The 111,816-nt window shown below is 50.1% G+C and overlaps 5 protein-coding genes across 13 annotated transcripts; 3 read left to right on the top strand and 2 right to left on the bottom strand.

Annotated features, from left to right (window-relative positions):
- Positions 1–9,172: 9,172 nt before the first annotated feature.
- MAU2 (MAU2 sister chromatid cohesion factor) lies at positions 9,173–37,968 on the bottom strand. Of its 7 annotated transcripts, XR_004904704.1 has the most exons (20): positions 37,626–37,968; positions 29,162–29,179; positions 28,707–28,772; positions 27,912–28,007; positions 26,331–26,425; positions 23,965–23,992; positions 23,487–23,642; positions 22,256–22,402; positions 22,083–22,173; positions 20,892–20,995; positions 20,260–20,337; positions 19,898–19,963; positions 17,917–18,003; positions 16,537–16,586; positions 16,260–16,337; positions 15,994–16,105; positions 13,353–13,443; positions 12,441–12,568; positions 9,588–12,008; positions 9,173–9,524 (listed from the first exon to the last, which is right to left on the bottom strand). XR_004904704.1 is itself a non-coding variant. In XM_028520485.2 (19 exons), the coding sequence occupies exons 1-19, from the start codon at positions 37,899–37,901 to the stop codon at positions 11,934–11,936; spliced, it is 1,842 nt and encodes a 613-aa protein (XP_028376286.1). In that variant the 5' UTR covers positions 37,902–37,968; the 3' UTR covers positions 9,173–11,933. The 7 variants fall into 7 exon arrangements, 5 of the variants coding, with proteins under 5 accessions (XP_028376286.1, XP_028376287.1, XP_035888535.1 ...); XR_004904705.1 differs by having other exon boundaries at positions 9,173–12,008; positions 17,894–18,003; XM_028520485.2 differs by having other exon boundaries at positions 9,173–12,008.
- Positions 37,914–63,713, top strand: SUGP1 (SURP and G-patch domain containing 1). Of its 2 annotated transcripts, XM_028520482.2 has the most exons (14): positions 37,914–38,289; positions 39,892–40,063; positions 44,171–44,271; positions 45,256–45,456; positions 47,592–47,715; positions 48,032–48,132; positions 49,076–49,199; positions 57,043–57,398; positions 60,543–60,649; positions 61,428–61,605; positions 61,863–61,969; positions 62,586–62,731; positions 63,080–63,209; positions 63,512–63,713. In XM_028520482.2, exons 1-14 carry the CDS (start codon positions 38,256–38,258, stop codon positions 63,536–63,538), a joined length of 1,908 nt encoding a protein of 635 aa, XP_028376283.1. In that variant the 5' UTR covers positions 37,914–38,255; the 3' UTR covers positions 63,539–63,713. The 2 variants fall into 2 exon arrangements, 1 of the variants encoding a protein (XP_028376283.1); XR_004904703.1 differs by lacking the exon at positions 62,586–62,731 and having other exon boundaries at positions 38,086–38,289.
- A 2,828-nt stretch (positions 63,714–66,541) lies between these two features.
- Positions 66,542–73,036, top strand: TM6SF2 (transmembrane 6 superfamily member 2). Its single transcript, XM_028521373.2, has 10 exons — positions 66,542–66,671; positions 68,272–68,375; positions 68,801–68,898; positions 68,969–69,072; positions 69,476–69,558; positions 70,019–70,143; positions 70,330–70,431; positions 70,778–70,870; positions 71,509–71,628; positions 72,534–73,036. The coding sequence occupies exons 1-10, from the start codon at positions 66,577–66,579 to the stop codon at positions 72,738–72,740; spliced, it is 1,131 nt and encodes a 376-aa protein (XP_028377174.1). The 5' UTR covers positions 66,542–66,576; the 3' UTR covers positions 72,741–73,036.
- A 1,217-nt stretch (positions 73,037–74,253) lies between these two features.
- HAPLN4 (hyaluronan and proteoglycan link protein 4) lies at positions 74,254–82,435 on the top strand. The gene is made up of 5 exons (XM_028520666.2): positions 74,254–74,368; positions 75,464–75,581; positions 75,828–76,190; positions 77,788–78,120; positions 78,457–82,435. The coding sequence occupies exons 1-5, from the start codon at positions 74,366–74,368 to the stop codon at positions 78,846–78,848; spliced, it is 1,209 nt and encodes a 402-aa protein (XP_028376467.1). The 5' UTR covers positions 74,254–74,365; the 3' UTR covers positions 78,849–82,435.
- Positions 82,436–84,431: 1,996 nt separating this feature from the next.
- NCAN (neurocan) lies at positions 84,432–110,722 on the bottom strand. Of its 2 annotated transcripts, XM_036032639.1 has the most exons (16): positions 110,615–110,722; positions 109,411–109,483; positions 106,388–106,467; positions 105,076–105,489; positions 103,275–103,449; positions 103,054–103,181; positions 102,311–102,604; positions 100,820–101,419; positions 99,189–100,637; positions 95,186–95,302; positions 93,749–93,862; positions 92,071–92,229; positions 90,624–90,706; positions 88,206–88,350; positions 87,050–87,232; positions 84,432–86,803 (listed from the first exon to the last, which is right to left on the bottom strand). In XM_036032639.1, exons 2-16 carry the CDS (start codon positions 109,464–109,466, stop codon positions 86,658–86,660), a joined length of 4,143 nt encoding a protein of 1,380 aa, XP_035888532.1. In that variant the 5' UTR covers positions 109,467–109,483; positions 110,615–110,722; the 3' UTR covers positions 84,432–86,657. The 2 variants fall into 2 exon arrangements, with proteins under 2 accessions (XP_035888532.1, XP_035888533.1); XM_036032640.1 differs by lacking the exon at positions 109,411–109,483.
- Positions 110,723–111,816: the final 1,094 nt, after the last annotated feature.

The following is a 111,816-nucleotide window of genomic DNA, read 5'->3' as shown; positions in this document are numbered from 1 at the left end:
CAGCTCATTGTCCAACCCCTTCATTCTATACATGAGAAATTGAGAGGCCTAGAGGGCAATGTGACTTGTTCATATCCCACTGCTACTTTATGGCTGTATCCTAAACTTGCATTGCCTTAATCTCACTTTGGGCCTATGTGCAGGAAAGGGGAGAAGGAAGACCTGTGCCCTTTATTCCTTGTGCAAAGCAGAGCCTTGTTGAGAAACTAAAACTCCCTGCATCTTGTCTTTCTCTTAGGCAAGCTGTGGGAAGATTCTGGATACAGGTCTAATAGAGTCTCCAAAGTCAAGAGCAAAGTGCAAGCAGGGGTCCTAATCCAGAGCAAGACTACCTAAATTGACTTCGTCAAAGGGAGCTTGCAAATAAATCAAAGTTATTTCAGAGCTATTCTGTGTAATTTTCAGACTGATCCCTGGAAATGTCAGGACCTATAATGATATCTTACCTTTTTATTTTAGGAATGCACAGAATTTCTCTGATTCTCTAGAAAAAGGCATTGCCTAGAGGCAGAGATGTTGGATTAAGGTATGTCCATGAAGTCTGAAATCTTAAGCTTAAGCAAGAGTCCCACTTGCTAGGAAATTGTATGCTCAAAGAATCCAAGGCAAATGGGCATTTGTCAGAGGGAGTGAAATGCCCCACCAAAATGGATAACATGAGCAAAGCTTCTGACATAAAAAAACATGACCCATACCAAGGATGAGCTTTCCTTTCCACAGTGGTAGCAGCGATTGCATCTTTCTGCATCAAGGTGTGTCCCTTCATGGGCCTGAGAAATCATGTGGGCAAACTGGCTAAGTGACATTCACAACCAAATAGGGAAATGGGAGCGAACCAGGTGACTACACAGGCAGCAAAGAAGGCAGGGCCTCAATGGTAGAAAAATGAGAGCCTGATGGGTGCCAACCTCCAAAGATACCCTGTTAATGTTGTAGTCTTGGACAAGGAAGAGTGCCCACTGACAATAAAAAATGACAGCTGGTTAATACCAGTGGAAAGGATACTAAGCACAAAAGTTAAAGCCCTCCAGTTTAACTCAATTAAGTGGCAGTTCAAGTGCACATAGCAAAGTGCCCCCTCCATCATTGCTTCCTAAGATTCTTGGACTACATAATTCATTAGGGTTTGCCAGACACTTTGAGGTTCACATATATGAATTGCTGATCCACTGAAACCTGTATCCTTTGGCAGGAAATGGCCTTCATTCTCCCAGGAAAAGGATGATTAAAAAGTCAGTGTTTTGCCATGGCTGGTGTAGTTCAGTGGATTGAGTGCGGGCCTGCAAACCAAAAGGTCACTGGTTTGATTCCCAGTCAGGGCACATGCCTGGATTGCGGGCCAGGTCCCCAATGGGGTATGTGCAAGAGGCAACCACACATTAACATTTCTCTCCCTCTCTTTCTTCTTCCCTCCCCCCTCTCTAAAAATAAATAAATAAAATCTTTTTTAAAAATTAAAAAAATAAATAAAAAGTCAGTGTTTCTACGTTGAGGCCTCCAGGGTCCCTGCATTTGCCTGCACCCATACCAGGCCAGGCTTGTCCTTCCTCCTGCTGCTTGGGCTTTGACCCATCTGCTCACCAAAGCTCTGGTCCTCTTTATGAGAATTTTCTCCTGGATTGCTGCTGAAGTATAGGTAAGACAGTTGGGATAGAGATACTTTCTCCCAGACATATAGAAACTATAGAATTCTGTTTGGTTAACACAGGTTTTCCCCTCTTCCTCCTCCATGAGCAGGCATGAGGCTGGCAGTGGGTGGGTGGTGGGGTGAGAACTGAGAGGGTGACCTGGAATGAAAGAAAATACCTAGTGCCTCCATTTTATTTGTTATTTTGGGGTTTACTCACTCATTGCTATAGTTGGTATCTGAAGATTCCATAACCTCAGATTCAACCAATTGCAGATCAAAAATATTTTCTTTTAAAGTTACATTGTTGCCCTGGCTGGTGTGCCTAAGTGGATTGAGCTTCACCCTGAGAACCGAAAGGTCACTGGTTTGAGTCCCAGTCAGGGCTCATGCCTGGGTTGTGGGCCAGGTCCCCAGTTGGGGACATGTGAGAGGCAATGGATCAATGTATCTCTAGCACACTGATGTTTCTCTCCCTTTCTTTCTCCTTCCCTTCCCTTCTCTCTAACAAGTAAATAAATAAATAATAAATACATTGTTGCTGACATATACTATGTCTGTACTAAACTTGTTCAGTTTTTTTTGTCATTATTCCCTAAACAATACATTACAACAACTATTTACATAGCATTTATATTGTATTAGGTATTATAAGTAATCTAGAGATGATCCAAAGTATACTGGAGGATGTGCATGATTTAAAGTATATGGAAGGATATACATAGATTGCATATAAATACTACTCCACTTCATTTAAGGAACTTGAGCATTCTTGGATTTGGTATCCATGGGGGTCCTGTGATACTGAGGGATGACTACATATTAATGTCTCACAAATATTCAGTGGACCTCTAACAAGGACCAAGCCCTGTAGGGTTGAGCAGTAGGCAAAGGTATTGGGGAGGAGGCATCTCTCTCAGGCTCTTTGTCCCCTAGCCCAGCTGCTATCACCAGTCTTTCTCTTGCATGTCCCTCCAGAGAGGTTCCATTCCACACACAGAGGTCCACTTTGGTTTTGTGCACAGCCAGAGGCACAGTGTGCATGTTCTGGTCTTAAATGGAAAGCAAGTGTTCTGATGGGGGAATCCTTCTAACCATGGAAGCAGGCACCCTCAGTCAGTGACTCAGTACTGTCCTTTGGAATTTGGTTTCCAGTCTCTAGAATGTTCCTGAGAACTGAGCACCTTCAGCCCCATATTGTGGTCTGCCTTGCCTTGGGGCCTTCCAAAAAGGACAAAGGTCCTAGGATCCTTGGGTCAGTATATTTCTACAAGTCAAGGGTTATGAAAGGCCATTCACCTTTTGCATGCATCTAGAGACTAACTGACCTTCTTACTAGTAATGCAGGAGTCGTCAGGATCCCCTGGTCTGGAAACTTTTGCTCTTCTTCAGGTGATACTGAGAGCTAGGAGATTGCAGCTTGCAGGTAGATGGGACCTGTGGCAGGAGGTTCTATGCAAGGGCTCAGGTTCCCCATTGGAGCTGTCACTCCCAGCTACTCAGAGGCCTATGGTCACACCCTGGATGCTGTAGTAAGCAAGTCAAGAGGTGAGGGACAGGCTAACAAAGTGGACAAGATGATTTCAACTACTAATGGTGATGAAGAGTAACCTCACAGTGTGACACTGTGACCAGGGAGACCTCCAGCCGGGACAGGAGTTGGAGGCTTGTGAACAGGCAGATTTGAGGAGAGACCTGAACATTAACAAAGGATTCAGCCTGGGGACAAGCCTTCTGGGCAGAAGAGACAGTAAGTACCACAGTCCTGAGATGGCAGTGAGCATGGGGCCAGCTGACATAGGGGCCTGGGAAGAGGTGGGATTTTATTCTGAGGGGAAGAGGAAGTAAGTGTGCTGCAAAGTACTGTGACCTCTGTTTCCCCTGTAAAATTCCTTGTCTGGACACGGTAATCTTCCAGATCTCCCTTTACTCAAAGATGTTCTTGAGCCCCTAGGGTGGCCAGGGTGGCCAGACTTAGCAAATGAAAACACAGGGTACCTCTTTAGATTTGAAATACTCCTTTAGCATATCTCAGAGTAATAGAGCATCTTCCATGGACTAGGCCCCAGCTGGGTTTGAATACTCCACTTCACAGGACCTCATGGCCTGGTGCCTTTGGAGAAACTGGTCGAACATGGTTAGAGTCTAGTGTGGCTTGGGAGAGAGAGAAAAACCAGCTTCAAAAAACCACTTTGGCTGCATATTGTGACTGTGAAATGGCGATTCCTTTGAGTGCCCCCAACTCTTGTTAGATGTTCCCACTGCACTGATCAAAATGCCTTTGGCATCCCTGCATATCCTAGATGGGTGTCATGTTGTATGGACGTGGAGCCAGACTTAGGTTCTGGCCCTTTTCATGGGACTTAAGAAAAGGATAGGAGTATGTATGTTCAGCATTTATCCCTTCTTCTACTGTCCTCACTGGCTATGAGCTCCAGATAAGATGTCAAGGTTGGAAGATTCTGGTCCTGTCACAGGAGCTAAGCCAACATGGTCATGGGCTCTGTCTTTGTGCAAAGCCTACTCTGGCCTTGCACTCCACAGACAAGGCACATGGTAGTACCCACTGCCAGGCCAAACCTTGCTGTGGCCTGGGCCATTCCAGGAAACAGCCAGGGAGGGGCAAATTATCCCTGGAAAAATAATCTCCTTAAGTCAAGGTTTTGGGCCTGAGGAGAACTGGATGCTGAGACAGAAACAGATCCTGTAAAAGAGGGATTCGGGTGTGGCCCAGCTGGGACTTCCCTCTGTCATGGCCAGAGGACAGTGGAACTTTCCGGAGGCAGGAAAAAACTTCCTCTGGAGATGTAGTCCCCTTTCCGGAGGAGGGGGTGGCTCAGGAAACAGTGTGATGGCCACTGTGCAGGGGGTTAGGGGCACTCAGATTGGGGATCTATCTGGCTCTGAGGCACCTGCCAGAGTTTGGTTTGTGGTTGGGGCCAAGTTGAGCCACTGCCCTATCCAATGTCAGAAGTGCCCTGGCCATTGGACACCTGCAATTGAATACCATATTATAGGTGGGGTCAGTGACCCCATCTTTGTTTTTGCCACCATCTGACCCATGTGCCTGCTGCCATTCAGTCCTACCTACACATTGCTGGCAGCCCCAGCCCCAGCTGCTTGGCCTTGAAGTTGTGAGCACAGCATTCATCAGACCCCCCATCTTAGTGGCCAAATAGCAGATGTTTGAAAAGTTGTCCAGCTCTGGCTGACCTGGCCAAGGGAGGTTTACACTCCGTCCTGTCATAGCATTCCCCATGTGCCTCTTGGATGTCCCTCCTACAGTGCACCACTCCGCTCTCACAGGTGAGACCATGCTCACTCCTATTTGAGGCCCATTGCTGGTAGAAGTTCCACTCCCTGAGGCCAGGGAATTTGTCTGATATGGTTTCTGCTGTGTCCCTAGCACTCCATAGGTGCCCAATAAATATTTGGCGAGTAAATGAGGAAATGGTGTAGCCCCGACCTGGAGAACCCTGAAAATCAGCATCTCCCACCCCCAAAGTTACAGGTGGGGAACAGAGAGGCCCTGAAGTTCAGGTCATATTGTACATCCCTGCAGATGAGGACCGCCTGGCCACACTGATATCAGATGTCCTGCTCTCCCCCCTTTGTGGGGACATTGCCCAAGCCACCTGCACCCCCTGGTGGCCAAGCACAGAATAGACAGTTTGCCGACAGCAACTGGTGAAACAAGGTGAAGACAGGGTGGGAAATATACTTCCGGTTCACGATGACAGTTCTGAGGAGGTTTGTACTTTAACCCCCTAGGGAGTGTTTGTGCTCCGAAATCTGTAGTTGTGGGACTCCTTTAGGGCCACACAAACAATTGCTCTGGACAGAGTGCACCTAATGCAGATGGAGTTTAAACACATTGCACAGACACTAAGTGCAAGAACAGGTGTTAGAAATGACACTTAGAACAAAGCTAACATTCCCTGGCTGGTGTGACTCAGTGGATTGAGCGCCGGCCTGCAAATGAAAGGATGTCTGGTTCAATTTCCAGTCAGGACACATGCTTGGGTTGCAGGCCAGGTCCCAAGAAGGGGGTCCATGAGAGGCAACCACAATGGATGTTCCTCTCCTTCTCTTTCTCCCTCCCTTCCCCTCTCTCTAAAAATAAAATCAAATCTTAAAAGAAGAGAGAACAAAACTAACACACACTGACAAAGTGGCCCATCTCCAGAGAGAGTTATCTTTCAGAGAGCTTTTCAGCATACAGAACAGGGATGGAACAAACAGGCACTGATCTATTTGTTGGTTTTTAACAAAATTGATTAGGGGGGATAAAGAAACACTAATTTGTTGTTCAACCTATTTATGCATTCATTGATTCCTTTTTGTATGTGCCCTGACCCAGGATCAAACCCGCAACCTTGATGTATCAGGATAATGCTGTAACCAGCTGAACTACCAGGCCAGGGCTTTGAGAGTGTCATGTGTTTTAAAATTACATTTGTTGTAGCAGCTGTAATATGTCGAGAGTATCACATTCCTCATGAAGTATCACTGTAATAACCCCTTTAACTATTTTCTGGTCCTTGAAAAAAGTATCACAAGTATTAAAGTACTAAGAAAATAAAATTCACATAGAAATGAATCTTTTCCTTTCCCAACTAATTGTATTGTAATCTCATTGTGTGAACATGAATTTGGGGTGAAATAAACATTTCAACTTGTCAGCAATCCTCCTCCTTGGTCCCCTAAGCTTCCTCCTGGTGGTGGGGATGGATAGTGAGGCCTCCATAGCCCTCCTGGTCCAGCTCCCTTGTTCCAGGTGGGGTGGGCACACCACCCTCTGACCCCAGCAGCACCTCTTCTCCCATGCCCAGTCCACAGCTCTGAGCCAACTGGGTTGTGTTGGAAGAGGCTGGGTGAGGTTCAAATCAAGGAAGTGATGTCAGGTGCTAAACAGACTGGACCACAGAGCAGGACTTCCTGCCTCTTTCTAAATAGCTTTCTTTGCAAGGTATTATAAACCCAAAGCTCAAGAGGCCAAGGGATGAAATCAATACATTATCAGGGACTTTTTCAATTCCCAAACCCCCTGGAGCTTGTCAGCCTAGGGGTATGAGTGAAGTCCAGGCTCCCCTGCAGGACAGCAGGGTCCTGTTGGTATTTCTGAGGGGAACCCAGCTGCAGCGAAAGGATATGCTAACACCTGTGGGTAGCTGGGACAGATATTCACATGGCATCTGCTGCATCTGCCTGGACTTGGGCCATGTGCTCTTCCTCTGAGCTATCCCACAGACCCACTCACCATGTGCCAGTCCTAGGCCAGGATGTTCTGGTGATGCTTAGCAGCTACAGGGAGAGTACCCCTGGCAGGGAAACAGATGAGGAGCACAGTACGTTCCCAAACTATTCAAGGAGGAGGCTGGACAACATCAAGGTGGAAGGCATGATTGGGGTTAGGAGACAGGTGGCAGAGATGGCCAGGGCCATTTGATGTTCAGGCCAGTTGCTCTGGCCACTCACCAACCTCTATGAGGCCCACTTCTGTCCTCCCAGCCCTACCTGTGGTCCACTTCTCAAACGTGTCCTGCAAACGAGGACTTCTTCAATCAGTGTTCCTTTGTGTTGACCAGTTTTGCCAGAAGGAGCCTGTTTGGAATTACTAGAGGTTCTCAAAACTCTTATGACCAGAGCAGCTATTCCTCATTTCACCAACATCTGGTGTTTTAAGGAAACTTCTTTGGCAATAGCTGGTTAATTGAAAGAGGTTCTGTCTGCTCAGCCAGGCATTCCAGGACACTGTCCTGCTGCCCCCACCTGCTCTGTCTGCCTTAGCCACGACATGCAGATTTTTTGACATGTGGGTCCAACCTGTCTGGCTCCTCATCCTATTACATCTCCTGCCTCAGGACTTTCCCTGCATCTCGGCTTGATGGCTCCTGCGTGTGTCCCTCACATACATACCCCCCCCCATCTCTCTTCCACATTGTGAGCAAAGAGGAACCAGGCTGTGTCTTGTTACACTTCTCTCAGCAGACCTGGCTGGCAACAGGCTCTGCAATGTTGCCTGTGAGGCCTGCTTGGGGATGTGAGGTGGTTGCTAGGAGAGTTTCCAGAGGAACATCCCCTCAGGTGCTGGGTTCCTGAAGCTGCATGGAGAACAGGAGTGAGATGGCTGTGGGGGATCTCTGTGGTACAAGTCACTCACTTCCGTGTGTGGGTGGTTTCCAGATCCCTGGGAGGCTGCCAGGAGCCCCACCTTTGGTGGCCAGGGCTGAAGTGCCTTCTTATGTTGAGAACCATTTCCCATAACAATGGCCATCTCAGGACCAGGCTGCTAGTTCCACTGTGGGCTTGCGGCATTGCTCTGGTTGAACAAACTCAGGACATACTTCCTACAAAGCCGTTGTGAGGCTTACAGTGGAGGAAATGATATCCAGCTGACAGGCAAAAGTGCACCCCAAGTGAAAAAGCTGACTGAGACAAAGTTGGCAGGGTTGGGGTGGAGGAAGCCAGACCTCAAGGGTGGAGGTGGCAGTGTTGCCATGCTGGGGTGGATCACCTACACATTCAGTGGTCAGCATTTTGGTTCCAGGACCATGGCACAAAGGAGTACTCAGATGTGCCCCCAGGAGCAAGCAATTGAGGCCACCTGGGCGTCACCTTGGGGTGCAGGAATGAGAACTACTTGAAGGATTTGATGCAGCACAGGCGGTAGCCCAGCACCATTCCTGCATGTTAAAACCACAGCACAACCCAAGAGAATTAAAAACACATGTTCAAACAAAAATGTGCAGCACACCCACATAGCGGCACTGTTCACACTCACCACAAGGGGGAAGCAGCCAAACACCTATAGATGGATAAACAAAATGTCCATCCACACAATAGAGTAATACTTAGCCATAAAAAGGAATGAAGTACTGGTACACTGCAACGCCAATAAACCTGGAAAAGATGCTAAGTTAGGGAAGCCAGACACAAAAGGACATATACTATATGATCCTACCTACATGAAATGTCCAGTGGCAAATATATGCAGAAAGCCGATTGATTAGTGGTTGCCAGGGGCAGGAGAGAAGGAATGGGGAGTGAATACTAATGGGATGGAGGGTCTCTTTGGGATGATGGAAAAGTTCTAGAACTATAAAGAGGTACTGTTGTACAACATGGTGAATGTTATTTAATACCATTGAACTGTATACATTAGACCGTTGCTTTTGTGTCTTTCACCTCAAAAGGAAAAAATCTGGGAACCGCCCCCGCCAAAAGCCCACAAAAACCCGGGTACATGGAGGGTGGCCAAGGTGTGTGAGGAAGTCTTGTTAAGAGCCAGGGAGGAACAGACAGTGCTTCAGGCCTTACATGGGATGTCTTAGGGGTTCCTTGTCTTCCAAGCAGGGCTGGACCAGAGGATCATCATCAACAGAGAGGAAGACTCAAGTTTCCACCAGGTCTTTCGAGCTCTGCATCCTCATGCCTAGTTGGTTAGCTCATATCCCTGCAGCCCCACTGGCTGGGTGGGGCAGGAAAGAGCTCGTCAGGGTTGCAACAGGAGAGGGAGCGAAGGCAGAACAAGACTACAGCGAGTGATAGCTACTGCAAGTGTTTTTACTTTAAATACAAAGGAAAAATATCCACAAACAAGGAGCTATCTTCTATGGTTATGTCTTTTAAACAATGTTTTGCATTTGTAAGTTTTTCCTGATTAAAAGCACCAGCTGAAATCACAGGCTGCTAAAATCATATTACAAACCCGTTAAAAGACATTGTGCCAAACATACTTATTAAAAACCTTTTAACAAAACAAAGAGACAATGCAACCACAAGCATATCCATCGTGCCAGGATGCCTTTACCTAATTTCCTTGCCTGTGCTCCCAGTTAGTGGGATAGGGAATGCTTACCCCCAAGGAGAGGACCCTCCCCATGCCTGTGGGCACCTGCAAGAGGAAGCTGTGCTTTTGAGGGAACCCAGAGGCACCTCCAGGACCAGCACCCCAGACCTGCAGGCCCAGGATCTCCTGCTAACAGGGAGAGGTGGGAAGAACACACGAGGGTTTGACCAGCTTGCAGCAATTGACCTGCCAACAGGAATCTTGCTACTACTGCATGCCCTGCAATTTGAAGAGTATGGAGTTAGCTGCTTTTTCTAAACACTTAACAATATGACATTTGTGCAACATCTCCCTGTTGGCTTGCTTGCTACCTGTCTTAAATTCTTATCAGAAATTGTGAAGTACTGAATGTGGACTCACAGGAAGGTATGTATGGCAGCTTGATGTAATTGGTAGATGCTGTGGTAAAGGGGAGGTTCAAAACCGTACACGTGGTTTGGCTTTCATAAAGCTAAAGTGGAATATTAAATATTGAGCACTAAATTTTTAAATGTAAACTTAAGAACTTATCCTAACCATACATGTACATAGATAACAGAATGGTCACTAAAATCACTTTAACATCAGGACAGACATTAAGCTTTGAGGTTCTTATTTCAACTGCTCTACATACAAAATGCCCTAGAAGCAAAGAAAAGCTTAAATAAATACAGAGACAAACATAATGTGCAGTGTGATTGAAGTAATGTGGGTCTGGAGAGGTCAGACAGTGAGATTCAGGCTGGTAGATGTAGTTTATAGCAAGATGGGAGCTCTATCCCTTGGTAGAGACGGTAAGGCCTGGGGGCACCCTTGATGGAAGAGGAAGACTCAATGGTGACAGCTTGTGGCTGGGCTTATACCCTCTTCCACAGGCCTTATGGGACCAGGGTGTCAGGAGAGGCGGCAGCCCTGGACATGGCCAGGTTCTCCTGGGTAACACAGGGATGGTGGGTCCTGTCCCTCTGGCTTGTGACTCACTTGTGTGCCTGTCACTGGCCCCTAAGCGGGCAGCAGGGCCTGGTGAGGGCAGTGGCCCAGCACAGGGTGATCTGCTGACAATCCTGCTTTGACTAAGGCACTCCCAAGGTCAGGGCACAAGGAGCTACCTGAGTGATCCCAGATCCCAGCGATCCCTCCATCATAGACAGACAATGAGGACTCGAGAAGCAGCCTTCACAGTGCAAGGTTAACAAGACTCAAACCAATAAGCCATGCTAACCAGCAAAACCACTCATCACTCCTTGGCGGGGAGCCACCCCCTGCCACCAGAAGCTGGAGGGGGCACGTGCCTCAACTGCCCCCAACCCTACCATCACCACTGGGGCATCTCTGGACTATCCAAGAGCAGCACAGAACTGAGCACGCTGCCTGGGCTAGGCAGAACCTCCTGGGGTCCAGCTCAGGAAGAGGTTTCAATGCTGTCTTGAGACCCAAGGCAAGCAGGTAGGTCTCCTTCCCCACAAGGGCAGGGTTGGCTGAGATCCAGACATCTGTAAACATCCTCTGCAAAGGTGGCCAAGGAGCTGTCCTAGCCCCTCTGTTTGGCACCCTGAGTTGGGCTGAGGAGGGTCCTCTCCCCTGCTTCCCACCCCACAATACAGACGCTGACCAGAGAAGGCAGCTGGTGTAAATACAGGAGTCTCAGCTCTGGCTCTGATAATCACCACACATGCATGCACACAATGCACACCTGTGCCTATAGTGCACGCATGCGTGCGTGCGCGCACACACACACACACTGTGTCCACATGTGCACACACACACACCTGTCTATAGCACATGCATGCACACACATGCATACCCATGTCTACAGCATATACACCCCCACAGCCAGTCAGTCATCTAGTCAAGGTGCAGATGTTTGGAAGGCAAGTTCCTGGGCCCTACCTGTCAGGATGGACACTGCAGATAAAGGCAAGCCGAGAAAAGCGTAGCAGGACATGCATTTTTGTCCCTGATGTGCGCTATCACTTCTTTACAATTTTGGGCCAAAACTGTCGTCTTGCCTCTGAGCTCTAGAAGCTGCCATGAGATCAGAGGAAACACTCCAGCCTGGCACAGAAGCCCAGGCAATGGAAGTCACGTGGCAATGCCTCAGCAGTGCCACCCACCCTAGCACTCCCCATCCAGACAAGGTCCCAGGAAGGTGACTTGGATGTGTAGCAGGACTGGCAGTTCAAGTCCACTTTAAAAGATGGCTCTGGAAAGTCGGCTCCAACATTCCATCTACAAGCGTCAGCACCGGGGTCCTGGTTCACAGTGGTAATGCTGCCCAGCCCTTCCTGGGAGGGTAGGAATTGGCCCTGCATACTCCCCTGGGACTTGGAAGCTCTAGAGACACTTAGGAAAGAAGCCTGGGGACACCATGCCAGCACACCTCAGGGGAAAGCACAAGTGCCATCTGGGTGGAAGTCAGGGACACACTGGGCCCCCTGGAGGCCTTGAGAAGCTGGGTGGCCCCCTCCAGGGGCCTCACAGGAGGCTGGCCAGGCTGGTATTGGGTCCATTCTGAGCTTGAAACTGCACAGGTGGTGGGCCATCTGTCCACTGTGGGAGGAGAAACACACAGATGAGGTCCTTCCTAGGGAGGAGCAGGGTGCGCTGGGCCAAGTTTCTGCACATGCAATGCTGCCCTCCTCAGACACATCACCCAGCCAGGGCCCTCTGTGCTCCATACCAGAGTCAGGTGGACATGTCACCCAGCCAGGGCCCTCTGTGCTCCACACCAGAGTCAGGTGGACACTGGGAAGGACCCTAAATCACCTGCTCAGGTGATTGGTGCCATTTCCCACATCTAAGGGACTCCTGAGACTAGGCTAAGTTAGGAATTGCTGGAGAGATGTAGAAAGATAATAGCCAAGTATGCACTTCCTCCTCAGGGAGTATGTTCCACACCCTGGAGGGGCACAGGCCAGATAAGCCAGCCCTGAGGAGTCAACCAACACCCATGTTCTGTCTCCCCTATTCTTGTGCCCATACCGTGATAAGGTTATGCTCAGGGAGGCTGCAGGCCTCAATGTGGTCCTGGAGCAGCTGCTGTGAGAAGTTCTGGTGCATCTGGGCAGCTTCATGGGCATCTATGGCATTCCCACAGGCTTTGTTCAAGTCTGAGGGTAGAACACAGATGGGATGAGCCTGACTTGCCCTGCCACCACCCCCATACTCTTCCCTAGGATATAGGGTAGAGCCCTAAGGTCAAACCTAGGCTCCACTAGTGGGCTCCTGTGAACCTCGAAAGTCACCTACCTTGAGCTCTATCTCAGGGTCAGCCAAGCCTACCTGCTAGCAGCCTTCACCTGTGCCTCCTGAGCTCCTGAGCTGTGTCCTTGGATATGGGTGAGCAGCAGGGCTCACTGGGGCAGACAGAGGCTGGTTGGGCAGTAAAGGCCCCTGGGCACACAGGAGCTCGCTAGAGCAGGGTACCCAACACCCACTTCTGAGGCAAGAGAACTGAATAAGCCCACAAAACCTACTGCAGACAGGAGCAGCCTGCCCCACCTGCCTCCTCCTCAGGGCCCAGGGCAAGTCTCTGCAAATGAGGGAGCAGTACACCCTGTGTCTAGAGCATCTACAGCATCCTGATGAGCACCCACCCTGTGTCTAGAGCATCCTGGCCAGTCCTGCCTGATAGAACAAGGCTGAGCACCAGGGCTCACAGCCCAAGTTTTCACCCAGATGCCAAGAATCATCCTCATAAGTCCCAGAGAGACTAAACCAGACCCTGCATTGAGCTGACACCATGACTGAGCCTGGTGTCCTCAAATGGCCTCCCAAAAGCATAAGAATGTGCTAGGACTGGGGTAGTAGCCTGTAGAGGCCAGTCTGAGCAAAGGCCAAGCAGGGCTTACTCAGCATATCTGATCTCTGGGAAGGTCCTGTTGCTGTACTCACCTCTCAGCAGGGCTGATGACCACAGCTGCACCGACATATCTGGGATCTTGCTGGCCAGCTGCATGGCGGGCACCACCATGTTGTTACTCTCCTGTGGACCAAGAGTAGTGAGGGGGTTGGAGAGGCAGCAGGGACAGCTCAGTCTCCACCTGCCATACCTGGCTCAGACTATGCCCTCCTCCTGCTGCCTGGCAAACTCCTACACCAACTTCAGCAGCCATCTCACATGCCCTTCTATGAAAGTACTCCTTGACTATGTTGGGGATAACTGCCTTCACTCTGCTGTGTGTAGGGTATGGCTGCCATGGCAACTTTGCTTTGTCATTTTAACCAGACAAGAAGGTACTAGCAGTAGTCGGCTGTGGACCCAGATCAGGAGCCAATAAGAAAGGCAGATTCTGGGGTCCCAGGGCCAGGAAGAAGGCAGCAGCCTGCCCAGTGGGAGTGATGAGGGTTGAATGGACACAGGAGGAAGGAGGAGCTCACTTCCATGGGAGGCCTCCTCAGACATAAGGAATGCTGGGTTCAGGGTGACACTAAGAGAACTCCCTATGCAGCGGCCTGGGGGACACTTGTCATGTATCCAACAGACTTACAAACCCTCAAAACCAACTCCCAAGGTCTGGCTTCACCAACCATGGTGTACAGGCATGCCTCTCTAGAGACACAAAAGACCGCCAACTTCACGTTCTCCGACTGGCACCTCAAAGATGAGCTCCAGGTAGGCCTCAAAGCTTTTCAAGACGAACCAAGCCCTTCTAAAACCTCAGAACGCACAGAACAGGAAAAAACACTTCTCCAGGCCTAGGGCTGGGCCTCTGTCTGGAAGCCACCTGAGAGGGCGTCCTTCTTGGCTCTCCCATGTCAGCTTGGGGCTGTCCCACAGTCTGGTTTTGAAGACTTGTATGATCCTAAGGCGTCCTGTGTGAGGCTGCCTACAAACTCGCCATGCCCTTGGACATTCTAGCTTAGCAAGCTAGAGTAAAGCTGGCTGTGTCTGAAAATGTCTCCCCCAGACATGGAATTGCTTAAGGACAGGCCTGGGTCTGAGAGCACTTGGGGGCCGATGTCATCCCACACCAGCCCTGACCCACACAGGGAGCAGCACAGGTTCCCAAGCTTAGTCAGATGTCCCAGGCTCACTCCAAACATAAACCAGAACTGCAGCTGGAGAGCTGCCTTGCCTCCTCTGTCCTGCTTAAGGTGGCTTCTGGAGACTGCTAGACAAATGAGAGCCAGGGAGATCTGGTTCTAAGCCTGAGACTGCAGTTTGGGGCTATGACCTTGATCTCTCCATATGGAAATGGGATAATCACAGCTATCACAATGAGACACAGGCATGCAACTGGTACTCAGTGGGGCTTCATGCTGTCCAGACACACACTGAGGCCATTGTCCTCACTATACTCAGAGCTGCACTCAGAAGGAAGAACCTACAGCTCATCATTTTTCTTTGGGGGTGGTGACATTCTTAGCCATGGCCACCAGGACCTGAGCAGCAGGGCCCGTTGGTCTTGGAAAATGCTTGTCATACAAGCATTTATGGGGAGGGGAACCAGCCAGGCTCATTGAAAAAGCTCATTCTTAGAAAGCCCTGTTTGGTTAGATGAAACTTATAGGCCAAGACACCTAACCTGTACCGTCTGTCCTGTGAAAACAGCTCAAGTGAGGTTGTCTAAACTACAGAGTAGACACCACTTCAAAATTCTTGCTGCCATTAAAAAAAAACTCTAATATAGCCCTGGCTGGCATGGCTCAGTGGACTGAGTGCTGGCCTGCAAACCAAAAGGCCACTGGTTCGATTCCTAGTAAGGGTACATATGTGGGTTGCAGGCCAGGTCCCCATTTGGGGGTATGTGAGAGGCAACTAATTGATGTATCTCTTGCACATTGATGGCTCTCTCCCTCTCTTTCTCCCTCTTTCTCATTAAAAAATAAAACCCCAAACCCTCTAATATAGTGGTGTAGGGTAAGACAAGGTATAACTATAAAACATCCTGAAAACAAAACCTATGTGGGGGTAGGGGTGGACAGTGGAAAGAGCCAGAACACAGAGGACATGCAATGATTTTCAACTTTGCTTCTCAGAACTTCTATGATGAACAGTTACATTTCATAATAGGACCAATGTTTTCTTTAAAAAATTAAAGGCAGGTAAGGTCAATGGGTGAGAGCAGGCGATGATGCACACCTGATGGAGAGACTTGGAGCTGGCCAATCCCAGTAGGACAAGCTCCAGGAGCCACTTTAGGAGAGGGTGGAAACAAGGGTGACATGAGGACACCATGTGTGCTGGGCACAAACAGAACCCAAGGGATTCTGACTGAGAGGACACTTCTCCACCCCAGGTATTAACACATAGAAAGGATAACATGCCTCAGCCCTGCCAGCTTCAGGCAGCCTCACCAAGCACTGGGTCCATCTGCCCCACAGACCCACCCTCCAGGGATCCCCAGTTCCCTAATTCTGTCCCCCAAGCTATGAGCGCCTGCCCTTGCCAAACCTCATGGAACTGAGAGGGCTAAGGGGAATCCACCGAGACAAGATCATCGAGGGACACAGGATATAAAGTGCTGCTTGGTGGTGCCCCTCCAAGGACCACACTGGCTCCCTGTCCCTCGACCTGGCCCAGGGCACTCACCCTGTGGTTCCCTAACACATAGAAAATGTGGCCCAGAAGCACCAGAGAGCAGGCCGTGAGCCGGTTCAAGTCTTCTGCATTGGACATCTTCAGAGTTTCTCGCAGAAATCGCCTACATGAGAAGAATAGATGAGGCCCTGCTGGAACGCCTCACAGCCCTGACCAGAACCCATCTGGTGAGGAGACAGAGGGCCTGAGCACATACTGTCAGGAGAGAAAACCACCCAGAAGGCCAGCCCAAGCTGCCCGCCCTCTCTAGCACTCACTTGGCCTCATTATAGCGTCCCTGGAAAAAGGAGAAGAGTCCTCGCACGTAGAACGCCGCTGCTCGAAGGCAGTGAGAGCTGGGTGAAGAGCAAGGTGTCACAACTTGGTGGGGTTTTTGTAAACATAGCAGGCTTACAAAATGGGAGTGGGTAGTGGTGGTACAAGGTGTTGGGGTAACAAGGTAGTCAGGGGCCCCACAGGTGCTGGCACCACCCTAGAGAGCAGAGAATACATAAGACAGGCAGTAAAGTGGGACCTCAGTGTGGGCAGACCTACCTGACAGGGAAGCTGTGGTCTGGGTTGATCCTCTCCAATAAGCTGTATAGCTGCAAAGGAAACATCAGTTGGGATCACTCTGCCATTTCTAAACATGAGAGTTCAGCCCCAAATATGCTAGTAAATTGACCAGGGCTGCCTGAACTTTCCCATCTGATGGCGTTGAGCCCTCACCCTGAATCCCATGCTTGGGCAACCTTCTGGTAGAGGGGGCAGGATATTCCAGAGGAGGTGAGGGAGGTACTAGACACTGCATAGGCTGTTTACTTCCTCACACACCCCTCTCCATGGGAATCACAGCCTCCAGTGTGAAGGATCTGGCGCAGGGTCCTCGCAACCTCAACCTATCCTGCCCTATGCCAGGTGAGGGGGTCAGGGTGCATGGGCAACTGCCCAGTCCCAGCCTTTCTATGGTCCGAGAAGTCAGGCCTAAAGGAGCAAGATGAGTCTGCATGGGTCTGGGGCTAGAGGTGGAGTAAGGTTTATCTGGAGGTGCAGGAAGGGACTCAAGAGACTCTGACAGGGAATGACATGACTAATATTTTATGTCGTCTCAGGCTGTTTTTTGGAGATTGTGTTGGGGACAAGGTGGTTCCTGGTTCCCTTAAGGCCCCTCCAGGAGGCGGAACAGGAGTTAAGAGTAGATAGGGAAGACAGAGGGGAGCCGAGCTCCCCCATGACCCACGGAGCCCATGTGTGGCCTCCAGATGATTCTGCCCTGCTGCTTCCTAACTGCCAAGAGGCCAAGGATGGGCTCTCTATTGCCTGTAGCACAAAGCATCCGAACCAATCCAGAATCTGGGAGGTCAGCTAAACTATCTGTAGACAAGAGACAATGGTAGCCTGAACTAAAATGAAGACTATGGGGTGGAAAGGAGTGGCTGAATCTGGTACACTCTGGAATAAAAATGCCAGGGCTTGGGAGAATCTCAGGGCTGACAGGGGATCCCAGGAGTGAAGGGATCTCAGGGCTGGGGGCGGATCTCAGGGATGAGGGTACTTGTCCCTGTGCCCTTCATTCGCACGACCCATGTCTGGGGCATCAGGACAACCTGAGGCCCAGTACAGATGACTGCCCAAGCTGTTGTTCCTAAGAAGTGAGACACAGGCCTCACTGTCATTCTACAACAGATAGCTCAGGGCAAAAGAAACTGAATTGGCTCTGAGAGATTTGACAAAGCTTGGCTTGTTTTCAACAGAAATAAGTGTTACTTGGCCAAGGAACATTTATGTCCCAGATATGGCCTCCCCTAGCCATGCTGTACTCTGAGGACAGATATACTGAGACTGCTGAGGTGGCTGGTGCCCAGGACACCCCCCACCCTAGCCCCTGAATAAAAGTTGAAAGAAAGGATACCAAACACGAAGCATGTCACCTACTACCTCTTGGTGTCTATTTCCTTCCCGTATATACACACTCGCCAGGTTGGTCACGATGAAGGCCCACAGCTCCTGGTGGTTGGTGAGCTAAAATTAGACAAGGGATATTAGGGGCCACTCATGGCATGGGGGCCACCCAAACACTCTCTGGTGGCTATTTGGGGTCTCCTATTTTCTTCGTTTCATACACACTCCACATACCTGCCTCCTAAACCCAAAAACAGCACAGCTGTTAGTTCTTTTCACTAAAAAACCATCATCTGTGTTATGAGGAACTTAGGAAAACAGCCACCTTGATCCTGTACTCAGAACATACTACACTTTGGTCTATCTTCTGCTTGTTTCTCAGGACTAAGGCCTGGACAGCCACTCCCTCCACAGCACAGTGACCCTAAGGCCCTGTGAGTGCTGACAGGGCAGAGACACATGCTGGTCTAGGGGAGGCCCCAGCCAGGAAGGAGGCCAGAGATGCTACTGATGGCCAGTGGTGGATAGACCATTATCCCCAGTTCTTGGGAACTGAAAACAGTCAAGAGAGGGAGTGATCTGAGCCACCCAAGTCATCACCCAGACCCTGGTTCCCAGCAGGGTTGAGCAAGCACAGCTGTGCAAAAGGCTGAGGGTGCTAGGGAAGTGCAGACTCCACCCAAAGGAAGTCCAAAAGGTCTTTTGATGCAGCAAAACAATACTCTAGTTAGTCTTTTGTAGGACCACAGGAAAAGATCTCGTTTGGGGCGAAGGGGATTGGGTCTGAGTTCTGGCTATACCACTTTCCTCTCATTCCCTCTCAGCTAGTGAGGGATTTACTGAGACACACAATCAGAACAACAGTGGCTGCTTATGGGAAGTAAGACAAGGAGGAAGGGGCCAAGAGACCCTCACAGGCCCTAGGATAACTGCAGGCAGCGTAGGGCAGGTATGGGAAGGGGTCGTGGCAGCCTGAGCCAACTAGGGCACAGAGTGGCCATGGAAGGTCATGGAAGTGGGTGCTGTGTTTGCTCTTCACGCTCTGGTGTGCTGCCTGTACCCACGACAGCCACACAGAGCACCTTGGAGAAACAGGAACACCACCTGAGCCCAACCTTGGGAGGGAAGAGGTCTGGAGACTGATACAAAGGGCAGAGCAGAGCACCCTGTATGATAGTCAGGGTGCACATAATACCCTCAGTGACCTCACCTGAGTCACAGAACCACTCCTACACCCCAACATCTCTGCTTGGGGCCTCCCCAGGACCACCAGGAGGAAGGTGCTGCTAGCTTCCTTTTCCTGGAAACATGTCAGGGCTGAAGTGAGGATGTGCTAATTTGGTCCTGGAGAGAGGTGGGCAAAGCCGAGTTCTGCCACTGGGCTGCTGACACCTGAGCCTGTTGATTCCACAATGATGCAGTACCAGCCACATCTGAGGCCAGGACATGCCCTGGCGGTGCTTCCTAATCCAGTAGCACCAGGTGGCCCCGAAACCAGAGCAACCAGGTCATGGAGCTGGTATAGGATCAGGGCACAACCAGCTTCGTGTCCCAGCTATGCCATAGGATAGCTCTGGGGAGCTCCTAAACTCTCCTGAGTGACTGTGTCTTCAGCTATTACACAAACCAATCACCAGACTGGTCAGTTCTTGGGAGGACTGGGAATCAGGAGTGAAAGTGACTGAACAGGCTGTGGTACCAGTGGGTGCCGGTTCTGCCCTCCGGTTCAGCAGGGGGAGACCCACCCTAGGCTGACCAGGAGCCCCCTTGTTCACAGCTATCCTGTCAGGCTGCACTGACAGCACAGGCCTTGTCCCCATCTGAGAAGCACAGGACCTGCCATAGAAAGCCCTGGATAAACAGTGTATCACTGTCACAGCTGGCATCAGGCTGAATGCTGTGGAGTCGACCACTAGCCATGGATTTGTGTGGCTGTCATCCTCACTGCAGCCCATGCCTAACTACTTACTAAGAAGCACTGCCTGCCCCTTGCACCTAAGGGCTGGCACCTTACCCGCAGGGCTGTGGTGAACTGGGCTTCTGCGTTGTCCATGCAGTTGACGGAGACACAGTACAGGCCCTAAAAGAAGGAGATGCTGAAGGCTCGTGGACTTGCCACTTGCCCAGGGCTACACGGCTACACCTGGATGAGCCTGACCAGTAACTATGCGCCAGTTACACCTGAGCTTTTGCCCCGGCAAGAAGGCAGAAAGATGGCATGCTGAGTTATTCCCTCCTCCCAGGACCTAAGTCAACTTGGACTCGAGGTGCCTATCAGAATGAAGTCCACTAGGAATATTCCAGATTCTGCCTTGGGTAACAGTCACAGGGTCACTCACTGGAATGGGGCTGGAGTGGGCAGCCCTGTATACTCACCAGCAGTGTGTGCAGCTGTGCTGCATGGTTGGAGAAGAGCCGGGGTGACTGCTGGCACAGCTGGCAGACCTGGGAAATCTGCCGGGAGAACATTCCCAGTGTCACAGGACCTGTAACCTGGGACCTGTTGCCCACATCTTGCCTGCCCTAACTTGAGTACAAAGTTCTGGTGGATATACCTGTTGTGGGGCCAAAGGGCAGCCTTGACCTCCTTGAGGACAGTGATCCTTGTCTATGACCTGCTTTCTCCCTTTCCAGAGTGTTTTGGCCATCACCACCCTTACCCTGCTTAAGGCCACGTGCCTTCTCAGGAAGATGGGCAGCAGGGGTTACATGGGGCAGGAAGGGGATTGCTATCAGGGGACCTCAAACCCCAGGTTCCATATTCTTTGGACATATGAGCTTTTAGGGCAAGGTCCATTAATTTCTATATCAGATTGCCCGATCAACTGTGCCCAAGCACAGTCACCAACTGCCAAAGTTATAGTGGAATGACATGAGTGAATGTCCTGCTGATGGGCACCGGGCAAATTTATATTCTCCTATGTAGTGACTTCTGAAACCTGGAAAACCCCAACCACCTGTTCTCTGGTTCTCCCACCCCATGTGTGCATGGCCCCCAGAGGCCTCACCTCCTGTAGTGCAGTGGCCTTGTGTCCTGTGACAAGCCTGCACATAATGATGTGTTCAAGCAGGATCACTTGGAAGGAGGACAGGATGGGGCTGCAGTCAAGCACTGGAGGTGAGAAGGGAATAAGTACTCAGGGTGCAGCTGGAAAAGTGGAAGAAATGCTGACTCCTGGTCTAGCCTCTCACCACATGGACCCGTTGGCTACCAGGTCTGAGCCTACTTCCTCTGCTAGGCACCAGGCCAGGAAACAGCATGTCACTTTACTCATGCTCACTGCACCCTCAAGTGAAAGGTTCATCTCCCTGTCCAGGTGGGGAGATGGGCTCATAGCAAGTTCTGGTGACCAGAGTGTTGCAAGAGTAAGAAATTCCTGGAGGGATTTGTTTTCCACCCTCAACCACCACAACCCAGTCACATGCTCAAAAACATTCCAGACACAGTGGGTTCTAGAAATGTTGATGTTCTCCAGGAAAATGAAACCGTATGAGGGCCTCAAGCAGTAGTGGGAAGACCAGGTTCCTGGCTGACCCAAGTGGCTGTCCTCCTGTTGGAACTATACAATGCAGGCCTTTCTCAACATGGCAAGAGGGCATGAACTGTGATCCTCAAGGGCTTTGGTTCTCTGGCTGATGGCTTGTGCCCTAGCAGAGTTAACAAAAGGTACATGGACTGGGTAAGCAGCTTAACGGGGACACTGAACCAGAGCTCTGGGTTCCTGGTAGTCAAAGGTCCCTGGTCCCAAATGATAGATAAGTCAAGCATCCAGGAAGAACCCACAACCCACGGGACATCTGCTGTCAGTTAGCGAGAGCCGAATTCAGATCCCAGCCTTACACTGAGCACAATCCATGTCAAAACACTGATAATAGCAGTCACCCCATTTTAATTGAGCACTGTTGTCTCGGCAGGCCCAGGTGGGATATGGCTAACTACTGCAGCTAACTCTGTAGTGGGGTAAACAGGACAGAAATGACATAAGACCCCTAGCCAGGGATCAAAGGTCAAGCTCAGGCCTGGTCTCCTCTGCCCTGACCCCAGGTCACCCTCATTTGCCAACTAGGGTAACAAGACCCACGGGCAGGGACTCATGGGGACTGTTTGGCACTATAGTCCTTCAGGCCCAGCTCGAGGCAATCACTGGGCCACCCACCAAGGGGTTTAGTGACCATGCGACCCACCCAGCCCAACTTACTCTTGAGCTTCTCCAGCTGCATGAGTGCCTTGTCTGTGTACTTCTGCGCCTTCTCTAGGTAGCCAGCCTGCATGGAGTGCATCACAGTCACCTGGCAATAAGACCAGAAGGTGGTGGTCACTAGGGCCCTTTCCTCACCCACCTGGTTCCCGGCTTCAGCCCTGGGGACTCACCAGGTAGACAAGCACACACATGTGTTCCTTGGGCAGCCAGTGGAAGAGGTCAGCAGGGTTGCTGGGCAAGATCTCATCATCATGCAATGTGGAGATGGTCTGAATACACTGCTGTAGCTGCTTCAGGCATGGTTTCACGCTCTTCACCTGCAGTGGGAAGGTGGCACCACAAACCTGAGCACCTGTCTGCTCTCAAAAGGCTCTAGCTCACCAGCCCCTTCTTCCCAGTAGCTCCCACCATGCCCACCACCTGCAGAAAGCCTACCCCTAAATGGGTCGGGGGCAGGGTCATGAGGATCATCTGTGGGACTGAGGCTCAGCTACCACCCAGTGCTGGGCCCAACACCAAGGACAAGGAAAGGCCTTTCCAAGAACCTGCATGACCTACGTTTCCACCTTCCAGCAGTGACCCTGAGACGGCAAGACAGGGCTGGGGAAGCCAGCAGTCATCCTTAGGGGGCAGGAAGTGGCCTCCTGGGCCCAGGAGCCCTACAGGTGCCATGCCTTGTACAAATTGGCCTCTACACACTACAAAACCCTGTTCTAAGGTCCCATAGGACATGTCCAGAGCACCCCAAGAGTCTACTGTGTTCCTATGCACTGAGCACAGCAATTGGCCCAAAAAGCAAATGTGGGCACAGGTTGGGGGAACTGAAGTAGTCCCTTACCAACAGGCTTGCCCAGTACTTTCTGGGGCTCCACCTGTGACCTCCTGTCAGCTGAGGCTAGGCCTATGGGCAGTCACTGGGACAGGGTGGGGTGAAGTGGATGGATAGCACCTCCCAAAGGCTGAGACATTCTCCCACAGAGAGTACAGCGTCTCCTCAACTATATGGGGATTATGGAGTTGAGTCTTGGTCAGAGCTGATGTCGTCAGTCCCTACTTGAACCCCACAATGCTCTTATCAGATGAGGGTGGTGGAGAGACACTGCTTGAGTACCTGCTGTGTGTCAGACACCTTGTCAGAATCCTCATGGTTTATTATCCTGGAAATGTGTGAGGCCATGACTACGCCCACCATGAGGACAGGCCACTCTCAGGGCACCTTCTACCCTCAGGGGCACAGCACTCATGCCAGAGCATGACAGGGTAATTGGAAAAGCTAAGCCCTGAGTGAGATGCACTGCATGGTGAGGGACTGGAGGCAAAAACAGAATGGGTATCTCAGTCCCAGGCCCTCCCACTGCCTGCCTGGCTCCCCCCAGCCCTACTGTGGGAGGCACTGCATACCTGACCTGCATCCAGGTAATGTGTCACCTGGAGCACCAGGAAGAAGACACGTAAAGACTCCTTCTGGATGGGGTTCCCCTGCCAGTTCTCGACAATCTGTCCACAGAGGGTCAGCAGTGGGTGGACTTCCTGCAACTTGCGCTCCATCAGCAGCAGCTGGGGACGGGGAGGCACAGGCATTGAGAGCCCATACCAGTGCTCAGGGCCACCATCTGTTTGCCCACCCACTGGGGACTGGTGGAACCATGCAGGGAGGGTGAAAAGCCAGGCTGGAACCCAAGTCCAAGCTGTTCCTTCCTCAGCACAAATCACACAATCTGGATGAGTTTCACCTCTGAATCCAGCTGGAACACAGGGGCCTCACTCTTGTGGCTGCCTGCAGTGCTTAGGATTCTGGGTGCCCAAAGGGCTGCACCACAGTGAAGAGGAACCCTGCCTCATGTCCACACCAGTACCATTCTGCTCAGCCTCCACTTACCATCCCTTTGCTGAGCAGGAACAGCGCCCTGGAAAACAGAGAGGGGGAGTCAGTCTGCGAGGCTCAGGTGCCTCCTGGGATGATTGCCACCTCAACATTCACAGGGACCAATAAGCAACCCCGGGAGGTGGTTAAGCAGATGACAGTGGCCCCCAGCTGCCCCCAATGAGGCTGGTTTTATTTACAAGACTGCTCTACTTTGTTCTATTTGATCTTTATGTTTTTGGCCTAACTGAGACATTCACGTGGCTCAAAAGCCCAAAAGGCATGGACAGATGCTCAGAAAGTAGGGAAGGGCACAGTACAGAACAGCATGCTTGCCATAATCTCACTCTTGCTGATACAACATTGGTGGACAGCAGGGGGTGTGGAGAGTGGGATGGTCTGGGTGTCTGAACCCAAATCCATACTTCTCTGTGACCCCTATGTACCTCTTCTTCCTCACCTGTGACTGGCCAAGCACCCTCGGGTTCTCCTGAGTGTTAAAGGGATGAACTCGGGGAGCCCTGGACACATTAGCAGCCTCACTACCCACTGTCTCCATCTGCAACAGTCAGCAAGGTTAAATTTCTATTGTCTCTCTTAAACCTTTCGGTACTTTCCAAATGTGTGTGCACTGCTGTTATCACCAACAAAAATAATAAAATAGGCATGTTAAAAAATTTAGCAAACAGCCAAAACAATGGGGGAGGAAGCCAGGGAAGTGGTCACTGCCTTTGGGAATAGCTGTGGTCAGGCAGAGTTTACTCAACATCTTAGTCCCTGTCCCACCAGCCTTGGCAGATTCCCTGTGTCCTGCAGCCAACATCCCATCAAGTGGGCGCTGTTCTCTTTATTTTATAGGTGAGGAGAGTAAGGTGGGGAGGTCACAGTTAGTCACACAGCCTTTGAGATATCTCTGATCCAGGCCTCCAAAGTCTTGCCTATTGTTACCTCAGGGTGTGAACACTCTAGGTCTACTTGCTTATTATTCAACCGTTGAAACCTAAGGCTTGGAACTTCCCTTGCTCAGAGGTCCTACATCAATGGTTGGAAGTTCTGGGCTCTGAGCCCTGGTGGAGCCCATCTAAGCTGTCCACCCACAGTGGCAATGGAAACCTGTCTGGGGACACTCATGCATGAACATGCAGTGTGTGGCTGTCCCTGTGCCCGGCAAAGTGTGTCAACACAAAATCAGTGATGGCTGCAACATAAGAGGGCCCGGGAGGGCCAGGAATGTGAGGCCAGATTGTGTCACAGCTGCCACCATCTCAAGGCAGGGTTGCTGAGGGGTAAGGACAACCTATGGAAAACTGTGTTTCCACATGGGCACTTACAAGTCTACAGCTCAGAGAACAGAGTTGGGTACTATTTTGTCTCAACAACTCCATATGACAAGTTCAGCTCCATGAAATATAACTTTCCAGAACCCCAATGCACACAACAGAACATGAGCACTGCTACCCGAAGTCTGTCTAGTGCAGAGGATTCTTCTCTTCAGGGGAAAAAGAGAGACTAGAGGACTTTACAGAGGGTGCACAGTGAAGCTCCTGTAGCCTCTGACCCCTGACCCCCAACCTCAGGGTAGAAGTCTCCAGATGGCCTAAGCAGTTTCATGTATAACATGAACCTATGTCCCGTTTTATACAAACATCTGCTTATTCCACTTACTGTGTCTGTTGTGTATCTAAAAGCTCCTGCGTATCCTGAGAGGGACACTGGAGTTAACCTTAAGTGCTGCCAAGCACACAGGGCACACCCTCTGAGGGCACTGCTCTCACATCTATACCACAAAGGGGATTAGCCCAGCAAATTTACGAGCCCTTTTTATTTCAAGATACATAGGTATGGCCCTGGCTGAGTGGCTAAGTTGGTTAGAATGTCATCCTGTCCACCAAAAGGTTGCAGATTTGATTCTCGGTCTGGGCCCATAGCTAGGTGTGGATTCAAGTCCTGGTTGGGGTGCATAAGGGAGGCAACGGATCAATGTCTCTCTCTCTCACATTTCTCTCTCTCTCTCTCTCTCCCCTTCTCTCTCTCCCCATCCCCCTTTTCCCCCCTCTCTAAAAATCAATGGAACATATCCTTGGGTGAGGATTAAGAAAAAGAAAGAAAGAAAAAGAAAAAAGATACTAGGTATGTGTAAATGCCATCTGTGCTGAGAATGCCAGCTGTCCCTCATTCTCAGTCAACTCTCCAACTTCACAAGTTGATAGGATGAATTGATGAGGTAAAAGGCATACTGGTGGTGCCTTTAATCTGCACATCTCTTATTATGTGTGTAGGGGACCATTGTTTCATGCTGAAATGTCAACTGGATTTGTTGCCCAGGATCAAACAGCTGAGCCCTTTCCAAGAAGGGAGGAACGTGGGGAAAGGGTGCCTACCGTGTGTACTCAGATCCCACCACCCGTGCATACTCGGCTCCCACGCCTAGGAGGTCACAGGCTGACACCAGGTCCTTCTCAAGCGTGTGCAGTTGCTAAAAAGGACAAAGAACAATAATCCTTGCTTCCAAATCTCTTGCTTTACAGTACTTAGAACCTAACCTTCATGCTTTGTTGGAGAGTTCAAGTGATCCTGCCCACCTGTCAACAAAATTGTCTCAGTGTCGGTTTTGACCTATATCGACCAAATCATGTCATCAGTGTTGGCTGCTCTGGGTACAGAACTCTGTTCTGCCCGCGGTGCACGTTATCTAAATTTAATGGTGCATAAAGCCAGCAGTTAATGCTCACAGGCATAGACTCCCAGGACTAAACGAGTATGTCTCTGTGCTTTGCAGGTCACTTTCAAGGGCTGATCACTAGAAAGGAGCCAGAGGCAGCCCAAGTGAGGAGAAACTCCTTCAGGGACAAGTGTCTGCAGGAGTTTCCAACCCAGAAGCCTTAGCAGACTAAAAGTAAGGGACACTGTGGGACCTCAGTTGAGCTTGGGCTCCCAGGTATATGCAGCACCCTCCAACTCTGTGACCTGAGACAGATGCCTCATTGCCTGGCCCACTCTCTATCTGCCAATGGGCAAAGCACACATGGGAGGATTAAAGGAGACAATGCTATGTGGGACAGTAGTAGGCCAGGGGGAAGAGCTTGGGAACACTGGCTGGGTGAGCTCTTCCCAGCAGGGACCTTGAGTCATATCCTTTTGGGATGAGGGGTTCCCGTGGCGGGTGGGGTGGGGGGGTAATTCCAATCAAGGGCCCACACCTTGCACACATAGGCAGGTGATAGGACCATGTCATGGAAGGTAGGCAAGAGGCAGTATAGAGGGCAGGCTGCTGGGTCAGAAAGAGGAGAGGGTGGAGGCTGGCAGTGAGAGGAGAAATGTGGGCAGTGCCCAGGACAGAAGAAACACCTCTCAGAGTGGAGCCAACTCACCCCAGAGCCTTCAGGCCCAGTCACTACGGCCAGGAAGGCCAGTCCAGAGGTCCCCATCTACCTGAGCATCCCAGAGCACTGTGACCAGGGCACCACTATGTGTCAAGAGCTGAAAGGTTATTGAGGGGGACCACATAGAGCCCAGATGAGGCTGTGTCCCAGAAGCTCTGCAAGGGCTTCACTCAGGCAGGCACTCACTGCCCACGGGGCAGCCTCTTAGAATCTCAGCACAGCTCTTAAGAAACATTGGTGGCAAGACATGTTTCTCAAATTTCAATGAACACAGGCCATAGGGAGAACCAAGAGGGAGGGGAATGCAATAATAAGGCCAAGTCAGTCATTGGGGAGAAGGGCACTCCCACCAATCACCCCTGCACAAAAGACCTGTGCTGGAGCTACTGCTGAGGATGGAAGCTGGAGGGGACTTGTGAGCAAGCTAAGTAATCATCCCTGTGTCCCCATTCTCTCGGTGCAGCAGCCTGAGGAGGGCCTGTGTGTCTGCTGTCTGCCTTTATTGCAGTTAGGTGGGTGTGCCCCAAGGTCACAACCCCATTCAGCAGCCATGTGCCTTGGCCAGGTCCAAGTACTCACAGCAAGCTGGAAGAGGAGGCGGCAGTGCCAGTAAGGCGTCTGCTGTGAGATCTGGATCGCTTTCCGCAACAGTGGCTTTGCTGCATCGACAGAATTCTGAAAGGCAACAGTCACAGTTAGGGAGGAAAAGAAACAAGCTGGCAAGCTGGATTCCTTATGCAGCAGCTGGGGTGCCAGAAGGCCACTCCTGTTCATGCTTACCAAAAGATTTATGGGTTACTGATTTACTTTATTAAAAGAAGAAAAGATATTTTATTGTACTCACTGGCTGGGAGATTTTTGCATTGCTCTTAAAATAACTCATGCATCTAAACTGAAAGTAGCTTTAGTACAAAATCCTAAACAGTTAAATTAGATGACAATTGCCATCTTTCTCATTCTACAAGAGAGACGGGCCAGGGTTATGAAACACGCAGTCCCTGTAGCCCAGGGAGCCTCACAGGCTGCTGCTCAGAGGGGAAAGGTGATTCTCAGCTACACCTGAGATCAGGAACCAGATTAAGAAGATAAACTATATGGATAAACTACATTAGTCTAGGAACTAATCATCTTTAGCCTAAGAACAAGGCTGTTTTTCAAGTCTCTAGAAAGTCTTAGAAAAATATTCTATTGGTTCTCATGAGAAGTGATCACTCAGAGCCACCCAAAGCCAGGGTATGAAAGGTAGGAAAGTAATGGGAAGCATTAAAACCCATTCTTCAGGAGGAAGTCAGTCCACTACTGAGAACACCAATTTGCCCTTGTGCTTTCACTACAGGGGGAGGGACTCTGCTTTCAGAAACCATAGGTTCTTACCTCTTGACAGTATAATTCAGACAAAAGACTTGCTGCTTCAAATTTAACATCTTCAAACTGTGGGATCTAGTGACATCTGGTTAAGGAAGTACAGATGTTGCTAAAAAGGTCAGTTTAAAAGGACGCAAGCACGGAGTTCTTACACTGTAGCAGTCTGCCAGTCAGGTGTATCCCCCTGCTCTGAAATCCTAAGTTCACGTATTCCTCCAGCAATCCCTGAACTTGCTGCTGGCCAGATGTGGAGCTGGATGCCAGAACTTGAAGAGGAGCATGGTACCCATGGAGAGGCCACTGGTCTGAAGGGGCAGTTACAGCTGAGCAGGGATTCTTCAGGTGATCTGTGGGGCAAGACCTAAACCTGCAGGGTGCATCATAGCAGGAATTCAAGTTTATAACACATTCTTTTTATTTAAACAGAGCATTTCTTAAAGGGAACAGCACCAAGAAAAGGATACTTGCTGTGATATCAACCACTGAAAAAGAAAGAAAACAGTATTAATTCTCAGCTAAATGCTCCCTAGCTCTGCTTTGGGGTTTATAGATTGTCCTATCACAAAGACCACAGGTGTTCAGGTAAGTGGGAAGGTGACCTATTGGTTCATTTCCCTGCTAATCTAACAACCACAGCATGCCTGGGAGAGATAGAAGAAGCATATGCTCCCTTACTAACAGGATCTACCTATCCCACCAGGCTCCTGTGTTCAGCTCAGAGCCTCCCTTCCCCACCCCCACTAGGGCCACAATACTTTAGAAGGGGAAAAAGTTCAGAGGGACCCTCATACGCTACTCACTATAGTACCCTGACAGCAAATAATGACATATGAGTAATCAATTACAACTGGACAATGGATCTGGGGGTGTCAGTCCTTCCTTGAGAAGTGGTGTTTCAAAGATGCTTGGAAATGACCAAAGTTAGCCTCAGAGGGGAGGGAGGAAAGCTCCAGGAAGGACTTGTGTGGGCAGCACCAGGCCAAGAGAACGCAGAGATAATTCTGCAATCTGAGCTTGTGGTGCCTCTGCAGGCACACATACAGGACGTGGTTCAGACAATGTAATGCTCCCATTTCGGGACTGCTGTGCCCTTGAGTTCCACATTCCTACAGGAGATGATGAGGTGCCAGGAGAGTCCACCACATTGACCATAGTCTGTCAGACCATCCAGGACTCAAGCATTCACCCAACATTTGTTCCACAAATGTTCTCAGAGTTCTTGTGGGTATTGGAAGGCAGATTTGGAGCCGAACAGAAGACCCTGATTTGCCATGCTCTGTGGGAGAACAGCACAAGGTGTGTGTGTGGGGGTGCACATCTGGGGCTGGGTGTGTGTTCCCAGCCAAAGAGGGAGTGGGAGGTGCTCTTCACAGAGAAGAGCCTATAAAAAGGCAGAAATCCAGGAAAATAAGGCTGGAAGGTATATGTGCCATTCACTGGCAGCAGGGATTATGGGTCAGAATGCCCTGATGACACTCATAGAGCCTGGCCCAACAAAGGCATAAAACAAAAGTACTGACTTGGCTGGTGTGGCTCAGTGGACTGAGTGCCAGCCTGCAAACCAAAGGGTCACTAGTTTGATTCCCAATGAGGGTGCATGCCAGGGTTGTGGACCAGGCCCCAAGTTGGGGACGCATAAGAGGCAACCACACAATGTTTCTCTCTATTTCTCTTTCCCTTCCCCTCTCTCTAAAAGTAAATAAATAAAATCTTTGTAAAAATCAAAAAGCACCTAATGAGATCTGAGTTTTAAAAGTACCCTAGCTTTCAAGTATTTAAGATGTTGAAGCAAGGATGTGGTGGGTCCTCTGGTGAGAAATTCTGGATTCCCTGGGTCTTCCAGTAGCAGCCATGATCAACTGTGCTAACAACATAGGAGCCAAAAATTTGTATATCATCTCTGTGAAGGGGATAAAAGAACAACTGAATAGACTTCCTGCTGCTGGTGTGGGTGACATGGCGATAGCCACAGTCAAAAACGTTAAACTAGAGCTCAGAAAGAAGGTATATCCAGCGGTGGTAACTGAACAACAAAGGTCATACCAGGGAGAAGATGGTGTGTTTCTTTATTTCGAAGATAATGCAGGGGTGATAGCAAACAACAATAAGTGATATGAAAGCTTTTGCCATGTAGCAAAGGAGTGTGCAGATTTTTTGGCCCAGGATTACATTCAATGCTGGCAGCAGTATTTGTAAAAACAAAACAAAACAAAATTAAAAGCTATTCCCACACTCTCAACAAAGAATATCCTAGATGCACCAAAGAGAATGCAGAGGGAGGAAGAAGCAGAGCCAGAGGCTGAAGGCCTAAGGGGCTGCTGGCTGGGAAGGTGAACAGAAGGAGGGTCCAGTGAAGCTTAGTTGCAGCTTCAAAACTGGAAATGCCTTTGGGGCAAGAGTGAGTGGTAGAGGAGAAAGTCCAAAAAGGGACTGGGAGACTTGGAACTGCATCCCAAACCAGCTGCCGGAAAGACACAGGTGGGCCAGGAGGGGGAGCTGTGGGAGAAGAACAGAGAGAGCGCACACCCAGTGCTACTGAGTTCCTGCCTCTTTCCCTCACATGCACATAAGCACAAGTGTGGGTGCCCACACACAGTGCACACATGTGCAGATGTGTGTCTGCAAAGTCTAAGCAAAAGGCACTCTGCAGCTAACATGAGTATCCCCTCCCAAAACTCCACTGCAGCAGGATCAGAAGGGGCTCAAGTTCCCCAAAAGGCAGGGCCAGTGCCTGCTACCAGGAGTGCAGCCTCAGAAGCGAGGTTCCTCACCTGGAGGCTGTCTACAGTGGGAACAGGCCCAGCTCCAGCCACATGTATATGATATCATAAAAGTGGTAAACACAGAAGTTTGGCCTTGCTTTCTACAGAAGTGATTCCTCCCCACGGGGAAGAGCAGTCCAGCAAGAAAAGCTCCTGAAGGCCACCAAACGGGAGAAGGAATGGGGATACTGTGGAGGAGACCATGTAACTGAAGAGCTGGGCTAGCGACATACTGAGATCTGGCCCAACCCCAAGATTCAGTGGTCCCACAACTCAATCTCAACATGTAAGAACTACCTTAGGCAAGGCCTACATGCGGAAGGGGAGGCCTCCAGCAAGAGTACAGGGTGTTTAAAGAGAATGCAAAGGACATACATGAAGACAGGACTGGAGGTGTGGATCCACACAGAGGAGCTGGATCCTAGTAGTGCTTAGTATCTGTTCCCAGAGTCACAACCTTCCATTCTCTTATACATATGCTGTGCCCCTGCTAAAAATACCCCCACATGTGGGATGTTAGATCAAGCCTGATGATGTCCATCCTCATGGTGCTGCATTCCCACTTCATGGAATGGTCCAACGCACAGGATGTGCTTAGGAAACATTTGGCACATGAACAACAACTTCATTTAATATCACCAGGAAATGAGAGCTTTCTTATGTGCAAATGGTACAGAACTGAAGCTTATGACTTTCAAACACAAATACCTAACTCCTAAATGACATCGGGCAGCTCCCTACAAGCATCACTATTTTGTGTCCAGGAATCAGCATCAGTGACACCTTGAGCCACTCCCAACAATGACCCAGTTCCAAAGCTAGGGCTACAGAATTGGCTCAGTGTCAGGGCAAGCCAGTCACTTCCTCAGACTGTCAGATACCAATCAAATGACTTCCCTTTTATATCTTTTTAACACTTGTAACATAAAGGCACAAACTGGAAATATACAAACATCAGAAATATATGCATCTTACAAATAAAGTACCAAGGCTGCTACCTTACCTAAAGCTGCTGCTAACTCATCTGTGTGTTTTACTTTGTAACGTTAAAAAAATTTTAAAAAGTTGTTATGTCCCCTTCCTCCTGATGGAAAAGCAGCTAAAGTGAGAGGCCCTGAGCTTGGGGAGGCCTGCAAGCATAGATAGGGCAGAATGTAAACAACCCTACCAGAAGTCTTTGGGGTTACCTTGGGGTTCTCAGGGAAAACAAGGGTCAGTGTACTGTAAGGCCAGCAAGTACCCTGAGGGGTGGAATGGCCCAGATCAGCACATCTCTCGAGCTTGGAGGATTCAATCCAGGACTGAGACCATTTCAAGGCTTCTTTGTACCTCAAAACCAAGGTACCTTTTTTTTTTTTTAAAGATCAGGTTTTAAATAACCAAAATGTGTAGAAATAGTTATTGACTACAACTGCTTTGGGATGAAGCACAGCACTTAGGAGCCTGTCTTGCCTAGTTCTGTTGTGTGACAATGTTTATAAGCATCCCCCTATCAGTGGCAAGTTGGAAGTGGTCTCCACCTTGTGGGTTTGTTGAGGATCCAATGAGACTGTGTGCAAGAAGCATGAATGTATGGCCCGGCATGTAGAAAGGACCAACAATACTACAGTAATTCCCAGGCAGAAACCAGAAGAATCTGGTGTTGGAAGGGAGGCAGAGGGTGGGCGTGTTGCTGAAACTGTGAAATTATGGTTCCTAAACAAATTTCAAATCCTGAGATCAGAAGAGATTCAGAGAGCGACGAGTAAAGAAAATGGAAATGAAAACAGGAGGAAGCACAGAACACTCTTCCATGAAAATGCATTAACACCAAGCTCTGTAAATGGAGCTTCCGCACACAAGGTTCTGCTCCTGGTCAATGGGGCACAAAATTTAGCAGGACACAGCCATGATCCTGAAGTATGACAGATCTGTTCCAGCTGTGCCTAATGATGAAAAACTCATCACTGAGCCCTCTCAGGTCTTTAAAAGAGAAAGGCCTGCATTTAATTACTTGCTGGGAGGGTAAACCAGAGACTGAGAGGCTAAACCTGGAAACAGAATTAACAACTGTCTAGACAGCACAGTTTGGACCTGCTTTCTAAGTTAAATGAGCAAAACCACCACTAAAAAGAAGCTCTGTTCCAAAAGCAAAGAGAAAGTAAATGCAATCTTAACATGGATACTGCAGTCAGAGAGACCACTATACATTAGAATGACTGCCTAGATTATGGCAAATAACGAACAATTATTCCAGAAAAGTGGCATTTATTTCTCTGTGGCTCTTAAATCAGAAAAAGTCTAAGATGATGATGTACTTTTTAGGCCAAGGGATAAAGAGAAATATGACAAAAAGTTCAGGGGGAGCCCTGGCTGGTGTAGCTCAGTGGATTGAGCGCGGTCTGGGAACCAAACTGTCCCAGGTTCAATTCCCAGCCAGGGTACATTCCTGGGTTGCATGCCATAACCCCCAGCAATTGCACATTGATGTGTGTCTGTCTGTCTGTCTGTCTCTCTCCCTCCTTCCCTCCCTAAAAATAAATAAATAAAATCTTTAAAAAAAAAGTTCAGGGGGAATGCGAGAATTACTGAAACAGAAATGTCTGTTTGAAAGGCAATGTGAAAATAAGAAAGGCTGAAAGTTCACAGAGCAATAGATATATAGCAAGAGGAAAAATAATAGGGTGAAAAGTAAATGTAAAGGAACACAATCTGACAGAAACAGCCTCACAAATTCTCTAGCCAAGAGATTTCTGAGTAAAGGGACACCCTTTATAATTACGAACTATTTACTGAAGGAATCAGAGCAGCCAAGAATTCTGACAACACAACCACATTGCTGACAAAACCATAGTCAAAAAAGGAGGGCTCTCAGGTAAAGGGTCCTATCGTACACCATAATAGTTACAGGATCTATTGAGCAGACTCAGGGAATGAAGCAGCCAGCAGGGGCTCCAAGGGTCTGCCACGAAGGTGTCATTGAGACCAACAGCTTCAACATCAATAAAACTGCTGAGGAAAGGGAGAAACACCTTCCATACCTCTGATGGGAACACTTGACAGATGATTCTTTCAAAGCTGGTAGAATTAATGAGGCGGATGCATAAGTTTATTATATATTCCTTCTATAAAGCTTACAAATACAGTTAAGGAAGCAGTTCTGACATTAAGCAGGTAGAAAAGTAAGTAATCTAACTTTATATTTAAAAAGTATGATTCCCAAGGAGGTTAAGGTCTCTCAGAGAGCAAGCAAAAGACAATGAAAATAACAGAGACTGAATGTAGTACTGACTTTAGAGGCCAATTAAAGTTTTATCTATAGCACTTTTAAGTTACAGAAGTTAGTTCAGGAAAGAACAGCAGGGAGAATAATCAGGGAGAAAATTGTTGCAAAATAGTTGAGTTATTTACATCTTTAAAAACTTTTGTTTGTTTGTTTGGTTTTTTGTTTTTGTTACTCTGGGTTGACTCCCTGAAAAGAAATAGGAACTTCCTTGATCATTGCTCTTCAGGACTAGAAACCAGCAAACCACTTCTAAAAAGAGAGTATGTTATGATTCTCTATCACGTGAGTCTCGGAAAGGAAAGAATAAAAGTTGGTAGCTTCCTGATTTGGGACAAATGCATAGCTGGTAACAAATGAAGATTAAAGAAAGCATGCTTGAGACCCAGACCCTGGTTGGTATAGCTCAGTGGATTGAGCGAGGGCCTGCAAACCAAAGAGTCGCTGGTTTGATTCCCAGTCAGGGCACATGCCTGGGTTACCCGCCAGGTCCCCAGTTTGGGGCATACAAGAGGCAACCACACATCAATGTTTCTCTCCTCCCCTTCTCCTCTCTCTAAAATAAATAAAGTATTTTTTAAAAAACAAAGAGAGCGCCCTGGCTGGCGTAGCTCAGTGGATTGAACGCAGGCTGCGAACCAAAGCATTGAAGGTTTGATTCCCAGTCAGGGTACATGCCTGGGTTGCAGGCCATGGCCCCCAGCAACCGCACATTGATGTTTCTCTCTCTCTCTTTCTCCTTCCCTTCCCTCTCTAAAAATAAATAAAATCTTAAAAAAACAACAAAGAGAGCATCCTTGAATTGCAACACAAAAGCAGATCACAAACAACTGCAGAAGGAAAACAGCATGAATGACTGCACTTCAGTTGAAATGTGAACACATTCGCAGCTGGGGATGCAAATGACAGAAAGAAAAGGATCTCTGGTTATGAATAATATCTGTGTGAGCTATGGAGAGGACCTTGTGAATCTGTGGAAGACTCCACAAGATTCAGAATTCTGTAAAATTGAAAAGCATGGGTTCAAAAGCCAAGTGGCTACAAAGAAGCAATCTGAGGCATGCATGACTGCTTCCCTTCAACAGTACTGGGTGACAAACATGCAACCATACACACAGTGACTGTGAGCCACTGCCAGAAACAATAGCTTCCGAGACAAGGGAAGGGAGATGGCAAGATTTGTTGTTTATCAAGGGAAGGAAGAACTTCAGAACTGGGCCATTGGGCCCCAGGCCCTAGGAGTCACAGCCCCTATCTACCTCATGCCTAAGGAAGCCTGGTGCTTCATTTGATCTCAGCCTTATCACTGCCCAGGAGAGACCCTGACACAAACTAGTAATGGGCCAGTGACAGCCTGGGCACTCCTTGGGAATCACCTGACAACCCAAGGGATGCTTCAGGCTCATTTCCTCCACCACATTTAAGGCTTTGCTCAAATAGATAGCTCCCCATCAACTCCATCCATTTTCCCTGGTCCATGTTTTTTCATGGTTTTTCTATCACTACCTAACCTCTTAACTACATATCCATTATTTGTCTCTCTCACTAAAACATAAGTTTATGTGGATAAGGACTGTTTTAGTTACTGCTGATCCCCAGCACCCAGAAGAGGGCTTGGCACTTGGTGTGAGCTGAATAAATTTGTGCCAAAAGGCTGAGAAAAGTGCAACTGCACAAAAACAGTAACAACTTATTGGCTTGGCACGGAACGTGGAATCTTAAGCCTGCATTTCAGCCCAGTTTTGTTAGTAACTTGCTGTGTGGCTTTAGCCAAATCACTTTACCTCTCTGGGTCCTTACAGTTTCACTGCTGAAACAAGAAAGTTAATAAAGCAAAAAGTAAAGTCCCCTTCCAATTCTTTACAGTATGCAAAACAAAGATCTGCTGTCTTCCCAAAGGCAACTTGTTACCAACCACCTGTGGGTTCTGGTTAAAAAATCTAAGTCGATTCCAGAAGTCACTCCTTTAATCAGAATAAAAGAGTAAATGGCAAATGAAGGCACAGTCTGACAGGAGTTCAGTGTCGCCGTGAGAAGAAAAACTCCACAGCCAGATTCTTTGAAGTACCAAGATCTCACGAGTAAAAATGGCGGGGGGACAGGCGGTGGGGGGCGCGGGTGTCCCTAGGCCTGCCCTCTGAAGGGGATGGACTAGTGGGGTGGTGGGAGAAAAAGAAGCCACCCACCTGGTGAACACAGAGAAAGCAAGTGCTGGGAGGTCCCTTCCCGCAACCTCCACCACTGAGCAACTGGTCCTGGAATCCAGACACCTCCCCCCGCGCCCCCCACACACTGTCCCACCTCCTTATAGGACTTCGGACGACTAACTCTAGGCTCTGGGCCTTTGCCTCCCACCTGACTCCTCGCATCACTGATGGGAGCACAATACCCTCCAGACACTTATCAGACTTCCGGGTCTAGGGAGAGAATGCTTTCCTAGGTTTTCTGAGAGACCAAACTTCAGATTCCCAAGGGATGCCTGGACTGTCACCTCGCCCTCCATTATCTCGAGTCACTTCAGGAGGGAGCGTTCAGGCCGATGCTTCCGGGGCTGAGCCCTGAGAAACTGGAAGCTGCAGGACCCACTGGCAAACTGGGGATGTCTCCATATGTGCCAACAGGTCATCTCTTGAAAACCTGAAGAATCTGGGAATCCTATTTCTCCTCAGAAGAGCGGGGTCCTGGATCCCGCCTGTCACCAGAGATGTTAAATAACGTACAGGGCGAGGCCCTAGGGGTCACCTAGATGCTGGCGGCTTCGGGATCCTGCCGCTCATGCGGAAGTCGCACCTCAGGTCCCCAGGAAAACGGCCTAGGCGGCCCTCACTCGCCGTGGTCGCGGCCCATCAGCTCGGGTCCCACAAGGAGCCCGCGCTCCTCCCTCGAGGCCCGGCCCGCGCTCACCGCTTTCTCCAGGTGGCTGCGCGCCTGCTCGCTGTTCTTGGTGTGGTGGTAAAGCACGGAGCCTAGCTGCAGGTGCGTGCGGGCCTCGATGCGCTGCGGCGGCTTGAAGGGGAACACAGCCTGCAGGCAGTGCACACACAGGCGGATCTTGGGCGGGCTAGACGTGCGGAAGTGCTCGGCGAAGCCCAGAAGTGCCAGGTACCATGACTCGGCCGCCTCAGCCTGCGCCGCCTGGGCCGCGGCCGCTTGGGCTGCTGCCGCCGCCTGAGCCGCCATTTTGGCCACCACAACAACAAGCCGTCGCCAAAGGGAGGCGGAAGCAGGCGCACGGGGCGGAGCCAGCACTCCTTGTGTCTCTCGCGAGAGCTGCTGTACGAAGCATCCTGGAACATGTAGTTTGTATTTGGAGTGGCTGCCACTCCCGAAGGGTGTGAAAAGAGACGACGTCTTTTGGTCCACGGGACTGAGAGCAGACATAACGGGTAGGCCGAGGTTTGTGTTCCTGACAGGAAGGCTCCATGTGTCCCCGCAGTGGCAGGTCATGGATGGCCAACGGGGACTACATCTCCCATTAGGCCAGGCGCACTATAACTTGCCTCCTCAGGTGGCGCCGGAGCATTGTGGGATTGGATGAGTCTCAAGATGGACAATCGGGATGTTGCAGGTAATAGCCCCCGCCTCCCTTCCAGCGTTGGCCTGGGTCCTCCAGACTACGCGTCGCTTCTTTGCCTTCCGGCCGAGACTGCCCCAACCTGCGGCCCCTCGCCTCATCCTCTGGGTCACCGGAAGCGGCAGGTTTTGCACCTCCCCAGTCTACGAGCTCCCAGACCCAATTGCTGCCCCCCACCCCGGGCCTGGTTTGCTGAGGGCGTCTGGTTTCGGTAAAGCCGGACACAGGGTCTGCCCTGCGTCCGCTTTTCAGGGGGGTGGGGGGGAACACCTTTAGGGCTCTTCCGACCTCCACTCCCCGAAACACCAGCAACTTTGGGTTCTCCTGAGCCTCTTCTTTTTATAGCAGCTGCCCTCTGGTCTGTGCGTTACTTTCTGGAAAAGGTGCTTTTCCGAACTGCCCTCAAGACATTCCTGGATCTTTCGAGCCTCCACTTGACCACAAGCCTTACTTTTCCTTCTCTTCCAGCCCTAACCACCCCAGATTGGATGCATTCACCCATTCAGCAAACACTGTGCTGGGCGCTGGGGATGTAGTAGTAACCAAAACAGAACCCTGCCTTCTTCTACTGGGGTGTCAGACAATGCACCGAAAGGAAATATTTAGAGGGTCATGATATGAGAGTATAGGGCTGGAGGCTGTTGATATTAGGTGATCAAGGAAGGCCTTTTGGAGCAGAAGACATTTGGGATGAGGAGGCCTGTGGAACAGAGCTTTCCACGCAGAGGGGAATGGCAAGTGCAAAGTGCTTGGAGTGGGGAGGGCTTGCCATTTTGAAAAATATCAGGCATGGGGAGGGAGGCCATCTCTGGCAGGGCCTTGAGGATGGACTTTCAAAATTTGGATTTTATTCTGAGTCCCATGGGGAAACTTCAAGTTGTCTTCTCCATGTCTGCCATGTTTGAAGTCACCTCCATCTTTTGCTTGTAGCCAGGGAACCTCCTTAAGGTTTCTTTGCTGCCTGCACACTCTCTCCAATCAGTAGCCAGCATGATCTTAAAAATAAAAATACCTATTGGATATTATCAGCTTTATACTCTCTGATACTTCCCAAAGACCTTAAGTAAAACCCAGATTCCCTTTCTTGCACCTTCATTCCCGGAACCATTCACTCAGGCCACACTGGACTCTCACTGGTTCTTGGATGCACCAGGTTAATCCAGCCTTTGGTTTTTGCATCTGCTCCTTTCTCTGCTCAACTCGTCCTCTATGTGGCTTTTTTGGGAGACTGGCTCTTTATGTTTATGGTTTCAGCCTAACCACTCCCTCTTCTAATAGTTTTTGGTTGCTCTAGCTTTAAGTGCTCCTCTGTTACTCTTCCTCACCCTTTTTTGGTTTCCAGCATAGAGTTCTTACCACGATTTTGCAGCTACTTCTTTCCAAATCTTTTGTCTCCCCAGCCAAACGTGAGTTCCACATGGGCAGAGGCCTTGTCTCTCTTCTTTAGCACCTAGCACAGCACCTGGTACATAGCTTGGTAAATGTTTGCTGAATAAATGAATGAATGGATGTATGAATGTCAGTTTGAATGTAGCAGCTGCTGGACATGTTTGTGAAGCAAGGGTGATTTCTCATGTGCTTCTTTTCTCTCCCCAGGAAAGGCTAACCGGTGGTTTGGGGTTGCTCCTCCCAAGTCTGGAAAAATGAACATGAACATCCTTCACCAGGAAGAGCTCATTGCTCAAAAGAAACGGGAAATTGAAGCCAGAATGGAGCAGAAAGCCAAGCAGAATCAAGTGGCCAGCCCTCAGCCCCCGCATCCTGGCGAGTAAGTGCTCTCTGAGGCTGGATTGGGGTATTAGAGGATCACAGGCAGAGGGTTTTGCTTAAAGAGCAGTCGTGGTATATCCACAACTGATCACAGCCTAATGGTGCAAGGATAGACACAAGGGATGTGTGGGAGCCCAGAGGCTGGCCTGCCAACTCTTGCACTCAAGAGTTTTTACTGCTGAGCAGCCTGTGGGCCAGGCATCAGAGGCATAGCACAAAGTAGAAACTCGGACTCCTCCTCTGCCCTTATTGGGCTCACAGTCTACTAGGAAAGGGGATACCAGTTCAACCCCCATTGCTGCTGGTAGGTAACATGAGGCATTGTGTTCCCACTGTAGGGGTACAGAAAAGACTGCATTCTATGGGTCGGGACAGAGCCAACCCATTGAGGAAGCAGGGAAAGACCTGCTCACCAGAGGCAGGAAGAGGAGAGAGTCCCTTGTGCATCAGGCTGCCCAAGCTGTTATGCCAAAGAGGCTGTTCAAGAGCCAGACAGGAGGTAGCTCAGGCAGTGTTTATCCCCCTGCCTGTCCTGAGAAACTCCGTGGACATCCAAGGGTTTTAAGCAGGGGTGGTGTGATCAGGGTAACAAAATCCAAGAATTTCAGGCTGGAGATTCACAGTCAGAAAGGCATCCCCTTCCTCTGTGGTCTGAAGCGTGGATCATGTTAGCCCTCCACAAAGTTTTGTCCTAGCTCCGACCTTTTCTAAGAGTCTGGGGCTTCTTCTTAAGGGCAGGGTTTAGATCTTATTCCTGTCAAAACCCAGGGCCTGGCACCTCCAGGGAATCTAGGAACATGGGGACTGGTTCTTGAGCAATATGTCAGTGGATGGGTTCTCATTCTTGGGGTTTATAGAAGGACTTGTTCCAAGATGGGAAAGTTCTTGTAGGATTGCTTCCAAGAGAGTCTCCTAGAGACTGCTGGATCACGGCTCCAAGATCAGGCAGCTGAAAGGGAACAGCTGAATGGGAAAGGTGGGTGGGTGTATAGTACAGGTAGCTGTACAAGTAGGTTGTAAAAGCATAGAACACCAACATTTAAATTTTCTTGCTGAAGAAATAAACCTTCAAGTTGCCTCAAAACAACCATTTTGATAACATTCCGTTCTCAGGTCTTTGTTTTGTTTTATGAAGTTGTGATCAATTTTGTGTGCTGCTCCCTGCCCCCACTTTTCCCATTGCCTGGTGGGGGGACATCAATTTGAGAGAAACATTGAGTGGTTGCCTCCCATATGCTCCTTGACCAGAGATCAAACCAGTGACCTTTTGGTTACAGGATGATGCTCCAACCAACTAAGCCACACCAGCCAGGACTTTCCCACCCTGCTTTTTATAAAAAAGAATTTTTCCTGAATTACAGTTCTTTAGAGCCATCATAGTTTTTTTTGGGGGGGGGTTGTTTGTTTTTTCTTTTATTGATGTTAGTGAGAGAGGGAAGGAGGCAGAAAAAGAGGGAGAGAAACATTGATGGAAGGGAGAAACATTGATTGGTTGCCTTGAACCTGCAACTCAGGCATGTACCCTGACTGGAAATTGGACTGGTGACCCTTTAGTTTGCAGGATGACACCCTACCAACTGAGCCACACTGGCCAGACCTAGAGACATCATAGTTTTTAAGTTTTATTTATTCTTATTGAGATACAATTCACATGCCATAAAAGTGACTTTTTAATTTTTAACTGTACAATTTAGTGATTTTCATTTACTCACATGTTGTGCAAGTATCATCATTGTCTGATTACAGAACTTTTTCCTTTTTTTTAATGATTTTACTTATTTATTTTTAGAGAGAGGGGAAAGGAGGGAAAAAGAAAGGGAGAAAAACATCACTGTGTGCTTATCTCTCACACTTCCCCCCACTGGGGACCTGGCACACAACCTAGGCATGTGCCCTGACTGGGAATCAAACCAGTGACCTTTGGGTTCACAGGCTGGCACTCAGTCCACTGAGCCACACCAGCCAGGGCAAATCTAGTTTCTTTCTGCGTGGATTTACCTGTTCTAGATATTTCATATAATAGGCGGTTTTCTGTGTCTGTAGACAATGCTTTCAGGAGGCCACCACATTGTAGTGGGTGGGCCATGTTTTTTCTGTTCATCAAGAGCCAACCTTTTTTTAAAAATGTTTTATTTCTTGATTTAGGGGAGAAAGAGAGAGAGAGAAACAGTTGATTTGTTGTGCCAGTTATTCATGCATTCTTTGGTTGATTCTTTCATGTGCCCTGACCAGGGATGGAACCCACAGTCTTAGCATATTGGGATGATGTGCTAACCAGCTGAACTACCTAGCCAGGGCCGAGAGCCAGACTTTTTAACATCTGCGTAATACCCATACCATTTGTTTCAGGTGGTTTCCAAGTGGTATTCATTTGCTGGCTCACTACTGCTCTTAAATGTTTTCTTTCATTGTCTCCACTATCTTCCTGTCCCTCCTGAGGGAGGTACACAATGTGAGAATTTGGCTGGGGTCACCAGAAGGTCCTGCTTATTTAACACCAAGGCTGATTATTGGTAAAATCTTCTCTTTCATATAAAATAACTTTTAATGCCTTTTTAAAACTTTCAAGATAATGTAATCATGGTAGAAAATTAGTCATGACCCTGCCACCCAAAGGCAAGTACTGATTGCATTTTCATAGGTTTTTCTAACAATTTTTAGTTCAGTTATATTTTGACATAAATAAGACCATACTGTAAATATTGTTAATATCACACCTTTTTGTTTTTCATTTAATGTTGCACTCGATTGCTTTATCTCTAAAATTTTAACTCTTCAGGGCTCCTCCATCTGCCCTGTGGGCAGGTTAGGTTGTTTCCATTTTTAGTTCATTAGAACAGATTTCTAGTAAAAGTTAATTTTAAAGGAAAAAGGCTAGACCTGTGGGCTCCCTGAGTTTTTGGTAACTACTGGGTGTTTCTGTTTGATGGATGTTACTCCACTTTGAGAAGCAGTATGTATGAGAGATTTTTGAGGTTGGGGCAAGATGGTATATTATAATAGATAGTATATTAAATAGACCTGGCTGGTGTAGCTCAGTGGATAGAGCACAGGCCTGCAAACCAAAGGGTCTCCAGTTTGATTCCCAGTCAGGGCACATGCCTAGGTTGCTGGCCAGGTCCCCAGTGAGGGGTGCTTGAGAGGCAACCACACAGTGATGTTTCTCTCCCTCTGTTCTTCCCCTGTCTAAAAATAAGTAAGTTAATTAAAAAGAAAATAGAAGTAGAATGAGGTAGGACACATTCTGTGATCACAACTTTATTTTCTCCTATTTCTAACTTACGGGGCAAATCAAAGAAATACACCAGTATGTTAATAGGGCTATTGCAAGGTGGGAAGACTTGGATTTTTTCTCTCTACTTTCTCTATTTCTATTTTTCTATATTCTCATTTGCTTATAATGATCCTCTACTACTTCTGTGATAGGGAGAAATGAATTTGAATTAAACCTTCAGGGTCCTGGGTTTGCTTTTGTACTGATTTGTTAAAAACAGCGGTTTTTTGTGTGTGTTTTTTTTAATTTAAGTAAAACACACTATTTGTGAAGAGAGATAGAAAATAACAAATAATAAAAATATGTAATTCTTCCACCAAGAGATTGCTGTGGGTGTTTTCGTGTGTGTGTGTGTGTGTGTGTGTGGTGTAATCCCCAGAGAAGTACTGGCCAGTCCAGGTCCAGAGCTGCATTCACACATAGTATAGACACATACACATGCCGTTTTGGAGAATTCTAAAGTCTAGCTGGGAAGACAGACATGGGAGCCAGTCACAGCCCAGATAATTGGTTTACAACAGGTCAGAGAAGAGCTGTGCTGGAAGAGAGAAGGTGATCCTGAGTCATGGAGGCCATTTGGACAGGGCGCAGCAATGTTTGGGTAGAGTTGACATAATATATGTAGCATTGCTTTGACTGCAAAAGCAAGATCGTTCCCACCTCATTACTCTGAGGGTTGTTCTATGCACTCAGCAATTCCCAGACATCTCTGGGGGCTAGTTTGGGTTCCACCAGGTAAGAACTTGAGTGGGTGTGGATCTGAGACAGTCAAGGCTCGCCCCAGCCCCTCCACTCAAAGTTTACCCTCTTTGTCTTCTGTCTTGGGTCTAGAATTGCGAATGCACACAACTCTTCCATTTCCAACAAATTTGCCAATGATGGCAGCTTCTTGCAGCAGTTTCTGAAGTTGCAAAAGGCACAAACTAGCACAGGTGAGTGCTGTTTTCCTATCCTTTCTCCTCCCACTCAGGCTCAGGCGCCAATTCATGCTGCCTACTCTCACCCCCTGGGATCCCTTGTTTTCCAGTAGTGTCAAGTCCAGCTTCAGACCTGTTTCTCTCATCCCCAGAGTTCATTAAGCACCTCATTCCTCATTCACCTCATCCCCAACTAAATACCCAGGGAGAGAGCACAGACCCTGTGCTCAAGGTGCTTACCCTGGAGGAGCAGGACAACCCAGGTTTTAGTCCAGGGGCATGGAGGCTGGGACTAAGCAGGTCCAGCACTGTGGGACCAAGGCTGTGGTTAGAGTGGCAGCTCAAGTGTGAGCAGTGGGGCCCCCTTTCATAAATGGGGAGCTGCCTGGCCCACAGGAGTCCATGAGACATGCCAGATGTGAGAATAACTGCCCCCAGGAAGCACATTCATAACTGTGGCTGTGCAGTTTACCATCAGAGCTCATTTTTACTGTAAGAAAATTACTGGTGAAAGAGCTGACCTTCAACCTTTATCAGGTTTCCTGGAGAACAGCTTAAAAACCTTAACTCAAGGCCAAATTCACCCACAGAAAGGGAAAACAGGCTGCCCTTCATCACAGAGTTATGGGTCATGATCTGTGTTTGAAAAGCCTTATTCCAGCTTACCACTGACAACCAGAGGGAATGGGTGTGAGCTGTGTGGGATTTAGGTCTTATCTGGAAGAGCTGGTGTTTCCCTGGGCTATCTGTGTAGTGTTAGGACACCTCTGACCAGAGCTGCTGCTTGCAGAGCTCTGTGCTGGATAACCAAAAAGTCATGCTTTTCTGAACCTCAGTGTCCTCATTTTTAAAAAGGTGTAGTGTTTTGTCTGAGCACCCATCACCTGTCAGGTGCTGTGCTGGAAGCTGAGGTCCCAGTCCCCAACACCACTCAGGTGGGGAGACAGGGAAAGGTATACTACGGAGCTAAAGCACAGGTGTCCTTCCTCTCTTCCGAAGATGCCCCACCCAGCGTGCCCAGCGCCCCACCTCGAGTACTCCCTCGCCCCGGGAAGAGGCCTCCCCTCATCAGCAGCCCACTGAGTCAGGTGAAGAACTATGTTCACGCTAAGCAGCTGCCCCTGGCCAGTCGCCCCAGTGTCTTCCAGTCTCCCGATGAAGATGAGGAGGAAGATTACGAGCAGTGGCTAGAGATCAAAGGTAAGGTGCAGGAGCTGCTGGCCTTCTTTCACCACCGCCTTCTAGCTCTGTGGGCAATCCCTGGTCAGCAGGGAGAGCATGGCCAGGAGTTCGGGGTGCTTGGGAATCCAGTCAGGTGAGGCCTTCTGGGATGGGGTATGGGTGGGTGAAAGAAGGGTGTGGGGAAGGGCTGAAGTGTGGGCTTCATCCTGGGAACTGTGGGACCCAGCATCCTCCCTGGGGCTGGTCTCCAGCCAGGACAGGTACATCCTTGGTGAGTGTTCACTTGCATCCTCCTCCCAACACAAGAGGAGGACCTCCCATGGCTCCCTAGCCTGGTTGTGTGTCCTCTGAGCCTTCTAAGGCCCAGAAGCCCATTTCTTAATGTGGTTACTGTCCCTGCCAGTTTGGCCAGTGGTACAAGCCTGCATGTTGGAGAGTTAGCTCTCCTGCACAGGGAAAGATCCTTACTGGCCTTGGGTGATCCAGTCAAGGCCCTAAGGTATAGGAGGGCAGAGGGTGACAGTGGTGGCACTCCTAATGCTTCTAGCCCTCTTCAAAACGAGGCCTCAGTGCCACCTGAGCCATGTGGAGTCTTAGGCCACTTCTGCCCAGGCTTGCTGGCATGGTCATGTCACCCTGACTGAATACAGACTGAAGCGACCATATGGTCTTTAGTGATAGCCTCTAAACCCCTTACTCTGGAAGAGGATGCCAGCTTCAGGCCATGCATCTGGGCAGATGAGTGGGCAGCCTGAAACTCTGGAGCATTAGAACAGGCCAGGGAGGGGGTGGTGTTTCTTTAGGAGCCCTGGCAGCTCCAACTGTACCCTGCTGTGAACCACCACTTTACAAGGGGCAGTGGGTGTCTCAGGGCCCTTGAGGCCTGTTAAGGCCTGCTATTGATGAGGTCTCAGGAGAGCACCTGTGTTTGTACACGGCAACCAGGTCAGAGTCATTGTCAAGCACATAGGAGAAGGGAGAGGTCACATGTCCCTCCTGTCTCCTCCCAGTATCCTGGTACCCCAAGCAACAAGGGGTATAAGATTGGCTATAGGCTCAGTGTCTAGCCCCATTGCCAAGAGGAGCAAATATTCCTAGGTGCTGACTGACAGGGAGAACTTTCTCCTGGGAGTTCTCATAAAAGGGACACGACTATATAGTGGCTGACAGATGGCTTCACAAACAGGTCAGCAAAAAAGATGAAAGTTCCACATGGCTCAAAGGGGAGGTTAATACAAATAAAAACATGTGTTTTTGTAGTTCTGTTCACTGAAAAAGCCCCGAGGTAAGGAGTAAACTTGTTGCAGTGAGCATCCCTAGCACCCAGATGGTGGTCTGGAAACACTTTCTCACTCACAAAAACCAAGGACTTCTTAGCGAATGGGTGGCTCTAGATATGGGCAGAAAGGATATAAGATGATCTGGAGTGTCCTGGTCCAGCAGATAGCAAGGAGGCCAGCAAAACTCCTGGGGTCATGTCCAAAGGCCTCAGGAGCCAGCTTGAAGAGGCTTCACCAGCTGTAGGGAACCGCTTTGAGTGGCATGGGAATGTAGCTTAGCCTCCACATGGAAAACCAGTGGGGAGCAAGTGGTACATAGGACCACGTCCACGGAGACGTTTTCCATGTGGAGGCTGAGCTACATTTCTACGCCACAGGAAGCAGTTCCTTACAACCAGCCACAGAGGGGACACTTGAGCCTCTATGATGACATTAATTGCATTGGATTGAAACCCATCTGGTATGTTTGTAAATCATAGTTTGTAATGATATTTTAAGAGAATTTGTCATCCTTGAAGGATGGAAGGGAACCAATTTATTATACTGAATACTGGTAAATAAAGAAGACTTAAGCATTCCCAAAAAAGGGGGAGGCTGGCTATGTTTTCCGACGTCTCCCTTCCAGCCTGTGGATCAGCTCGGTCTCTGGGAGGCTCACACACTTCTCTCCCGCCCAGTGTGTCTCGTGAAGACTATTTAGACCAACTCCCCTCTCGTCACGGTGCTTTGTGCATGGACCCCGGACGCCTGACAACCTCCTGCATTTCACCCTCTTCTCCCCCTACCCCTCTGTCCTTGTGGTCCGTAGAGAGAGTGTGCCTGTTGACTGTGGGGTGTGTGAGTTGAACCCCAGTACTGACAGCCTCCTTAAAGTTTCACCCCCAGAGGGAGTCGAGACTCGGAAAGTGATAGAGAAATTGGCCCGCTTTGTGGCAGAAGGAGGCCCCGAGTTAGAAAAAGTAGCTATGGAGAACTACAAGGATAACCCAGCATTTTCGTAAGTATTTCTGGGAGGGGGAAGACCACTGCTACTTAATGCTCTTGCCACACAGTAGTACATGCAGACGTTCTTGTAAAACTCTTGTGGTACTTAGACTGGGACCAGGGCTGGGTGCTTGCTTGCGTGGGCCAGACGCTGTTCCAAGCACTTTCTAACTCACACCAAAGGTTGCAAGAGGCTCCAGTACTTTTGGGCCTTTTCAAGGTGTCTTTGCTTGTCAGCTTGCTTTTGCATAATATGTCTTCAGAAGCTGCACAAATCCACCCATCTTTATTGCTCATTGTCCATTCGTTTTTGCAAAACTCCTCTTCAGGTTTTTGCATGATAAGAATAGCAGGGAATTCCTCTACTACAGAAAGAAGGTGGCTGAGATAAAAAAGGAAGCACAGAAGTTGCAGACAGCTTCTCAGAAAAGTAAGTGGGTGGAGGGGGTGGGGGAGATGGGAGGTTCTGGGGAGGTGTGTGGACAATTGAACCCCTCATGGAATCTGTTCCTAGAGGGTGCTGTGGCATGGGGTAGCACTGATGTCCTAGATCTGTGCCTTCCCTGGCAGCCAGGGTCAAGCTGGGGCTGATGCCGCCCTCCCCACCAGTGCTCTGAGGAGTCAGGGAGGAGGGGTCCTAAGGGCCAAGGTCAGGGTCATGTTCAAGAGCTCAACCCTATACACGCAAAGGAGGCAGAGGGAAGGTTTGCTAGCCTATTGGTTCATGATCATTTTAACAACTGTTAATGAGTACCTACCAGCTCTGAGAAATGTAGTGCCTGGCACTTTGGGCAGGGGCTAATGGGACTGGGGGACAGAAATAATCAGCTGGTGAGATCCTGGTACAATGAGTGTTGGGATGGGGAAGAGGCTGGATGGTATCCAGCTGTAATGAAAATCAAAGCCAAGTGCTGGTGGGTGGTAGGGATTGACGTTTAAGCCTGGCATGGGCCACAGAGGTCAGTCTACCGTGTCTTCTGTGGCCCTTTGCCCTGACCTCCCCAGGAGGAGGGCCAGGCTCATCTCCCCATGTGATCTGGCTGGGCAGCACCCCTCAGGAAGAGCAAGGTGGGAGCTCCCATGTTCCTTCTGGCCTTGATGCAGACCTTCCCTCACATTCTGCTTCCATATCCCAACATGTGTCCAAGGCCCCCCAAAATCTATGGGTGGGATGGGGCAGGGGGTGGGGGCTTGAAATGGGTTGTAGTATTAACTCTGCTGTTTGGTCCCAGTTCAGTAATCTGATTCCCATTTGCCTGTTTTTCTTTGCATTGTTCCTAAAATAAACCCCTCTTGTTGCCCATGGGGTTCTTAGCAGAAATTAGGCTGTTGGGTGTGTTGAGTTGAGCTCAGTACTGACAGCCTGCTTAAAGTTTCACCCCCAGAGGACGAAGAGGTCAAGAACCTTGCAGAAAAGTTGGCCAGGTTTATAGCAGATGGGGGTCCCGAGGTGGAAACCATCGCTCTCCAGAACAATCGTGAGAACCAGGCATTCAGGTAAGCAGGGGGACCCACTAGGAAAGTGACTTCTCACCCTGGTCAAAGGGCCCCTCTGCCCCCGAGACAGGCTAGGGTTACCCTGGCAAGAAGCTGGCAGGGCTGGGACTCAACTTTAGGAGTTTCTGACCCCAGAGCCCAGCCTTGCCACCTGCAGACACTCCCCAAATTCATGCCACTGCCCTGAATCGTCACTGAGGTGAGTGTGAGGGGGCCTCGTATTTTTCTAGGTACCTCATTGAGAAAGTCTCTAGCCCTTGCCCAGCCCCCTTTGTAACAGAAACAGCCGCCCCAGGCTGGGTGAGCCAAGCCCTCCAGCAGAACCTCACAGAACTGTGTTGCTCACCGTGTGTGCTCTTAGGGTCGCATCTTTACAATGGGGGAATGGCAAGAAAGCGGGAATGTGGTACATCAGGCTCTGAGGAGTGTGAGCTCCTAGCCTGTGTGCAGGTTCCACAGAGGAATCGGACAAGCAGTGACTTCCCCAGCCATCAAGTCACACCGCAGCCCTTCAGGCTAGGTCTGTTCACCCACTCATTCATCTGTGGGGGTTAGCACCTATTCTTTGCCAGGGGAGGATGGAAGGCAATTGCTGCTGCAGGGCATACTGGCAGAGGCTTGCGAGGTAGACGCTGAACCCAACATGGGGGGATGCATCAGTGAAGACACTTTGGCCACAAGTAACACAAGTCCCCACTCAGTCAGTGAGGAGATGTGATGGTGACTTTAATAACAAAAAGTGTAGGAGCAGCAGCCACCAGGGCTGGTTGATTCAGAGGCTCTAGACACCATTAGGGGCTCAGGAAGAAGAAAGTGGGAGTGGATGCTGGGCAGGCAGCCAGTGCATCTCCTACATGTAAGCCAGCAGGAGCTAGATGCAGAACAACAGAGGGTGTCCAGAAGGACTGCCACACAGGAGTAAAGCTGCTGAGATGGCGGGCACTGTGCCAGTGTGGCTGAGGTGCAGGGTGAGCACTGGCGCATGGTGCGTACAAACTGTGGAGCTCAGCAGGGCCAGGTTGCAGAGGGCTTAGGTGTTTACTGAGAGCCTTTGGGAGGTCTGTATAGGGAGTGATGGGGTTGGCTGTGCTTCTAGGGTCACTGGCCACAGTCATGCAAGGTAACCAATCATGGAAGATTGAGAGTTGAGGAAGAGGGGGTTGGGGAGGGCTGCTGAGGGGCTTAGGTGTCTCTTGTGGGGGCCATGGGATACGTGGGTCAGGAGCTAGGAGCTCAGGAGACCTGGGATCTCCTCAGGATGTTGGGGTACCAGCAGCCACTCTGCACCACTCAAACCAGTGTCTGCTTAAGAGTCTACTTTAAGCCACTGTACCTTTTAAAAAAATTTACTGAAGTCTATTTTTATTTAAACAGAAAACTTAGTTTTGTGTGTGTTTTTAATGATTTTAGAGAGAGTAAAGAGGAGGGAGGGAGAGAGAGAGAAACATTGATTTCTTGTTCCACTTATTTATGCATTCATTGGTAGATACTTGTATGTGCCCTGACTAGGAATCGAATCCGTAGCCTTTGCCTATCTGGGACTATGCTCTAACCAACTGAACTGCCTGTGCGGAAACTTAGTTTACTGTCACTCATAAGTGGAACTGACTATGAAAACCTATCTCAGGTAAAGTGGGTGAGGTTATGGAATTCTATCCAAGTGCTTGAGTTCAGGTGGCTGTCCCTGGTCAAAGGGTCCAGAACTCAGCAGCTTAGGCCTGGGCTTTTTCCCAGGGGTCAAGAAATGGTCAGTGCAGGTTCCTCCAGGCCTTCTGTGTGGCTCTCACCCCCTCATGGGGGCATTGCTGGCATATTCCCAGCTTGTTGGGGATAGCTGAGTGGAAGGACCACAGTGGGCACTCCATGCACTGGGGAGGAATGAATGAGGGATGATTGGGTGTCCAGGCCTGCTTAGGGCATGCAAGTCCATAATACCACAGGGCTTGTCTAATCTTCATATGAGGACAAATGTGAGTCAGCTTCTCTCTCTCCCATATCAAATGGCCACCTCGTGTACTGCTGCTCTAGCTCCTGTTTCCCCACATGGGCCAGGCACACCCCAGTGGCTGTGTGTTTTGGAAAACAATCCAGTAACTGTTCACCCATTCCTTTGACCAGTCATCCCACCCCTTGAGATGCTGTCCCCAGAAATAATGTTAGATACAGCATCATCCATAGTCATGAAAAATTAGTAACATGTTGAACGTCTAGCCCCAGTGGACTACACTCCTGTAACTGCATCTCTGACACCCCCCCCCCCCACCTCCTTGTGAGCCATGTTCTTTATAGCAGTCTAGTGTGCTGGCCTCTCACAGGTGAAGAAACTGAGGCAAGCAGGCAGGTCAATGAAAGTGCCTTGGCCACCACATTCCACTGCATTCTAATGAGAAAGCCTTATGTTGTTGGATGAAAAAGTTACTTAAAAATCAGGGTACAGAAATTAGAACTATAGCTCTGTTCAGATAAATTAGCACTGGAAAAAAAAGTGGAAGGAAAGACACCAAAGTGTTAACTTCGGTTAGAGGGGAGGGAGGGAAGATTACCCCTATTTAGAGGAGTGATCTAAAATTCCCTGTTCCGACTGTTCCTTCCTCCTTCTTCCCTGACCCCAGACAACCTCTGATCTTTTTACTGATTTGGTAGTGTTGCTTTTCCAGGATGTCATACAATTGGAATCATAGCATGTAGCCATTTCAGATTGGCTTCTTTCACTTAGTTACATGCATTTAGGTTTCTTCCGTGTCTTCTCATGGCTTCATAGCTTCATAGCTCTTTTGTTTTTTCCTTAATCCTCATCCAAGGATATGTCTCTTGATTTTAGAGTTTAGGGAGGGGAGAAGGGAGAGAGAAAGGGAAATGGATGTGAGAGAAATATCAATAGGTTTCCCTACGCATGTGCTCCAAGCAGGGATCAAACATGCAACCTAGGCATGTGCCCTGACCAGGATTTGAACTCATAACTTTTTGGTGCATGGAGTGATGCTCCAACCAACTGAGCCATAACTCATTTATTTTTAGCACTGAATAATATTCCATTCTCTGGATGTATTACCGTTTATTTATTCACCTACTGTAGGATACCTTGGTTACTTCCAAGTTTTGGCAGTTACGAAGAAAGCTACTATAAACATCCATGGACAGGTTTTTGTGATTTACCCTAAGATCTCTTTAGGGTAAATATGAAGGAGTGTGATTGTTGGATAGTATGGTATTTTTACTTTTGTAAGAAACTGCCAAACAGTCTTCCACAGTGGCTGTACCATGTGCATTCCCCCAGTAGTGAGTGCGAGTTCCTGGTGCTCCACATCCTCACCAGCATTTGGTGTTGTGAGTGTTCTAGATCTTGGCCATTTCAATAGGTGTGCAATGGTATCACGTTTTAATTTACATTTCCCTGATTACATATGATGTGGAGCATCTTTTCGTGTGCTTATTTGCTATCTGTAAATCTTTGGTGAGGTATATGTTAAGGTCATTGGTCTATTTTTTTTTTAATTTTATTTATTTATTTTTAGGGAGGGAAGGGAGGGAGATAGAGAGAGAGAGAGAGAAACATCAATATGCGGTTGCTGGGGGTTATGGCCTGCAACCCAGGCATGTACCCTGGCTGGGAATCGAACCTGGGACACTTTGGTTCCCAGCCCGCGCTCAATCCACTGAGCTACGCCAGCCAGGGCGGTCGTTGGTCTATTTTTAAATTGAGTTATTTTCTTACTGTTCAGTTCTGAGAGTTTCTGTATTTTACAGTCCTTTATCAGGAGTCTTTATTAGGTGTCTTGCAAATGTTTTCTCCCAGTGTGGCTTGTGTTGTCATTCTTTTGACATTGTCTTTCATAGAGAAGTTTTTAATTTTAATGAAATCTAACTTACCAGTTTCTTTTTCTTGGGTTGTGCCTTTGGTATTATATCTAAAAAGTCATTGCCATACCTAAGGTCATCTAGGTTTTCTCCTATATTCTGGGGGTTTTATATTTTTGTGTTTTGCATTTAGGTCTGTGATCCATTTCTAATTAATTTTTGTGTGAATGATGTAAGGTCCGTGTCTAGATTTTTTTTTTATGACAATGTCCAATTTTAGCACAATTTGTTGAAAAGACTGTCTTTGCTTCATTGTTTTGCCTTTGCTCCTTTGGGAAAGGTCAGTTCACTGTGTTTATGTGGGCCTGTTTCTGGGTCCTTTATTTTGTTCTAGTGATCAGTTCATCTGTTCCTTCATCAGTACCACACTGCCTTGGTTACTGTAGCTTCACAGTAAGCCTTGAAGTCAGGTAGTGTCAGTCTTCCAACTTTGTTTTCAGTGTTATGTTGGCCATTTTGGGTTGTTTTTCTCTACATAAAAACTTTAGAATCACTGTGTCATTATCTACAAAATAACTTGCTGGGATTTTGATTGGAATTTCATTAAGTCTAGAAATCAAGTTGGGAGGTATGACATCTCGAAAATATGGAGTCTTCCTATCCGTGAACATAGAATATCTCTCCATTTATTTAGTTCTTTGAAGTCTTTCATCAGAGTTTTGAAGTTTTATTCATACAGATTTTGTACACATTTGTTCGACTTATACCTAAGAATTTAATATTTTTAATGCTAATATAAATGGTATTGTGATTTTAACTTCAGATTCCACTTACTCATTGCTGGCACATAGGAAAGTGATTGACTTCTGTGTATAAATCTTGTGCTCTGCAACCTCACTATATAATAGTTTATCAGTTTCAGAAGTTTTTTTTGTGTGTGTGCACGTGTGTGTCTGTTCTTTTGTGTATTTTTCTATGTAGACTATTATGTCATTTGCAAACGAAGATAATTTTATTTCTCCCTTCTCAATTAAAATACCTATTTCCTTTTCTCATCTTTTGCATTTCTAGGACTTCCAGTACGATATGGAAAGACATTGGTGAATTGGGATATTTTTGCCTTGTTCCTGTTCTTCATGGGAAACTTTCCAAGTTTCTCACCATTAAGTGTGATATTAGCTGTGGTGTTTTTGTAGATACGCTTCATCAAGTTGAGGAGGTTTGCCTCTATTTCTAGTTTACTGAGAGTTCTATCATGAATGGGTGTTGAATTTTACCAAATCTTTTCCTGCAGCTATTGATATGATCATGTGATCTTTATTTTTATATTACTTGATTTTCAAATATTGAACCAGCCTTACATGCCTGGCATAAGTCCCATTTGGTCATGGTGTATAATTCTTTTTATACATTGGTAGTTTCGGGGGGGGGGTTATTTTTATTTTATTTATTTATTTTTAGAGAGAGGGGAAGGGAAGGAGAAAGAGAGGTAGAGAAACATCAGTGTGTGGTTGCTCTCACTTGTCCCCAACTGGGGACTAGGCCCACAACCTAGGCATGTGCCCTGACTGGGAAATGAACTGGCGACACTTTGGTTTGCAGGCCCACACTCAATCCACTGAGCTACACCAGCTAGGGTGGTAGATTCAGTTTAATAATATATTTTTAAATTGTATTTATTGATTTTAGAGAGCGAGAAGAAAAGAAACATCAGTTTGTTGATTCACTTACTGATACATTCATTGGTTACTTTTTTTTTTTTTTTTTTAATCCTCATCAGAGGATATGTTTGTATTGATTGGAGAGAGAGAGAGAGGCATTGATCAGTTGCCTTCTGTATACACCCCAGTCAGGGATCAAACCAGCAACCTAGATATGTGCCTTGACTGGGAATTGAACCCACCTTTTGGTGCACAGGACAGTATTCCTTCCAAACCATCTGGTCAGGACACTTTTTTTAAAAAATTGGTTTTAGAGGGAGGAAGGAGGAGAGGGGGAGAGAGGGAAAGAGGGAGAGAGAGAGAGAGAGAGAGAGATTTCAGTTTGTTGTTCTACTTAGTTGTGCATTCAGTGGGTGATTCTTGTATGTGCCCTGACCAGAGATCAATCCCACAACCTTGACATACCGAGATGGTATTCTAACCAACTGAGCTACCTGGCCAGGGCCCATTGTTTCTGTTTGCTAATATTTTGTTGAGGATTTTGACATCTATATTCATGAAAGATGTTAGTCTGTATTTTCTTGTAATGTCTTTGTCTAGTTTTGGTATTAGGATAATTGAATGAGTTAGTAAGTATTCTCTCTGCTTCTATCTTCTGAAAGGGATTGTAGAGAGTTGGTATAATTTCTTTTTTAAATGTTTGGTAGAACTCACCAGACAATTCTTGGGCATTGTCCTTTCTAATTTAGAAGGTTATTACTTACTGATTGAACTTCTTTAAGAGAAATAGGCCTTTTCAGCTTGTCTGTTCCTTGTGTGAGCTTTGGCAGATTGTCTTGCAAGGAATTGGTTCATGTCCCATGGATTATCAAATGTGTGGGCATAGAGTTGTTCATAGTAATCCTTTATTATCCTTTTAATGTCTATAGGATCTGTAGTGATGTCCCTTCTTTTGTTTCTGTTATTAGTAATTTCTGCCCGCTTTTTTTGTCCTTAGCCTGGCTAGAGGCTTAACAATTTTATTGATCTTTGTTTCCTTTAATATATAAAAATGCCCCTTACTGGGTTTTCTAAATGATGTACATGCTTGTACTATGACCCAGAAGTACAAACAAGATGCTGCATCTCATTGTCCCTCCATCCTCCTCTAGGTACCAGTATTAGTAGAATTGGGGATCCTTACACCCCACTTCTGGCTCTCTACATAGGCACATAGAAACAGTCTGTGGAATTTCTTTGTTGTTATGTTTTTGGGTTTTTTTTAATCCTCACCCATGGACACTTTTTCATTGCTTTTAGAGAGAGAGGAGGGGAGAGAACAGAGAGAAACATCGATATGAGAGAGAAACATTGACTTGGTTGCCTTCTCATACACACCCCATATGGGGAATTGAAACCCACAACTTTTTGGTCTATGGGATGATGCTCCAACCAACTGAGCCACACTGGCGACTCTTTCTGTTGTCTTTTATACAAAGGGAATTTTACAGCATCCTTGAGCCTGCATGTTGCTTTTATAATAGCACAACACACGGCCATGACACCCCTTCAGGTTTGTGCGTTCAACAGAAGGTTTAGCCCCTTCTTGTCGAAGGCCATGTAACCTGTGATACACAGAGGTTTTCTTACATGAAGCTGGGTTGCGACTCTTCCCTCTGGTGGGACTGTGGATATCTCTGGGACCCCAGAGATGGGACTGGGGACTCAGGACGTGCAAACTCTGAGAGATGCCAGTCAGCTGCAGAGAGAGCTGCAGCCTCTGCCGTTTCTGAACCTAGTGCCACCTGTTCCTAGCTTGGTGTGGGGGGACCCACGGCTTCCAGCAAGGCAGGGGCTTTTGCCCTTGGGATGGAGTCCAGGTCCCCATTTGTTTTGATGTTCATTGTCTTTGTTTTGTCTCTTTTTGCTCTTGACGCTGCTCATATACGCATCAGAAAAACACGGATATTCTGAGTTGTGCATTTAGGAGCAAATCCTGACACCAGGATTTCTGGCACCAGGCATCTCTTGCACCTCGGGATTTCTTGTTGTGGAGGCACTAGTGCTCCTCTAGGACAGCAGGGAAAGCTTCGCAGACTCTGGGGCAGGTCTGAGGAGCCTCCCCCTTTTCCTTAGAAGCATGGAATCAATGACAGTGTGACAGGTGCCTGATAAAGATGAGGTTGGGGCTTGGTATGGCCCTCGGCATTGTGACAGGCAATGGCACGTCACATTGTTTCTCAAATTTGGGTAACTATGGGCAACCACCACTGAGGCCTGGCAGAGCGGGAGGTCATGATGGAGACTTCGAAGTGACCCTGGCTGACCTGGGGGTGCCTGCACAGGGCCCATGCTGCTCCTGACCCACCTGACAGTGTGTCCTTCCACCCCACTCTCCTTTGCAGCTTTCTATATGAACCCAGCAGCCAAGGGTACAAGTACTACCGCCAGAAGCTGGAGGAGTTCCGGAAAGCAAGGACAGGCCCCACAGGCACCCAAATGGGGCCTGACCTCTGCCTGCAGCACAGACCCCCTCCTGAGACCCCATCAGGGTCTGTGCCCCCCACTGCCACCTGTCCTGCTTCGTCTGCCCCCTCACCTGCTATCACCCCAGCTCCCGCTGCCCAAGGAAAGCCAGCCACCACAGCCACCGTGAAGAGGAAGCGAAAGAGTCGATGGGGGCCCGAGGAGGACAAGGTGGAACTCCCACCCACTGAGCTGGTGCAGAGGGACGTGGACACTACCCCCTCGCCTCTGTCAGGTAGGCTTTGTCAGGAAGTCTGGCATCATGTTTTCAAGGTTTGTCTGTGTCATAGCAGGTGTCAGGACTTTCTTCCCTTTTATGGCTGAATAGTATTCCATTGTGTGGGTAGACCACTTTATCCTTCATCTCTTGGACACTTGTATTGTTTCCACCTTTTGGCAATTGCAGCTAGTGCTGCTTTGAATGAACATGTGTATATGAGTACTATTTGAATCCCTGATTTCAGTTCTCCTGTGTGTATACCTAGGAGCAGAATTGCTGGGTCATTTGTGATTCTACATTTAACTTTTTAAGGAACTACCAAACTGTTCTCTACAGCAGGTGCATCATTTTATGTTCTTTCCAGCAATGAATGAGTTTCAGTTTCTCCACATCCTCCCTGTAGTATAGTCATCCTTGTAGGTATAAAGTGGGATCACATTGTGATTTTGGTGCTCATTGGTCATTTGTATAGAGGACTAATCACGTTGTAATTTTGGTGCTCATTGGTCATTTGTATATTGCTTGTTTGGAAAAATGTCTATTTTAGTTTTCTTTCTATTTTTTAATTGGGTTGTTTGTCTTTTTGCCATTGAGTTATAGGAGTTCTTTGTGTATTCTGGATATTAATCCCCATTTAGATATATCATTTACAAATATTTTCTCTCATTCTATGGGTTGTCTTTTCACCCTTTTAATAGTGTCCTTTGATGCACAAAATTTTTAGATAAGATTGGGCACATTCACGGTGGTATGGCCATAGACAGATGCACAAAATTTTTAAATGTTAATGAAGTTCAGTTTATTTTTTCATGTTGCCTGTGATTTTGGCATCATATTTAAGAAACCATAGCCAAATCTGAGGTCATGAAGATTTGCCCCTATTTTCTTCTAAGAGTTTTAATAGTTTTAGCTTTTAAATTCAGGTATTTGGTCCATTTTTAACTAATTTTCATATATGACATAAGGTAAGGGTTCAGCTTTATTCTTGTGCATGTGGATATCTAGTTGTCCCAGCACCATTTGTTGAACAGCCTGTTCCTTCCCCTTCAAATGGTCCTGACACTTTTGTCAAAAATCAGTTGACATTTCGGTAAAGGTTTCTTTCTGGGCCCTATTCTATTACACTGGTTTGTATGTCTGTCTGTATGTTGGTACCATGTTGTTTTGATCACTGTACCTTTGTATTAAGTTTTGAAATTGGGAGTGTTAGTCTTCCAATTTTGTTCTTCTTTTTCAAACTTTGGCTATTTGGGGTCCCTTGAAATTTCTTACGGGTTCTCAGATAGGCTGTTTCATTTCTGCAGGAAAACACTGTTGGGGTTTTGATAAGGATTGCATTGAATCTGTAGATCACTTTGGGTAGTGCTGACATGTTAACAATATTTAAGTCTTCCAAGACGTAAACATAAAGGATGTCTGTTCATTTACTTAGATCTTCTTTAATTTGTTACAGCATGTTGTAGTTTCTGTTGTACAAGCCTTACACCTCCTTGTTCAAATGTGTTCCTAAGTGCTTTTTTCTTTCTGATGCTATCGTAAATGGAATTTTTTTTAAATTTCATTTTTGGATTATGTATTGCTAGTGTATAGAAATACAACTGATTTTTGTGTATTGATTATATATCTTTCAATTATGTTGAATTCATTTATCATCCCTAACAGTCTTTTTGTAGATTCTTTAGGGATTTCTACATGTAAGATTATGTCATCTACAAATAGTGACAGTTTTACTTCTTCCTTTCTAATTTTAATGACTCTTAACTTCTTTTTCTTGCCTAATTGCTCTGGCTAGGACTTGCAGTGCTATGTTGAACAGAAGTGGCAACAGCGGGGATACTTACCTGTTCCTGATCTTAGCTTTCAGTCTTTCACCATTGAGTCTATATAGTGTAAACTTATTTGAATTAAAGTCTTTTTTGTCTGATACTAGTATAGCCTTCCCAGTTATCTCTTGGTTACTATTTACATGGAATTTTTTCCCATTCTTTCACTTTCGACATCTTTGTGTCTTTGTATCTGAAGTGAGCTTCTTGTGAATGGCATATAGATAGATACTGTTGTCTCCCTTAAGCTCTAAAGTATTTGCATTCATTCTTGTCATAGAAAGCCCTCTCCATGGGGCCCCCACATAGTTCAGAGCCCCCACAGACCTTCCAGAAGGGATCAGGGTACATTCCTGGGGTCATAGAGCACTTGCACTTGGTTTTTGCTGGCAAAGCCCCAGCCATGGGGAGCTGGAGGACCATGCTCTCTTCACCTTCCCTGTGGAGTCACCCCACCCCCTCTGCTTGTCTTCTTCCCCAGAATCCACTGCCTGAGGGCTAGTTGTTCCCATCACCCAGATGGGTCATCACAGCGTCTTCACATGGATCCGTGCTGCTGGAGCTCCAGTAGAGCTCCGAAGCTAATGCCAAATTAAATGTCAGTTACTGTGAGGATGGTTGGCTGCCTCTCCAGAAGGAGCTAACACAGCCACACAACTGAGTCTTATTCCAGGCTCTGAGCCTGTGTATGTCTACACTGGGTGTCTGCCCACTGCCGGGCTTACTTCCAAGAGCAAGTGTGAGTGAGTGTGCATGCACACATGCTCATCCCTGCTCTCAGGTCTCTGGCTCTGCAGGGGCCCAACCATGTTACCCCTGACTGAGGCCCCTTACCTCTGAGTTCTGGTGTTTGTGTCTACAACATGGCGGTGTAGGACCTGCCTGAAGACAGCATGTGGGAATGAAACTGGGCACCCGTGACGGTGCAAGGCGTGACTCCTGTGGTCCTCACGTGACACAGCAGACTAACCAAACTGATGTGAGGGCCCTGCTGTATGCTCCAGGTGCCTCAGGTGTTTTTTTTTAATTCTTTTTAAGAAAGATTTTATTTATCTTTTAGAGAGAGGGAAAAGGGAGGGAGAAAGAAAGGGAGAGAAGCATCAGTGTATGGTTGCCTCTCATGCACACCCTACTGGGGACGTGGCCCGCAACCCAGGCACGTGCCCTGACTGGGAATTGAACCGGCAACCCGTTGGTTCACAGGCTGGTGCTCAATCCACTGAGCCACACCAGCCAGGGCGCTTTAGGTGTTTTCAACAAGTGGGTTCCGCACGGCACACAGGAGCAGGGTCAGGCCCACGTGTCCATCATTGACTGGCCTGTGTTTTGTTTCCAGTTCAGGACCTTAAGGGACTAGGCTATGAGAAGGGGAAGCCTGTGGGCCTAGTGGGCGTCACAGAGCTGTCGGATGCCCAGAAGAAGCAGCTGAAGGAGCAGCAGGAGGTAAGGCCAGAGTGTGAGGCAGACTCCACAGCTGCTGATGGCACATTGTCCCTCCACACACACACCTGTGATGCAGTGGTTACATGGACAGCGGAGAGGCCTCTGGGCTGGCAGACTCCCCATCAACAGTATTCCAGCCCCCAATGGCCCTCCCCAGACTGCGGCTGGGCCCAGAGCTCAGGCTTCCTCACGCTGGCCTGTCATCCCTAATGGCTGGTGCGCCATAGCTACTCCACATTGTGTCTGCGAGCTGTTCGCACTTGATAGTCTTAAATTATCCATCCAGTTCCCTCCAGCATCCAGTCCAGGACAGGCTTGGCTAGCACTGGGTGCCCTGACTGATGTAAGGGGACACTCAAGTGGTATTGGGCAATGTTGGGGTAAGGGTCAGTTCGGCCTCTTTGCTGCTTTCTTGGGGAACTAGAGGCGCTGGCCTGTCAGTTCTTGAGGACGCCTCACCCTGGCCATGTCCTCCAGACCAGCAGCCCTATCACATTACCCTTAAGTTTCCTAGGAGTCAGGAACCTTCGTGTCCCTCATTCAGTCCATGATGATGATTCCCAACTTTGAGCCAGGCAGAGAGGGGCCTCTGCCCATCATGGGGCCTTGCAGAATCAGGGCAGGTCTTAGCACAGGACTCAGTGCCTTGTTGAGCACTTGCTCCAGGCCCTACTCACAGGCCTGTCTCAGGGAGGAGCCCTGACATGCACAGAGGAGGCTAAGACACCTGCCATGCACATGTGGTACAGACCCTGCTCACAGTTTGTGACACCCACAGATGCAGCAGATGTACGACATGATCATGCAGCACAAACGTGCAATGCAGGACATGCAACTGCTGTGGGAAAAGGCGCTGCAGCAGCACCAGCATGGCTACGACAGCGATGAGGAGGTGGATAGCGAGCTGGGTACCTGGGAGCACCAACTGCGGCGCATGGAGATGGACAAGACTCGGGGTGCGCCAGGACATTGGGCTGGGGACAGGTCTGGGGGTGGAGCTGGATGGCATAGGAATCCCCACTCACCTCTTGGCCTATAAGGCCTTGGGCACAAGACTTGGCCTTTCTGTGCCTCAGTTTCCTTAGTAGTAAAAGGAATGGTGCAGGGCTACCCTGGGGGAGCAGGGTTCAGGTCAGGGTCTCCACCAGCTGCCTCCTTCCACCACAGCTAGTCCCCCTCTTTCTTCTTTTACCTTTGCTACCTCTCTGGGCAGAATGGGCTGAGCAGCTGACGAAAATGGGCCGGGGCAAGCACTTCATCGGAGATTTCCTGCCACCAGATGAGCTGGAGAAGTTCATGGAGACCTTCAAGGCCTTAAAGGTGAATGGGGAGTTCCCAGGTATCAGCCCTGCTGTTGCCTGTCTAGCAGCAGCCTCCTCACACACAGGAGAGTGTGTGAGGAGAATCAGGCCCTCTTCCACGGGAGGCATCTATTCATGGCAGACATTGTTCGTTTGGGGAATTCACAAATAACTCAGCTGCCACTGTAGAAATATTTCCCTGGGCTTTGGGAAATCCTGCTTCCAGTGGAGCCAATTAAGTGCAGTGTACGGGCAAAGCATTTCTCAGTTACAAGCCCCCACAGACCAGGCTCCTTAGAACAAGAGCTCAGCATTCCTCCTGTGCATGCAGAGAGACAACTGATGGGCACAAAGCCTCATAGCGTAGTTGACCATGGCTGCTTTTTCATACTCTGTGTAACAAATCACCCTTGGAACCCGGGTTTGTCCTTGTAGGTGAACCATTAATTTTATCCATGGTAGAGGAGGCCCTTTTTGTCTTAGTTGCTAGGGAACACTAAGTGTGATCATGGGAACACTGAGGAGGAGGAGGAGCTTAGTTTGAGCTTGGGGGCAGATGGTCCCAGCCAGTGGCCAGTGAGGCCACTGGGGGTATGTTTTGGGTCCTGGGGGATGACAATGGTCTGGCCCTGCAGGAAGGCCGAGAGCCCGACTACTCTGAGTACAAGGAGTTCAAGCTGACGGTGGAGAACATTGGCTACCAGATGCTGATGAAGATGGGCTGGAAGGAGGGTGAAGGTCTAGGCTCAGAGGGCCAGGGCATCAAGAACCCAGTCAACAAGTGAGTGTGGCCCTTCATGCAGGGTGGGGGTAGGAGTTCCCAGAGACATGGACCCAGGGCCCGGGGCTTAGGTCTGGTCCTATTCCTGGGCCAGAGTCAGGCCTAGCTGTGAACTCTGATGGATTGCCCAACTTAGGCTCTTCCCTCCTCCCACAGTGCTGGGCATGTCCTACATAGATGTTCCCCAGCCCAGCAGAGCCTGCATGGGCTCCTCAGCTGCACGTTGAGCTGCTGCTGCTCCTGAGCCTAAGCAGGCAGGTGAGCTAGGCCTCTCTGCCCCAGCACAGGCCCAGCATCTGTTGGCACCAGCCTGCTTCCCTGCTCACATTCCCCCATCATCTTCTGTAGGGGCACAACTACAGTGGATGGTGCTGGCTTTGGCATTGACCGGCCAGCGGAGCTTTCTAAGGAGGATGACGAGTATGAGGCCTTCCGCAAGAGGATGATGCTGGCTTACCGCTTCCGGCCCAACCCCCTGGTGCGTGCATCCCCATCCCCTACATTATTCATGACTGGGCCACTAGCTCTGTACTGTCCACGGTAGTGGGGTGGCAGGGCTAGTAACAGAAGTGTCCCTCCTTCCCCAGTCCAACTAGGCCAGGTCTCACCAGCAACATCCACCACTACTCCACCTGCATTTGAGCCCTTCTTTCCCCCCAAAGCCTATTCTCCCATCTGAAGGATGTGAGCTCATCTACCCCTAGAAGGCTGTGGATGGAAGGAACTGCAATCTGTCTTCAGCATTAACCTGCTCTCCTTTTATCTTTTTGCCTCCTGCAGAACAACCCCAGACGGCCTTACTACTGAGTATTCTGGAGAAACACACAAATGTACTTTCCAGAGAACCCACCGAGCATTGGACTGTGGAATGTTTCAGACTGCATTTCTGCCTGCCCTTCTTCCCATTGTTCTGAATTTGTGCTATGTATTAAACTCCCAGTGCTTGCCCACTGTGGGAGCCTGGTTGTGCCATCACCAGAAACCTCTCATGTGTCTTCAGCAGCTGGGGTGGGCTGGACTGGGCAGGGCAGGGCAGGTGAGGATGAGATGCTGTGTGAAGGTACAACCTGGACCTTTGTTTACTTATTGGGTCTCCATCCACCATCAGCCTTGGTTGGAATTGAAGGGAGGGCCACACCTGGCCCAGGGTGGCTGGCCTCTCCCAGCCTATCATTGCATTGTAGGAGGGAAATGAGGAGGGGCCTCCGGGAAGGGTACAACCTTCCCCAGAGTACACCTATCTTACCTTGCCAGCAGGTAGCGTTCCCTGGCAGTGATGTGCAGTCCAGGATGCCCCAGCCACCCTGGGCCCCACCTGTGTGGTATACATTGTGACTCATGTCTTTGTGGGACAGCTGTCTGCTAAGGTGTCACCTCCTAGAGAATAGGAGGCAGGTGGGTGGCCTGGGCCAAGCAAGGTGTGTGCTGAGAGCTACCCATGTCTCCAGAGCCAGCACCTCACATTTGTGTAGAAATACCCAGGGATCTTGTCCAGCTGCAGTCATTCTTGAAGTATCAGAGCCTGGGAATTTGAGGGGCCCACAACTCACCCACCTGTCCCACACATACACCCAGTGGGTCCTGCTCAACCCATGTAGGTTCATGGGCTTGATTCAGCTAGTTGGGCTCCTGGGCCAACTAGTGTTTACGTAGTCACTCAGCAAACACTGAGCACCAACTGAATCAGATGGTGAGGGATGTGGCAGTGAACACCTAGCAATCTGAGACTGATCAATGTTGCCCAGAGGAACTGGGAGCTGTGGTGAGGGCACTGGCAGGGTCTCAGTGGAGGCTTCAGAAACTGGGAGGGTCTCGGCAGCAGAACACAGACTGCGACATATGCCATCATCCCCCTCCACGGTGCTGTGCACAGGTAGGGCAAAAAAGCAATTGGTGCTAGGGTCCTGAGCACAGAGGAGTAGCTGCGGGCAGCCAGAGGTTCCAGCAATCAGGACTCTGGGCCTTGGTTCCATGTACCCTACTGGGCAGGTCAAGGTCACTCCACCATTGAATTCTCAGTGACTGGGAGGCTGGCCAGACTCAGCTCATGGACTTTACCCCCATGCACAGGTAAGGTTAGAAAAGGAGGCCTCCAAATACCGTGCGTGTGTGCAGGTGCCTCCAGGACAGGGGTGCAAGGCCAGGTCCCTAGACAGCCAGCACTGCAGGTGGCAGGGAGGGGACATAGGGATCTGCTTTCAGAGGTGAGGAAATGCAAGAGGGTCCATTTTGTATGCAAAGGGGAGGACAGTGGGCTATTAGCGCTGCCAGAGTTGAGAAGGTCAAGAAACCAGGCTGGAGCTTCAGGTCAGCCCAGAGGAACCTAGGGAAGGTCAGAACATGATGTCACCCAGGCTCAGACATAGGACCCAGCTGTTACAAAGCCAAGGTGCTGCAAGTAAAAGGGGTGAGGGTTTCAATCTTCCCCAACCACAAACATCCCCCCCACCTTTTGGGGGAAGAAATTGGGTGGGCACTACTCACCCATTTCCAGTAGCCATAAGTCCCACATGGCTGAGAGCGAGAGGCTGGTTGGAGGGAGTGACAAAGACCAGCACCTGATTCACCACTCTGCAGCCTTCTCCCACGTCTGTCTACCCCTTTACATCTCACCCTGGACCCAGCACAGCCTCCAGGCTGTTCAGAACCCTCCAGCAGCTCCCCACCTCCCAGCCCCAGGTTTGAGCTACTCTTGCCAGAAACGCTTTTCCAGAACAAATTTCTCACCAAACTAGCTCCATCCTTATCTAATTTCGGCCTACCCCTTGGGGCTCCTCTCTCCGACACCGCCCCCCCCCCCCCCCCCCCCCCCGCAACTGAGCAGCTTCACTTCACCTACCTCTTCCCGCCCCCAACCACCCAGGCTGCCCAGAGTGCCCAGGCTATATGGAAGGGTCCCAGCACAGAATTAGAGTCCTTCAAGGGATCCCAACTCAGGGCTGTAGCCGCCCACCCTGATACGGCCCCCAGGCTGTCAAAGCTTCTCACTTGGACATGTGTTTAAATGTGTCTGTCGCCCACACATTTCTGAAACTTCAAATCCAACGGCTCTGAAAGGAATTGAACCCTAGAAGTGAGGTCAGTTCCTCCTTCAGCACGCACAGACCACGCCCACTTGGTCCTCGCCTGAGGAGGGAGGTCTGCGGAATGGGGTGGCGGTGGGGGTGGGAGTGGGGGTGTGTGGAGGCTGAGACACCGGTGCCTTAGAATGATGAAAACAGCCTTGGCTGATGTGCCTCAGTGGACTGAGTGTGGGCCTGCGAACCGAGAGGTGGCTGATTCGATTCCCAATCAGAGCACATACCTGGGTTTCGGGCCCGGTCTCCAGTAGGGGGTGTGTGAGAGGCAACTGATCGTTGTTTCTCTTCCTCTCTCCCTCCCTTCCCCTCTCTCTAAAAAAAGAATTAAGAAAGCAGGAGAGCAGAACAGGATAGAAAAAGTCCCTCAGAATGAAGTTGCTGGCTCGGGATCTCCAGGATGCGGAAGTCTCCTTCTAGCCCACTTTCTAGCCTTTAATAGGGAGGGAAACTGAGGCTGGGTGGCAGGAAAGGCCTCTGGGGACCGCCACTGAGTCTAGCAAGTGTGTCAAGAAGGTAGGGCTGCTGCGAGAGGGTGTGGCCTTGGAGGTTCCCCAGGAGCGTGTGGGGCCGCCAAGGCAATGACAGGACCAGGGAGCAGCTGGGGGCGACCTTTGCGCGGGGCGGGGCAGGGCCGGGCAGGGTCCCTGACAACCTCCCGCCCAGACACGCTGCCGCTGCAGCGGAAGAGTCCAGCTCCGTGGAGGAGGTTGTGCTGCCCGCTGCCCGCTGCCCCAACAGGAGTCCCGGAATTCGGGCACTGCTGCAATGGACATCCCGCCTCTGGCGGGCAAGATCGCGGCTCTGTCGCTTGGCGCCCTCCCTGTGTCCTACGCGCTCAACCACGTCTCGGTGCTCTCTCAGTGCGTGCGGGAAGCGGTAGGATGGGGGGCTGCTCTAGTGGGGTGAGGAGGGGGCCAGAAAGGATGCGCGCCAGCTGGGCCTGGCTCCCGGTGAGCCCTGCACCCCGACCTTTTGGCTAGGGGTGGGGGTTGGGGCCTGGGTCGGAACCCCCAACCGGAAGTTCTTTGGTCGCTGGCCCCGAGGCTGTGTGTCGGGATTGGGGTCGCCCCCTGGGGCTTTTGGGATCTGGGGAGAAAGGACGTTCAGAAGCAGAGTTCCCCACAGGGCTGGGTTTTGGAGCGTTTCTTGGGTTTTCCCAGCGATGTGCCCAGCACAGGCTCCAAAGTCGCTAAGGGTCAAAGTATTGCCCCAGATAAGGCCCTGGTGACTGGGCTCTTGCCACACACCTTCTGCTGCACCACCCCTACTAGGTAGTCCCTCCATCTCCTGTTAAAGGCCTGGGACTTTCTTCTCTTCAGGGCTGGCCCACCCTGTTCCCAGCCTCAGTTTCCCTGTACATGCCTTGAACTCCCCTGTCCCTGACTGCTAATCCTGGACCCTTGCCCTGTGAGTCTAGCCACCAGGTATCAGGCATCAGCCAAGCCCATCACACTCCTAAATCGAGCTCAGCCCAAGATATTGGGTAGAGAGAGTCTTGAATGTGGGGTTGGCTCCTTGGGTACAAATTCCAGGCTCCATCCCCCAGGACCTCCAGTATTCCAGGTTGCCTCTGGGAGCTTCAGTTTCTTCACTGTGTAATGAACATGATCCTAGATCTCAACCTGTAGTTAGTTAAGGATAATAAATTATGTGCTAAGACTCTGGTTACTATAACTGTCATTGTTGGTCAGGTGGGGCCAGGAGTGGGGATTCTAGTGGTTAGAGGGGTACCAGAGAAAGTAGGGGCCTAGAGAGAGTAGTGGAGGGGGAAAGAATGTATGACTTTGGATAGATCTCCTGCCCTCTCTGGATCTTGCCAATTTGGGGGAATGCCTGGAGACTTGGCTTTTATTGTCTATGCAATTGATTGACCTGTCTTATCTGGTTGATGGGTACAGATCAGGGTAGGGGTAGGGTGGGGTTGATGGAGGCATTTGGACTTTAGCTGGGAGGAGTCAGGAGCTTCACACAGTGAGGTGTATAGGTCTGAGCACTGGAGATCATCTAGCAGGTATGGGCACTGGGTCTGGCTACAGAGGGCCTCCGTGTTGAACAACTCAGCTAACTGTGTCAAACATCAGCAAGTGATGGGATGAACCATATAGTCAGAATGGGTTGACAGATGCCCCCTCTATACCTGGCTCAAGTCCAGCAATGATCTTTTCTGAGGAGTCAGAGAAAGCTTCCTGGAGGAGGAGCAATGTAGGTGGGCCATGAGGATGAGTAGAAGTTTGTCAAGTGGAAAAGAGACTTCTGGAAGGAATTTCCAGGAGGAGGAACAGCTGGGGCAAGAGCCTGGTGATAGGAAAGGACAGTTTAAAGAAAAGGCATTTCTGAATGGACCGATGCTTCAGCCCCATCACCTGGAGCTTCCTGGAGTCTAATCTTGCCCTCACCAGGATGGAGTGGGGGACTTCAGCACTGGGTTTGGCTTCCCTGACTTGGTTTTTCTCTTCACAGCCCCCTTGGGGTGATCTTGATGAGCGCCCTGATCCTGGGTCTGCTCTTTGTGGCTGTCTATAGCTTGTCCCGTGGGGAGATCTACTACGACCCACTCTATGCTGGTGAGTCTGTGGGAAGGTCCTAGGGAAGAGAAATGTGTGAGCAAGGGCTTCTCTATCACACTGGGGGTCGTTGAAGGGCCTCCTTTATCAGACTGGGGGGCCCTTGAAGGGCTCACACTGGACTGGAGAACCTCCACTGATTGGGGAAGCTCAGAGGCACTCCCGTTCAGAGTTGGGGCTCCTGAGAGCAGGAACTGTTTTCCCATCACTCTGGGGTCTCCTAAAGGCAGGAGCAGTGCCTCTGCCAGCCTGGGAACCCCAAAGGCAGGGACTGTGCCTCCCTTAGAGTCATGGTTGTGGTTCATGTGACCTGTGGAGTAGGGACTGGGAACAGTTGGGTGCAGAGTCGTTGACTGGATCTGGGTCCCTGCCACAGCCTCAGGCCCTGCCTATACCCAGGCCTGCCCTGAACACTCTCCCCACAGTGTTTGCAGCCTTTGCCTTCACCTCGGTAGTGGACCTCCTTATCGCTCTCCAGGAGGATGGCTACATGGTGGGCTTCATGGAGTTCTACACCAAGGAGGTAATGTAGGGGTTGGTCTGGGATACCCCCTGCCTGGCTACGTGTCTGAGTACCCCACCTGCCCCTGCAGGGAGAGCCATACCTGCGTACTGCGCATGGAATCTTCATCTGCTACTGGGACGGCATCGTTCACTACCTCCTTTACCTGGCCATGGCCGGCGCCATCCGCAGAAGGTGTGAGGGGTGGGCGGGGTGGCACCTGGACCCTGGGAATCAGGTCAAGTCCTCAAGTAGGGTCTTCAACTGTGGTGGAGCCAGAAGTATCTGTAGGAGGAATCAGGAGGCCTCTCAGGGCTCCAGCCAGGTGTAGTCAGGAGAAGGTTCTGGAGAATAGCATCAGTTACCACGGTGGTTGGCTCTCTTCTCTTATATCACCCTGTGCCTGGGCAGCCACTTCTGTCTTTGGACAGAGGGTCTGACTGTTTATTCCCTCATTCAGCTTCCTGTTGTCTCTTTCATCTTGGGCAAAACTGGAAAGGACCCAGAGCTGGGGAGCCTAGTATACACCCTGGGCCCTGGCTGGTGCTCTGAGGCTGGGGATGGGTATCTACTATGTATCCCTTCATTTCCCACCCAGGAAAAGTTATCGGAACCTTGGACTGTACTGGCTGGGGTCCTTCGTCATGAGCCTCCTGGTGTTTCTCCCAGGAAACATTCTTGGTAAGGATGGCTTTAAGGAATCCTGCCTCCCCAGCGCCACTGCTCTGTGCCTGGGAGCCCCTACTGGGTCCTCCCTCCCCTCCCCAAGGTCTGCAGAGGGCCCTGCATGCCTGATCATGCACAGCTTAAGCCAGCAACCTGCTCACCTCTCTCCATTTTCTCTTGGGGGGATGTTTCCAGGGGGGCACAAGAACAGCTGCAGTGTAGGAGCTGTGTCCTAAAGGTAAGTTGAGGCAGGCCAGTCTGAGGAGCATGGACATCATCTTGTAGGCATTGGGGAACCAGGAATGTTAAGGCTTAAGCAAGTAGAAAAAGAAAGAAAAAAAAAAAAAGAAAAATTTTTTAAAAAAAGAAGAAGAAAAGCTTGAGCAAGTATAGCATTTGTGAATCATGACTTCCACCCAGGGGCTCTGGTGTGGCCCACCTACCGGAAGAGCCTCACTGAGTGTCTCTATGACAGGGAAATACAGCTTCGAGATCAGGCCTACCTTCTTCCTCACCCTCCCATATGTGCTGGTCCCATGCTGGGCTGGTGTAAGGGTCTTCAAGGAGTCCCAGTCACCAACCAGCTACACCCCCAATGTGGTAAGTACCTTGCCCTCAGGCAGGCCTGGGCCCACTTGCCTCCATGTCCTCCATTTGAATTGGTCCTGGTCAAAAATATTATCTCCTTGGAAGGATCTCCTTGGTCTTTAGGAAGGAAGGGATGAGGCTCTTTGGAGTGCCTGTTGGATAGCAGACATCTCACACTTTCTCTCTCCCGTGGGGCAGGTGCAAGAGGAGCAAAGAAAGAGCCTTTTGCAGCGCCCCGCTGACCTGGCCCTCGTCATATACCTCATCCTTGCTGGGTTCTTCACCCTTTTCCGGGGCCTTGTGAGTCTGGCTAGCCTACCTCTCTGCTGTCTTCAGCCTTTCTCCCCAGACTTTCCTTCCCAAATATGTTCCTTTACTCTGTACTAAAGGGCCACTGATCTCCCGTCTGATCATCATAGAAGTTTCTCCTTGAGTCTTTAACGAGTTCTTCATTGAGTGTTTCATCATGAAGCCCCATTCCCTATAGCCTCTCACCAGCTTCAGTATCTGTGGATCCTCAGCCAGAGGAGAGAATTGAAGCTGGGGAAGGCCAGAGTGAGGGATGCAGGCACTGCCTAGGAGGCTGGGGAAGGTTTCCTGTGGAGGGATGTTTGAAGTGGGTTGTCCATTTTTCTGTTGGCCCCAGGTGGTGCTTGACTGCCCCACAGATGCCTGCTTTGTCTATATCTATCAGTATGAACCATACCTGAGGGACCCTGTGGCCTACCCAAAGGTGCAGGTGAGAAGGCAGGTGGGAGGAGACGACTGCCATGCATAGGGGTCCACTGGATCTCTCTGAAGCAGGTGCCAAAAACACAAGCCAAACTGGCAGAAGCACGTATGGAATTACTGTTCTACCAAAAAAGTATAGACATAGCCTCAGGTATGGCTGGATCTAGTAACTCAAGGAGACTTCTGTTTCTGGGCTCTGCTTTCTTTGCATGGGCTCTACTCTCAATGGTTCCTTTGCAGGACAGCAGAGAGAGCCTTGGGTAGCTCCAGGCTTCCTTCTGCCCTACTTAGCCACCCCAGAGGAATGTGAGCCTTTACTTCCCCCCAGCTTAAACACAAGTCTCAGGCAGGCTCTGGTTTGGCCAAGTTTGAATGACATGCCCATCATGTAGCTGATCATTGTGGCCAGGAGTTATGTGGGTGGGCTCAGTGTATGTATGTGAGTATGTGTGGGGGTGGGGGAGGCAGGGGGATGCCCAAAGGAAAGTGAGGTGCAGGTTGCATGAGGTGGGATGTACAAAGAGCCTCTATTCTGTGTGGGTCCTGAGGCTAGCCACATCCTCCCAGGGGCCCCCACTGGAGGAGCCTCAGGAGACCCATTTGGGGCAGCTGCTCACTCATCCCCACTGGCTGTGTGCCCCCCAGATGCTGGTGTACATGTTCTATGCATTGCCCTTCTATGGCCTGGCTGCTTATGCCCTTATCTTTCCTGGCTGTTCCTGGCTGCCTGACTGGGCCATGGTGTTTGCTGGAGCCATTGGCCAGGTGAGATGGGGTGGAATGGGGCAAGTGCATAACAAAGGAAGTTTCTGCCTACCTGGGCAGGAACTTTTGTGCTCTCCCTGGGCAGGGTGATGCTGGGCCCCTGAGAGGCCCCAGCCTTAGCTCAGTACCCCAGCATTCCCTAGCCTGAGGGAGAAGGAGCTAGACCCCCATGGGGTCAGAACTGAAGAGAGAGAGGGAGAGACAGAGACTGAGAGGGATTCCAGAGGGGGCAGATCTCTTAGAAGAGGGGGCATAGGAACTGGGCTTAGACATGTGGCTATGAGTTCTCCAGGCAGGAAATGGCATTCCAGGAATGGGAACAGCATAAGGAAAGGCACAAAGGGGGACAGTGATTTAGCAGAGTCATAAAAAGGGTAAAGGCAGAAGCAAGAGAAATTGGCAGCTAGATGCTGAAGGCTTTGAACTTTGCCTTTGGGGGGCTTGTGCAAAGAAAGATGGATGGGAGCAGTGGAGGACCCAGTCAGAGGTAGGGCTCTGTTTCTGGGCTCCTGATGGGATATGATAAAGGCTGGGCCCAGGTCAGATGGCCAGGTGGACATCTATGGGGTAGAATCAACAGGATTTGTGTCAAGGGTGGCTACCTGGAATGGGGAAGAGTTGGACCTAGATCAGAAAGATGGGGGGCAGAGTCCAGCAGGTAGAGTGAATATGGTTCTGGTTTTGCAGCTGGAGAGAGGCTCACAGACAGATGTACAAGGACAGAACCTGTAGGGACAGGGATATTTAGAGACAAACATATAGACTGGAAAGGGGAGACAGGTAGGGCAGCAGAGCCAGCAAGATGGGAATAGGGACCCTCTGGGCTTCCCAGGGTGAGATGGTGGTGCTACTGGGACTGGTTTTCTCCCTGCCCCTGACATCCAACCTCCCTGTGTGGCCACCAGGCGCAGTTCTCGCACATGGGTGCCTCCACGCATCTGCGCACACCCTTCACCTATCGGGTGCCAGAGGACGCCTGGCCCTGCTTCTTCTTGTGCAACCTGCTGTATGCGCTGGGCCCCCAGCTGCTGGCCTACCGTTGCCTGCGGTGGCCAGCCTTCTTCCTGCACCTGCCCTCCAGCTCCCAGGCTCCCCACAAGAAGCAGCACTGAGGGGGCTGTGGGATTCCCCCGGACTCTGTTACACACCTAGCTAGCCCTGTCCTCAGAAGCATAGGCTGGGGTTTTTCGAGACAGCAGATACATCCCTGTTGTCTTTGTTTCTGCTGTGGTGGTTTCAAGGCCAGCTGGTGGGATGGAAGACAGAAGGCCAGGTGTTGGGGCAGAGGGGACCACGGCCATGCTAAGCCAGCACTACTCCCAAACCTCTATGGATTCTTCTGCTCCTTTGCAGAATTTACCCATTACCTCCATGGATCCTTCATTAAAAGCTCTTTTGATGCTTGAAATATTGCTGCCTGAGTGTTACAGGGGACAGGGGTGAGGGACTGTCCCCTCAGACCCCACACAGGCCCACCATCGCTGCCAGTGCAGCTGTTAGGAGCTGAAGGTGCCAGATAGCAGAAGTCTGCCTCCGGCGGGTGTGCACCTCCACCTTCCAGATGGGGAAACACAGGCTCGCTCGGAGAGGATCAGAACCTGCCTGAAGCCACAACCAGGAGAAGAGTCCAAAGTCCTATCCCTGCCAATAAATTATAATAATTAATAGTGTGGCACAGTTATTAAGCACCAACTGCTCACCATGCCAAGAGCTAACCTCACATGCTATAATATGATGGATCTCACTCCATATTCCAGATGGGGAAACTGAGGCTGCAGGAGGTGGATGTGCTGGTCTGAGGTCATACCTCCTGGATGCAGCTAAGAACCAAGCCCTGGCCACTTCAACCTCAGAGCTTGTAACCCTGCCCCTGCTGTCTGATTGGCTCATACTTTGGGGAAACAGCCTGGGGAGGCAGCCCAGGGGTGGGGGAAGAGCTCATTGTTTCCTAGTTTGATTATTGAATCTGCCTGAAGGGCCAGGTTCAGGGGTGACAGGCCCAGAGTAGGGTCAGGGGCTTAATCAGACTCCCCTGCTCCTCACCCCACCAACTCTTATTAGGCCCCTAATGTATGTTTAGCCATTGGATCTTCACCAAAGAATCAGTACTCCATTTCCCAGAGGTGGAAACAGGTTCAGAGAGACCAAACACTCTTCCAAGATCCAACGCCCAAGATCTCTCCTCTGCCCACAGTAGGTGAGGGGCAGAATTGGATTTGGATCTGCTGCTGCATGAGTGGGTGACTGCGCAGAGTGAGCACCTTTTCGCTGCCAGAGCCTAGGACAATGGGATGGTCACCCAGTGACAAACAGGAAAACAAGCCTGCAGGCTAAGTCCCTTTCCCAGGTTACTCAGCCCCCTGCCCATGCAGGGCATCTAAGATGGAAGACTCCATCAGGTCGTCCTCTTCCGTTTTAAAGATGCTTATATTGTGGCCCAGAGAAGTTCCCCAGGGGGCCCACAGTCTGCTAGCAAGGGGAGGGACCTGGTCCTGCACTCACTATCCAGCGAATTCTGTCTTCCATCCGTGTGCGGGTTTCCTCTCCGGGAAGTGCACCTCTGCTTTCCCTTTAACATCCCCCTTCCCCCGCCACCTAGTCTGCCTCCCTCCCTCCTCCCCTTGCAGGCAGTCGTCGGGATTGCGCCGCCTGCTGAGACCTGCCCAGTCCTTCCCGTCTGTGCCAGGAGCCCAGTCCTGGAGCATAGGGGCGGCTCTGCGGGGGCTGTTCTAGCAGCATGGTGAGTGGGGCCGAGGAGAGGGTCCGGATAAGTCCCCTTTCTTGGATCCTCCCTCTCTGTCTCTACGTCCCTCCATCCTTCCGTGTTTCTCTCTCCAGTCCCTCTCCCGCTCCATCCCTCCAATCCCTTCTATCTCTCACCCTCCTTCTCGAACTCCCTGCCTCTCCTTCTCTATTCCTCTCCCTACGTTTCTCTCCCTCTTTTTTCCTGGCTTCTTTTCTCTCCTCTGAGTCTCTCTGACTCTCGCTACCCCAAAGTCTTCTCTGTGTTTCTCTCCTTCCTGCTCTCTCTTCTCTCTTCTTTTTCAGTCTCTGTCACTCTCCCTGCATTTGTCTCTCTACATCTGTCTCCGTCTTTTCTTCCTCTTCTGTCTTTCCCCCTCTCGCTCTCCTCTGTCTTCATCTCTCCCTGCTTTTCTCTCTGTGTCTCTTTCTTTTTTCTCTCATCCTTTCTCTGTGTCTCTCCCTCTCTCAACAATTCCTCCGCATCCACCCCCACCCCTGCCCCGGCCCGATTTGCTGCAGTCTCCTGGCGCACGAGTAACCTTGCCGCTGCTGCTGCTCCAGCTCCTCCCTCCTTCTCCCAAGCTCCGCAAGAGCCCGAGAGAGAAGGGGGCGGGGCTCGGAACCAGCGGTGTTAGGGTTAGCGGATCAGGTGGGACTAAAGCAGGGTGAGTTCGGCGGCTTGGGCTTTGCGCTAGAGCGAGAGTGTGAGGTCCCAGGAGAGGGATTGGGGAGGGGGAATTTTGCCAAGCTTCCTGGGGGAGTCCTCTGCGACCCTATGGAAAGAGCCCTGGGCACATGAGAAGTCCCTGCCACGGAGAATGAAAACCAAGTGGCTAGTCCTCTAAAGCAGCGGTCCCCAACTTTTTAGCACCAAGGACCGGTTTCGTGGAAGAAATTTTTCCACGGAGTGGTGAGGAGGGGCGGGATGATTTCGGGATGATTCAAGTGCATTACATTCAAGCTCACCTCCTGCTGTGCAGCCCGGTTCCCAGCAGGCCATGGACCGGTTCTGGTCCGAGGCCCGGAGGTTGGGGACCCCTGCTCTAAAGGCAAAGGCCAGGAGGTTGGACTGAGCGCCCGGTGCCCCCAGGTGTGGGCTCGGTCGGCCCTCAGTCCCTGCGTGCTCTGGGCTGCGGCCTGGGGAGTCTTGCTGCTCGTGGCCCCCGCAGGGGCGCAGCGTGGCCGGAAGAAAGTCGTACACGTGCTCGGTGAGTCAGTGAGCTGTGTCCAAGTGTAACTGCCTGGTGCATGGAGGGGAAAGGGGGAGTCATGGGGTGCTCCTGACGGCCACAGTTCTTCGTGTCCTCTCCTTCCCAGTCTCCTCCCTGAGCCCCTTACCCATGTGATTTCCCCTCACCCAAGTTTAATAACTACATCCCCTTCCAGAGTCCCCCTCCCCAGGTTCCCCACCTCATCCTAGGACCCTCTTCTGAACCCTCTTTAATCGCCCACAGAGGGTGAGTCAGGCTCCGTGGTGGTGCAGACAGCTCCAGGGCAGGTGGTCAGCCACCGGGGTGGCACTATCGTCTTGCCCTGCCGTTACCACTACGAGGCAGCCACCCACAGCCACGACGGCGTCCGCCTCAAGTGGACTAAGGTGGTGGAGCCGCTGGCCTTTACCGATGTCTTCGTGGCGTTGGGCCCCCAACACCGGGCTTTTGGCAGCTACCGAGGGCGGGCCGAGCTACAGGGTGATGGCCCTGGGGACGCCTCCTTGGTTCTCCGAAATGTCACGCTGCAGGACTATGGGCGCTATGAATGCGAGGTCACCAATGAACTAGAGGATGACACCGGCATGGTCAAGCTGGACCTGGAAGGTGACCAGCCTGGGGGCAAGATGAGCTGCATTTCTAAGGGAGGAGATGGGAGGGCATTGCAAGAAAGAAAAATCAAATCATTGGCCTGAAGGAATTTAGAGGCTTGGTGGGGGAGGGGGTAGTTTTGATTCATGGTGATTTTTTGCCACCGAGGGATACTGCGATGTCTAAAAGGGGGTTGCTGGTAACATCTGGTGGATAAAGGCCAGGGATACTATGATATACCAAAGCACAGGACAGTTCCCCACAACAAAGAATGATCCAGTCCAAAATACTAATAGTGAGGATGCTGGGAAACCCTGGGGTAGAATTCAGGCACAGTGAGGACCAGGCACTCACACCATGTCAGGAATTGCTCCCTCAACTCTGTTCCTTTTTGTAAGTTTCCCTTGATGGAACCTAAAATGTGTGCCAGTTTCCTTTTGCAAGTTTCCCTTGATGGAACCTAAAATTTGTGCCAGGCTTCCACCCTCCCAGCTGATTTCCTACGAGTGCTAGCTAGAGTCCCAGAGTTGTTCCTCATTGGGCCCAACTTTTGAGTCATGTGCCAATCTGTGAGCCAATTACTGTGGCTGGGAGATGGGATGCTCTGATTGGCTGACTGTGGAGCTGGGAGGTGGGGTTTCTACCCGAAGAATTCCCTTCCACCTGGTTTGCTTCTTCAGTCATTTATAAGATACTTGGAACAATTTTAGGGCCTTCATTTGCTGAACTTCCCAACAATAGCAAATAGCAACACAATAATAGCAGCACATTTTTTTTTATTGGGTGTTTTCTATGTACCGAGCTTGGTTAAAGAGCTCTCTGGAGTCTCTCCTTTAATTTTCCTAAAACCCCTAAGGGTGATTCAACTGGTTTAGAGGGATTAGGGCCTTGCCCAGGGCACACACTAGTGAGTAGCAGAGCCAGGACTTAAATCCTGGTCAGGCTCCAAGTCTTCTCCCTGGCTCCTGTTTGTCTCATTCCTGCAACTGCTGGGAGTACCCAACTGACCCCTAAGGTCCACCCTTCAAACACAGACACACAGAACACTTATGAGCTGAGTTGACTGTGAGTCTGATGAGGGGTGAGTTATAACAACTGACAGTAGAAGGGAAACCAGCCGGTACTGCCCTGGAAAATGCTAGGAATCAAAGGGAATTTTGCACAGGGTCAACCTTTCAGGGGCTCCCAGTGTGGGGGAGTCGGCACTGGACATAGACATTCCCAGCTTTATAGACTCAGGGATTTACCAGAGAGAAGGTCCCAGTGCTGCGAGAATGTCAGAAGCACAGAGGACTGAAAGAAGGGGCGTTGTGGGAGCTGAGTTTTGAAGGATAAGTAGGAGTTCAACAGGTGGAAAGAATATGAGCAAAGGTTTTCAGCAGTGGAAAGGGGATAGACACAATTAAGTATGTTAAGCAGAAGGGTCAAGTGAGCCAAGCTTAAGGCAAAAGGAGCCATGAGGGGTGTGAGCTGGAAAAATGCATGGTCAGGCCTGAGATCAGAGTGAGGGAAGAACTGCAAGATCTAGGTTGAACAAGCACTGGGCACCCCAGATAGCAGGTGAGTGGGGGATGGCTGGGAAACCTGAGCTGACCCCCGTGTGCTCCTCCAGGCGTTGTCTTCCCTTACCACCCCCGAGGAGGCCGCTACAAGCTGACCTTCACGGAAGCTCAGCGCGCATGCGCTGAGCAGGATGCCATCCTGGCGTCGGCGGAGCAGCTGCACGCGGCCTGGCGCGATGGCCTAGACTGGTGCAACGCGGGCTGGCTGCGCGATGGCTCGGTTCAGTACCCGGTGAGCCAGCCCCGGGAGCCCTGCGGCGGCCTAGGCTGGCCCGGGAGCGCAGGGGTTGGCAGAGGTGCCTCGGGGGGCGTGCGCAACTACGGCTACCGCCACAACGCGGAGGAACGCTACGATGCCTTCTGCTTCACGTCCAACCTCCCGGGTGCGTAGACCTCGTCCGCCCTCCCACCCCCTGCAACAGGCCTTTTCTCGGTTTCCCTACATCTCAGTCTTCCTTTCCTACTCCACCCCACCCCCAGTTCCGTCTCCCTCGCCCTTGCTGTCTGGGGACCAGACCAGGCGATCCCTTCCCTGGGACCGCCACCACGCGCAAATCCACCCTACCCAGGCAGAAACTGGAGTCCCGGGCTGCATGGGAGGAAGTGTTCTTTGACTTTGAGGCTGGGGTCCAAGGCTGCAGGCAGATGGAAGGGGCGTCCTGAATCCCGAGGAGGCCACCTCCAGGGAGCATCCCTAACTACTCCCCCAAATCCCACAGGGCGAGTGTTCTTCCTGAAGCCGCTGCGGCCCCTGCCCTTTTCTGGAGCAGCACGCGCATGTGCAGCTCGAGGCGCGGCGGTGGCCAAGGTGGGGCAGCTGTTTGCTGCGTGGAAGCTGCAACTGCTGGATCGTTGCACCGCAGGCTGGCTAGCAGACGGAAGCGCGCGCTACCCCATCGTGAATCCTCGAGCGCGCTGTGGCGGCCACCGGCCGGGAGTGCGCAGCCTCGGGTTCCCTGACGCCACACGCAGCCTCTTCGGTGTCTACTGCTACCGCTCGCCCGGAGTGCCTGACCCTGCACCCGGAGGCTGGGGCTGGGGCTGGGCGGGAGGTGGCGGCTGGGCCGGGGGTGCACGCGACCCCGCTGCCTGGACCCCACTGCGTGTCTAGGGCCAGGGTATGGACGGCTGGGGAGCTTGGCGGCTGGCCAAGTGCCCTGCTGTCCCCTGGAGACGGATCACGTCCCCTGCAGTATTCTGCAGGCTGACCAGGCTCTGTGGTCTTTGAACACTGACCATACCCCTAAAACTGGCCAGTTTCGGGGGGACAGTCCCCTGGAGACAAGTCCCCTGGAGTCTCCTGGACACTAACCAAGTCCCCCTTTCTTGGAGAGATTTCCCCTACTCCCCTGACTTTCTCTAGGAGACCTGACATACCTTGAGGACCCCTGGAGGCCAACAGATTCTGACGTCTCCTGAAGACTACTCCTCCAGAGGTCACCTGGACACAGATGGAACCATCCCAGAAGTCACCTGGAGGCTGGACCCCCAGGATTATCTGAAGACTGGCCACACACCTTCTGTATCTCTCTGGAAACTGAAGACTTAACAGTCACCTGACAACTGAACCACCCTCCCATCACCTGTAGAAGAACTAGAAATCACAGAATTAGACAGGTGATCATGCCCTCATAGTCACGTGGAGACTGTAGGCTCCTGTCCTCTCCCCACTGTGACCTGCTGATTGGATATCCCCATTCTTCCCCCCTCCCTCTGGAGTCCCCTGAAATTTCCATAGTAACAGACCAAGTCCTCAGGTCACTGTGGAGAACAGCCCCATCTCTCTAGTTTCAGGGGAGACCACCCTTTGTCAACACTCAGACAGATCGACACACCCCAGCTGGGTCACATGACTGGCAGCTGTGCCCTACCCTCAGGTATCTCTCTGGAGGGGCAAGTCTGCCTCCACCTGACCTCCTTTTTTCCTGGCTGTCACCAAAGAGACCATCCCCAGGACCCACAGACCCATAAAATCCATGTTACATGCTATGGAAGCAAGCCACCCCACTTCCTATTGGCACTAAGGCAACCAGCCCAGCTTCTGTCACCTAGAGTCACATGGCCCTTCCCTCATCAGTCACACCCATGGAGATAGTGCCTCCTCCTCTAGCTGTAACCATGGATACCACACATTCTCCATCTCACTGTCCTCCACCCCAGAGACCTACAACTCCACTTCTGTTGTCCCCATCCTGACCAACAGCCATGGAAACCAGCCTCCCACTAACTGTCCAGACAGTGAGCCAACATTTAGTTCTACAGCTCTCACCATGGAAATGGGCTGCCCTTTCCCCAGGCCCACCCCAGCTCCTTGCTGCCCTCCAAGCTCCGCAGCTGTTGCCATGGAGACCAAAGTGCAGTCTGAGGTAGCAGAACACCTGTCTCCCTAGGCTTTTCCTTGTCAGCAGGGCCCCACCCATCCAGCTGTCACTATAGAGGATGTTAATATCATCCCCATGACAACCGACCCCTGACCCCCAGCTCTCAGGAACTAATCACCATGGTAGGAACTGCACCCCATAGGTCTTAATAGCTGCCCCTTCACCAGGGGGACTCAGCCCCAAGCAGCACCCCCTGATAGGGCTGGACTTCTGGAGCTGCTGAACACCCTACGTTTGCACGCTACCTATACCCCAGACAGCAGCTGTGCACGCACACCCTTTCGATACCTAGGTGTTTTCATTGCCTCTGTACGGATGAGCAAACTGAGGCAATGAAAGGGCATGCCTTGGCCCTTTGAGCTGTGCAAGCACTGGGTTTCCCTTTTCTTCTCTGAGACCCCATCCCCATTCTCACCTAGCTCTTCTCTCCTTCCCTACTTACTCCCTTACCCCACTTCCCTCCTTAGAGATCCAGGAGAGATGGAATGTTCCTAAACCTCAAAAGCCACTCTGAGCTCCAGATTTTAAGGGCAGATTCTTGCTAAGAAGTCAGGACCCAGCCAAACTCCCCAGTGTGGAAAGCCACCCATCCTTGGGAAATCTCAGTTCTAAGGTCTTTCCTAGAGTAGCACTTGGTAGTCTCCTGGAGCCCTCTCTACTGTCCCATCCATCTTAAGGAAATCCATCTGTGGGCTGGGAATCAGGTTGGCTTGGTTCTAATCCTGCCCATGACCAAGTGACAGAACCCCTGAGCCTATTTCCTCCTCTGTACCAGGGCTGTTTGTTCTGAGGTCCCAGTGAATGCAAAGCATACAGCAGGGGCTCAATAAATTTTTTTCAATGAATAAGTAAAAGAGGCAGCCAGTGAGTAATTGCTTCAAAATGCATTTTTGTGAACAAAATGTTTCCCAATAGGTGTACTTGCTGATGACTCAGTCAGAAGTCTCCCCTCACTTCTCAAGACCACATTCCACTCACTCTCTTCTTCCCCCAGGCGCCCCCCGCCCCCGCCCCCCCCACTCTCCTTTGAGCTACCCTCTATGGGTCTGGCTCTTTCAGCTTGTCCTGATTGGTTCCTCTCAATACCCAGGAACAAAGTGTATGAAACTGGATGGGGAATTTCTTCTCCAGGAAGGCAGAGAAGTTGCAGATTTTCCTGGGGTATAGGAGTGGTGTGGGGAGGGCAGTGTGGACTCATGAGTACTGAAATTTCTGGGATACAAACAAAGGGAGAAGAGAAAAAAGTGTAAGGGTCTGATTTGGTTGGAGAAATGGGATGGTCAATGTAACTGCTCATCTTTCAATACCAGACTCGATGAAGCTTCCACAAGCAAACGGTTCCTCTGAATTGCAGTGTCCAGCTCCTTGGTTAAATTGCCTTGTACTCCAGCTGAGCCTTAGCTTCCCCTATAGGAGACTGGTGAGGGGCATGTTTCCAGAGATGCACGTATGGGATTTCTTTCATCCTGCCTTTTCCCTGCTGGCCTCCTTCATTCCTTCCACTATTCCAGCTCCTTGGTTTCCCCTGAGTATGTAACTTTAACTGCTCTCATTCTATGAGATATGGAAAGGCTGACTCCAGCCCCCTTCCAGCTCTGCCACTGAGTGATGTGGTCCATCTCCCTGGGCAGCCTTGATTGGTCCGAGGGTGAACATGCACACATGCAGACCAATAAGATGCAGTCCCTAGGATTTTGGTGGATGATTGGGCAGAGGGAACCTTCCTTCTGCTGGGATCATTGCACTGTTGGAGTGGATGTCTCCAGGGTCCACCAACAGAGCAGCTAAGGGATGGCAACTACGATAAAACCTTTCCTGAAGCTAGGTATTCAGAAAAACATCTGTCTGTCTGTCTGTCTGTCTCTCTCTCTCTCTCTCCTGTCCTCTACCACCCAGCTTACTTCCCATAGACATATAAAGATTCTTACCTGTTCTTCCAGAGATGTTTTATGTTTGGTCAAGCAAACATGCATATATGTTTCTTTCCCCCACTTTCACACAAAGGATAGTGGGTAACATATACTTGCTTATATTGTAAGATTTATTGACCATAAGCTTTACCATTGTAAATGTTTTAAAGTGTTCCATTCAATGGTATTTAGCACATTTACAACATTGTGCAACCATCTAGTTCCAAGCCATTTTCATCACCCAAACAGAAAACCCCGCCCCCATTAAGCAATTGCTCCCCATTCTTTCCTCCCATCCTGGCCTGGAAAATGCTAATCTACTTTCTGCATCTGTGGATTTGCCTATTCTTGATAATTCATATAAATTGGAATCATACAATATATATGTCCTTTTGTATCTGGCTTCTTTCACTCATGTTTTGTTTTGTTTTGTTTTGCTTTTTAAAGCTTTTATTTATTTTCACCTGGCTGGTGTGGCTCAGTGGATTGAAAGCTGGCCTGCAAACCAAAGGTTCTCCAATTTGGTTCCCAGTCAGGGCACATGCCTGGGTTGCGAGCCAGGTCCCCAGTGGGGGGTGCACAAGAGGCAAACACACATTAACGTTTCTCTCCCTCTCTTTCTTCCCCTCTTCACCTCTTTCTAAAAATAAATACATAAAATCTTTTTAAAAGGTTTTATTAATTTTCAGAGAGAAAGGAAGGGAAGGACAAAGAGAGGGAGAGAAACATTGATTGGTTGCTTCTTGCATACTCCCAACTGGGGGCCTGGCTGACCAGGAACTGAACCGGCAACCTTTCAGTTTGCAGGCCAGCATTCAATCCACTGAGCCACACCAGCCAAGGCAACATCATGGTTCTGAGGTTCGTCCATGTTATAGCATGTGTCAGTGCTTCATTCCATTTTATGGCTGAATAATATTCCATGGCATGTATGTACCACATTTTGCTTATTCACTTATCAGTTGGTGAACATTTGGGTTTTCTGCCTTTTGGCAATTGTGAATAACAATACTATGAACATTTGTGTGCTATATGTACTTTAAAAGTAACTTTTCTCTTAATAATGTACTTTTGAGAGTCTCCATCAACCTGTAAAGATTCCCCTCAAACATTCTTTTAAAAGTCAGCAGAGTTTTCATTGTTTGCACCATAATTTTTGTAGCCAGTCTCCCAGTGGTGGACACTTAGTTTCCCATGTTTTGCTGTCAGTAGTAAGCACCCACATCATCTCACACAAGGACAACTGGAGGATGCTATTAGTCGATTGATCAAGGGGTGAAAACTTACAGTTTTTATACTGACCTTCACCTCTTCTTAGAGGTGAGGCCAATTTATATCTCACCAGTAATAGATAAGCTCGCTGTTTCCACATGTTCTCACCAGTATCACGTTATCACTTTTTACCTTAGCCACCAGGATAGGTGAAAATGGTATCTCACTGTGGTTGTCACATGCAATTCCCTTGTTCCATACAAGTCTTCCTCTCTTGTTGGATTTGTTTATTCCTTTTTAAAATATGCTCTTCTTTGTTTACCTTGGTGTTCATGCAAAATGTGTATTATTTTGTTTAGCATATGTTGTACTTTAAGAGCCATCTGTATTTCCTTTTCCATGAATGTTTTGTTCTATCCTTTGCACATTTGGGTATTGGATTATTAGTGTTTTTTTCTTATTAATTTGTAGAAGCTCGAAAATTGTTTCTAAGTTTGGCACTTGCCTTTGGACCTAGCTTATGGTATTTGTTGCCACTATCACTTTTAGAATAAAGCCCCAATTCCTCACTACAGCCCGTATGGCCCTGAATAGTCCATTCCTTGCCTCTCTGCCCTCACCTCCCTCTACTCTCTACCTCTCTCATTCTGCTGTAGCCACAATGGTCTTGCTGTTTCTCAAATGAGCCGTGTTCTCTTTTGCAAGAGGATTTTTGCCTTTGCTACTCCTGAGACTCTTTTCCTTTCTTTCCCTCCATGTCAAGTTAATGCAACTCCTTCTTTATTTTATTTTTTTAACAAGTTAATCTTTTTTTTTTTTTAAGATTTTAGAGAGAGGGGAAGGGAGAAAGAGAGGGAGAGAAATATCAATGTATGGTTGCCTCTCATATGCCTCCTACTGGGGGACCTGGCCTGCAGCCCAGGCATATGCTCTGACTGGGAATCAAACTGGCAACCCTTTGGTTCACAGCCTGTGCTCAATCTGCTGAACCACACCAGCCAGAGCCTCAACTCCTTTAGATCCCATCCACCTCCTCTAGGAAGCCTTCCCTGACCACTTCCCAGGGATGATGTCTGTTCTGTTCACTACTATCTCCTCAGCACCCAGCAAAGTACACAGCTCTTGATAGCTTCTCAGTAAGTACCTGCTGAGTGAATGAATGAAGGAAAGTGTCAAGAGGTGACAGGCATGTTGAACTGTTAAAAAAATTTATTAAAATGTCCAAGAAGTACATTAATGTCCACAGTGTCAGATGCCACAGACCCACGGATAACTGTAGCTCACAGCAAAACCAGTGAAACTCAAAGCTGTTCACACACACACACATGCATGCCACACATGTGGCACACACAAACACACACACATCCCAAAGGAAAAGACCAAAAGACAAACCACCCACTTTAGAAAAGACCAGAACCCCTTCCCACCATAGAGGTGGGGTGGGGGCAGGGCAAGCATACAAGGGGGCCAAGGGCAGGGATCATAAACTAAGACCCTGCCCCCCCCCCAAAAGTTGCATCCCCAGCACCCCCAACAAAGGAAAATTCTTTTGTGACATGGATGGCTGAAGATGTGTTATTATATTTTTAAACCAACAAGAATTATCAAAACAAGAAGGCAAACCTATATCCCTGGGCTTTCTCAACAATGACAGTATGGTGGAAGAGTGGACAATATCTATAGCAGGGAAGACGAAAGACCATGGTCAAGGATGAGGGTCTAGTTTGCACTTCTTAGTCTTTTCCTAAATCTGCCTATGTGTCTGGGAGGGAGCACAATTATATTCCAATTCCTTCCCCAAAGCATAGGACAGCATTTGCAGTCAGACGGAAGCAGGAGTAAACCCTTACTTCTGTCTTGGCTGTGACTTCAAGCCAGTGCCATTGTCTTGTCTGAGCCTCAGTTTCGTTATGTCTAAAATGGGAGCGTAATGGTTCCTAAGTCAATGGGCTGTTGAGAAGATTCAAGGAGATAGTGTGTAAATTTTTAGAGTGGTACCCACTCCAAAGTTGTCAACTATATGACTTCCCAGGACAGATATAGGCCACACATTCCTTTCTCTACTGAACCTTTAGAGGGACCATATGTTTGTTTATGTTTCTTTCCTGCAGAGGGTCATTTTCCAGTGGGTTTTTAACACTAATCCGCAGGTATTTACCCAGACTGGAGGGGCTGAGCATAGAAAAAATATGGAAGAAAAGCTGTGGATCTTTCCTCCTAGAGATCGGGAGGGGCTGGATTCCCAGACTTTAGCTTGGAAAGTCCTTTTATAGGTTGCAAAGTTGGGGGAAGGCCAGGTGAGCTCTTTCCCACTTAAAACATTTTTTAAAAACTATGAGAGAAAAATGTGTGTACATGCTTCAGTTTTTAGCACAGTGAGTCTCTCCACAACATGACTGCAGGTAGGTGTCACTACTTCAGTTTTTAAGCATTTCCAGTCTCCCAGGCAATGGATGGACAGGGATGGGGTGAGGGTGGGACCCAGGGCAGTGCACTGCCAAGGTCTTCTTGAGGGATGGGCACTGGCACTGAGCTAGAAAACTTGGCACCTCCTTGGTCCAGGAAGGAGGTTTTTGTCTCCCTGAGAGATGGAGGGGGAAGAAATCTGGGCTTGTCAAGCCCTAAATATCTTTTCATCTGTGTGTGTGTGTGTGTGTGTGTGTGTGTGTGTGTGTGTGTGAGATTTACCACACATGCAGAACCACCAAATCTCAGCACTGGGACAAGATCTGGGAGGATAAGCAATACACCTTCCCTTATTGCCCACATATTGCTCTGACTATTCTGACCCCTAACTCTGAGGACATGGAAGGAGGGTATTCTAAAAACATTCCTAAAATTCAGTACATAGGAGTTCAACACTGTTTATCCACCAAGACCAAAGACTGAACTTGGGTTCAAGTCCAAGGTAACAGAAGAGCAGTCCTCAAGTTCAAGCAGTGTGCTTCCATGTGGTTTTCCACTCCCAAAGACAGTGACCTTAACCAAAGGCTGCATTTAGGACATCTGAGAGTTTACAAAGCCTGCATCTCTGGTATGAAAAGCAATTCCTCAGTGGAAATCAAAACATACACTCTCGCACCCTTATCAAAGCCTTATTTCAGCAACTAGCCATTAGTCTGGCCTAAACCAGGGCAGCAAAGAATGATCTTTGCCGATTGTGCTTCCCTCTACTGGGAGATTCTCCCAGAGTCCAGCCTGACTCGAACTGGATTTTCGGACACATGGCTGCACCTGCCAAGAGGACCTGTATATGTAAGAAAGAGGAGAGAGGGGCTTTTTACAAAGGATTATGGGGGGTGTGGTTTGGGGCTCAGGGGCTTCTGGACCCTCTTGTTCCTCTCTGGACTCTGTCTCCCCAGGCGAAGGCTCCAGAGGAGGTGTGGAAGGGGGTTGTGCTTTCTTTTGCCTAGTTCTTCAGCAGAAATTCCCTTCCTCCTTCTCCCAGTCCTCCACTGGGTGTTTCTTGTGTTTTCTACGCTCCTTGCGTGATTTATGGTGGTGATGCTGGTGGTGGTGTTGGTGGTGGTGATGGTGTCGTCGCATTCGATGGGACCTTCTGGCTGCTGGGAAGAAGAGGACAGGAAAGTGGCAAAAGGTGGTGAGAAGCAGGTGGCCTGATGCAGTAGCAGGCCTCCTCAGGGAGAGGGGAAATGGAGGAATCACCAGGCAAGCTGGTAAATTCTCACTCTTATGCAACACTATTATCAGTCAGGCATTTACTCAAATCAATGTAAGTAGTCATAAGATGTTTTAATTGGAGACTACAAATAGGTGGAATCTTGGGGTGTCTAGGGGCAGCCACTTACGTTTGGTACAGACGATTTGGGGCCGGTCCCACTTGCCATTGCTCTGGCACTGGATGATGGACATGTGGTGCTGTACAAAACCTTCATCACACTGGTAGCGTACAGTGGCATGGATGTTGTATTTGGCTTTGCGGGCACCAATGAGTGAAGCATTCTCCACTGTTGGAGGGGGACCACACAGCACTAGGGACAGAGAACCCTCCAGTTAGGGAAGTGGCCACAACAGAGGCTGAGCTGGTTTCCTCTCTTGTTGGAAATGACACATCTGCCCAGGTCCTGCCCTTTGCCCAGCTGTGAACTCATGAGGCTAGAAGTAACTGTATCCATCTCCTCCACCCAGACCAGAAGCCCCCTACAGGCAGGAACCTCCTGAACACCTCCCAACCCTTAACTCTTATGCATGATGAGAACGAAGGAGATGGCAGGTAAGAATAATTCGAGCAAATGGAAGGAAGTAAGGATGTGAGAGTTTGCAAAGAAACGGAAACAAGAATGAACAAAAATATAAGAGAAAGGTGGTCACAAGAATTCATGTAAGTGTTACCTTAATATGTAAAGAATTCTTACAAATCAGTAAGACCAACAACAAGCTGGCACCAAATTAGGCAAAGGAGATGAACTGGCAGGTCATAGGAAAATAAATATATATAAATAGCTTATCATCGTATGAACAGTTGGTCATTCTTATCCTTGAAGATATGCAAACTGCAATAATTTAATGAACAAATAAACTGACAAACAAAATAGGACCAGAGGCATGGACACATAGAACAGACTGACAGCTGTCAGAGGGGCGGGGGGATTGGAAGAAATTAGCCAAACACCATATATGTGGAGCCCATGGACACAGACAACAGTGGTGAGGGCAAGGAGGGGCAGGGGCCAGGTGGAGAGGGTCAAAGGGGGAACATGGGGACATCTATAACAGTGTCAACAGTTAAAATATAATATCAAGAAACTACTTTTCACCACTTAGATGAACAAAGAACAGAAAGTTTGAAAATGCACCAAGGTGGCAAGGGTAGAAAATAAAAGAGCATTCTCATACAGTGCTGGAGAGGGAAAACTGGGAGGGGCTGACTCTTACAAAAAAAAGAAAAAACATGGCCCTGTGAATGTGAGCCACAGGAGGGGAAGGGGGAGGGTGGCAGCGTACCTGTGCCCTTCTTACAGACATAGGGGAGGTTGTAGTTGCAGGGCACATCGTTCCAGCGCCCACTCTCGTGTGCCACCATCACCACACAGTCCTCCCCGCCGGCGAAGAAATTGTCTGGTTGGTTCTCTCGCCAATTCTCATATTGCTGCAGAAATGGGAAGCAGGGAGTGCTCAGGGGACTGGCATCGTGGCCCAGACTCTGACACTGTCCACTGGGGAGCTCCCCTGGCCAGACCACTCAAACTCTTGGGGACTCAGTGTTTCCATCTCTATAATGGGTACTGTTCTGTCTGCCCTGAGGGTGCAATTCAAGTCAGCCTGCCTCTGGCTGGGAAGCTCCACTGTCCTCCTCCCTTGTGACTCTGCCTCCTGTCTTGTTCCCTGATCGTTTGTTCCCAATATGGGTCACTCACTGTTAGATAAATAGCTGAGCAAAAGACGACCGCAGCCTGGAAGCCTAGGAGGGCTTCCCTGGGGAGGCAACAGGAGAGAAGAAAACTCAAGGAAAAGAATGATGCAGGCAGAGAACAAACAGAGGAATAGCTAGAGCCAAGGCCCAAAGGTGGAACTGAGCTTGTCCTATTTGAGGAATGGAATTGAGGCCAGTGGGGTTGAAGATGCTTGATGGAGTCGGGAGTCAGAGGGTGGGCAGGGGTCGGCTCTTGTGGTGGAGGAGAGGAGGTGGATTTTTTTTTAATTGTGGTAAAATACATAAAACAAAATTTACTATTTTAATAAATTTTAATCCTCATCCAAGGATATGTTTTTTATTGATTTTAGAGGGAGAGGAAGGGAGAGAGGGAAATTGATGTGAGAGAGAAACATTGATTCATTGGGTCCCCTACGCAACTCAACTGGGGATCGAACCCCACAACCTAGGTATGTGCCCTGACAGGGAATTGAACCCAAAACTTTTTGGTGTATGGAATGATGCTCCAACTAACTGAGCCACGCAGCCAGGGTGATCATTTTAATAAGTATTAAGTATCCAGTGCATTGGCATTAATTAGATCCACAAAGTTGTACAACCACAACACTGCCTGTTGTTAGAACTTTTTCATCATACCAAACAGAAACCGTGTCCCTGTGAGCATCGCTCCCATGCCCCTGGCCCCAGCTCCTGACAACCACCAGTCCACTTTCTGTCTCTGCAGATTTGCCTGCTCAGGACAGTTCATGTCGATGGAATCATACATACCTGTCTTTTTTGTGTCTGGCTTCTTTCACTGAGCATGATGTTTTCACCCACATTGTAGTGCGTGTCAGTGTTTCATTCCTTTGTCGCTGTATTTACCGTTTGGCTGGACCACATTTTGTGTATGCGCTCATCTGTTGATGGACATTTGGGTTGTTCTTATGGGCGGTTATGACTAGTGCTGCTGTGAGTGTGCGTGTGCCTGCATCTGAGTCCCTGCTTTCACTTCCTTTGGACACATACCGAGGAGTAAAATTGCTGGGTTATGTGCTAATTCTATGTTTAACTTTTTCAGGAACTTCCAGACTCTTTTGTACAGCTGAAGGAGGTGGATCTTCATCTTGAGAACCATGGGGAGTCTGACCGGGCTTGAAACAGGGAGAACCCTGATCTGATGTATGGTTTTTAAAAGGTTCCATGTGCAGGGTTTCCCTTTGGGGCATTGAAAATATTCTGGAACTGGATATAGTGGTTGCATGATGTGAATATACTAACTGCCACTGAATCATACACTTCGAAATGATTAATTTTAGCCCTAGCTGTTATGGCTCAGCGGATTGAGTGCCAGCCTGAGAACCAAAGGGGTTGCCAATTCAATCCCTAGTCATAGCACAGCACCAGGTCCCCAGTTGGGGGCATGCGAGAGGCAACCACATATTGATTTTTCTCTCCCTCTCTTTCTCCCTCCCCCTCTGTCTAAAAATAAATAACATCTTAAAAAATAAAAAAGAGAGAAAACAGAACTTAAAAAATAAAATGATTAATTTTATATTATATGCATTTCCCCTCAATTTTTAAAAATCCCCATGGCCACCAGGTGGAGGGGCAGGAGTGTAGGTAGCAAGTGTGTGTGTCCTCGTGGGGGCTGCAGCAAGGGTCCCAGTGAGGGACATCATAGACTGGACAGGCAGGGCACGTAGGGATGTGGGAGTGTCTCAGAGCCCATGTCCGGATGACCAGGAGGTGTGAGCAAAGGAGTCTTCCCCAGTCCAGGGATTCTAGCCTCAGTCACTCGGTGGATGGGCCTCCAAGTGCAAGGAGGTTAGGTGATGTGGGCCTTCTCTGAAGCTCCTTTGCCACCCCAGACCTCTGATGGCTGACTTGCATAAGAGGGTAAAGTGAGGCCAGAACCACAGAGCCACAGAGCTCATCCATATCACTCTGTTCCAGGTGGGACCCTAGACAGCAGCCTGGTAGCGGAAATCCAGTCTCCTGCCACTCACCAGCCCCGTGTTGTCCGTCCATTGGAAATCCCTCTCCACGATCCTGTCATTCAGGCCAATCCATGTGTTTTCATGTCCAAAACCTGCAGGGTGGGGAGTCCTCAGGGCTGGGCACCTGCTTCTCCCCAAGCCTAGGGTACCAGTTAGTGGCAGGTAGGGGTGGGGTGGAAGGGGAGGACCCAGCCCCTTTCTCAGCCTAGAGGTGGTCTGGAGGGGAAAGGGAATGGAGGTGGGGGTTAAGGGGAAGAGAACAGGGGTGGAAGGATGGAGGTAGGGTAGGAGCCGAAGGCAGGAAGGGTGGTGGTGAGGGAGGACCCCAGGCTCTCCCTCAGCCAGGGCATAGGCTGGAGCTCTGACTGCCCTCTACCTGGGGCATTGGGGTGGGGCACAGAAAGGGCTGTTATTAGGTGCTGCCCTTGCCACAGTTTGTGGCTTAAACAAATGGCCAGAGTAAGGAATAAGCAAAGACACGTCAGATCTTTGCAGAAATGAGGGTAAGGGACAGGAGAGCCGGAGGGGGCTCTGGACAGGGCGGTGGTAAGACCTAATGAGCCAGTTACTGAGGCCAGAGGAAGCGGAGGAGGATGTTTGATTGCAATGAGGAAAAGAAAAGGGTGATCCAGGGAAAGAGCAAATGAAAGAATTAGGGGATGGCAGCAGTGGGGGTAGTGGCCACTCCCAGAGCTGGGCCCTCCAGGAGTCACAGACGAGGGCCCCACCAAGACTGGTCAGATGCGTCTGGGCCGAGGTCTCCGGGGACTGCAACTGCCCAGCGAGATGGAGGACAGTGTCCTGAGATGCCTCCAAGGACAGTTCTCACCCATGTATATTTCCCCAACAAAGTTTTTTAAGAGCCAAAAAAAAAAATTAGGGGATGGGATGGGGGAAATGTTAATAAGTGGATGGACAAACAGACGGATAATGAATGAATCAGTAGAAGCCAGATTTAATTTATGTAACACTTTTGCTAGGTCTCTGCACAGCTCCTTTCCCATTTTATCCCATGTACCACAGGTGCTCCCCCATTGCCTTCCCTCCCCTGGGTGTTTTACTTGTCATCGGCCTACTAAGGGCCAGCTAAATTATAGTATGGATGTATTTTAATTAGATATTTACTTGTTTGCCTAAACCCCCCACAAGAATGGTATTCCCTGAGGACAGGACAATGTGCATCTTGCTCACTGCCGTGTCCCAGTGCCTGGAATGGGACCTGGCACAGAGCAAGCGCTCAGTAAATATATGATGAATGAATGAATGAACAAACTAATAAATGAATGAGTGAAGTTAATGTATGAATTAACAAACAAATAAATAGACTTGGAAATTATTAAGTGGCCAGGGTTGCGCTAATGAACACAGCTTCAGGAAGGTGGTTTCTTCAGGATCCTGGGGGACTTCCCTGGCAAAAGGACTGCAGGGCCACTCCTGCCCACCCCAGAATCCCTACTGTTAATGAAGCTGTGCTCCTCAGGTGAGTGGATGCTGGTCAGGTGGCCAGCTCGGCGGCGGCAGTCCCTCTCGGCATCCTCCCATGCTCGCCGATGGGCAAAGTACCGGTAGCAGTGGCCCTGGAACTTGTGCCAGCCACGGTCACAGCCCTCTGTGTCTGGGAGGTGGAAAGGGAGTGTGAGGGGCACTGGCCTTGACCCAAGAGGCCTGCCCTGTTGGCCATGAGCACAGCCAGCCCACCAGTGAGAGACAGGGCCTATCCAAGGTCACTGTGGGGCTAGGTCACCCCTCTCCCTGGGCCTGTCCCCCTCCCCTGAGGCTCTGTCCCCCACCCTTTCACCTCCCCCTCCCATATTCACTTCTTTTCTTTGTTGCTGGAAGAGGTTCTTTGGGAAGATATTATACCCATCCCCTCTTGTCCCACCTGTGGTGTCTCCATCTCTGATCTGCAGGACCACACCCTCAGTGTGGACCTGGAAACTCAGGAAATGGTCTCAGAAGGGCCTAAAATTTCCCTCCTGGCAAAGGGCTCAAATAGATATCTCTCCCAAAGAGATAGACAAACGGCCAAGAAGCACATGAGAAGGTCATGATTAGTCCTTAGGAAATGCAAATCAAAACCACAGTGAGATGCCACCTCATGCCCACTAGGATGGCTATAATTTTTAAAAAGGAAAATGACAAGTGCAGGTGAGGATGTGGAGGAATTGCAGCCCTTGTGCACTGCTGGTGGGAATGTAAAACAGGCAGCCGCTGTTAATAGCAGTCTGGTGGCTCCTCAAAAAGTTAAACATAAAGCCCTGGCTGGTGTAGCTCAGTGGATTGAGTGCGGGCTACAAACCAAAGTGTCGCAGGTTTGATTCCCAGTCAGGGCACATGCCTGGGTTGCAGGCCACAGCCTCCAGCAACCGCACATTGATGTTTCTCTCTCTCTCTCTCTTTCTCCCTCCCTTCCCTCTCTAAAAATAAATAAAATCTTTTTTAAAAAAAGTTAAGCATAGGATTATCATATGACCCAGCCATTCCCCTCCAAAAAGAATGGGGGAAAAAATAGAAAGCAGGTGTTCAAACAAAAACTTGTACATGAATGTTCATAACAGTACTATTTATATTAGCCTCAAGAGGAAAGCAACCCAAAAAATCCATCAAGTGATGAATTGATAAACAAAACTTGGACCATCCATACAATGAGTATTATTCTGCCATAAAAAATAATGAAACACTGACAGGCTACAGTGTGGGTGAACCTCAAAAACATGATGCTGTGCTTAAAAAATCCAGACACAGAAGGACACATAACATGTGACTCCATGTATAAGAAATGTCCAGAAAAGGCAAATCCAGAGACAGAAAACAGATCAGTGGCTGCCAGGGGTGGGCAGGTGGGGAAAGAAGAGCAACTAGTAATGGGGGCAGGGTCTCCTTCTGGAGTGATGGAAATATCTTGGAACTTGCGGGAGGCGGTGGTTGCAAAGCAATGTCAACGTACTGAATTCCTTTGACTTATACACTCTAAAAAGCTTAATTCTATGTTATGTGAGTTTTATCTAAAAAAACAAGCCAGTTTGTCTCCCATTGGATTCAGCTACAGACCCAGAGATGGAGACCAGTAGGATGTGTGGGAGTCTATGGCCCCCATACCCACTCCTGTTTCTGGGGTCTCAGCAGAGACCCACCTTTCTCACAGAGGCTGCCCGCATAGCTGGGGAGGCAAAGGCAGATGAAGCTGTTGACCTCATCGATGCAGGTACCTCCATTCTCACAGGGGCTGGAGACACAGTCGTCGATGTCTGGAGGGGAGAGGGAGAGAGGCTGAATGAGAGGTCAGCACCCCCCTGGCTCCCAGACCCCACAGGAAACCAGACAGAAGATGCGGTCACGATCCTGCCATCCATCTGGACCAGAGTGAAGCAGCAGTGGTCTGCACAAAGAGGGCCATGCCTCTGAAGGTCAAAGGGGTGGAGCCTCACATAATTAACACAACAGCATTAATGAGAGCAGATGCCACTGAGCTGGCTAAGGGCCAGGGTGTGCAGAACATTCCACCTGACTCCAGAACATTGATCATATTCTTGGCAACATACCCAGAGATCAAAGCTGGAGGGTCGTTCTAGAATGCAGAACCTAGGGAAACTGAGTGGCAGAGCATTTGCGAGGACTTGCGGAGAGTCACAAAGCTGCTTGTAGAGACAGATGTCCAGTTGAACTTCCTCTCCTACCACCCCTGCGTAGACAGTTCTTGAGGCATGTATGACACCAAACAAGTCACTTCCATTCTCTGAGACTCAGTTTCTTTTTTCTTTTGCAAAGTGGTAATAGCAATGGCACTTTTTTCAGGGCAGTTGTGAGTTGAGAGTCAATGGGAGAGCTCAAGGATTTACATCATTTGTATTTATTGTTATAATTTATCATTAGTGGCATGGCTATGAAGGTTGTGAAATTGATGAGATGATGCACAGGGCTCAAGAAATTGTATTATTTTGCCCTAGCTGGTGTAGCTCAGTGGATTGAATGCGGGCTGCGAACCAAAGGGTTGCTGGTTCAATTTCCGGTCAGGGCACATGCCTGGGTTGCGGGCTAGGTCCCCAGTGCGGGTGTGTGAGAGGCAACCACACATTGATGTTTCTCTCCCTCTCTTTCTCCCTCCTTTTCCCTCTCTCTAAAAATAAAATATTTACAAAAAGAAATTGTATTATTTCTATTTATTGTTATAATTTTATAATCTGTCATATTTCTTATTTTGGGCTTTGGGGTGAGTATCCAACTCTTGTGGTACCACCACTTCTGCTCACCCAGGAGAGGGTAGGGTCCCCTGGGGCTCTTGGCTGGAAGGAGTCTGAGCCTTATTGCACCTTATCTTCTCCCACCTTGCCCCTGCCTGGCAGTAATGGGAGGCAGCACGCCAGAGACTTGGCCGCCAGGATGAGACTCGGCTGACTGGTTCTGGGCTGATTTACCAGATCCAAGGAATAGCGGGCGGGGGTGAAGGGAGCATCTAGGGCCAGCATTTTGTGAACCCTGAGTTCTTGTGGGGATGGCTGCTGGGGCAAACAAAAGCCAGGGTTCTGGAGTCAGACAAGTGCAAGTTCTGATCCCAAGCCTGGGGCACTCACCGATCTCACAGTTCTCCCCAGCAAAGCCCTGGTCACAGCTGCAGCCATACATGGTGCCATTCGCTGTACAGGTGCCCCCGTGCAGGCAAGGGTTGTTCTCGCAGGGATCCAAGGGGGCTGCAGGAGGGGCAGGCAGTGCAGGGAGCAGTCAGGCCACCAGGTCTGCCTTCCTAGAATCCAGACCTCAGGCACCCGAAGCCCTCTGGCTCGATCCCTCTCTATGGAGTCCCCTCTGTAACTATCCCGTAGGTATTCACCAACTTCCTCTCACATGCGCCTGTGACAAGTTTACTCCTTTCAGAAACTTCCCCAAACCACCTGTGTGCTGCCCTGCCTGTGACAAAGTCCTTTCTCTGACTGAACTGGAATGGTTTTCCCAAAGCTTCTCTTAGGAAATCACCTTCTAGAACTTGTATTTCAGTGCCCTCCCTGACTCATCCCTCTCTCCTGGACATGCCCTGTTGGTCATTGTATTTCTCACAATTTGGAGCACAGAAGTGGAGGTAAACTTCCTGATGGTGGGGTATGAACAGCACTAGGAAGAGTGGGAACCATCACCTCCTTCATCTGGGCTCAACATCTTTTGATGCAATTCCAGTAGTTACATTGCAGGGGGGTGGTAGATTATAGTGGTTAAAACGATGGGCTCTGGAGTCCGAGAAGTTAGTTCAGTCCTGGCTCTGCCCCTCACTAGGGGACCCTAGGCAAATTACTTCTCTGAATTTCAGTTGCCTCATCTAAAAAATGGAAATAAAAGTAGTTCACCTCTCTCTCCCAATCTTGACCATAATGCCATGTGTGGCTGTCTGTATATTAGTCTCGGGCCTCTCGAAGGGTCTCAGAGATGCTTGGCATGCACCAGGTACCCAGGGTGCATTTAGGAATGTCGGTCCCTGCCCCAGCCATTTCTCCTGTCAGCTGGGTTTCCTTGGAGGCATGAGGATCTCCCCTCCCCATCTTGGGGGCCCAGATGCCTTGGTGGATGGTCTCCATCAAGGAGCCTGGGAGAGACAGACCAAGAACCCCATCCTTCCCCAGCTGACACCCTTCCCTTGTCAGGGCTGCATCCAACCCTTCCACTGCACAGACACTAAACTGAGCCCCAGGAAAGGGCCTGACTCAGTGCCACACAGTGGGACAATACAAGAGCCGAGACTGGCCTCCAGGGTTCTGGTAGCCCAGTTTAAGGCCCTCTTTCCAGCCTTTATAATCTAGAATTTGTTTCTGTTTTGGGCTTGTCTAGAGTCTCAAAAGAAACTGAGGTGGTAACAAGTTATCACCAATTCCTACATCTCCTGCCCTCCACCCTCACCCTCTACTGACTGTTCTTCCTGCAACTGTCAAAGGGAGTCTATGTAAACCTGAGTCAGGTCATGTCCCTCCTCTGCCCAGATCCCTCCATGGCTCCCCAGTGCCCTCAGAGGACAAGAAAGTCCTCACTGCAGCCCACGAGGCCTTGTACAATCTGGTCAACATCTCCCTGCCCCACTTTTGCTTTCTCCCTTGCTTACCCTGCTCCAACCACTCTGACTTTGCTCGTCCTACATGCCAGGCAGGGTCCTGCCTCAGGGCCTTTGCAGAAGCTGTTCCCTCTGCCTGGAACACTCTTCCCCCAGAACTCTTTATGGCTCCTTCCTGGCCTCCTTCAGGCTTGCTCAAATTTCATCTGGTTAGAGAGGTCTTTCTGACTCTCCTTCCAGAACCAGAAACTACCCACTGGCATCCCCCCACCCCTTGCTTCACCTGTCTCTTTGTTTGTATCACTTTCTAACCTCTGATACCATTTAGTTATTTGTTAGGGTCAATGCGATGTGTTTGTGCCTGCCTCCTCCCCAAAGCAGTGCTGTTCCACATGACAGCCAAATATAGCTATTTAAGTCTAAATTAATTAAAAGCGAATAAAAGTATAAATGCAGTTCCTCAGTTTCACCAGCCACTTTGAAAGATTCAGTAGCCACGTGTGGCTGGTTTGTGCTGTATTAGACAGCATAGCCCCAGTACATTTCCATTATCAGGAAAGTTCTAGAGTGCTGCTCTAGAATGTCAGCCTTCAGAGGATAAGAGACGTGGCCTCAACACGGGGCCTGGAACATAGCCGGCACTCAGTAATTGCTTGCTAACTGAATGAAGGTGGCTGCTGCCTTCCTGTGGGGACAGAGGCCTGTCTCTGGGGTGGTGGCATGTGCCCCCGCGAACTGCCAGAGGGGCCTGTGGCTGTGTCTGTCCTTAGTGCCGCCCCAGCACGTGTGTGCACATGCGTGGGGCTGCTGGGCGCAGGAATACGTGAGTCTCACCAGGTGCCCTGAGCTGCTGACAGCTGCCCACGGACTCGCGGTGACTCAGTCGCTTGCTGGTGCTGCATTTATTTTTGGCTTCATTAGCATTTCTGCAGCAAGCATTGGGTGGGTAGACACCCTAGTCTCTCCCCACCCTCACCCCCAGTGCTGCCTGTCTCTTTCCAACCTGGCTGCCACTGGCTTCAGTCTGGAACCAAGACTCCAACAAAGACCAAGCCAGACTCAGCCATAGTCCTGGGGGCTCTTCCAAATGCACTTTCCTTCACACCCCTCTGCATGGTCTCCCTCCCACCTCGCTAATCCCCCTTCTCTAGCCCCTTTGGCATTGAGCCTTCTTCCTGATTCCCACTCCCTGCAGGGCAAGCTCACCCCTCCCAAGACCTCAGGAGTTTTTTCTGTTTGTTTGTTTTTATGGGAAGTAAGCATTATTCAGTCTAGTGGGTGAGACAGACTATATTGTTAGTTGGCCTGGATTCAAACTTTATCTTTGACAGTCCCAGCTGCCTGACTCTGCACAAGTCACTTGACTTGTCCCTATGCCTCAGTCTCCCCATCCTAACCTGAGGATCACACTAAAACTTATCCCACAAGGGCATGATAAGAATTAACCAAGATGATTCCAGTAAAGTGCTTGAATAAGCCAAGTATATGATATGGGCAGTCACCAACAGCCCATATAAGCATCAGCCTTTATCAATTCAGGTGCCCATATCCAGTGTCTGCCTGCCTCCTGAGCATCTAAAAAAAGAAAATTATCCTGGGACACAGCCCAGGGGTGACAGGATGGGTGACAAAACCGTGCACCTGCTATTTCTCTCATGCACACTTTGCCTTCAAAAAAGAGAGCAAGTGTAATATCAATTGTATTAATGTGTGTTTTGCAACTCAGAAAAAAATGCCTTTTAATTAGCTGCTGAATTTTTTTTAAAGCTCACTTGACCATAAAAACAGCTCCATATGGAAGATCTAAAAAACAGGCCAGAATTTGCAGGTGAGCTGCGGGCAGACCCGGCTCCAGGAGAATAGGGTGATGGCCTTCTATGAATTCTGCTGGGCACAGAGCAGCTAAGTCTTACACAGATTGGGCTCCCCTGAAGTAAGGCCGCTGACTAGCTGGTAGTGACAGTCCTCCCTGAGCTTCGGTTTGCTGCCTATAAAATGGGAGTGATGGCCCCCTGCTCCCACCCCTTCCCAGCACCTACTTTTCATGTGACTCAAAGTCCCTTACAAACCACCACTGAGTTCCAGCTGCAATTCTCACTCTTCTTGCCCTGTTTCCTTCATCCAGCTCCCCCCTGGGGGGTGTCTGTGTCTAGCTCTGTCTTCTCCAGACTGGGGCATCCCTGAAGGCTAGCCCCCCCCAGCATTACACAGCACTGCCTGACTCTGTGTGTCCATAAACATAAGTTGTTAATTGAACCAAAATCAAACTCCACTCAATGCCTCATCATTTTCCCACCACTCGCTGTGCCTCAGGAACATGTCAACTCGATCTTCTGCCTTTGGCCAGGCTGGTGCCTCTGCCAGGGTGTCCCTGTCTGCAACTGGACACACCTAATAAGTTTCCACCTCCCACAGCATCCCCTGCTAGAAACCTTCCCAGGCCCCAAGGGACAACCCTTCTTCCTTACTTTGGGCTCCCCTGACCCCTGATCCCAGAGCCCTCACCACAGTGGGCTGGGTGAGGCCACCAGCTTTGAACTCACTTTGCTCTGCACTCCCATTTGCAGAACTGCCTTGCAGGGCCGGCTCCTCTCCACTTGCTGCCTCCTCCACACTGGCACTCCCTGCAAGGACCTCCAGCTCAAGCTTGTCCAGGACCCAAGGGGTGGGCGGCAGGGTGCTGGGGGAGTCCCACGGCACTGTAGGCTCCCCCAAGGACTCTGACACAGGCTTGCTAGTGCTGGCCGCTGTAGATGTCCAAGGAGCACGAGCAGGCTTCCCAGGGAGGCTGTCCTCGTGTGGAAGGGCTGAGGCTCCCTGTGTTCCCCAGGTCACCATCTGGCTCTCTGGCTCTGGGTGGGGTTGGGAGCTGGAGGAGTCCATTGTGGACGTGGCCAGGACCTCACCCTTGTCCCCCTGGTCCAGGGACATGAGGGATGTCACCACATTTTTATCCACGGCCACCAGAGGGCTCATGGTGGGGCTTTCATCTCTTTCAACCATATGAGATCCAGGTTTCCAAATCCCATCAGTATCACTGGAGTCCCTGATGGCTGTGGAATCCACAGGACCCACTGTACCTCCTCCGTCTGTAGCAGCCCAAGGCTCCAAATTCAGGGAGACTCTGGGGCCTCTCAATGGTGCAGAGGTGGGGTAGGGGTCCAGCTGTTCACTGTGTAGTGAGGGCCACATGCCCTGTGCCTCTTCCATGGTGGCCTGTGAGCTGGAAGTGGGGCTCTTTGCTGTGTTGAAGACCCCAGACTCAGACCCTGAGATGCCTCTTCCTCCCAGGGGCTCCGTAGCCATCTCCATGGGGGTGAAATCTGCTGCCACTTTCCCATCCACAGAAGCCTGTGGGCTGGATCTGGGGTGCTCAGTTTTGCCTAGTCCAGTGGGGATGGTCTCCCCAGTTTCTCCAAAGTCTGCCCTGGGAGAGTTAGGACTGGTTCCAGCTTGTGTATCCATGGCTACCTGTGAGGGGGCTGTGGGACTTCCTGCTTCGTGGTCACCAAATGTCAGGAACATGGCCTCTCTATCTTGTTCTGTCAGGCCCAAGGAAGTGGGCAAGGAATACACTTCTGGGTGGATGGGGTCCTGGGGACTGGCCTGGGTCTCTGAGGCTGGGGAGGGTGCGAAAGTGGCCATGGCTTCACTGTGACCCTTGACCCCACTGGCCTGCGTGGGGAGGGGCATAGGGTGTGGTAGGAGCCACACTTTAGGGGCACGAAGCATGGCCATGACAGGGAGGTCTAGGGAAGTGACCATGGGAGACGCCTCCCAGGGGACAGTGTTGGGATCCTCTGAGGGGCTAGGAGGCTGGGCAGTAGCCTCTGAGTGGGACCGGGGCAGTTTGGGGGTGGCCAGCCTCACACTGGGGCCCTTGGCTTCCTCCAGCTTGAAGCCAAGGGCTCTGCTGGGGCCTGGGATGCTGGGTGGGGCCACTGTTGGGGGCCACAGCCAGGGCTCTGTGGAGCTCCTGCCACCAGGGGAACCTGCAACAATATCAACAACAGCGATTATCTTTCGGCAGCTCCTTTCATCGAGTATCCTTGGTTTAGGCCTGGGGAAGAGACAGCTTCTGATGCCAGGGGACCCAGCAGGGACTCAGAGCCTCCTCCCCCTGTCCCCCTCAGACACCCACTCATGTCCCACCTCCTCCTTGGACCCCACTCACCAGCTCCGGGCACATCCACCTCATTGGACAGCACAGCCCAGGGACTTTGGCTCCTGCCACTCCCTAATGAGTCTGTGGCTGCAGTGGTCAGGGGAGGCTCCACATGATTCCCAGCAGCCTCTGGGGTGGTGGGGGGCTGGGCGTTGACCTCAAGCCTCCCCTCCAGCCCTTGCTGGGATTCCTGCTGCTGGAAGTGTCGCCCATTCAACCCTTTAAAGCGTCCCCTCCTTTTGGGCATGGGGCCAGCTGGAGTCGCCTCCCTGTGTGTACTAGCCGAAGTGCTGGCCTCCAGGCTGCTGGAGTAGGGGGCCACAGTGCTCAGCCACTCCTCCTCAGCCTCCAGGGAAGGTCTTGAGGCTACCGTGGGAACCCCAAGGGCCGGGCTAGGGGTCTCTCGAGACTCCTGCTTCTCTGCCAAGATCAGAAGCTCTTCCTCCCCACTGGACACCAGAGGCTCCTGGAAGTCAGCGGTGACCACCTCCCCTTCCTCCAGGCTGGGCTCCAGTTCTTGGGCTGGGGGTCCTTCTGCAGATAGAATCTCTCCCTCATCCCCAGATGAGGGGGTCTCTGGGTCTCCATGTTGTGGAGAAAGGTAATGAGCTGTGAGAGAAAGCAGAAGAGGTTGTGTTAGGCTCAAGGGCTGGGAAGTTCTGCCTGAAGTCTACCCACATTCCAGCATACTGCAGCACAGACTTGTATATCTCTGTCTCTTTGTGGCCCTCTCTCTCTCTCTGGGTGGTTTCTGAAATCCCCCGGACTGAGAGAGGATAATGCAAAGTTATCATCCTCACTATTCAGGCTTCACCCACTGTCAAGTTCAGAATCAACTGGGCACAGTAAGGAGTCAAGAGACAACTTGGCTCATGGGTGAAGATCAGGTAGTGGTCAGCTCTCAGGGACAGGTCAGGCCTGGGCCTTGGCTCTTCCCCATCAAGGGAGAAAGTGCGTAATGGTTTGGCCTTCTTAAATGGAATCTCCCCCTTACACAGATAGAAGACCCAACTCCCCTGAGTTGAGTTTTGCAGCTTCTGAGATTGTAGCCCCACCCCAAGTGCAAAGGTCATCCCTGGTCTCATCTCTGGGGATGAGGCTTGACCCAGTGAAGCATCACTTCCTCAAGGGGTGCTTCTGAGCATGGCTCCAGATAAAAGATGCTCCATACAGGGATTTGTCTTTCAGGGACCTCAGGCTTTGTAGCCCACCCCCTAAACAAGACTTCCAGCCAGAGCTTGAGGCTCCTTCCTTCCCCCAGCGTGGGACTCCAGGGGAAAGCCTGTCTCAGGGGCGTGGCCTTCACCCAGGGAGTGGCTTATCGCGGAGTAGTTTCCACGAATCTCTCCCCTGCCCAGACTGCCTCCACCAGAAAGCAAAGCTCTTGGTGTGGTGGATGGCCTTTACCAAAGTGCGTGCCCTAGGACGAGGCCACCAGGGATGCACCCTCGGGAGCGTGAACAACAGGTACGCACTCCCCCGGGCAGGCCTCCCACGCACCACGGAAGCAGTAGGCGTCGAAGCGCTCTCCAGGTGCAGGGAAGCCGGTGCGGTTATCGAAGCGGTAGACTGTGCGTACGCCGGGGGCCGGACCCCCGCAGCGCCGGCGCGGCGTCTGGATCGGGTAGCGCACGCTGCCATCTGCCAGCCAGCCTGGGTCGCACTGGTCCAGGCCCTCGTGCCAGGCCAGGTGCAGCTGCCCCACCGAGGCCAGCACGGCGCCCTGGCGGCGGCACTGGGCACGAGCGCCGGCCAGGGTCAGGCGGCGGGCCGGGCCCACGTAGAAGACCTCGCCTGTGGGAAGGCGTGGGAAGGTGTGAGGAAATCAGGAGCGTCTAGGGGACCCTACCCAGGAGCCCGGGAAGTGGAGCCCACTCCAAATAGCTCGGACCTGACCGAAGAGGCCGCTGTAGCTTCTTTTTACAAATGAGGTCCCTCGGGCTTTAGAGAAAGGGAGAGGCTCGGGAGAAGGATGAGGTAGGAAAGGAGGAGGCTGGGAGCGTGAGAGGCTCAGAGAAGAGGACAAGGTCTCAGAGAGGGAAGAGATGTAGAGAGAGGGAAGGGTACAGACAGAGGGAAGGGGCACAGAGGAGAGGGGCTCAGGGAGGGAAGGAAAACTCAAGTAAGGAGTAGGCCAAAGCCTTGGCTGCAGGTTTAAAGAAGGATGAGACTTGAGAAGGATGGGGGTTGGGGGAGGTGACAGGGCTCAGGGAAGGGGAGGGTCCTGCCAGCCCCAGACTTACCCCCCAGCTCACGGGCAAAGCAATACACATCGTAGAGTTCCCGTGGGTCGCGCCTCCCATAGCTCCTCACCCCTGGAAGGCTGCTACGGTCGCCATAGCAACCAGGACGGGACTGGGTGATAGGATACCTGACAAAACAAGGATGTGTGCTCCTGGGGCCCCCAAAAACCATGTTTCCCCAGAGGCTAGCTCTCCATCTCCCACCCTGTGTACCCCCTCACCGAACAGTGCGGTCAGAGAGCCACCCAGCGTCACAGTTGTCAAAGCCATCCTCAAAGGCGGCCTGCAGGTGCCGTGGGGCTGCAATGGTGGCTGAGCTGAATCGACAGGCCTCTTGGGCCTGGACGAAGGTCAGCGCATAGCGATCCTGGGCTGCCCGGTAGTGGAACACAACACCTGTAGAGGAACATCCAGGATAGGGGGCTGATTTACTCTGGAATCTTCAAGAATAGACCTCCCTCTGCGGAGTGCCCCACACCCCTCAGTCTGATAACAACAGAACTGCTGCCCTACACTGCTCTGGACGACCTGACTTCCCTCAGCACCAGACGTGGTGCTAGAGCAGTGATGGGGAGTGAGACTGATATGCCCCCATTTTACAGACAAGGACACTAATAACAATGGCCATAAAGGGCTAGAATTTGTTAAGTATTTACTACATAAAAAGCATTTATAAGCATTATCTTTTTGAAATTAAGGCTCAGAGAGGTACAGGGACATGGCCAGGGCCACACAGCTAGATTAAGACAGAGCCAGAATTCATATCCAGGAAGTTCTGACTCCAAAAATAGCATTCTTCATGCCCAGGGTTAGGCCTTGGAGATGAGAGGAGACATGCAGAAGAGCCAGAGAGATTCTGCCATTTAGGAATTAAGTACATGCATCAATAGGAGAAGCACTGGCAACAATGGGAGATCAAATGTGATTATGGTCCAACCTAGGAATGGAATCACAAAAGGCTTCTTGGAGGAGGTGACTTGTATGTAAGTCAGGATGTGAAGCCCATTATTGAAGGGGCATACTGTGAGTCAAATTCTAATTTAGGGATGAAAAAATGACTGAGCAAGGCAAAAGAATGAAACTTTTTGCTGCATCTTATCAAACTGAGAGCCCCCAAAGTCAACAGCTGTGTCTCAGTCATAACAGTGTCCTTAGCCCCAGGCTGGCATGTGATAGGTACTCAATTAATATTTGGCAGAATGAATGAATTGAACAAACCCAGATGTGGAAATTCTTTCCTGCATCACTTACCAACTTTCTTTGAGGATTATTGGTTTTGAGAAGTGAGGCCTTGGAAAGGGAATGACTGGCTAACCCCATAAAATATACAGTGAGACACTGTTGGGAGGGGAAGACTGCCCTAGGACCGGGCTCCAGGGATTTGCCCTTGGCCAACAGAGGTTAAGCGATACTGACTTCCTGGAAGGAGTCTGCAGGCGGTTTTCCACACGACAATCCATTCACTGAGTCACTTCTCAAGTATCTGTTGGGCATCTACCATGCCACTCTCTGTTCTAGGGCTTTGGTTTAATAATAATAATAATAAATTTGCCTTGTTTGCCTTGATAAGTTAGGAAAACAAAAACTACACTGGATATTTCAACAGCAAGGATTTAATACAGGAATTGGTTAAACAGTATTTATGGACTGTTATTATATATTTTAATCAACTTTTTAAAAAGAAACTTCCTTTAAAAATTTATTTAAAAAGGAAATGTATATTACTATTTTAAACAGAAAGCCAATATCCTTTCCCTTCTGTGAAAATAGGTAACTATGAAATGGACTTAAAACGTGATTGTGAAATCCTATGGAATCCTGTGGTCCACAAGAGACCAAGCCAGAGGCTGCTCACTCTTAAGTAAAAGAGAGACAGCTATTAGAGAGGCAGTAGTACCTGTGGAGACCTGCTTTGTGACTTTATCAGAAATATGGAAAGGGAATCATTGATATTCACTGAGTGGGCTTCAAGTTCAGCCCCTCCCCCTCCCAGCCTTGGTCCCACCCCTGCCCTCAACTGACCCGTCACCTCCAGGGACACCAGGTCCTGCTCATCCTCGATGCCCCTCACCACCTGGCAGCGGTAGAGCCCGGAGTCGCTGGCCCTCAGTGGCCCCAGTAGCAGCGTGCCGTTGGCCCGGTGCCGGGGGTAGGCGGGCAGAGACACACGTCCCTGCCAGCCCTTGGCCACTCGAACCACGTTGTTCTTGGCCACCAGGATGGGCAAGTCCTGCCACTGGCCTGATGCGGTGCGCACCTTGGTCCACTTGATCCGAGGGGCTTCTCCAGCTGCCCCTGGCCGTGGCCGCAGGCTGAAGAGACAGGGCAGAGCCACCAGCTCTGCCAGTGCAGCTCGCACAGAACTGGACCCCACCTTCTGCATGTGGAGCCCCTTCTCAGCAGCAGTAGTGGCAACAGTGGTGGCATCCTGTGTGCCTGGAATGCGGAAGGTGGAGAGAGACCTGACCCAGAGGCAAGGACCAGCAGAGACTATTTCCTTCACTTTACAGGTAGGGAGATTGAGGCCAGAGAGGTTAGGTTGCCTATACAACATCACGATGCAGGGCACAGATCTGTGATTTGCACCCCAGTCTGTGAGCAGAAGGGGAGTGGGATCAAATCCCTTTGTAGTTCTGTCTCCATTCAAAGTCCAGATCCCAGGGGCCAGTGACTCTGTCACTGACTCACTGTGGCCATGGGAAAGTCATTGTCATTCTCTGAGCCACAGTTTCCCCAGAAGTTAAGAGAGAGGTAGCCATTGGGAGGGAAATGGTGTTTGTAGAGTACCTTCTATATAACATGCACTTTATAGATAGCAAGCAGCCCGTCAGATTTTCATAACCATCTGCAGAGGTAGCTTCATGTCATCATCCTCTTTGGGTGGGAACCATTTCTAAAGCCTGGGCTTTTGACTACCACTGGGGAAACGCCAGGAGATGCATACACACAGACCTTTATTTCCATTGCCCTGCCCATGACAGGCATCACTAATCAATGTACACACTATTCTTTTTCCTCCCTCCCCCTCCATCTTCCCTCCCCCATTCTCTTTCTCTTTCTCCCTCCTTTTCCTTCCCATCCTTTTCTTCTCTCTCTCCAGCTCATCATAGCAAAACAGTGAAAGGCAGACACCTCCAGCCTTTGCTGGCATTGACTAAAAATAACCTCTCAGGTGTCTTGTTCGCTTTTGACTGTTCAAAGACCTTTTTCATCTATTCTTGTTTTATTCCCCATACCAAGCCAGGGAACCAGCAGAAAGCTCTTGAGCTAAAAAGCTGCCCCATCTTGTCCATCCCTCAGACCTCAACCTCTCCCACTGCATAGGCCAACTCACCCTGTTCCCCAGCCACCACAAGCAGCATCTGGAGCAAAAGGAGGCCTGAGGCCCAGATAGACACAGCTCCCATCCTGGACCTGGATGAAGAAGGAGAGGGAGGGAAGAGGGGTGAGCACAAACTTCCCAGACAGTTGGCATGGAAAAACCAAGTGCCCCCTCTACAGATCTGGAAACTGGGGCTCAGACAAACCAGTGTGTCAGTCAAGGTCACACAGGCAGCAAGCAAGGGCAGAGCCAGGATCCAAACCCAGAAGCAGCTGACTTCAGAATGCTAGCAGTGATGTCTCATATCAGAAGTACAGGTGCTAGAGTGAATCAGAACCTGGGGCTGTCACTTTGTCTGGTCCTTGTTTTGTGACCTTGGGCAGAGTTTAGCATTTCTGTGACTCAGTTTCTTCATAGGTCAGAAGGGGATAACACCAGGTAGTTGAAAAGAATAGATGAGTCAATACATATAAATTGCTTAGAACTGCCTGGCATAAAGGAGTAAATTTCAGCTGTTATTATTATTGAGTTTAACCAACTTATTTTTCAAATTGGCCTCCTCATCAGGCTGTGGTGGGGGTTCTCTTAAAGAGCAGCTGCCAGTCCCAGCCTGCATAGGGTCCCAGGCCTAGGAGCAGGTTGGTTTCCAAGCCAGCCTTTAATCTGGGTTTGCTGAATGACACGATTCTCAGCTTCAGTTCCAGGATTTGGTTGTCGCCAAGATTCTATTCTTGGTTTCTGGGATTTTTGAGGCGCTGCCAAGTCCCAGCAGGAGGAAGGGGCCTTGCCCATTCCCACCATCCCCTCCCCCTAACTTCCCACTGTCTGGTGAAGAGATACCTCCTAGGTCCACAGAGGCTCCAGCTGTGGGTCCAGCCTTCTACAGGGGTTGTGGCCCACGGACATAAAGTGGACAACTGAGTGTGAACTGTAAGCAAGGCCCATCCCAAGTACTGGGACACAGCAGTGACCTCCATGACCTCACACTCTTCCAGAGATTAAAAACCCTGGGGAGGGGGCCCCTCTGGGTGGACTCAGGACTCACCAGAGTTCAGGAAGTGCCAGCAGATGGGAAGTTAGAACATCACCTATAAACTCACCCCTTGCAATCTCCCTCCTGAAAAGAATAAGCCTGAGAAGGAAGTGTGGGTGGAGTCCAGAATAGGGATTTATGGGGGTCCGGCTGGCCCCCTCCAGAGGGCCTTTCCCAGCTCCCAGAGGCCAACCCAGGACCTGTCCGTGGTGCTGAACTAGGGCAGCAATGCAGCGTCTGTGCCCTCTTGGTCTTCTCCTTGTGGTAGGGCCAGAGAGGGCTAGCGGTTTGCTTAGAGCTGCACAGCAGTGTAGAGGCAAGCCACTGGGACTGTCTGGCTGGGTATTGGAGGGTGGGGCAGGACTCTGGGCTGCACCTATCCCAGGAGGGTCTGAGGAAGGGGCAAGTTCCAAGAATTCTCTCTCACACACACACTATAGTTAAGAGCTCAGACTACATCCAGAAGGCAGGGTTTGCCTTCCATTCCCTACATGTTACATGACCTAAACAGTTTCCCCACATGTAAAATAGGGATCACTCAGCATGTACCTCATAGAGTTACTGTGAAGATAGAATGAGCTAAGACCTGTGAAGTCCTAGATGTTAAATTAAAAAACAGTTCTTTGTGCAAAGCCTCATGTACATACTCAAATACACAGAGGTGGCCCAATACAGTGACACACAGTTTCAAGTACACCCCCCATGCACACATGCTCTCCCATACACACTCAGTTCCCTCTACTTGCACCTCACACACCCCCACCCCTTCTCTTAAAAATATCTCCTCATCAGGGCCTTCAGAGGTGAACATTTACAGAGCTGTCTGGGGCTTGTTTCCTCATGAATAATGCATGAGCCTCATGCATATGCAAGTAGGGGGTCTGCAGAGGTTGGGGGAGGGGCAGAAAGACAGGAGGAGGTGTATGGTGTGTAGGTGTCCCCCTTCTCACAAATACCTCTTGTCTCAGTGGGCAGTGAGGTGAGTTTGCCAACGGACATTTTTTAAAAGATTTTATTTATTTATTTATTTTTAGAGAGAAAGGAAGGGGGGAGAGAGAAAGAGAGAGAGAGAGAGAGACATTGATGTGAGAGAGATACATCTATTGGCTGTGCCCCAACCAGGAACCAAACCAGTGACCTCTGGGTTCGCAGGCCAGCACTGAATCCACTGAGCCATACCAGCCAGTGCACCAATGGGCATTTTTGTGTGCTTGCACCCGGGTGTGCATCAGGGTGCTGAGTCTGGGTGAGGATGTCAATGAGGTTGTGCCCTGTGGTGTATGGACTTGTGTCCAGGTCCCCAGCAGCTCTATGCACCAGTGGAGCATAGGGGGGCCCTTGTGGTCTCTGGAGGTGTGAATCTGAGTGCCCTTCAGCAAGGAGTCAGGGGGTATGTGAGTGCATAGGCACAATTGTGGAACTCCTTGGAGGAGAAAGGAAGCCAGCTCAGTAAATCATTCCAGGCTGCCCCTTTGGGACCTGAACCGCTTGCCAATGTCTCCCTTTTAGTGTCCAACTCTGTGTACAGACTACATCTCAAACCCTCACACTCAGGGTCCACACTGCCGGTCACATGGAGAGGACCCTTGCTGTACACATGGGACATCACGCGCAGCCACACAGCTCAGACAAGAGCCCAGGAAAAAGAGAGAAAGACACACATGTAAAGATTCACAATGACATTAACAAAGAGAGACAATATGGGCACTTACAAGGCAGGCAGCACGTCTTCTGTACAAAGACACACACCCACATTCTCAGGCTCCCCACATAAACCGCTTGATGAGGTCACAACATCAGACACAGCTCCTCACATGCACATGGGAATGGCAGCCCCTGGCACAGACTGGGCTGGGCAAATGTGGCCTTGGTGACTGATAGGCACACATCATTTTGCTATCTGGTGACGTGGCCCCTGGCACAAGTTTCCAGGCAAAGACACATTTCTGTCACATTAGACTCACAGAGGACCCCAGACCACCCCCCCTCCATGGGTACATACCCTCTCCCAGCATGGGGTAGACATACACACAAAGCTTCCACCTTCTGGAGGGTCATCTTCCATTTGGGAATGCCTGGAAGCCAGGGAGGCTGCTGGGTTCTGAGTTCTCACTGTCTGCCCACCCCTCCCTCCCTGCCCTTCCCCCAAGTACCCCACTGGGGCCCAGGGCCAACCCTCTCCTCAGCCTGGCTGTCTCCCATTAATGATGCTGAGAGGAACAAAGCCCTGTGCACAGGGATGGGGGTCGCTGCCATCCAAGCTGAGTCTGGGGTCCCAGCCTCCTACTTCCCAGTGCCTGTGCCTCCAAATCAAACCAGGACTCCCACATGCAACCATATGGACAGCTGGAACTGAAGGGGTGAGGCACAGGTCTGTGTCTCACTGTGAGGACACTGTCAGATATGGAGGTGCTTATGGTGGCCCCCCTCTTTGGATTAGTGCCTCTCACAAGTCCTGGATATCTACAACTTGTGCTCAGGAGGCTCTGACCCTTGATTCACCTGGGAGACCCTGTGTGCTCCATGGGAGAGGTGAAGGAACCCTGACTCCAGGCCTGAGGGAACAGCAAGGACCACCTTGGGAAGAAGCCCCCAGAGCCTCCGCCCTGAGTCAGGATATGGTAATAGGACATGGGCCAAAAGGACGGGGAGACCACAGGGTACCCCTTCCCTGTGGCCCCTCACTCTCTATGCAAACCCCTTTCCATTGGGCTGATATGGGGACCCCCTCCTGCTGCAGGCCAGCCTGGCATCTTCTATTCATCTGCAAATTGGGAATCCCCACTTAAAATACTGGGGTGTCTCACTCAGACACTGGGGTGCCCTGTCCCAGAGTCCTGACACAGCATCTTGGTATCCCCCTCTTCTCTCTTCTCTCTAAACTAGGAGTGCTCCCCCCTGGCTTTGGTTCCCAGTGCCCCCTCCCCAATTCTGAGACCCATCCCCAATCAGGCCCCCTCGCCACCATGGGGTAGGCTCCGCATTCCCTAGATAACCTTATCCCCAAATCCAAGTGCCTGTCACATTTCCAAGCGCCCTCCCAGTTTGCTTTCTCTCCCCAACCCGGAGGTCCCCCTCACCCCGTAACCCCCTCCCCATTCTGGGGGCGTCTCTCTGATCGAAGGCTCCCTCCCCAGTCCCGGGCTATTTCCCTAACCCCGAGGACCCTCCCTCAAGCAGCCCCCTTTCCTGCGACGGACCCCCACCTGTCTTCTAGCTCGGACGCATCCCTGGGCGGTTACCCGGCACAAAGGACGCTCAGCTTGGCTCTCGAGCGCCAGGTCCAGCTCCTGCGCCCTGCGCTCCGCTAGCCCCAGCGCCGCCTCAGCGCTTATAAAGGGGCCGGCGAGGCTGTTCTGCGCATGCGCCTATGCCAGCCCGCGGCCTCTGGCAGCAAAAAGGAGGGGCCCCTTCTGCCTAAAACACCCTCCCCACTCCTTCGACCACTTGCCCCACCCAGGGGGAAATTGCGCCTGCCTTGCTCTCATTCACTTCTCCCCAGGAGCCACGTTAAATGTCCCCAGACATACCTTGGTGGGCCTGCCCCATCATACAGATGGGGAAACTGAGCCCCAGGGAGACAGTCACTCCCAAGGTCAGGTGGAGGGGAAGGACAGAGCTGGGACTCTAAACCTGGCCCAGCTGACTCTCTAAGGCTCATACTTGGAGCAATTTTGACTAGTTATTGTTTCATACTATTTTTAGAGAGGAAGCTGAGACTCAGAGGATGGGAAGATCCCTCCGTTCCACAGCTGATAAGAGACTCCCAAGGTAGGCCCTGGCCTGTGTGGTTCAGTTGTGCATCGTCCTGCAAGGCAAGAGGTCAAGGTTCAATTCCAGGTCAAGGCACATGCCTGGGTTGCCAGTTCTGTCCCAGGTGGGTGCATGTTGGAGAGGCAACCAATTAATGTTTCTCATCTCGCTCACATTGATGTTTCTCTCCCTCTCTTTCTCCCTCCCTTCCCCTCTGTCTAAAAATAAATAAGTAAAATCTATTTTAAAAGAATGAGAGAGAGGCTCACAAGGTGGGAGCCCAGGGGTGTCACTCCCCAGAGCTGTTGTCACCAGCTCCAGCCAGAATGTACCATTAATACATTCCTTGGTCCAACCAACATTTATGGAGCGCTTCCTGTAGACCAGGTACTGTTGTCACAGGAATATTTTTGCCTTGAGCAGGTGGCATGTGTGTGTCTTTGCAGAAAGACCCGAATCTTAAAAAGCCTACATCCATGCAATGGAATATCACTCAGCTATAAAAAGCAATGAAGGTTTGACACACGTTGCAATGTGGATGAACCTTGACAACATCATGCTGAATGAGAGAAGTGACATACAACAGGTCACATGTTTTATGATCCCATTTGTATGAAATGTCCAGAACAGACAAATCCATAGGGACAGAAAGTAG

Source organism: Phyllostomus discolor, chromosome 8 (genome assembly GCF_004126475.2).
Source record: "Phyllostomus discolor isolate MPI-MPIP mPhyDis1 chromosome 8, mPhyDis1.pri.v3, whole genome shotgun sequence".
Classification (NCBI taxonomy): Eukaryota; Metazoa; Chordata; class Mammalia; order Chiroptera; family Phyllostomidae; genus Phyllostomus; species Phyllostomus discolor.
The sequence above is the reverse complement of the archived record's forward strand: the minus strand, read 5'-3'. Positions and strand labels throughout refer to the sequence as shown.

Coding starts and splice junctions, on each gene's coding strand:
- NCAN (XM_036032639.1), bottom strand. CDS start 109,466: ATGACCCTCCAGAAGGTGGAAGCTTTGTGTGTATGTCTACCCCATGCT. Junction 92,230..93,748: donor GGGCAGCCTCTGTGAGAAAG/GTGGGTCTCTGC, acceptor TCCACCTCCCAG/ACACAGAGGGCTGTGACCGT. Junction 88,351..90,623: donor GGACGGACAACACGGGGCTG/GTGAGTGGCAGG, acceptor CCATTTCTGCAG/CAATATGAGAATTGGCGAGA.
- TM6SF2 (XM_028521373.2), top strand. CDS start 66,577: ATGGACATCCCGCCTCTGGCGGGCAAGATCGCGGCTCTGTCGCTTGGC. Junction 70,432..70,777: donor TCACCCTTTTCCGGGGCCTT/GTGAGTCTGGCT, acceptor TGTTGGCCCCAG/GTGGTGCTTGACTGCCCCAC. Junction 71,629..72,533: donor TTGCTGGAGCCATTGGCCAG/GTGAGATGGGGT, acceptor TGTGGCCACCAG/GCGCAGTTCTCGCACATGGG.
- HAPLN4 (XM_028520666.2), top strand. Junction 75,582..75,827: donor GAAAGTCGTACACGTGCTCG/GTGAGTCAGTGA, acceptor AATCGCCCACAG/AGGGTGAGTCAGGCTCCGTG. Junction 76,191..77,787: donor GGTCAAGCTGGACCTGGAAG/GTGACCAGCCTG, acceptor GTGCTCCTCCAG/GCGTTGTCTTCCCTTACCAC.
- MAU2 (XM_028520485.2), bottom strand. CDS start 37,901: ATGGCGGCTCAGGCGGCGGCAGCAGCCCAAGCGGCCGCGGCCCAGGCG. Junction 22,174..22,255: donor TGTGTGTGCTTGTCTACCTG/GTGAGTCCCCAG, acceptor TCTTATTGCCAG/GTGACTGTGATGCACTCCAT. Junction 12,009..12,440: donor CTGAGCATAACCTTATCACG/GTATGGGCACAA, acceptor CTCCTCCCACAG/TGGACAGATGGCCCACCACC.
- SUGP1 (XM_028520482.2), top strand. CDS start 38,256: ATGAGTCTCAAGATGGACAATCGGGATGTTGCAG. Junction 40,064..44,170: donor CAGCCCCCGCATCCTGGCGA/GTAAGTGCTCTC, acceptor TCTTGGGTCTAG/AATTGCGAATGCACACAACT. Junction 61,970..62,585: donor AGACCTTCAAGGCCTTAAAG/GTGAATGGGGAG, acceptor CTGGCCCTGCAG/GAAGGCCGAGAGCCCGACTA.